Source organism: Engraulis encrasicolus, chromosome 6 (assembly GCF_034702125.1).
Source record: "Engraulis encrasicolus isolate BLACKSEA-1 chromosome 6, IST_EnEncr_1.0, whole genome shotgun sequence".
Classification (NCBI taxonomy): Eukaryota; Metazoa; Chordata; class Actinopteri; order Clupeiformes; family Engraulidae; genus Engraulis; species Engraulis encrasicolus.
The window spans coordinates 21,454,403-21,598,581 of record NC_085862.1 but is presented as its reverse complement, the minus strand read 5'-3'; the positions used below and the strand labels follow the sequence as shown (position 1 = coordinate 21,598,581).

The window sequence follows — 144,179 nt, the reverse complement described above, 5'->3', positions numbered from 1 at the left end:
CAGCACACAACAAAATTGCATTTTATGCCTCACCCGTGCAAAGGGGCGGCCCCTAATGGCGCCCCAAGGGAGCAGTGCAGAGGGATGGTACCATGCTCAGGGTACCCCAGTTATGGAGGAGGATGAGGGAGAGTACCGCCCTAACCGCTTACCCATGACTGCTCATTACCTTTTCATAAGTCTGTCAACACCTCCCACCCAACACCATGATGTTATCACAAATGTGTAATGGGAATGTTTCAGTTGTGATCATAAGAAGAAATCTTTCATGTGCAATGTCTAATGTTTTCTCTCTTCTCTCGTCTCTCCGCAGGCCCCTGACATGAGCAGCTCGGAGGACTTCCCCAGTTTCGGGGCGGCCCCGGCCGCTGGCCCCCCAAAGCCCTCCCCCTGGGGCCCCAAGCGCTTCTGAACACCTTAAACGACCACGGACCGGCTTTTCAAACTTCTCTCGATGACATCCCCATAACCCCCCTCCACCCCACCCTCTAAAACCCAAACTCCCCTACCTCTCCCCCTCGCTCTGATGAAGACTGATCGATCCCAGACACTGACTCTCTTCCTCCCCCAAATCCCAACAGCCCTACCCGACCCATCCCATTGGAAGATGCTGTAAACAAACAAACTCCGGTTTGACGGGCCGAGTGTCCGTCTGCGCCTTTACAACCCAACACTCAGTGTAGTGTGCGTGTGCGTGTGTGTGTGTGTGTGTGTGTGTGTGTGTGTGTGTGTGTGTGTGTGTGTGTGTGTGTGTGGTGATGCAGTAACACTCTCAGTGGTTATATATGTATGATGCAGTAATGTGAGGAAGGAGGGGGATGGGCGGCCCAAAACTAGGTGTGGACAGAATGCCTCCTGTGACTCCATGGTGATTGGTTCATGCTTCAGGTGTGCACCTCTCTACTCTTACTCTACCTGTTCCACATACTACCTGCTCTATCTACTTGTGGGCAGGTAACCTCCCCCACGACGCTTCTTTCTTTACCTCGGCTCTGCACATTTCAGGAAGGAATCACAAGCTAGCATGAAATGAAATTTAAAAAATAAACAAACTATAAGAAGATGGGCCACTGCAGCAGGCGTTGAATCCTGCATACGGTTTTGGGCCTCAGTCGTACGTGTGCGTGCGAGTGTGTTGGCCAGTTGGCTTGCGAGAGGGCTGAACATGTTGGCCTTTGCTAACTGTGTTAGTCAGCAAGCTAGCTGTGTGGGCGTGTTTGGAGAGTGTGAGAAGGGGCTGTTGGGCTGACTAAGTGAAGCTGCTGTGTTCTTAGTTGCCTTGTGTGGTGAGTGTGTGTCTGTTGGAGAAGACCACCTATATTACCTCTATTGGAAGACAGACAGACATGCACCTCCTGGTCAAACGCTAAGATGGCCCCCACTATGAGATGGCTGCCTTTACGTTGATCACACTTATTCCTGCTCATCCCCTCTTGTCCTCGCATTCCCTGTGTGTGTGTGTGTGTGTTTAGGTGTGTGTGTTTGAGTGTGTGTTTGATGTTACATTCATTTCTGTGGTCCTCCCCCTCTAGTACTCCTTTGTGTGCGTGTGTGTATGTATGTGCCGGTGCTGTTGTAGTCCTTTTTGCTCGTGAGCATTTTCATGCAGGTGAGGGGGGATCGAACTCAAACTTTCTACCAGAACGGTTGTTCACTACAGTGTGCTACGTGTTGAAACTGCCAGATGCTTTGGAGACCAACAGAGGGCCATCAGTAGACCCTGCCTGCCCCAGACACTAGGCCCCTTTACCCCTTCTCCGCAGGGCATCTTTACCCCCCCCCCCCCCCCCCTCTACCCACACTAGTCCCCCCTGGTACCCCACACTACTCTCTCCAGAGGTGTTCTCTCCTTCTATACTTTTATATTTACATTGCTGAATCATGTTGGCGGAGAGACAAAAGAAAAAAGAGAAACTTGTGGAGGAAAAAAAACACAAAGCAAAACCATTTAGTGCCAATGAACTCCCCTAATAAGTTACCGTGCTATTCCCGTGTCCTCTCGTGTCCCATCGTCCGTCGCTAGCGGGTCAGTGTCCCAGTGTCCCCCGTGCCCCGCCCCTTTTGTTGTCTTCCAGTTGCTATGCACAGGTTACCATAGCAGCGTCCCTCCTCAATAGCCTTACTTAATGATGAGAATTATGCAAAAACACCAGAGAAACAAGGAGACTATCATGGATAACACTGGAATGAAATTGTCCAAAAAAAAAGTCAATAAAAATTGAAAACTGAAAAGCCTTTTCTTTGTCAATGTGTTTTTCCTTTACATTACATAGGCCTACTCTACCTTTAAGCCGCCTTTGAAAATACTTTAAGTAGTTCATTTCTAGAATTCATGCTCCACATTCACAAATGTGAACTTTTTCCACAAATACTTACCACCACCATCAAATTGTGAGTATTCCTTATTACTGGGGAGTCTTCATCAAAAGGGGGACCTTCTCCATGTCTGCCATTTGGAATTTCCAGTAGGCCTAGACATTTTGGCTGCGAAACTTACTGTAGTAAATATTAGTTTACTACATGGGCCTACTCTACCTTTTGAACAAGACAAACAATTATAAGTTTCATTGAACCTGATCCATGACACCTTGCAGGAAATACACAGCACCATAATGGCAGGCACAGCATCATGTTAGTATCTTTCAGCAAGCATTCATCGATCATTTTCACATATCAAAGGCCTGGCTACTTTAGGCATGTCTTTGACTGCAGGAAAAAACCGTTGACATGGCCATTTAAACTAACAAATCTCCTCAAAATGTGCCAGTTCCAGGAAGTCATCAGCATCTTTTCTGACAGATCAACAAATATTTAAAGCTATCGAATGAACGATGAATCTAACGTAGATTGGGAATCCCCAAGAGGCGATTCCTCTTTGAGTACAAGGGAGGCGCCGCCTCCTGTCCAAAATCACGGAGAATAGTATGTAAACTAATGCTTTACACAACTTAATAACATTGCTATTTCAGACCCAGCTCCATAGAAAATGCATGTGCTCAACTTAGAGATGAAACCAATCTGTTATAAGATCCCGAGGCTCGCACGAGTTTTTTTTCCGCTCATGACAACGCAAGCGAGTCGAGTCTCAATGGACTTCAATGGCATGTGGGATTGTACGATTTTTCAATGGCAAAATGCTAAACGGTCATTGGCTATTGCCGTGAAATTTTTTTGATTTTGAGACTGAGCCTCACTGGGAGTGAATGGAGAAGAGAGAGGAGGGGGGAGGGACCGGAGACTGGAGCTCCGACTTGTGATTGGGTGAACCCCGTGTCAGTAGGCTACAGTAGTTGATTTCATTTCGAAATGCGGATATGTTATTAATTTGACTGAGAAGTTTCGTCGTGGTAACCAGTGGGGAAGCTATTCATTGCGGTGTACTCCAGTTTTGTGTACATATTCTTGTAAACCTAGTGACACTAGTGTTGCGAATAAAGTCTTAATAGTGGCATGTCCTTATCCTTTTTAATCTCCCAATTCAAAAGTTGAAGTTGCCTACTTTTCGTTAGGGCTAGCTTGCAAGAAAGCTAGAGCTATGCAAAATGCCAAGCATTGTGGATTAAATTCTGGCGAATTCCAGTCGTCCTTATGAGGAGAAAATGAATATTGTAGCGTTACCCTAAGAAATACCGAGTCAAAGGTACCGTTTCTTTGGGTTTAATCAACAAGACAGTAACACTTACACCGAGCACATACACTTGCGACTTGTCTACAGCCCGGCATTTTCCAACTGACTCATAAGAACTCATAAGAACACTTTAAAGCACCCAACAGTTCCACAACAGTCCCGCGCAACCATTCTGTCCTCCACATACTTGACAGCTGTGTCTCTTGGTCGCTACATTATCCCCACCTGTCAAAGTTCCTCGCCCCGAGGGAACAACAATTTAAACACATAACATCAGAACATTAAAAATGCCTGAGCTTAGTAGTCCACAACTTAATACCGCACAAAGTCCCTCAAGCGAGCAGGCGGTCTCCTCCGCCTCCGTGGCCTAGTCCGGGAGACCGGGGGTGCGTTTCCCCCTGCACCAGGGGAGGAAAGATTGAGGGGTGTCTGGGGGGTATGTGCGGGTGGGTACCCACATATGTCTCTGTCATTACCCCTGGGTGATGGCTGGGTTGCATTGAACTGTGTGGGTGTGTCCTGTGTGAGGGAGGGGAAGGGGGGACTGTGTGTGGGGGTGTCTGCCTGCATGTCTGCGTAATCAGGTGTGGCTAGTGGTCGTGGGGTCATGGTGCGTGTGGGGGAGTGTTGTGTGGGGGGGAAGGAGGGGGGATTTAGGGTGGGTGTGGCAGAAGGGGTCTGTCGGCGACCAGGTGGGAATGACGGTGTAGCCTCACCCCGATAAGGAGCAAGCCTATCCCGGTGGACCGCTACCCGTTTACCTCTAGGGGGTCGCTGAATACGGTACACCACCTCCCCAAGTCGCTCCAGCACTCGACAGGGGCCCACCCATTCGCTGTCCAGCTTAGGACAACGTCCCTTCTTTCGCTGCGGGCTGTAGAGCCAGACCAGCTCACCTACCTCCAGCTCTCGGCCCCTGTGATGCAGATCGTAGTTTCTCCTCTGCCGCACCCCTGCGCTCCGCAGGTGATCGCGTGCAAAGGCGTGCGCTGTCTCTATGCGGTCTTGTAACCTCCTGGCATATTCGGGTCCCGGGGGAAATGCTGGGGTGTCGGGTGGGAGCCCAAAGGCCATCGTTGCTGGGGTGCTGATTTCCCTTCCCAGCATCAGGAGGGCGGGGGTGCAGTTGGTGGACTCCTGCACCGCGGAGCGACAGGCCATCAGGACAAGGGGAAGGTGTTTATCCCAGTCTCTCTGGTGTTTGGAGGTGATGATGGCTAGCTGCTCGATGAGTGTGCGGTTAAACCGCTCTACTAGGCCATCACTCTGTGGGTGCAGGGGTGTGGTGCGTGTTTTGGTGATGCCTAGCTTGCTACACAAGGCAGCAAACACCTGCGACTCAAAGTTGCGTCCCTGGTCGCTGTGAAGACGCTCTGGTGTACCGAAGCGGCAGACCATCCCCTCGAGCAGGGCGTCAGCCACAGTCTCTGCTCCCTGGTCAGGGAGGGCGTACGCCTCCGGCCATTTTGTAAAGTAGTCCATGGCCGTGAGGACATATCTGTTGCCGCTATCGGTGAGTGGGAGGGGGCCAACAATGTCTACTGCCACTCTCTCCATGGGTGCGCCTACTGGGAACTGCTGGAGGGGTGCATGAGAACGGTCGGGAGGGCCTTTCTTGGCTGTGCAGCCGTCACACCGCCTGCAGAAGTCCGCCACGTCCCTCCTAGACTGGCCCCAGTGGAAGCTCTGCCTAAGCCTCTCGAATGTCTTCTTGACACCGAAGTGGCCCGACCCTGTCGCCCCATGCATCGCTTGCAGCACGCGCTTTGTCTCTGTTTTGGGGACCACCACCTGCCATTTCAGCTCACCTGTCGCTGGGTCTTTCCAGGCCCGGTACAGCACTCCACTCACCAGGCGCAGGGCGTCGAACTTCCCCCACAGGCCTTTTGCTGCTTTTGATAGTGGTGCTACTTCCTCCCACGGTGGGCGCCTCTGCTCCTCCACCCACCGCATTGCGGGCTGTATGTCTGGGTCTGCCTGTTGTTGTTGTCTCCAGTGTGAGGGTGAGCACTGGACCAGTTCGTGGCACACCACCACTTCCGCCTGGTTGACAAAGGCGTCCTCCTGTGCCTGCAGCTCTCGGTCCCGCTTCTCCTTCCGCTCGCAGTGGCGACATCCGTCCTTCGCACAGGGCCGTCGGGAGAGGCCGTCAGCGTTGCCGTGGCTGGCCCCTGCCCGATGCACCACCCGGAAGTCGTAAGCCTGCAGCTCCTCTATCCAGCGTGCCACCTGCCCCTCTGGCTCTTTAAAGGACATGAGCCACTGGAGGGCGGAGTGATCTGTCCGAACTGTGAATGGAAGCCCACAGAGGTAGTACTTGAAGTGGCGGAGGGAGAGCACTACAGCCAAGAGTTCTCTGCGTGTGACGCAGTACCTGCGTTCGTGCTTGTTAAATGTCCTGCTGTAGTACGCCACCACTTTCTCACCCTCTGGGCCCACCTGGGCGAGCACTCCACCCACGCCCTGGCCGCTTGCGTCACAGTCCAAAATGAAAGGGAGGGAGGGGTCAGCAGGGGCTAAGACAGGGGCTTCCACTAGTGCTTTCTGCAGAGATGTAAATGCTGCCTGACACTCCCCGCTCCACTCGAACTCTTGCCCTTGGCGCAGCAGTTTGAATAGAGGCGCAGCTACACAGGAGAAGCCTCTCACAAACTTCCTGTAGTAGGAGGCAAGGCCCAGGAAGCTTTTCAGCTGGTGTTGGTCTGTGGGTGTGGGCCAGTCTGTCACTGCCTGTACCTTCTCTTCCATGGTTCCAATTCCCTCCCCGCCCAGCTGATGTCCCAAGAATATCACCTCTCGCCGCATGAACCGACACTTGTCAGGGTGGAGCTTGAGGCCAGCGGCTGCCACCCGCTGCAGGACATGCCGTAGTGAGTGGAGGGAGCTCTGGAAGGTGGGGCCATGGGACAAGATGTCATCCAGGTACACCACGCACTCGCTCCGTGGGACCCCGGACAGCACCCTATCCATGAGCCTCTCGAATGTTGCTGGTGAGTTGCAGAGGCCAAAAGGGAGGACTTTAAACTGCCAGAGTCCATGGGCAGTAATGAATGCACTTTTTGGCCTAGCAGAGGGGGAGAGGGGGACTTGCCAGTAACCGGATCTCAGGTCTAGGGATGAGAACCAGCTTGAGCCAGCCACCTGGTCCAGGGTCTCGTCCACTCGGGGCAGGGGGTAGGCGTCCTTCCTGGTGACTGCGTTGACCCGCCTGTAGTCTACGCAGAACCTCCACCGTCCGTTCTTCTTCGGGACCATGACCACAGGGGAGGCCCACGGGCTGTCCGACGGCTCCACGATGTCTGCTCGCAGCATCTCAGACAGCTCTCGATCAGCCGCCTCCTGCCGCACTAGTGAGAGGCGTCGAGGACGTTGTCTGATGGGTGGGCTGTCCCCTGTGTTGATGTCATGCTGCACTAAGTGTGTGCGACCAACATCCTCCTCGCCAAGCGCAAAGATGTCCTTGAACTCCAGCAGTAGCTGCCACAGCTCTTCGCTCTGCTGGGGGTCCAGGTCGGCACAGTTCTCTCGCCAGATGTCCCGCACAGCAGAGACGACACTCCCCTCCTCCGACCGAGGGCGCTGGACCTGGAGTATGGTTGGGTCCTGGCTCTTACGGGGCATTGTCATTTGCTGTGCTGGGGCCAATGTGACTGAAGGGCTGGGCAGAGCGGGGTTGGGGGTTGGGCCGCAGAACTGGGACAGCGTCATTGAGGTCTGCAGGGGCTGGTGGGCAGCACTGACCCAACTCGTGGGAGTGGCAACCTCGCTGTTGGGTAGGGCCACGGTCACCGATGCTGAAGGCGCCACTGCTGCCAAGTGGATGGCCGGCCCACCTTGGAGACTCAGCGTGCCCCCACCCAGGTCTAGCTGGCAGCCGGTAGCCTTCAGGAAGTCCAGCCCCAGTATGCAAGGGTCCTGTACACTCGCCACCCACACGGGGTGACGAATGACCCTCCCCCCCACGGACAGAGTCAACATACCCCGGCCTTTCATTGGTGCTAGTCCACCCGTGACTGTGCGCAGCTGCACCGTGGTGGGCTCTAGCGGGGTGAAGTCGGGCACCACATCAGGCCTTACCAGGGTCACGGTAGATCCAGTGTCTACGAGAGCAGTGCAGGGGACCCCCTCCACAGTCACTGGGATGTGGCAAAAATCACCCACGCAGGTACGTCCCACCACCACCACTGCCTTTGGGGGGAGGTTGTCCTCTGCTGTCGGCGGTGAGGAAGAGGAGGTGAAGGCTGGCAGAGCGTTGTCATCTGCTTCAGGGGGAGGCGAGGCGCGGCCTCCCCTGCGGCGCTGTCGGGCCCCTCCTGTAGACGAGGAAGAGGAGGTGAAGGCTGGCAGAGCGTTGTCATCTGCTTCAGGGGGAGGCGAGGAGCGGCCTCCCCTGCGGCGCTGTCGGGCCCCTCCTGTAGACGAGGAAGAGGAGGTGAAGGCTGGCAGAGCGTTGTCATCTGCTTCAGGGGGAGGCGAGGCGCGGCCTCCCCTGCGGCGCTGTCGGGCCCCTCCTGTAGACGAGGAAGAGGAGGTGAAGGCTGGCAGAGCGTTGTCATCTGCTTCAGGGGGAGGCGAGGCGCGGCCTCCCCTGCGGCGCTGTCGGGCCCCTCCTGTAGACGAGGAAGAGGAGGTGAAGGCTGGCAGAGCGTTGTCATCTGCTTCAGGGGGAGGCGAGGCGCGGCCTCCCCTGCGGCGTTGTCGGGCCCCTCCTGTAGACGAGGGAGAAGAGGTGGAGGGTGGTGGAGCGTTGTCATCTGCTTCGGGGGGAGGTGAGGCAAAGCCTCCCCGGCGGCGTTGTCGGGCCCCTCCTGCAGGCAAGGGAGAAGAGGTGCAGGGTTGTGGCACGTTGTCATCTACTTCAGGGGGAGGTGAGGCAAAGCCTCCCCTGCGGCGTTGTCGGGCTCCTCCTGCTGGCACGGAAGGGGAGGGGGAGGGGGAGGGGGAGGAAAAGGGGAATGGGGCGGGGGCGGGGGCTGGGTTTGGGGTCCGCACAGCCTCCCCTATACGGACCCCACGCCGTTTCCCGGGAAATGCAGTGCTTTGGGGCACTGCCGGAGGAGGTGGCCCGGCTGGCCACACCCCCAGCACACCTTAGGCCCTGTGCGAGTATTCCGTGCCGTCTGCAACGACACGGCCCGTAGCAGCTCTGTGACCTCAGCTGCCCACGCTGGCCTGTCTGGTGCCATGTCGACCCCCGTCGCGGCCCTGGCTGTAGGGTTGGCTTCACAGCGCCTGCCCTCTCCGGACACGCCCCACACAATCTCCCTCTCCACTGCCAGCTCCAGGGCACCCTGCAGAGAACGTGGGTGTTCCAGTTGTACCTGTACACGTAGCTCAGTGGGGGATAGGGCCCTGATGAACTGGTCCCGCGCCAGCTCACTCTGCACCTCCGGGGGCATGTGACAGTATGCCCGCCGTGTGAGGCTCTCAATGTCATTAGCTAAGATCCGCAGGGGCTCCCCTGGTCGTCGGGACCGGTTGCTGAGTTCGTTTTTAATCAGGCCAGGCTGTATACACTGTCCAAAACGTCTGTTTAGCGCCCCAACCAGAGCGTCATAATCTTGCCTATCCTCTGGACTAAGCAGAAGCAGGCATTGTAAGGCATCACCTACGAGACACAGGGCTAAATGGAGGGCTTGTTCTTGTTTAGTCCATCCCCTAGCCCGCGCTAATAGTTCAAATTGTGCATGGAAAGCCTCCCACTCCGATGTACCTGCATATTTCGGTGTCTTCAGCTGAGCTGCAGTCGCCGCGATGTTAAGGGCGCCGCCATCTTTGTTTACATTCTGGTCAGCTGCAGGAAGGCAGGAAGGGGACTCGGTCTCCACGGCAACCGTTGTATTCGCTTTGGCTCGCGATGAAGACGAGTTGCCGAAGCCTGCCTCAGCCGCCATCCTCTCTACCGTTTCCCGGAGTCTGTTAACCTCATCCCCCAACCGCCACTGCTCCCTTAAATGTCCGAAGGTAAATTCCTCCCCACCTTCCGACGTGTCCTCCACTTTCGTAGACATATTCGGTTTCGAAAACATCTTCTGAACTCTGCGGTAGCCTAACCTAACTGTACAGCTAGCTAAACAAAACAACAAAACGCAGGGATCGAGGGATGATGCTCTTAGCGTTATATGTCAGGGAACTGTAGCCTACCTTCGTTGTTTTCCTGTTATTTTAACTTCTGACACCAGTGTAACGTTATCCAAAGAAATACCGAGTCAAAGGTACCGTTTCTTTGGGTTTAATCAACAAGACAGTAACACATACACCGAGCCATAAACCTGCAGCTTATCTACAGCCCGGCATTTTCCAACTGACTCATCAGAACTCATAAGAACACTTAAAAGCACCCAACAGTTCCACAACAGTCCCGCGCCACCATTCTGTCCTCCACATACTTGACAGCTGTGTCCCTTGGTCGCTAGAGCTATGCAAAATGCCAAGCATTGTGGATTAAATTCTGGCGAATTCCAGTCGTCCTTATGAGGAGAAAATGAATATCAAGGAGCAGAGCAGAGCACTGCCTAATATTGAATTGGTGAAAAAGGTAGGGAAGAACAACCGTTTCTTTTGAGCTTTCGTGGTGTCTTATCAACTGGTTAACTGCCAAGTCCCGTGAGTGGCGAGTCCTTGTTTCCTACTGTGTTGGCAATGTCTGGTAAATAATTAAAGATTTTGCGACCTCTAGTGGTAAATTAAGCCGTGCACCCAGTGATGAACAAAGACAACGAAGGCAAACTAAATCACATCATTATGTGGCGGAGGTAGGCCTAATGATAATAATAATAATAATAATAATAATAAAAACATTTCCCTATGAATAGGCTACAAGGGGGATAATGATTAATGATTAACAAATTTGTTTCAACAAGAGTCCTTTAGTGTGTGAGGCCATATGTGGCTCAGGACCAATGTAAGATGTGTGTCAAAATTCCCCCCCCACCTTTATTTTTGCGTTTTGGACATATTGTAATTGAACAGCCTCCCCTGTTTGACAGACTACCAGCCGCCACTGAATCCCCAAGAGGAGGGATGTTAGTGGAACGTAGGGTGTGGGTACGCTGATATTAAATGATTTATTTAGGGGGAGGGGAATGAAAAATGAAGCTTTCAATTTCACATGTAGGCAATACTGTGCAATGCTGAACAGATTGGTGTGAAAAAAAGTGCTTTTACTCCTAAAGACAAAACTGGAGCTTTGAAACTGCAGTACAATGCAGGTATTTTGTAGCCTGACAGGACAGACCATGTGGTCTGGTAAAACCAGGCTCGCTATTTTGTGCCTAGTTCTACTGTACTCCCATCCACTCGGCATCTTGACACCCTTACGTGAAGAACGTTGGTGTGACCAAAACACAAGAAAACAGTTGGCCAGTACGGGGATCGAACCCGCGACCTTGGCGTTATTAGCACCACGCTCTAACCAACTGAGCTAACCGGCCATATTGGAGAGGGCAATTGCGCGTTTTTTAAACATCGCGAGAGGACGCAATTGCTCAACATGATTAAATATGGTAAAAGTTTTCTAGATACTATCTAGAAAACTTAGATACCGGCCACGATGTCAACAAATGTGCGCTGCACGTCACATGAACGTTCCGAACACACTAAACTCCGTTACCCGTGAGGCGTTGGCGAGACGTTCCAAGGCAAACATTCCAGTACCTCTCCACCTCGAGCAGCCAAATCCTCCACTTCTACATCTAAAACAGGTGAGTTAGCCTACTGCAGCCTATCAAAATACCATTGTCAACGAGGCCAGACAAAGCGAAGGTCGGGAAATATCTAACATAACAGTAGCTTACACTTCGTCGTGAACGACTGTTTTCAGGTCGTCATTCAAAATACACTTGTCAACCGGCTGGCGATGCCTAGGCCCGCTCATAATAGATCAGGGGTCAGGAACCTTTTTGGTGGAGAGAGCCATGAAGGCCACATTTTTTAAAATAAACTTTTGTGAGAGTATACCATTTTAGAAACACTGAGTAGGCTACAGTTAAAAGCATATAATTCCATTAAACCCAACCATTTTAGAGTGTACTGTCACTTTTATTGATAAAATAACATTTGTATTTATAGATGATAACATGCACATGGAGGCCTGTGCACTGGAGGACAGTGAAACACACTGGAACGCACAAGCGCTATCAAATACACATACACCATCATGTAGGCCTAAATAGTGGAAAGGCTGTTTTTTGGCCGGATTATAGCGGCGCTATTAGGGGGGCCCTGGGCGCTGGCCCCACTGTCCTGTGATATGGCCCTGCCTGCAGCCAGTGGGAGGGAAGAGGAAGACCACTGAAGAAGAAGAGAGAAGCCAGGAGAAAGATGCGATATATACAGTGAGTCCAATAACTATTTGATCCCTTGCTGATTTGGTTGGTTTGCCTACCAACAAAGACATGATCAGTCAATAAATGTAATGATAATATTGTATTCTAATATCGAGAGACATAATATCAAAAAGAAAATCCAAAAAATAACTGTAGAGAATATATATTACTTTATTGCTATTTTCATTGAGCAAAATAAGTATTTGATCCCCTGCCAACTGATAACAGTTCTGGTCCCGCAGACCAGATATGCACTTCCTATCAACTTGTCATCTGAATTAAAGCAGAGTCAGTTTAGATCGAGACGGGACAGTCGCCGCCTTTGGGGTGCTATTTCGCGATTATGTAGACCAGATTTGAGAGTCAATGGGAAAAATGAATGGGGAAACTGAGTATAGGACGGGAGGGAACCCAGTGGTTGTGAAAACCATATGGTTGAAACCACCGTGAAAAACTGATCAATCTAGACTACTTGGTTGTGTCATACGAGTCAAAATAAAGCTTTTTAAGCCACTTTTCTCACGTTTTTTTTGACAGAGCGCAGGCGCAGTAGTTCCGTAACAGCACGAGAGCAACAGCTTTTCACAACTGAGCATGCGCATCATTTTGCGTGCGCCGATGCAGCCAGATGATTGGCTACGCAGATCACAGGCAACGCAGCTCAGCAGGCACATTGGCTCTTGTTACCAGAAAGGCGGGAGATGTGCGGGTAGACGCCATATTTGCGTTACGAATCTTCACCGTTGATTTCTATGGACACCTAACGATTCTGTCATATCTCCCCTTCCTAAAAAAACCTCTGATTAAAGACACCTGTAGCCTACATACTAAGATGCACAAAATTGAATTGACACATTGAATCAGCAGAATCAGTCCATAGTATGAGTGAATCAACAAGACTCCAACCTTACCAACAAGGTAAAGACCAAAGAGCGCTCGAAGGATATCAGGGACAAGAATTTAGACCTGAACAAAGAGGAAATGGGCTACAAAGCCACAAGAAAGAGACTGGGTATTAATGACCCAACCGATGATGCATTTCTTCCAAAATGTAAGGAATACAAAATGACCATCCATCAGCCTGTCTGGGGTTCTATACAAGATTTGACTTTTTGTAGGGATTCGATAATCATGAGAACAGAAAGAAAGCACCCTAGACCTGTACAGGATGAACCAGGCAATGATGTCAAATCTTCTGGGACCAAATTCACTGAGAAAACTATTGGTAGCACTTAATGCCACAGAGGATTAAAATCCTGTAGTGCACACATGGTAAACCTGCCTCAGAAGGAACCTGTGCAGTCCCACCTGAGGTTTGCCAACGAACATCAGACTGGTTTAAGATATGATAAGGAGGTACTGTGGTCAGATGAAACCAAAATCAAGCTGTTTGGCATTAACACAATTCAATGTGTTTTGAGAAAGAGAACTGCTGCCTATGATCCCAAGGACACCCTCCTCACCATCATCCATGGAAGTGGTATCATTATGGTCTGAGGGTGTTTGTCTGGCCAAGGCACAGGGCAACTTCACATCATCAATGAATGGATGGAGGGAGACATTTAACGTGCAATCCTGAGTGCCAATGTCCTTCCTTCCATCACTAGACTGAAGGTGGGCCATTTTTGGATCTCCCAACATGATAATAATATGCAACATAGTCAAAGCAACAAAGGAGTGGCTCAAGAAGAAGCATATTAAGATTATGAAGTGGCCTAGACCAGTCATCACCAACGTGGTGCCCGTGGGCACCATGTAGCCCTCCAGGAGTTTCTGAGGTGCCCACCAAGGATGTCAATAAACAGTCACGACTACAATATTTTAGTCACAGTTAATGCTTTTCTGAATGTAATTATGAGATCATTTCTGTATAGCCTATAAAGAATATTTCCTTATTAATTATTTTAATATTTCCTTATTAATTATTTTAACGAACATTTTGGAACGATGTCAAGACATCAGTAAAGGATTTTGAACAAAAGTAGCCCTCGGGTAGCCCTTGGTAGCCCTCAGACCCTGAAAGGTTGGGGACCCCTGGCCTAGACAGTGTCCAAACATTAACCATATAGTAATTCTATGGAGGGAACTGCACCTCCCATTTGTCAAGCTACAGCCACAAACCATAATTGTTTTAGAGATAATCTGCAGAGAAAAGTGGGCAGAAATTCTTTCTAATATATGCACAGGGCACACATACATTCTCATCAAATAAAACCTCTGACCTCTGTGCTAGACAACTAGGGCTTTGCCACAAAGTACTTAGTCTTCTTTGTAGAGGGGTCAAATACTTATTTGTCTCAAACACAAATCAATTAAAATATATTCTTTAAAGTCATTTTCTGGAATTTCTGTTTGATATTCTGTCTCTCCATGTTAGAATACATATTATCATTAAATGTATAGACTGATCATGTCTTTATTAGTGGGCAAACTGGCAAAATCAGCAAGGGCTCAAATACTTATTGGACTCACTGTGTATGAGTGCATGACAGCGACGGGCCCTTAGTCATAAACTGTAGCCTACCTATATGCTGCACATCTGATGTAAACTGTGTGTAGTCATGTAGGCCTAATGTGTGCCTGGGAACATGTGTGTCTGTCACACTGACCAAGTGCTGTGCCAGTGGTAGGCCTATGTGTTTTTTCAGTGACCAAAGTCTTTCCCTACAGCATTCCACTGTGGTGACAACACATGGGAAAACAACTGGCCAGTACGGGGATCGAACCCGCGACCTTGGCGTTATTAGCACCACGCTCTAACCAACTGAGCTAACCGGCCATATTGCGCAGCTGCTGATATTGTAGTTTGATTTCAGAAATTGGCAATATTTAATATATTTAAAATGTGTCTGCAAAATGTACGTCAGAATTTGTTTATCAAAACCATGCGTGTCACTCACACAACACTTTTGTTATAACCTTACACTTCTCCACCATTTTACATGGCTCGTTGGTCTAGGGGTATGATTCTCGCTTTGGGTGCGAGAGGTCCCGGGTTCAAATCCCGGACGAGCCCGGCTTTTTGCAGATTCTGAATAGTGGCGTCACATTTGCATCAAGCTGCTACTAACAGCCAGTCACACTTATATCACCGCGGAAGATACGATCAGCTTGTGCCAAACACTGACACCGACCACACTAAAAACAGAAAAGTGACAATCTTTTGTCAGCTGTTCTGGAACAAGAAAGGCACCGAGGACGCATTAAGCCTACTTGGAAACCATAAGAGCGAAACAAGGTCGACCCCACTCACCCTGGGCAGAAAGATGTTGCAGAGCAGTCAAATACCGGTAATTCATCTTCCATTGCTAAACCCCGATACTGGGTTTGCATACGGACGGTAGCGACATGCCACGACCAATGTCCTGGTATAGACCAATGGCAGCAAAACAAACTAGTTCCTCTCAATATTTACCATTCTGTCAAAATTCTATACAAATTAATTCATTCATTAGCGTGCTTTTTGCGAACTCTGTAGTACAATTTAAGTAGTCCTCTGTTGTTTTTCTAACTTCCAGTGAGTAGCCTTTTCAGAACTCTCTCATGCAGATGTCATGCCGCGGCTGCGCGAGGTAAACTCCCCTTCGAAACGGAGTGTTAAGTGCAGACAACTGCAGTGCTCTTTGAATATCGTCATTGCATAAGGCGTTGTTTTGCAAACCCAGTTTTCCCTGTTTTCTACTGTGTATAGTACCACAACCCTATCAGACAATGCCACAGAAAAGGAGAAACAAATATCTCTCTCAAGGCCTATACACCAGAAGTAGTACAATAAGTAAATACAACAGAATAATAACGGAGCAGAATGATACAATGTGAATTTTGACCTGGACATTTTCAGGAAATTTAGAATCATATGCATAGACCGCGGAACGTATTTGAACAAGGGGGGGGGGGGCATTTTAGGACGGGGGGTTTGGGGGTTCTCCCCCAAGAAAAATTGCGTTTCTTAGATGCAATTTCATGCATTTTAATGCATTTTTGCATGAAATCTTACGCCGGACAAGGCACTGAAAAGACGACAGACGGTCCATCCTACAGAAGGACATCTAGCCACGCCAGGCCACAATCGCAAGAGGGGGTCTGTGTCACCAAAATGTTAGGTCGGACAAGATGCATAGCCTCGGTATAGCCTACATGGACACGCATACATCACAGAACGGTGCAGAATAAAATGTTCTGCACCTCGTTGGTCGCTGGAAACGCAACTGAAAAACGGTGGGCTTGCTTGTACCAGTAGCCTACTTAAGCTATGAGAAACACTGAACACAAAGAAGTGAACCTTCTGTGGTGCTTGGTCAGATGAGTGCATTGGGGATAGGCTATGTTTGCTGTTTTATCGGAGCTGGGCGCGCGCACGAGAGAGAGAGAGAGAGAGCGGATACATCACGTTGCCAGGATGATTTTACTTATGTCCAAACAGCCAACAAAACTAAAACAACCGAATCCAAGTTTAATAATCACATCAGCATGACTCACCTACACTGCCCCTTACATTGGTGGAGGTTGCAAAGATAACTTTTTTAAAGTAACTTTCTTGGTAATCCACTATTAAAACCTTTCGATAGATAATGGTTGGCAGTAGGCCTATTCCTTGCTGTGTCTTCTTTTTTATGGGCGGTGACACTACTTGGCAGCGGTGATTGTCAAAAAAAAAATAAGCAGAGCTTTTGTTAAACTTTCGTGTGTGCTCTTCATTCCCGCGGCACGCTGCAGGGAGCACTGAAGCACCATTCTCTGCTAATCGAAGTCGGTGAAAGCGCATGCGACCCTACCCGCGCTTTCAGATGAATAAGTGGCAACGCTTGCTGTAGCCTACGTTCCCGCGGCAACCTGGCTTCTTTGCGTCGCTGTCTGCTCAGCGAAATGATTACAGTTTTTCTCAATTGGTTTTGTACATTTCTCACAACAGAATAATCATTCTCAAAACTTCTTGTTCAATTGTGACTTCCTGCTGTTACCTGTGCACATGGTAAAATACGTTTGTGGTAGTTTTCAGCATTTAGCAAATGCTTTCATCACCATGCAAATGGTTGTGTACAATTCTCAGTGTTTTTGTACACTATCAATTGATTTTGTCGTGTTCTGCAAAATGCTTTGTTATGATAATCCATGAAAGATCTCACTCCCCAAAACAATTACACAGTGACATAACATTTTGATGGCTCTGACACGTTCACAGACACGAAAACCTGGTTTTGAGAGATTGGCCAAGGGTTTTGAGCAAGAGATTGGGTTTTGCAGGTCATCCATGGTGTTTTGCCACTTGTTAAATCTTTTTTGGAAATGAACGTGATGTTTTGCAAAATGCGAGTAAGATTCGAGAAATGCACAAAACCAATTGAGAAAAACTGTAAATGATTAACCGTTTTGGACGGTTTGGTGAGACCAACCTCGGCTACTTCTTCCGCGCGATTTTCAGTGCTGCGCTGTTGCTTGGAACTCCACATTTTGCAACATTCACACGCATGTCAAATACTAATATTGGTCAAGGAAATATTGGTTTAGGGAAACGCTTTATTGCATTATTACAGTGAGGGTTGTGTTTAAGTTTGATATTGTCCACGGGTTTTGACTTGGATTTATTTTTGAAGTCCTTCATTCATTTATTTTTCAAAAAGTTACCCGGGCCACGGCCCCCCTGGCCCGGCCGTTTCCGCGGTCCATGATCATATGTATAGTATACTTACCTATAGGTATACTTTGTAGGCCTATTCACATTCTGTCTCCTAAGATGTTGGCAGTGTGATAATTTTACATAATTAATTAATTATATAACATGCACAATAACACAAGGTCAACATATTATCAACTGTTCAAGCCAGGCTAAAGTATTGCTTTGAGGGAAATATGTGTTCATGTGAAATTTGACCTGCAACAAATCTCAAAAAAGTTGGGACAGGCCCAAAACATGTCGCAATATTTGGGTAATTCTACAAAATCAACAGAAGGAAGAACATTTTAAAATAAACTATATTGATTGCAAACATGAATGCACTATTAAAAGACCGTGACAGAGAGGCTGTGACATTCAGAAGTGAATATGTGGAGGGACTAACTGATCTATTACACAGAAAGATTGAATTATCAAAATTGTAGGCATAGAAGGCCTATTTCTGTAATGTACAGTTCTGTGAAATCATTTTATTTGTTATGAGATCATGAAATATCCATTTTCAGTAAGCACACTATGACACACCAACAATTACAGCTGCTGAAAAATTGACCATAAACACAATGCTTGATAAAGCACACGATGCAGACATCATTCGTGATGCACCCAGAAGACATGTCCTCTGATTACAGAACAGAAAATATTTCATTCTTTTTTTTTTTAATCATGGAGTCATGCACCCTCCAGGTTACACTAAAGATGAATATTTCAGCTTGATTTAGTGGTCAGTCTAAAAGACTATATGATGGTAAGAAGGTACATTGCCTTGGTTATGGTCTTGTTACTGTGTTACAGTAGGCTCTTGTTGTTTGAACAGATGTGTTCTCACAATAATAATAATAATAATAGGCCCTAATAATACATCAATTTTGTATAGCGCTTTTCTAAATACCCAAAGACGTAAAACAAAAACATGAACAGACATTCAAAGACAGACAGAGACTAAAACACAACACAACGGCAATGGAAAGTTCTTCTTAGTCCATAATTCATGACGGTATGGAGCGTTCACGTTAGTGGAGAAATATAGATGCCCATGGCGGGGGCGGCGATGAAAAGACCATGGCGGGTGTAGGTGCCCAACGCGTACCGCCTGCCTGATCCGTTCCCTTATGACTTTCACGTTTGAAATGTTCATTTTGCAGCCGCCAGAACATTAACACAAAGAGAGATATTATATTTACATTATACCTTTACTTTATATCGTTGTTTTACACCAAAAGCCGTTTGTCGCTGTAAATAACGTGATATTGTGCTCTGAATAGTTAGTTGGTTAGCTGACCAGTTGGTGACCTTATTTAGCGTTTCTGTGACTATGTTTCTATGTTATATATATTATTATAAAACAGACAGTTTAAAGCGCAAACTTCCTCCTGCAAAATAAACATTTAAAACGACAAAGTAACAAATTAACAGAACAGATCAGGCCATTTCTTTTCCGTATACGTCATACTGCGCATGTGCAGTCTGCAAAGGGAACGGATCGGGCAGGCGGAACCCGTTGGGCACCGACAGTGGGATATGAAAATCAAGAGCCTCCCATCGTGGGGGGCAAGCTCGGCTGAAGGAGTCAGCCGAACGAGCCGGTGAAGTTTTATGGACGGAGGAGCCACGGAGACGCCGGCAGAGGGGGGCATCCGAGCTCGCCATGTCACCAACGACGACAAACAAGACGCGGGCATGGACGCCGCGAGGACGGACGAAGAAGGCAGTGCAGGTTGTGGTAGTTGGAGAAGTCTGCAGCCAGGAAACGGCACATGGTGTAGAGTGGTTGGAGAAACCAGCAGCCACACTGGATTGACAACAGTCCTGACTTCCTGTAGGCAGTGTTGGAGCAGGCGTCGGATGCAGCAATCGAGAACAGCAGGTGTTGTGCAGCCACAGCAGCAGGCCAACGCACGTGTAGCTGTAACGCCGTTGAGGTTTCCCAACAGCCAGGCATCCCAATGACTCTGGGATGATAATTTTGAATAACTTAGAGTAGACCTATCTTATGTTTATGAATAGTGTGTGGACAGCTTGAGTAAAAAGAAATCAGAACTAAGAATCACAACCATATTCAAGTTGACATCAAGTTGAGTATGATTTTCCCCAGTTTTGTGTCCCGACTTCAGTTCAAAGGGGATGCAGGGGTTAAATATGGGTTGATTAGGTTGATAAGTTTAAACAGAAAAACATTGTTTTTTTGTGTAGGCTACAAACAAGTCATCACAGCTTTACTTTAGGCTTAAAGGGACACTGTGCAGGAAATGGTCAAAAAAGGTACTGCAACTATGCTGCTCATTGAAACTGGGCTGCCTATTGCGAAATTTGATCTTTACATGAAAGTTTACTAAGTAATCAACACATATTTTCTAGTAAGATCCAAGTACAGTCATTTTTGCAGCAAAAAATGGCTATTTTTGGAAATTCAAAATGGCAGACCATGGAGAAGATCCCCCTTTTCATGTATGAAAAGTGCAATTTTTCCAGTCATAATGAATACTTAGATGTATGAATACTTAGATATTTGATGGAGGTGGTCAGTATTCATGAAACATGAAACGGACATGTAACATGAATGAATGGGTAGCATGAATTCTGGAAATAAATAACTACAAATCTCACACAGTGTCCCTTTAAAACAATTATTTTAATAGTATTGCTCTAGAGGTGATGATACACAGGGCAACTTTTTGAGCAATCAGTCAGGGCAACAATACTAGATGTTGTTTTGACTGTTGATCATGTGATATTTATTTTAGGTGAACTTGGATTAGCAGGAGACAACTTTTTCCAACCATTCCACCGGAAAATGAATAGCCAATCATGAGGTTGCCTGGCAACATTGCTCAAAAAGTTGCCCTGTGTATCATTGCCTTAAGAATGCCTGGGGTCATGCAATGCCATCTGATTTTGACACTTGGAAAACTTACTGACCTGCCCAAAATGTGCATAGTCTTGGCTATAATGGAAGAGTTAGATGTTATATTTAATAGTCAGAGCAAATAGATTATGAAACATTTGAAAACTGGTGCAAAGCTGAATTATTTTCGCCTATTAAAAAAGAAAACGGCATAGAACAGAGAATGCAGACAGCCAGAGTCATCTATTGAGCAGTGGGCCCAGTCTGCCTTCCTATGCTGTGCTTACAGTATTTCTCAATTGGTTTTGTACATTTCTCACAACAGAATAATCATTCTCAAAAGGTCTTGTTCAATTGTGACTTCCTGCTGTTATCTGTGCACATGGTAAAATACGTTTCTCATAGTTTTCAGCATTTAGCAAATGCTTTCATCATCATGCAGATGGCTGTGTACAATTCTCAGCTTTTTTGTACATTAGCAATTGCTTTTGTCATATCACTCAAAAAGCATTGTCACTGAATACACAAAACTATCTCAAACCCCAAAACATTTAGGCCCTATGTCATAGTATAGGTCTTGACATGCAAAATGATTTACCAAGCTGCCATAATGTGTTCAGCACTGTATAATTTCCATTGGATTTGTGTCTATAAATGTGATCTGAATTGGTGAATTGCTCGCAGGTAAATATTGACTCTCTCTAATCAAAAGCAGTAGAAGGGAAAGAGGAAACAAGCATGCAATACAACAATAAGCAGTGTACTGCATTACATTACTCTATGCCTCATGTGCCCTTTATCACTACGCTCCACGCAAAATTACAATATTTCCCTAGAATTTCACAAGACAGTCAGTGCACTTTATACAGTATCAGTGTATTGATTCAAATTTATTTTGCTTTACAGTTCTATATTTTTTCCACATGGCCCTGCAAGACAAGTAAAAAGGGGTGGTAGAGGGCGCACTTTGACACCTCAATCAGAGTTGACTATTTTTTGATTTTGCAATGAGAAAACCTTTCAATAAATATGTCATACTCTAAATGTATATCTAGTACAATTTTACCTGATCAATGTAATATAAAGTCGAATTTACAACATTTCCCATCCATTCTAAACAACATTTCGCTTCAGAAAACATCCTCAAGAGTGTACTAGTCAATTGACAACATGACGAATCGATTTGACTAGCTTGTCCATACACTATGACACAATGACTAACCATTCTGCTGGCACTGACGCGTTCATTGACACAAAAACTTGGTTTTGAAAGACAAACTAAGGATTTTGAGGAAGAGGCTTGCGAGATAGATTCGAGAAATGTACAAAACCAATTGAGAAATACTGTAATTTGGGACTGGGATGGAGGCGGAGCCCTGAGCACAGAAACATCTACTAATTGAGGAGCAGGGTTCTTTTTTCTAAATATGACAGTAGATGTGAAATCCAAAAGGTTTAGAAAAGTTGCCGGACTCGAAGCGGAGGGAGGAGCGCTGAGAGCATAGCAGAAGCTTATTTGAGGTGGGTGCTTTCTTGTGGCATAGAATAGTTTGCAAAGCCTGCTCAAACTCCCAATAACAACGTGCTGAATAGGCGCCAGCCAACATTGACAAATGTTTTGTGCTGTGCACCTTCAAACAGTCACAGATATGACGGCAAGCAGTTTTCAAACTATGCCAAGATTTTAAGGGGGAGGATTCACCTGGGGAGGGGATTGCTTGCGCTCAGGGCTCTAAATTAACACACCAAATGCAGGTGAAAATTCATTTTGGCTGGTAGAAAAAAAATCATCCACTAGCCAAATTGTCCGGTAACGCGCGCCTGACTGAATGCTAAACAGCTGCCCGCACAAATCTGTAGCTGCCGTCTGATGAGCGTTAAAACGTCGCCTACATTACCCATGAACATTAGTTCTACCGTCATGATGTAGCCCACACCCATTGGCTGACCGTTAATCACAATAACGCAGCCTCACATCCATTGGCTGTGTGTTTGATGCCCGCGCTGGAACTAGTGTTGATAAAATATTTTCAATGAGTGGACTAGCGTGGATTACTTCGGTTTTGGTCGGGTGAAAAAAGAATGTGGTAGTGGTTAAAGCAAGGTTATGTGTCGGTGAATGCAAGTAATAGTAGCGTAACTGTAGTGACGGTGAAATGGAGTAGGCCTATTGGTGGAGCGAAAACGGCGTGAGTGAGTGGAGGAACAGGACAGCTGTCTGTCAAAACGGTGTCGTCAAAAGCAGTCTGATATTTATAATTTGCGAGGTCCTCCATGATGTTATTGGATGTCTAGTTGACATAGCGTACCGGTAATTGTCATTCCAAGCGCATCGTAAGTAAAGCTAGTATTAATGAGGAACTTGAAGGTGTGACGCAGCAGCAGCATAAACACACAATGCAGGTCATCATACACGCACTGTGTAGGCTTGTGTGTGTATGTGTGTGTGCGCGCGTGTGTGGGTGTTCTCTCCTGTCCTTCTCCTCTCCAACTCCTCCCTTCATCTCTTCCCCCCTTCCCCTCTCTTCTGTGCATTGCCCATGGTATTTGGCCCACTGTGTGTGAAGTGATGCTGTGTAGGAGATATGAGGTTTTGCAGCGTTTGGTTGTGTGTGTGTTTGGCTAGTGTATGTTGAAAGTCTGGTATGTGTGTGACATTAGTGTTGAAGGCATGCTTGTGTGTTGTAGGCCTATACTGTATGTGAGGTTTGGTTGATGGTGTGTGAGGTAATAGGCTATTGTTTGGCTGTCTGTACACAGTATAAAATAATGAAATGCAGGTAATACAAATAAATACTAAATAATTATAGAATAGACAGTGAATTATATTGAGTATAGTATTTATATTGTTTATCTGTGTTGAGGACATAGCCTAGTTTAATTAAATAATTAAAAGCAACATAACTAACGCATGGTTTATTTTGGTAAGAAAAAAAATGGCTAGTTGAATGTCTACAAGCCAAATTGGCTGGTGGTGGAAAAAGTTAATTTAGAGCACTGCTTCCGCTAGTCTCAAAGCGAGGATATCAAAAAACATGAAAGCATGCACCTATCGTTCAAGTCAAGTCAAGTCAAGTTGGTTTTATTGTCAATTTCTTTACATGCACTGGTCATACAAAGAATTTGAAATTACGTTTCTTGCTTTCCCATGCAGACATAGACTAATCTAGGTAAGGACGTAGACAGTATAGACATAGACAGTACTCATACATGGACATAAGACAGTATGGACATAGACAGTGCTCATACAGACATTTAAAGTGCAAGACTGGACAACAGAAGACTTGTAGAGAACATACATTAAGAGGAGGTATTTGTTGTGCTTTTTCTAAGTCCTTTATAGCGTTTCGACATAGTAATAGTAGCATTTTGAAGAAAAATAAATATTAAAATAGGTATATCAAGTACACCAGCAGCAGTGTGTGTGTGTGTGTGTGTTTAGTGCAGGTAGAAAGTGCGGTGTGCGTCTGTGTGTGTGTCTGTGTGTGTGTGTGTGAGTTGTGTGTCAGTGTGTGTATGTTTGGGTTTAGTGCAGAAAGTGCAGTGTGCTTGTGTGTGTGTGTGTGTGTGTGTGTGTGTGTGTGTGTGTGTGTGTGTGTGTGTGTGCATGTGCATGTTTTGAGTTAGTGCAGGTTGAAAGTTCAGTCACAAATATAGTAGTGCAGGTGGAATGTTCAGTCGCAGATATGGGGATGGGGATGGGGGGGGGGGGGGGGGTGTCAGTGGCCTGGCTGGCTAGAGGCTGACAGTGGAGGGAGAGTGGGTTGAGTGTTCAGTATCTTGATTGCTTGGTGCATGGAGCTGCTTGCAAGCCTGGTGGTACGGGAACGGAGGTGCCTGTACCTCTTTCCAGAGGGCAGGAGGCTGAACAGTTTGTGTGCAGGGTGGCTTGTGTCTTTGATGATCATCAGTGCTTTCCGGATGAGGCGTGTGGTGTAAATGTCCTGCAGGGAGGAGAGTGGTACTCCAATGATCTTCTTCGCTGTGTTCACAACACAGTGTCTTCCTGTTTTTCTCCGTGCAGCTTCCTCCCCACACTGTGATGCAGCTGGACACGACGCTCTCTACGGTTCCTCTGTAGAATGTTGTCATGATGGAGGGTGTAGCACTTGCCTTCTTTAGTTTGCGCAAGACGTAGAGACGCTGATGGGCCTTCTTCGCCAGTGATGTAGTGTTGGTGGTCCAAGAGAGGTCGTCGCTGATATGCACTCCAAGGAACTTGGTGCTGCTCACTCTCTCCACAGCATCACCGTCGATGGTCAGTGGTGGCAGTTGTTTTTGGACCCTCTGAAAGTTGACAACAATCTCCTTGGTCTTGTTGACATTCAGCAGGAGGTTGTTGTCTTTGCACCATCTGGCCAGCAGGTCTACTTCTTCTCTGTAGTGAGTCTCATCGCCCTTAGTGATGAGGCCCACCAGTGTTGTATCATCCGCAAACTAGATGGTTAGTGCTGTGGGTCGTTGTGCAGTCATGTGTCAGCAGCGTGAACAGCAGGGGGCTGAGAACACAACCTTGCGGAGCCCCCGTGCTCAGGGTCAGGGTGCTTGAGGTGTTATTCCCTACCCGTACTGCTTGTGGTCTCTGCATCAGGAAGTCCAGCAGCCAGTTGCAGAGGGAGGTGCTGAAACCTAATTTGTCCAGTTTTCTGATGAGTTGATGTGGTATTATGGTATTGAATGCTGAACTGAAGTCAATGAACAGCATTCTCACATATGAGTCTTTATTGTCCAAGTGGGTGAGGGCTGGATGGAGGGCAGAGCAAATTGCATCCTCCGTGGATCGCTTGGCTCGGTATGCGAACTGGTAGGGGTCCAGGGTGGGGGGTAGGGTGGCTTTGATGTGTGACAGGACTAGCCGTTCGAAGCACTTCATGATTATGGGCGTCAGTGCTACAGGACGGTAGTCATTGAAGCATGATGGTGATGATTTCTTCGGCACGGGTATGATGGTAGTAGCTTTGAAAAGTGATGGGATGACTGCTTGCTCCAGAGAGATGTTAAAGATGTCTGTGAAGACATCCTTCAGCTCTTCTGCACAATCCTTCAACACTCGGCCAGGTATGTTGTCTGGGCCAGCTGCTTTGCTTGGGTTGATGGTGGCCAGTGTCCTCTTCACACTGGCAGAGGACAGGTACAGGGGTTGATCATGGGGGGAGGGGGAGTTTTCTGTGGATGAGTGTCATTTTGTGCTTCAAAACGGACAAAGAAACTGTTCAGGTCGTTTAGCAGGTCGTTCACACACTGACATCAAAACACAGCTCAGGGTTCCCACTCTTTTCCAAAAATCATTTTCCCAGGACATTTCCAGGACAATTTTTGGATAATTCAGAATGGATGTTTTGTCCGAAAATCAACTGTATGCTTCGTGGTGCCGCTACGAGATTTTATTTTTATTTTTAGTAGTTGGTCAACGCGTGCTGTCGTCGAGAGTGGGTGAGAGAGAGGGCGATAGAGAGCGAGTGAGAGAGAGACCACCAGAGCAGCATGCATTCCGGGAGGGGAGCGCTGTCGTTGTGTCAGCTTCATGCCATGTCTCCCTTCCTCCAACATTGTCCCTAACCTTAACCCTAACCCTAACACAAACCTTAACCCTAAACTTAACCGTCAAATCACTTGTTTGAAATGTTTGATTACCGTCGTTTCCAGTTAGCCTTCACTCACGCTCGATTGTTGACGTCCGTCCGCATTATTCTCCCCCCCAGAACCAAACTACCCGAATTGTCAGTTCCCTCTTTCGTCACCTTACCACGAGAAACGAGGCTATTCGTAATGGCACCACGAGGCTTGAAGTTGATTTTTTTTCTGTTTTTCTCGTAAAGACTTCACGAATGGCCCGAGTTACGGTTGTGACCCACAATTTGGACATACACAGCGACACACAATTCATTTCAGAGATAATGTGACATTGTGACTTTAAGGTTGAAATGAGTTGTAATAAATTAGTAATACAGTAGTGTTAGGGAAGAGGGTACGTCCACTGACAACTGGATATCCTCTCTTGACCGATTTTGCAGAGTTACAGAGTACAAATTTAGGCTACGCCCCCGTACTACACAATGGACAGGGTTAGGGAGTAACGGATTACATGTAACAAAGAAGACATGTAAAAGAATACAAAATAAAAGTTACAGTACAAGCAAAAACGATGTACTCAGATTACAGTTACATTCAGCGAGAATGGGGTTACTTAAAATGATTACAATTTAATAATGGATTTTTCTTATTCCATGTGGTTTTACCTGTCATCATTATTAAGTCCAAGTTGTTGCTTGTGATCATGCGCGTCATGACAGAGCCTCATCATCACGGTGTCTGCAGCAGGCGCCATTGAATACTACTGTATTTGAATACTACAGGCACCATTGAATACTACTGTCTCGCCATTCAAAGTTTTCTCTGCATTATTATTGTTGCTCATGGACTTCGAAAACATCATCAGAGTTCCGACCTTTTTACAGCGGCACTGAGTGCATCATGGTCGTGGGGTCGACACATTTTTTCATTCATGTGGGCTGGCTACGTTATACCGATACATTCGACACACATAGACTATTCAAACACAAACCACATGGAAACAAAGTTATGTCATCATCTTTTGTTTGTTTACTTGAGTAAAGTGGCTCCAGCCACTCAGCTTGGCCAATCAAGGTGTGGATGGAGGACCACCAGATCAATACCCTGACATGGTCAGCTCAAATTCCAGGCCTGAACCCCCTTGAAAACCTCTGGAATGTGATCAAGAGGAAGCTGGATGGTCACAAGCCATCAACCCAAGCTCAGCAACTTGAATTCTTGCACCAGGTCTGGAATAAAGTCATCCAAGAACAATGTGAAGGAGTAATGGAACACCTACCAAAAGGCATGAAGCAGCTCTGCTCTCACAAGCAAATGTCGGAAGAAGTGATACCAAACATGTACCAGTCAGTGAAGGAAAAAGTCAAGACACATTCAGTCAGCAGAGGGTGGTCGTTATGACCAACATGTGGACATCTGCTACTGAGCTACTGAGTCATACCTTCGTTTCGATGCCGGTTCCTGAGGGTGCCATTTTCAGTTCCTATTTTATAAACACTCGGGATGACGTTTTTTTTTTTTTTTTTAAATCATAACCGACCACCGAGCTCTAAATCTAACTGCAATCTACAATCTAAATCCAACCCTATCCATTTCGTGCTGCATGTCTTTGTCTCCAGTGAAAAATGTTCTTCCAGCGATGAGAAGCTACATGAGAAATCAGAATAATGTGCTAGGCATTCTGACTCTTTGCCTCACCGACCTGGCAACTAGAACAAGAGTCAGTAATAGAGGTGACGCAAAATATTTTGAATGATTCTGCTCTATCTATTAAAATGATTCTGCTCTATCCCACTCGCTCCCCTTCACAGCCCGGTAGGGACATGGTGAGAAAACAAGTCAGGTGCATTGCAATAACAATTCAGCTGTAACTTTTCACATTTCACATGGCTTTGTCCTTTTACACTTATGGCAGTAGTCGTATGTATAACTATGGCTAATACCCAAGCTAAGAAAATGTGTAGTTCGCTAGGTCAATAAACTGTCGGTCCATAAATTATCAATATTGCCAAAAGAAAATAAGGCAAAGTCGCTATCGGCTCGCTGAAAAGTCGCTAGATGGCGTCATGACGTTGTGTTTAACGTCACAGCGTCACGCACCGTGCGCTGATCTACAGAAAACACACGCCACATGCCTTTGTCCACAGTAGAAATGGGCGGTGCTTAGGGTTGCCACATCTGAGTTGTAGAAAACCGGGACATATTAGTTGACGGCTGCGCGCTATCACACAAGCACATGCGGAGGTTGAGCGCTGCGGACACGCTCATCTACGTTGCCTTATGCGTTTTGTGTGTGTTAACAACGTGCAAAACAGGATGCACCCCTGCAGGTTGACAAGTCCTGAAATATGTTGGGCTGGATGGATATGTGACACCACTGCAGTAGGCTAACCCATAAGCAAACCAGAAAAAAAACAAGAACTATACCAATATAGACAACTGTTTTGGAACAAGCACCCGTGACCCAATCTATGGAAACACGCTCTTTTCCGGACATTAGCTACTCTTAAATTATCTGAAGGGACAGGCTGACGTACGGTAAGCCGGTACACATTTCCACCAGGCTTGTTATTTGTGAGCAATGTTATTAAAATAAAGATAAGCCACAATGCTACGTTGCCACAGCTGTGCACTAGCACTACAACGTTATCAAACCCAAGTATTTGATTATCAGACCAGCATGACAGACCTACATTGATGGAGATGACAAATAAAGGCAAGCTGGACTTACACTGTGCGACGACTTTTTCCCCGATTTGGCACTCACGCGACTTTTTGGGGATCGGGCCGATTTCTTGCTCAGTCGCGAGTCTCAAATCGTGCAGTGAACATGGGGTAACGACAAACGATTTTGCCTCAAGATTGTGCAATCGCAGGGTCGCAAGAAAATCAAAACTGTTTGAAATCCTGGTCGTGGCTCGTGCGTAAATCGCACAGTTAAAGCAGTGCTACGACCCGATTTGACACTTCACATGAGTGATTCTACGATTTTGTGCTTCTAGGCGGGTTTTGAATTTTTTTTGGGCTGGAAATCATCACCCTCATCTGGCAACCCTGACTGTCATAGCTAATTGTAACAGCATTGACGGTAACACGGTTGACATTTCAGCAATTTTTATGGTGTTGTGCTAACTGAGGACCTCGGGAGTTCCACCACAACACCTTAATCAATTCATGTATCTGTATGCTTTATCTGTGTTTTTCTACATGTGATTTCTAATTCAGATTCTTATGAATATGTTGATAACACAGTTGACAGGCAATTTTCCCGCTATGAGAACATGAAAAAGAATGGATTAAATTATGGAAGAATGGTTCTCAAAACTTACCAAAAAGTCTTCCCATATCCTGCCAAAGAGGTTATGACATCACGTGATGTTATTCGTATGGCCTAAGACCAAACCATTACTGATTTATGGAGGGGGTTTCAGACCGTGACACGGTTAACACAGTTTTCGTGGACACACACAAAATGGCAAATTTCATGTATAATGGAAAGGGCAGTGGTCTTTCTGACAGTTTTGTCATATTGTGATGATTACCGTGAATCAACATTTGCAATCGTCTTGGGCAAAACAAGTTTCTTTACATGCTAATATGAAGACTGAATCTGACATTTGGAAAACAGGACGACATGAAAACGCCCAAAACCAGTATTAAATATTCATTATTGCTGAGGGAAATAATGCCATGTCTACACTTTCTGTATTATATGAAAGATAAATGTTTTCTAATTTCCAAAACATCATTGGATGCAGTTAATAGTTAGTGGAATTGGTAAATAAAATCCACGGACTTAAAGGCGTAGTCGAATCGGAGAATCACTCACATGCACAAATTAATAGGGCCATGCGATTTGCTGTTGAGCGAGACCTCATCTCCACCTCAGGTGCACATGTTCCCTCCTCTGCAGACCGGGGAAAACATGTCTGTCACGTCGCGCAGTGGAAGCATTTCGCTCGCATCCGATTGTCGGCTCGTATAGTGTGAGGACGTGAGTCGTGAGATGTGGACTTTTAAATATTGAAATTCCATCGTGCAGTGTGAGCAGGAGCTTTAATACCCACAAGCGAAAATATTGCACAGTGTATGCCCGGCTTAACTTTCCTCTTTGCAATCCACTTCATCTAATCCTTTCGATGGATAATGGTTGGCATTGCCATATGTTCTTTCGCACTAATGTTTGAACTTTGAAGTCCAGTCCCTCCGTTTTGCTCCCCCATAAACATTCATGTGTGCCCTGCCTTCCCGCGGCACGCTGCATGGAACACTGAGCAACGTTCTCTGGTCAAAGTCAGCGAAAGCAAGGGCCACCAGAGCCTACCCTACCAGGGTTGCCAGATGAGGCTGATGATTTCCAGCCCAAAAAAATGCTCAAAACCCGCCTAGAAGCACAAAATCCCGCCCAATTCTATTGATTTCTATGGTAACAATTGGGCGGGTTTTTCTGCTAAATGCCATTTTTACCCGCACACAGTCATCCTAAGCAGCCCAATTGGGCGGGAAACAGCCCAATCTGGCAACACTGTACCCTACCCTGGCTTTCAGAATGGCAGGCAAAGGTTGCATACTGCAACCTGGCTTGCTTTGCGTCTCTGTCTGCTTAGCAAATAATTAATACCTGGCTTTTGTGGAGGGTTTGGAGAGACCAATTGACTTACATAGCTCGAGATAATGTGAGGAAGTAAAAAATACGTGACAAAACGTGTCCAGATGCAAAGAAAAGTCGCCAGATGCACCAAAAAGTCGCTTAAAGCCGGGCATACACTATGCGATATTTTCACTCGTGGGTCTTAAGCTTCTGCTCACACTGCACGATGGAATTTCACTGTTTAAAAGTTCACAGCTCACGACTCACGTCCTCACACTACACGAGCCGACAGTCGGGTGCGACCGAAATGCTTCCACCGTACGAGGAGACAGGCATGTTTCCCCGGTCTGCAGAGGAGGGAACATGTGCACCTGAGGTGGAGATGAGGTCGCGCTCAACAGCGAATCGCACGGCCCTATTAATTTGTGCATGTGAAGTGTCAAATCGGGTCGTAGCACTGCTTTAACTCTGCGATTTACGCACGAGCCACGACCAGAATTTCAAACCGTTTTGATTTTCTTGCCACCCTGCGATTGCACGATCATGAGGCGAAATCGCTTGTCGTTACCCCATGTACACTGCACGATGCAAGACTCACTATTGACCTGCGATTGAGCAAGAAATCGGCCCGACTCTCAAAAAGTCGTGCGAGTGCCAAATCGGGGCAAAAGTCGCACAGTGTAAGCCCAGCTTAAGGCGCTACATCAGGTTTTTAATCGCCAGGGACGTCAAAAAGTCGCTAAATCTAGCGACAGCCGCTAATTTGGCAACACTGCCCGCAGCTGTCAGTTACCCTGACGAGCCTGCCACACTCCCTCTAGTTATTCCACGAGCTCAGAGCCGCATCTGGCCTCGGACTCAGTGTTGCCAAAAGAAAATCAGCCAAAGTCACTATGGGCTTGCTGAAAAGTCGCTAGATAACGTCATGACGTTACGTATGACGTCACAATGTCACGCACGGCGCGCTGATCTACAGAAAACGTGCCCACATGCCTTCGTCCACAGTACAAATGGGCGGTGCCAGCTACTTTTTGGAGATCAGAGCTTATCTGCAGCCCCGCTTACCGTGGGAAATGCTTCTGACGGCGGCGCAGAGTCAGAATTATGTGGAAAAACGATTCATTTGTCACTGAAAATGCACGTTTTAAAAAGTCGCCACATGCACCAAAAAGTCGCTAGATGAGTTTTTTGTCGCCATGTGCTCGAGATTCACTGCGGTCGGTGCGGCCAGCCTGCTAGTGCTCATTTAAATTTGTCATATACTTGTAGGGTAGGCCGAGTAAAGTTAAGTACAGGGTAACTTACAGTTTAGGTAAATCAAATATACCTGTGTGACAACAAGACTCTGATCTAATTCCAAAGTGTAGGCATTGATCTAATTCCAAAGTGTAGGCATAACATAAATGACAGTCCCAAAACATTTGGTGAACATATAGAAGAGTATGTAATCTCGGTTTATGTTGATATTCGGTTCCTGCCATATCTTTGTCCCATATCGCTTGCCGTAGTCTCATACAAGCAGATGTACGTGCATGAGAATTCCTGTGCGTATCACAAAAGCTGCCACACCGTGGTGCATCATGTGTCACGTCTGTCTCTACCCGCCACTGGAAATGCATTGTGTGGTGTCGTGAGGAGGGACACTGATTTGCCTCTCACAAGACAAGCGAAATAGTCGCTAGATTCGGCCAGATTGAGCCTGAAAAGTCGCTAAATGATTTTTTTTGTCGCCAGAGGTGGCCAAAAGTCGCTAAATCTAGCGACAAAGTCGCTAAATTGGCAACACTGCTCGGACTATCAGTGTTAAATGGAAAAACGTGCTGTACTGTCTGAACTGTCACGATTTGACCAGTTGAAAACTTTCCGATTTTGGCTTGAAATCAGGGGACCTCATTTATCATCAGTTCAAACGTGCGTTGGCTGCTCCTACGCGCACATCTCCATGATAAATCCCACACCTTCCAAATCACTGTGCACACGCGCATAGGGGGTAATTTGCATCCAGAAACACCTCCAGGTAACCGTATATGGTATTAAAATACATTCAAATGCCATGTTAATTTCGAAGGCTTTCACCCTGTTTGGACACACGCGGACGCACACGAAGTGCGAAGATAGAAACATTTCAGCAGCAGAAGTGGACGTGCTTTCGACAGGAGGAGGACCGTGTTTCAAAATAAGTAAAAGGAGGAGACATACATGGACGAAAGCACTGAAAAATAGTACACCGTCATACTCAATTGCCATTCAAAGCAAACTACCTTGCATGGTCAATATTATTTGCAATTTCATGTTTCTTCCACTTGCACGCATGGTCTGAGGTGTGCGTAGATTCAGTTCATAATCATTACATGTTCATAAATCCCACACTTTGCCCAGGAATGATCGCACGCACGCTTTGCGCACAGAGCTGTGCCTAACGGCTGTGATACATGTATGTAAATTTCACACGCTCTCAACCTGCTCGCTCGCCCGCGTGGTGACGTAGCGTCGTTTCCCGGTCAAATTAGCTTAGCTTAGCAAATGTTGTGGTCAAAGAACCGTCTCTCTTCAATCACAAACACTGTATGTACAAATAAAAATGATGAAACAGGAGCAGTGTTGCCAGATTTTCTACGACAAATAAGCGACTGACGTCCCAAAAACAAGCCCAAAAGAAGCGACTGACGGGCCTCGTGAAAACAAGAGACCGGAGCGGAGGGGTGGGTTGTCAGTCGCGTGACTAGTGAGGGAAGACCTTGCTCTTTGCAGCTAAAATCCCCACAAGTGACCACAGAAAGTGAGAGTTACCAATGCTGTAGTAGGGTCACTTGTAAGGATGAGTGAGAAAAAACGAATTGCCATTGAGAAACATGTCCAAACACATTCAAATCACCGGCAGAGCAGGAGAAAACAGCAAGCCCAACCCTGAAAAGAACAAGCCCAAAAAAAACGCAACCCGTGACTTAACAAATTTAAAAGCGACTGCTCAAAAAAAGAAGCCCAAGGTCGCTTATAATAAGCGGACTTGGCAACACTGAACGGGAGCGAATATATTGGTCACCTTAACCCACAAGTGTCATTTACTTTAAAACCATCTGTGAAAAACCATCGGCAGATTTGACACCACCGAAATCAAAACAGCCTCCATTTTTAAATATCCCAGTACTGCTGGTGACGCACGTGACGTCATGGCGTTGAAAGCTCTCCCATTGGTTAACGCTTCGCGGTGCCGCTATATTTTTCAGCCAAGTTCAACTTTATTGCCTCGCTCGCCCACCGTCCGCCACCCTCGCGCCTCGCTGCCCGCCCAAACGGAAAATAATGTAACGCCCATCTAAATCAGGCGTAAGAACGCTTGATAAATGAGGCCCAGTGTATTTTGCCGTTTTTTGTAGCTCGAAGTTGATGTATGCTGTTCTAGCAAAAGCTTTTTTTAAACAATGGAAGATTGTTACGCACGCAGTGAAGCACTGGGCGCACACTATTTCGATTAGGCTATATTCCTTCCAAAAAATGTCCGAATGTCACTAAAATCAGTCCTTTGCACTCTCCGTAATTAACAGAAAAAGTATCCACATAGAAGAAATCAAGTCTTCAGTTTCGGCAATCCACGTGACATATCTGCGAGCCGTGGCGCAAATGTAGGCCTTCCAAAACCGCTCCAAATAAACTATCTCATGGCCCAAAGTGACTGAGCTCACCTGATGCTGCTGGTGTGAGTTTCTCTATGGGGCACCTAAGTCACGCCCTTCTACTTCCGATCCGTGGGGCTGGAGCTCTCAAAATTTTGAATGACAGTTAATGGAGCGAGTCAAGCTAAATCGTCATCCATTTTGGCATGTGCTCCGGATTTCACATATGATGACAGTGAATTTGAAAGGTTTGTATTTGCGTTGTAAGACCACTCATTTTGGACACGCAAGAAAAGTTATTTTAGCTTTTGTGCAAAACTTTGTTAGAGACTACACGTGCGCCTCGCATATCTGACGTGAACCGAGGCACAGCCAACCCTACCGCTGCACCGTGGCGCAAGTGGCTGCACGTTGGACATGCGACGTCTGTTGTGTAGTTCAAATAATTACATGTTTTTGCACACACGCAACTCAAAAATCGCTTGCCAAGTGAAGTCAACAAGCATACCATTGGTCGTTATTAATTATGAGGCACAACATATGTGTGATCAACAGGGAAATGCGAGGTGGGTCGGAAAATAGCTTTGATCAGTCCATTACAGCCAAGTCAAAAGTTTTTGCTTTCCCAGCCCCACGTGCCGCCCGGAAGGGGTGGCGACTTAGGTGCCCCATTCAGATGAAGTCGAAACTTTGTTATGATTCACGGTGTAATCCAAAAAGTCAGAATGCGCGCACATCAGTAGCACAGGTGCTGGACCAAACACAAGAGGCTAACTAAAGCTGGGCATACACTGTGCGATATTTTCAGTCGTGGGTATTAAGCTCCTGCTCACACTGCACGAGGAAATTCCGTGATTTAAAAGTTCATATCTCACGACTCACGTCCTCGCACTATACGAGCCGACGGTCGGATGCGAGCAGAATGGTCAGACCATGCGACACGACACGCGTGTTTGCCAGAGCTGCAGAGGAGGGAACATGTGGTGGAGCTGAGGACGCGATCAAGAGCGAATTGCATGGCCCTATTAACTTGTGCATGTGTAGTGTCAAATCGGGTCGTAGCACTGCTTTAACTGTGCGATTTAGTCACGAGGCACGACCAAGATTTCAAACAGTTTTGATTTTCTTGCGACCTTGCGATTGCACGATCATGAGGCGGAATCGCTTGTCGTTACCCCATGTGCACTGCACGATGCGAGACTCTCGATTGACCTGCGATTGAGCAAGAAATCGGCTCGACTCCCAAAAAGAGTGCCAAATCGGGGCAAAAATCGCACAGACAGTGTAATCCCAGCTTTAAAGAAAATTAAGGTCCGCAACACTGTTTGATGCTTCATGATTCAGTGATTCAATTTTTGGGAGCATAAAACAGTCAGCGGACCTTTACTTTGCTCACACGCCGATGTAACCATCTGCGTGAGAACCATGCATTGCTTAGTTTGCACACCTTGCCTTGCTGTGCAGGGATTAAAGTTTTCCGTCGCTATGACGGATTTCCGTCAACTGGACTTTCGTTTGGACGGATTTCCGTCCTTATAATTCATGTCAATTAATTTACAATTTTTACTTTCCAACTGAACTCAAATCGAGAGCACTCCTGGTCATGAGAAGGGGAGGAAAGGTGTGTTTGGTGTACGGATTTAGTTATACACGCCACCACCGGTGGTGTCATACAACAGATTCACTCAGTAGTTTTTTGGTTTTGAGCCATCGTCTTCCGTGTTCCAAAAAAAAAAAAGTACACGAGCGGTCAACAATTCAGTTGCGGCGCAGCGCGAGATTTAAAAAAAAACAAATAGCCAACATTGTTGCTGATGGCAGAAAAGAAAATAAGTGTAATACTATGTATTTAAAGTGCAATGACAATCATTAAACGAGTTGGACTGATATTCCAATATGGGCTAATAATGCATATGCATGGATGAATGCATGGAAGAAGGTAGGACACGTTTCCATTATCATTGCACCTGCCGTGGCGGATAGTTAGAAAAAAAGAATAGTTTACTTCGACTGCGCATGATGTCCTTTTCATGAAGGGTTTTCCTTTTAAGCATTGTGACTTTTACTAACATTATTCATAGCCCCAATGGAACGGCTATCATTGGCAGCTAGCTAGGATAGGTATACCATGCGTAATACCATGCGTTTCATCCTCAAAGTTTAGCGCGTTTGACTAGCTACGTGTAGAACTAGCTCTAGTTGTCTTTCTGACAATTTACAGTCTCATCTGTAATCATAGCATATTCACTTTGTTGTTGCCGATATATATTTAAGAAATAAGTTAAAAATGGGTTATTTTACAGGGGTCACGGAGGCTATCCCTGGCAGAGCCAATATGTTATGTCTTGTTCTGGGAAGCAGTGTTCTGATGGGTGGACTCATGGTCAATAAATGCCGTTTCGGTGTTTGTTTCACTTTCAAGGCTTGTTGTAGGCTACTGTGTGGTGCTATTTCTGCTAACTGGAATAGTGTGCGGCAACAGTTGTGTGTGTGCTTGTTTTTGAGTGGCTCAACGTCTGTGCCCATCTTCTCGGACTATACGCTTCGTTTGAGTTCAGTTATTTGCGCACTGCGCACTCAGGACTGATAGGTGGGTGATTTGTCTTGATTCGAGTGGAAAGTTACGCGACAAGCTTGGGAAAGTGTGTTACTTTCGTTAAACGATAGACCCATGTCTGTGACTGTGTCGTGTCTGCTTGGGTCGTGTCAGCTTGTAGGAGAGAACACGGGTGCGTGTAGGAATGGGGGACGTTTTTTAAATCAATGGTAAGCGTGTGCCTGTCACCGCACATCGAGAAGCAAAAAAGTACCGGTCGCCATAGGTTTTCAAAACGGTAGAACACAAGAGGTAGACTACCGCACCCTGTTTGTAAACGTCAACGTCAAGTTATTTGTAACAGGATGAATAGTGAAAATCTAGTTTTCTCTAGTTTTCTCCCTCTGATTGCTATGACCAGTGCATTATTTTTTAAATGTCAGAAATACTGCAAGCAATGCGCACCAGTGCTTTCACCAGAACAGTTGCCCATTCTGATGGGAAAGACAAAATATAGCCTACTACTACTACAAAAAAAACATAATGGGATCACTGTATCAACGCATTGCAATTCCAAGTCAATAATTCTGTGATATCAGCTAGACCATTTTGAAGCAACACTCATTGTGAATCCATTCTGCATAATGTTGTGAACAATTCATAAACAATGGGTAGAAATAAGAGGAAATAACCAAAACATGCCCCAAATTGCAGTTCAATGTTTGCAGTCTGATATATCCTTTATTCCTCCATTCTCGGCCAGTTCTAGTCAATCTGGTGGCCTAGGCCTGCCCCCTTTCCCTCTTTCCTTTTTCTTGTATTTAGAAATTGGCATATGTAAACATAGCATTGTAGGCCTACATCTGATCTAGTACCTACAGGTACATTCATACTGAGAGTGTATATAGGCCTACTGAGTGTATAATGAATATTCATTGTTAATGTGAAGTGTAAAGTTTTATGTTGGTTGAAGTTCTGATTTTGTGGCCCTTTCTGGTATTACTGGCGCCCTCAAGACATAGGTCTATTTTGCTCTAGGCGACTGCCCTGTCTGCCTATGCCTAGTGCTGGCTCTGTCACCATTCCTTGCATAAAACCAGTGTGTGTTTCGTTATGAGGGCAAAGCCTGGCTACATTGGTTTTCGTAGGGTTACGGAGTGATACTCGATCGGGTGCCTAACCGGTAAAAAAGTTCAGTCAGATGACTTTTTTTTGCTTTAATCCCTGTGCTGTGTCTTGGCTCGTAATGGCTGTGTCAAAGACGAAGTTTTAATTCTTTGCCGTCTACAAATGCGACAACTAGGCTACTCTTCTCGGTAGGCCTACACAAATTAAAGATGGGCTGATGGTAGTTTCTCTCTTAATAGTGTTATTATCCACAGATGTTTTTACCACCTGTTTAAAAGGGTTACATACCGACATTCAGACATTGACTTTTTATTGCAAAAAACATTTTTCCAGCTTGCAGGAACTGTTTTCAGACCCTACCTGTAAGGGCATGTGGACCGTGACAAAATTAGACACTAAATTATACACTAATCCTGTAATTAATTGCGCTCATGTAGCAACATTGTTGAAAATGTCAACTGAGTTAGAACGTTGTTCCCGCACCTATAAGTACTTATATATAAGTACTTGTAACAATGTTCAAATGACTCCAAATGGCTCGGAATGACAATCAAATACTGTTGGAATGGCGGTAACCCCCCGTTTAAAAGGGGGTTGTAGCCTGCCAGCAGTCTCTGCAAGCCCGAATTTGATCACAATTAATGTTGCCAGATTTTTTTTACGATAAATAAGCGACTGCCTTTCTGATATGTCACCCATAATGTTGTGAGCATTGCAATATTTCGAGCATAACTGTGCTCTTACCTTGTTAATTGAACCTTCACACTTAGCTCTTACTGGTGCAATGAGCAATTCATGAAGGCAGTCCATGGTCCAGGGTGGTCCATGAAACTAAAATGATGTTTCAGTTTTATTGTCCATATCCTGTATAACTATTATGGCTTTAATGTGATTGAAATGCATTGTAGTAAAATGTTTATGCTGTGACATCAAACAGCTGAACTTGATCTGCCGACGACCTTTAGTGCGACCAGAGCAGACATTATAGTCTGGTCTGTCATCAGCCTCATTGACCCAGTGACGCTCAATGAGCCTCTGTGGCATCTCACCCCCTGCCACTGAAGGTTTTCCTGCTTTTTTTGCCCTCCCTCTTTGCATGACCCTCAAGCAGATCAGTGATGATGCTCTGGATGAAGTCCTTCAGTGCCTTGGTGTACATGATGTGGGCATTGACCACGCTGATGCTAAGGATGTTGTTGAAAATCTGGCTATTTCCTTGAGCGGTGAGGAAAGATATACGTTTTCATTCATTGGTCAGCGGTATACACTCCACCCATGTACAAATTGTACCTGTCCACTCAGACAGATCTGTTTATGTCACGGAAACCAGTGTCGCTCTGCTTAGATCTTATGCGCTTGCGCACACATGTATTTCCGTGAATAGATGACAGCATAGTTAGGCGTTAGTCTGAGGCGCCTTGCACAGTTCACCGTGCCACACAGACCAGTGCCTGCCCCTGCCAGCTCATTAGCAACAGCAGGGGAGGTATAGGAAGTGTCCATGTATACCTCATGACCCTTGCTTTGCTTTCATATAGTGCCATGAGCTGGCGAACAATCAAGTGTGTGGCACCTAAGTCTGAGTCAGTGTCATTCTGGGCCGCTCCCGGCATGTACATACTCCACTGCAGCGCATACCCACTCTTAGCCTCACTCAAGACAAAGACTTTGAAGCCATACTTGTCTGGCTTGTTGGGATTATACTTCCTCAAGCAATTGCCTTTGAAAGCAATGGTCATTTCGTCTAAAGACAACTCCCTGAAGGGGCCATAGAGGGCTGAGAAACGAGGAATAATCAGATCTGGCACAGGACAGACTTTGAACAGCCTGTCATGGCCTGGCTGACCCCTACCCACTTCCACAGAATTGTTGGCAAAGTGGAGGACAGAGAGAATAAGCTCATATTTGTTCGTCACCATCAAAACTCCGCCCAGTAGTCCTCGATTTCAGGCTTCTCCATCTGCCCCATACAACAAATGTAGGGCTAGAAAAGCCTTCATCTCGGACTGTGACGTCATAGCACTTGTGGAAACGAGATTTGGGCTTTAGTCCATGGGTGGACAGAAATTGCTGTGCATATCGATTTGTCTCCGTTGTAAAGGAGGTTCCAAAAATCCTCTGTGAGGAACTGGGAGAGAAATTCTTGAGGGGATGCATTGCTCAAGTCATCCTCACCTAAGTAGCCCACAGGCTCATTGAATGACTTGATCCACTCATCCTACACCTCCTGTCTCGGCAAATGCACCCAGCCACTATCATCACTGCTACTAACATGTCTGCCCTTCCCACGGCCACTTACACATTGATTGCAGCGGCTACTCGCAGCAGTGCCAACTCCAGGGTGGCTAGTAATGCTACGGCTTCTCACACCCCTGCCACGAACACTTCTCCTACAGACACTACGGCCACGTTCAGCACTGACACCCACCCTGTAGAAGCCAGATAGAGGGACAGGAGTGTATGTGTGTGTATGACTGTATGACTGTATGTGTGTGCTTGTCTAATCCCACGGCATGAGCATTGCGTTCGCGGATAGAACTAGGCAAAGCGCAGATACTAGTCGTACTACCGGGTACTGGTTGGAGAGAGCGCATGCTAACATTCGCAGACCCTCTTCTCCCACCCCTGATTCCTTGACCAACACCTCTACGGACACTACGACCGCGTTCGCCCCTACCACCTACTCCGTTTATGTCGGATAAAGGCACCGAATGAATTTGAGTGTGTGTGGGTACTTGAAGAACATCCTCGATTTGCATGCCGGCACCGTTTCCTTCGGAGGTTTCACCGTCGGAAGCATGAGCGTTCGTCTGATCATCATCATCTTCCTCATGAGGTAAAAACTCAGAGTTAGAGTCAGCAAATAACATGCCCAGTACTTCATCACGGTTCCACTTCTTCAGTTCAGTTCAGTTCTGGATTATTTGAGTAGGGACAAATACACATCATGTAGGCTGTACAACAACCTAACAGATAAGTATCATAGCATTTGTAGCCATAGGCTAATTTCCAATGCCCGTCCCTAGAAGGGCTTTTAAAGTAAAATATAAAAAATGTTGTTTTAAAGTGTTTATGAAACGAAAATAAACGGTCATTCCCATTAAAGCCTTGTTTTTTCTGATAGCATCGATGAGACTTTGAACCCAATCATCCTGGAGGAATTTGTGAAAATGGCAACTCAAAGTGTGAATTCTGTGAAATTTGGTGTGACTAATGAGCTGGGCTGTGACATCATAGAGGGGAGTCCCTGGTTTGCTAGTATGGCGATCTGAGAAAACAACACACATTTGATGGACCCACATCTTATAAAGGAACCAAAATTCTGATACAAACATCAGCGTGTCGAAAAACCACACATCCAACCTCATGAGAAAAAAAACAGCAGCACAAATCTATTTCAGAGGCACTGATACATCTGCAGAAAGTGACATGTCTGACAGGCGAAGTGACGATTGTTGACATAGCCTGACAGTTTGTTTTGTTTATGGTTACGGTTGCTAAGGTCGCTTTGCCATGACCCACAGATGACATGGCGTGTGTATTTGTTGACAAATGGGGGGCATTTTGATTCAATTGCGCGATATAGTGTGATTGAAATGCATGTAGGCTACATGCAAAAATATCATCAACTAGAGAAAAAACTGAGGTATTAGGCTGTTGGAAAAACGCCCTATATAGCATATTTTTAGCGTTTATCATTATTATTTTTTGTGCTCAAAGTCACAGGTGTCGCGTGTCCCTCAGCCGGACTCTGAGGACGAGGTGTGTCCAAACGTCAGCCACACGTGCACCACAATACTAAAAACAAACAATCAACGCTTCAAAGTAGGCCTACGCTATGTGCATGTCTGTTTATTCGCTAAGCAGTAGCAGGACATTTTCTAGGATTTTTTGGCATGAGGGAGCATCATGGCAGGTTACAGGGGGTGAAGGGGAGTGTTCCCCCCCCATGAATGAGAAATGTATTAGGGGCGCTCAAATATATATATATATATATAAATATAAAAGTATGAGGGTGCACCCACGGAGGTATGAGGGTGGAGCGCCCCTATTTCCCCGTTCAGAAAAAGCCCTGAGTAGCCCAATCTGTGAGTTGGCTGTCCTCGACTGAGAGCACCACGCTGATGTGCGGATATCCTCCCAAAACCAATTTATTGACCAGTTGAATGGCAATTAATAAAAAGTGCATATTCCGAGAGCATTCGCATCGGTTTGGCATGTAATGTGCATTACCCTTTCCTGAAAACAACATACAAAGCAGATGGACAAGGTAAAACGAGTAGCCTAAAGCAAAGCAGTGCACTCACCTGTCTTCGTGCCCGAGCAGTTACAGGGGCAGTTTCAGTCTGCACGCCGGCGATGTCAATTGTTGGAACTGCTTGAGGCAATAGCATTCTCTTCAGTCCAACCATGCCCGCGACCTCCACATTTGTGGTGAAGCACAAGGGGTGGAAATGTGCCGAGCACAACAGTGACCAAGAGCTTGCTTCAAAACCACGCATTGGATCCACAGAGCCCTAGCTTGATTTAGCCTTCTCCTTGTCGGCCACAGTTCCATCATTCTTCACAGAAGGGACCTTGTGCAAAGATATTCCTTCTGTCAAGTAGCCATTTTTGCAGCTGGCACCGTTCGTCCCTCCAGCAACACACTGCTTGACACTGCGCTTTGTTTTGGTACTAGCCGCCATTGATCTGAACAAGGTGGAATGAGGTGAACTCACCCCTTCTATGTCACGCATATCATTTGCATAAAATTTGCATGTCACCAAAAAAACACTTTTTGGGAACGTTTTAACATGACTTTTAGGACAAAATATCACCCAGACTATCCCATTTTATTCACAAGGCTTAGAACTTTCAGAATCTGTCCTGGAAATGGTCAAATTCCTTTACTTTGTTTTCGTTTCATAAACACTTTAAATGCTAACATTAAAGACTACAATCTACTACATGCTTCCGCGTTACTGAAGAACTCTATAACAAGGGTGAAAATTAATATCACGCTGCGAGGGTGCTACTGAACCAACCCACTTTTCGGCTGTGCAACTGGTAAGTGTCAATAAAGAAACCTTGATTTTCACTGAAACATAACCCATCAAAAAACTGCTGATCAATAAGTGTGGCGAATATCAATACATAACGGTAATGAAATCTTGAAGGGTAGTTTACAATAGCACTTGAGTAATATTAGCTTAGCTAGCGAGTCCCATCCTCATGTCACCCACTTCATCACGTTGTAATTGATACGTTATGACAGGAAAAAATGACTATTGCATACAAGTTGGACAGTCTTACAACATGCAATCTGTGACTAGTTGTGAGCCTTCTCTCAAAACAAGTAGGCTGGTGATCACTCAAAGCAGGACATAACGTCTACTTTGTGTTTTGATTGAAAGCAATAGCCTACGTTCTTGTGCTGCCATGTCTGTGGGCATGTTCTTCAAAATATGTTCAAGATCAGATTAATTGACCCCCACGTACTTAATGCATTTACCAGCTATCCACAGCATAGACTCCAGTAATTCATCATCAGATGTGTAGGCTTTGTATGAGTAGGCCAATTTGAAGTGCCACCAGAAATCTTGATGTGCCCTGTATTTAATTTCTAGCCCACCACACACAGTATCCTGACGGTGGTGTATAGTAGCTAAACAGATATGAAAGGTCAACACACACTACTGCTAAATCGGTGTCAGAAAATGCCAATGTACAGCTATTACAAAGATATTTGTCACTAGAATTACTGAAGTAGAACATGAAGTGACATTGGAGTGAATTACCTTTATGTGCAACGGTTGTTAAAGCATGTATGACATTTTTTAAATGATGTGGTGTGTTTGTATATGCTTGAACATCCCACAGACAAAACAGCTATCCAGCTATTTTCATACACCATGGTACCAAAGCTTCCTGATTAAAACTTCCTGGTTTATTTTCTTCATATTTGTTCATTCAGATGGGTGTGTGGCGATCATGAAGATGGAACCTGCCAGCGAGCTCCAGCTCCAGCTCCAGCCCTTTATCCTCCATTTAATAAGTCATTTACATTTCATTAAACGTACCTCATGTCTCAACCAATATGACTTAACCCCTTAAGGCGCGGCTTTATAAATTCATTGTTACCAGTATGGTAATGACCAAGTCGTGGTGTATTACTAAAGGGCCTGTGTTGTGTCATAGTATTGTAGTGTTATGGTAGTTACATTTCAATGTCTATTACAGCGTGCCACTGGAGGTACGCCGCGCATTAAGGGGCTACGTAATACATAGTACTGCTTTCAATCCCTAAAGCAATGTGGTGATCAACAGCACAAGAAGAACCCCCATATACATGTACGTCATGAGTCGTGTTGACGTTTAACTTGTTTCTTTTTTAAATAAACACTTACTATTATCATCCCAATGTTTCTTGTGCTTGAGACCTGTATATTAACATGCTTTTACCATTTGACTTCTCATAATGCTGAACAGAAAAGGCCAGAACAGGTTTTAAGTATATGTAATGTATTTTTATATAGTGCTTAATACAAACGCACACGGGCATTACTTAATAACTACTTACAATTTCAGGATTTAGCAGTACAAATTGTGTAGTTTATTTACATATTGTTTTGGTTTGTATAAACCAAACAAAACAGTTTTTGTTTGTCCTTGCAATAACCACAGCAACACCATGGAAGGCCCGTCACAGCAGCTGATGATGGGCACCCTGTCAGATTTGGTTTGTCCATGTTCTGAAAAGAGCAAGAGAAAGGGTTGACAAATTATTTTAGACAGTTCAGATAGTCAGGTGTCAGAACAAAGGCCCAGTGGCCTCTGAATTAGAGGCTTAGTTCTGCCTGTTGTAGCTAATTGTAATATGATGTTATGGACCAAAAGTCGTGAAAGACAGATGAAACTTACGGGCGACGCGGATGGTGTCCTTGCCAGCTCTTGGAGGTCCTCGGGTGACTCTAGGCCACACAGTAATCAGTAGTCCGCGGGGCCGTGGAAGTCCTCCACCTGCTGACGGGTCACGTTGATCACCACCTCCCACAACTGCTGGCCTGAAACACACAGCCGTGGATATAGTACCAGTTATATTTTATTACTATACACAAACATATGAGGGTGATCGCTTTACTCGGGAAATAGGTCTTAGGTATAGAATCAGGAAGCATAATGTAAAAAACTTTTAAAAAACTAACATCTAAGTGTAGGCCTAATTTCAGTCTCACTTGCTGATGTGTTAGGTTTGTTATGCTTGGGACATCATACAAATCACTTGGTTACATTTTGTTTATCTTCGCCTCATAAGAGCCACTGAGCGCAAGGCTATGGATTGCTAGAACCAGGCTTGTGATAATGACTCACGTGTGTAATATAGTGTAGAGATGGCAGTCGTGGCAGTGGCTCAAATCCTTATCCAGGAGTGGTCCTTCTCTGGTGTGCCTGCTGAGGTGTACTGTTCAGACAGGTACAAAAAAAGGCACATGGAGGGTAATGAGAACAACATCCATTTTGTATACAAACAACTTTAATAACTTGTATATTAGTGGCAGGTTTTGGGGTTAAAAAACATGTCAGCATGGTATGAATATCCAGTAAATAGATACTGCATGAGGTATATTTCATTGAATGGCACTCGACCTGTCTGCTACAGCCATGGATATGGACAATAGTCTTGTATTTTATTAATTATAACAATAATAGCTGCACAGAAGAATTGGATCTCAGGTCTAGGGTCAGGAAGCATATTGTAAAGGTAGTATTTGAAAAAATACTAAAGACCACATTCACAAGGCAATTTACAGTACCTCCTAGGCTCTTGAGTTCCCAAGGAGAAATGTGCTTATCCGCAACAGAGTGGTACATGTCATAGCATTAGCACAATCTGGGTAGGCCTACTTGATTGGCAATAGTCACATAAACAGACTAAAGCTGCACAATGTATTGATTGACGTTAATTTGCTTTCTTATACTGGGAGTGTGTGTACTTACATGTGGTAGCCTACTGACAGATTCTTGTTGGGACATCGCATCTGCAATGACAGAAAACAACACAAGGGAGAACATTACTCCTAATAGAGGAACGATGGCATGTAATTGGCCTCCATAGTTTTACAGACAAAACGGTACCGTCCACATGCAGCACAATGACAAACATCTAACTTCAGCATATGGGTATCAAACATTCAACTTTCACATGTCAACAGCCTAAGCATGAATATGCACAATATTAAGACGACAGATAAAACAACATTTAACTATAATCTCCCGGTTGCTCGCGCAAAATTTCGCGGTATGAAAATGAATCCTCCGTGAATTATATTAAGCAATGTCTTAACATAAATTCTGCTAACTGAGTCACCCAACAATATGAACAATAACTGAGGAATGATGCATTTTGCAGGTGTACGCCACAAACCTAGAACTATTCTAGTTTATGTGCTCAGACTATCCGCTGAAATGAAATTATAGTGAAATGATGACAAGCAAAACTATCTAACCTGTCACCTGTGCAATGTTACGGTTTTGCTATTTAACTTCTAGCTAGGCTTGGGATGTGAAATAAACAAACCCAGTCAGTCAGGCAAGTCACCTGACGCCGAAGTCCTGATTGGAAATGATGTTATGCCACCACAACTTCTACAAACAAATAGTATGTCAGCAAACAAACCACCACCACCAATGCCCTGGATTACTAAATGAGTTTGAAATTTACCTTCACCAACTTTAGTGTAAAGTCTGAGGTGCATGTAGCATGCTGAGGTGAATTAGTTAGCATAGACACGAACCAAGGATGTCTAAATAAAACAGATTTGCACCTGCTACTCTGCAGTAGAACTGATTAAGTCTACACTAAACCCAATGTACGTCAAAGAAACACAGTTTGCTTATATACTTACATACATTCATGTTAGAAGTTACTTAGGCCTACAGACCGACAGATGCCAGTCACTTTAATGGCATGTTTGATGGAGACACGATGCAATAATAGAGCTAGTCTTAGCATCATTACACTCAACATGTCTCGCTGACAGCGCTTAAAAAACAAAAAACAAAACTTGAGGCACATGCCACAATGTATTTGCCCGCCATATTATGGCTATTACTATGACCACAGTGTTATTTAAAAGTCAATGTAATTTGCTATGCAAACAAGTTTGTCAGTCATGTTGGTCAAACAACTGTAATAAAATGTTTCATTTTACTTACCTAAACATCAGCGCTCCAGCTCAGAGTACCGATAAGTACACCTAGGCCTGGGTATTGATTGACAATTTTCGGTTCCGGTTCCATTTCCGGTTCCTAGAAACCCTGAATTAAACCTGCAGTTACCCAAAGTGGCCAGTAGATGGCGTAACGGGTCTGTAAATCATGAGTTTCCCTGCCTGCCACAAGACGGCGCTCATCGTGACTTAAGCAATGGCGGGTTAAAGGCATTTAATTCTAGGCCTACAGCATTCATAATTAATTGCATGCTAGAAGTTGTCCTCTCGGCATGGCTTGGCAAGTATAATAAACGGTTTTGATACTGATAAATGTACTCATGTCTGATTAAAATTGTTCTGCTGTACGGTGCAACTTCACTTCTGGTACCAATCCTATGTCAACCGTGCCTGACATGATTTTTTAATGTTGCCTACGCTACCAAGTCTGTCGACAGCTGGGGCTTTTCTACTAGGTTCTGCAGAACTGTTCTAACACAACTAGGCTTCATAAATATTCCTGAAACTTGACGGGGGCGCGATGGTGCCGTCTCGCACGCATTTCCATACAGGGACTAGAACTGGGCCGTATGATCAGCTGCTGCATAGCCGCGACAACAATGTGCTTTCACGCCATGGTGAATCTAAGCTAAAGAGCCCTAATCTAAACTATATATAGGCCTAAATATATATATATAACCAGCGATATCCTTCTCCTACAGACATGTGTTGGGGCTTGTTCGAAAGCTGCGAATCTTAGCTTTGTACCGTTTTTTACGGCACGTTTTTATGTTCTTTCATTCAAAAGTTATTGAACTGTAAGCGGCCGCTGTTGCAAGTGAAAAAATAGCGCTTTCCAACCATTTTTTTTATCTCGTCATTTTTTCCCTAACAGCCAGCGATCTCCTTAACCTAGACCTACAGACATGTGTTAGGGCTTGTTCGAAAGCTGCGAATCTTAGCTTTGTACAGTTTTTCACGGCACGTTTTTATGTTCTTTCATTCAAAAGTTATTGAACTGTAAGCGGCCGCTGTTGCAAGTGAAAAAATAGCCTAGCCCTTTCCAACCATTTTTTTATCTCGTAATTTTTTTCCTAACAGCCAGCGATCTCCTTAACCTAGACCTGCAGACATGTGTTAGGGCTTGTTCGAAAGCTGAGATTCTTAGCTTTTTACAGTTTTTTACGGAACGTTTTTATGTTCTTTCATTCAAAAGTTATTGAACTGTAAGCGGCCGCTACTTCAAGTAAACAATGGCGTTATTCTCCAGCCGGATAGAGAGGAAATCTTTTTTGTCGCTGTGTTCTTTGTTCCCTCGAATTAAACCGACGGTCTAAATAGGCTACCTACATTTGTACGTCCCCAACACAAGACCAGTTCTTTCTAAGTTAGCTCTTTTCATGGAAAAACATGTTTCCAAGGAGTCAGAGACATCTTCCTGAAGAGTCGAGGTCATGGTTGAGGTTGACGGTATTGCAGCAGGCATAGTTGAGGTTGACGGTGTATTGCCGTTGTAAAGATGCTGCAACTCTCTGCACAAGTTAATCGAATGCAAGAGCAGGTTTTTGAACAGGTTGGATGTATTGCCATTCTTGAATGACAGCCTATTAGTTTATCGCAGATATTGCAGCGCGCTCCTTCCTTATCTAGGCTACTTTCCTGAAATATAGCCACGCTTTCGACGGCATGTTTTTGTTTCTCAATAGAAGCCTACAATCAGCTGGTTGAAAATCAGCAGTCTTATCAATCGTTTAAATGAGGTGCGAAACGGGAAGAGGAGGAGGGTGGTCAGTTTGTGACACTTGTGATTGGCTGAAATGGCCGCGTGCTTAAACACACATTTGATGGCTCTGACAGTCAGACTTCAGGAACCGAAACGTGGAACCGACAGACAAGGCACGTTTCAATACCAAGTAGAACCTCAGCTTTTAATTCGGTTCCATCAAAGAATTGAATTTCGGTACCCAGTCCTAAGTACACCCGACTTCACAAGGAGATGGCCAAACAATGGCAACAGTAGATCAATCGATCGAGTTGATGTTCAAAGTTTATGAAAGTAATATCAGGAGCAACACACAGATAGACAAGATTTCCCAGTCCCAGGCTCGCACAGTCAAGTAGTAGTCATGACGATGGCCCTCTTGCTCAGCGTGCGCCTGACTGAAAAGAATCCCAACTGTCAATCAAACCATCTTCTGATGCTCATTGGTCAATTTAACTTTTAATATCTCTCTAAAATAAAACTTCACCACAAAAAAAGACCACCCTGGTAAGTTGGAGAGCAAGGGGACCTACTAGTTGAGCGAAAAATGATCCCCCTGGAGTGGCATTTAACCCTTTAACACCTAAGGCTTAGAATGGCCGCCTGGACATTTTTGCTTGTTTTGACCATAAAAGTGTCAAATAATGTCCTATGAAGAAGTGCTTTGGCCCCTTTTCCCCAAACACTTGACATTTTAAGGATCTAACAGTATTTTAACCATTTACTGCAAGTTTAAGGGGTGTAATAACAGTTTAAAATGAAGAAAAACACAAAATCGGAATTTGATTTTCATAGGTTTAGTGATAAAAAACAATGAAAATACACCTGTACATCAGTTTATAAATTTTAAAACATAAAATGAACAAGTATGCAACATTTTAAAAATATAATTCAATGTGTGGGTGAAAAAAATTGTAAAAAAAAGAACATAAAATGAAAAATGTGCCTAGGCGTTTTTTGGCCAACAGCCAAGGCAAAGGCAGCCAAGGCACACAGACACACAATGAAAGTACATCTGTACATCAGTTTATGAATTTTAAAATATAAAATTAACAATACAATATAACATTAAAAAATATGTCATTGTGTGGGTGAAAATATTTGTTAAAAATAAATAAATAAATAAAATGTTCCTAGGCGTTTTTTTTGTTTGCCACACGGCCAGGCAAAAAGGAATAACACACACACAGATAGAGACAGAGAAAGAGAGAGAGAGACTGATGCCCAGATGTCAGTCTATTTGTGCAGAGAGAGAGAGAAAGACTGATGGAGAGAGAGAGAGAGAGAGAGAGAGGTAAAGAGAAACAGAGAGAGAGAAAGAGAGAGAAAACTCACAGCAACAACTCCTCACGTGAAATACACACACACGCACACATACAAAACTCTTCACTGGAAAAAAAAAACACACACACACACACACACACACACACACACACACACACACACACACACACACACACTACTGGCTCTGGTGGTATTGCCAGAAGCAGTTCCTGTCAAGGACGAGACACAGGCCCACATCACATACGTCGCACTTCCAGGGTGTATTCCTAGAACACAGCTTGCAGCGGCGCCTCCCCATGCTGGCTCTCTGGTCCTTGGTGTGTCCACTGCTGCAGGGAACAGGCAGGTGCTGGCGGGTAGGTGGAGGTGGGGGATTGGGCTGGCCTGTTTTCAAGGTCACCCCAAGGAGGTGTGCCGCCAGTTCCTCCTGAAACTGCTGCCTAGTCAGCAGCCTCGCCTGCATGTTGGTGGACTGGCTCTTGTGCAGGATGTAGGAGTTTGTGACGGCAACGTCGAGCAGATGCTGGAAGACCGTCATGGGCCATCTTCGGGTCTTGCGATGGACGGAGTTGGTCCCGATCATCTGGTCCGACGTGTCGACTCCTCCCATGTATTTGTTGTACTCCCCAACTGCGGTCGGGCGGGGAATGGTGATGCGATGATGCTCATCACCTATAGTTGGTTTGTAAGTTAGTGTGTTACTAAGCTAGTTAGTTAGTTGGTAAATAGGTAGACATGCAGGCTTCAAGTGCAGTAACTATTGCACTTCATAATGGATATTTTGTTTAGCTATGTGTTCAGGCAAATGCAGTCTTAGGTAAATGTTCAGGTTAGTATTGTATTTGAGCAAATATTCAAGTGTTGTACTTATGTTAGTGTAAAGGTTAGTGTGGTATTTAGGTTAGTATGCATTAGTAAACAGCCATAGCAAGACAAATACCTGTCTTCTGCCAGCGCTGCACAGTTTCCCCATTGTAGACTGGGTGGATGGTGGAGCAAAGGGAGACCTCTCTTGTATCCATCCACTTCACAAAGAGGAGACCCCCGTCCCTGAGCCACCTGATGCTGCCTCTTGGGGACCGCTTCGTCAGTGCGTTCTCCTGCGTGGTGGGGACACCTACTCTTCCCTGCCTGTATTATAAAAAGAAGAAGAAGAAGGACATAGTCATTGTATAGCCAGCATACACTGAAGCAAAATATATGATAGACTTCACTAGAATCATTGATCAGCTGTACATTACCTGTAAGTTCCACAAGCCCCGAATCCCTGCTGGCTCAGGTGGCGGTACAGCAGGGGGCTTGTGTAAAAATTGTCTGTATAGACAATATATCCACTTCCCAGGTAGTTTTTGTCCACCAACATGTTGACAGCGTCAAAAGACAGCCCCTTTCCCGTCGCCATCCTACTCTTGCCCGAATACAGCATGAAGTCCACAGTGTAACCATTGGTGTCGGCTAGGACGAAGAACTTTAGACCCCATTTGGTTGGCTTGTTCTTCATATATTGCTTCAAATTTATTCTTGCCTTGGTCGCCACCATCCTTTCGTCCACCGCAATGTGCTGCCTCGGGTGATAGATGGCTTTACATTGGGTCTTGACCAAGTCCATCAGGGGTCTAACCTTATGTAGATGGTCGTACTGCTCCGTCCCCCTCTTCCTCTCCTCTTCAGCTGTTTTTTCAGGGTCACTCATGTGGATGTTGGACAGTATGGCTAAAAAACGGTCGCGGGCCATGACGGTGGCCGGGAAGGGGACACGAAAAATGGTTGCCTGGCGCCAGTAGTCGCTAATTTTGGGGAGCTCCAACACTGACATGTAAACCAGCAGACCAAGGAAGTGCTTCATTTCCGCCGGATGGATCTTATTCCAGACGAACTTCTTTCCGGCCTGCTGGTTTTGCTCTGCGTTTTTGTTGGTGTATTCACAGAGGAGCCTCAGGACTGGCAAATCATAAAAAAAAGAAAAAATTTCACCCGGAGAGGGGATCCCCAGGTGTATTGGAGGCTGGACACCTGGAGTGCGCCTTGGGTTGAATCGGAGTGGGGGAGGGACACCGTCATCAGGCTCGTCCACATTCTTCCATCTTTGGAGTGGCGAGCGCATACCTGCCAACCTTTTAAAAAAAAATTGAGTAGCAATTGCGCGGCAATTCATGGCGCAACAACTTGGCATGGCAAAGCAACGGGGTCGTCGGCGGGCCCATCTGAGAGGCTACTTTGTTTTGCATAGTCTGCCCTACACCTAGGGTTGCCAAATGTCAACAGGGAAGATATGAGACACTTCATTCAGGCAGGGGGGTCCTCCCCCAGAAAAAAATGCTTTTCTTAGATGCAATTTCCTGCATTTTAATGCATTTTAGCCTAACATCCCGTGTATCTGGCAAATAGTTTATCTTGCTCTTCACAGCACTTTGAACTACCATCATTTATTAAACTTTCATGAAAGATTTTTTTTGTTTGTTTCACACCATAACACCAATAAAATGCTATGATATAGTGTGCTGGAATTCAGGCCTCTAAATTAACTTTACTGATCACCAGCCAATATTGCTGTTAATCTTACTAGTCAAACCACCAGTCTGGCTAGTAGGCCTAAGTGGCTATTAAGTTATCCTATGTACCAGCCAAACAGAGCATTTGGTCACTTGGGGGGTGTTAAGGAGCTGGAATTGAGTATGAAATTGAAGCATTTGCAGATTATTTTTTTGGCTGTAGAAGGTACATGTAGGAAAATGTATAATTTGATTATAAAATACAGAGGCATTTCAGTGATTTTTATGAACAAAAAGTTGAATTGTAATGATTCTTACATCATCTCCCCCAATACTAATAAATGGTGATGTTGTCACCTACTGTGAAGAAGCATCAGCAGTAGAGAAAAAGATAAAGACAAGTGTTATCTAAGATATTATCCTATCAGGTTAATATTATTACCTTGGGGGCTAACATCAAAATCACACTTTCAGCATTCATTCAGTACAAAATGCGTCATGTAGTGGCTCTACTGAGGGACGGGGGCTAATGGCCAATGCTCTTGGAACTTCCACAGCAGAGGGGCATCGCTTCTTTTTTTCACTTCTCTGCATAATAGTAGGCCTATCTACCCTCATCTGCCGTCATGAGTTGGCTATTGTTCACTGTTCGGCACATATATGATGATAGGATAATTGATTTTATTAATAGATTGCCATACGTGATTACGGATAGTAGTCGTGGAGTGATGCATATTTGGTATGACGCACGACCTGTTAGAACTACACCTGTTCACAGAATGGGCCATGACTCAGGGGGGAACAGTATTCCTATACGCTGTCATGGTAGGTTACGGATGTAGACCTACTCCGAGCACAACCGTTAGAACTATCGCTTTATTTTCCCGAGTTAAAATGATCCGGCGCAAAGGAAAACCGAATTTAGTTTGCTGCTAATCAGCTAATTTATAGCGCGGTCATCGACACATTTTCTCATTCGGAAGTAATCTCATTTCGGTCCAATATCAAAACAAGCAACAACATATTGCCGTCAAATACGGCGAAACATTGGGTGAATCATTACGACAGACCTCGGCCTTTATTTATTTTCATAAGTTTAGGGATTTAGCAACTGGACGCAATTCACTATTCCCATACAGGCTACCTTTCTCAAAGTCCATTTACCTTTGAAACGGTGATTTTGACGGTGCTCACTTGTAAAACTACAGCGACAGTACCAAGATGGATAATACATGATGACAGGAGGAGGACACTTGTTTCAGAGATTATAGGAGTAGGCTACATTAACCAGTCTCTCTGCTTGTGTGATTTCGAAGCAAACTTTCTGTCGGCACGCAGCTGATGCCTCGGCTCGAGAGGAGCGCAGCATAACAAATGAAGACATCCAAACTAGCGCTCTGATTGGTCAATATTCCCCCCCACACGTTGCTGGCCAATAGAAAGGCCAGCGCGAGACAATTGCAAGCAGAGCCATGTCTACGGCTCTGTCTGGTTGCAAGTCTACAGAGCAATTTATAAGGGCCCATGAACACACTTTGCTATTGGTTTTTCCCGTATTTTGAAGTGACAGCGCCGTAGTTTGATGTCAAAATCCGTATCTGCTACACAAAATGCGTAATGGTCGGCAGGTATGCGAGCGGCTCCGATCTCTCCCTCTACGTCCTCCATCTTCACCCTCTTCTTCACCTCTCCCTCTGCGTCCTCCATCTTCACCTCCATCTTCACCTCTCCCTCTTCCTCTCCCTCTGCGTCCTCCATCTTCACCTCCATCTTCACCTCTCCCTCTGCGTCCTCCATCTTCACCTCCATCTTCACCTCTCCCTCTGCGTCCTCCATCTTCACCTCTCCCTCTGCGTCCTCCATCTTCACCTCTCCCTCTTCCTCTTGGTCCTCCATCCTCACCTCCATCTTCACCTCTCCCTCGGCGCCCTCCATCTTCACCTCTCCCTCTCGCTCTCCCTCTCTCCTGACCTCTTCCTCTTCGTCCTCCATCTTCACCTCCTCCACCACCATACCCACGACACAGGACACTTGAAGAAAAAGAACATTTATGTTTGTCAGTTCATGGCACTGTCAAAAAAATATACATACTCAAACAATAATGTGCTAATACTTTATACAGGCTAAATGTATGTAGTTTATATTATATTTATTTTATATAATATTGAAAACATACAGTCTCTAGTACACACACATAGCCTACAGTTACAAGCTTACTGGTTCTATTCATTTCAGTCTTATAGTGAAAGTTGATACAGTAACTTGTCAGTAAGCTACTGTTGTACTGACAGAAGATGGTGTGGTAAAATATACTGTGGTAAAATGGGCAATTTTACTTTTGGATGATGTACTATTCACAGCTGTGGAGTACCAGTACGATGTACAGTACAGTATTATGCTATGTGAAAGGTCCAAAATAAATCGACCTGAACATACAAACAAATCTGTGTGGTGACGCTACACAAGTTGCCAAACGCAGCACAAACTCTTGCCATGTTTACCTACGTGACACACATTGTAGGATACGATGTAGGCTATATTTGGCAGACCTGTGTTTTTGACCGCTGCCCAGTACTGTTATAAGATGTGCCATAATGTTGTCTGGCTACCCAAAACACACATACATTACAGAATAAGATTGATGGGCTACACGAAAGTTACTGAGGGAAGCCGCGGGAAACAGAACTTTTGTCGAACGCAGTGATAGCTAACGTCTTGTCTTGTTTGCCTAGGTCTCCGTTTGTGCTTCTGTACATTTTACGGCTGGATATAGAGTTCAAATATGTTCACAAAGTACAACACAGTATACCGAGTACTAAACGCACTGCTCTAAAACACTTGGTGACTATTACAAGCGCTGATTGACACATTCAACATCGTTTACAACAGTGTTGTCTAAAAGCTAGCAAGCGAGATCTTCACAGGTCTGTGCTTCATTCATTCAGAAATATTTTGACATTTGACTCGGTAGGCGTTACCTCTCTTCGTCAGATGACAAATGCTCCTCCTCTAGGTCTTCAAAAGCATCTCGAAACCTCAGGGGGGTCCTCCTTTCCCTTGTCGGGCGAAATGAAGCCATTTTTCGTCAAGCTAGAATAAACTAGAATGTTCCTAATCCACACAATTTTCGCTAGTCTCCTCAGAATTTTCAAACAAACAAACTCCTATTTACGCACTTTACTGAGATGCCTCAGAGGGGATTTACCGTAATTACACCATATTGGCTGTAAAGCGCAATGTCTCTGCTTTCAGAAACAGTTTAAATTTTTCTGATTGACCGAATATTTTTGTAATTACGGTAATCTGAACAGCGCTTGCGCAGATGCATCGGCCCCGATGCATTCGGTGTAAAAGGGTTAAGGGAGATACAGGGTTTTATGTCTCTCATAGGAATGAATGGGATTTGACCATTTTTTGGTCTTTTTGGGTCCAACCTTGGCTCCAACTTGACTTCAACAATGAAATAGAATTTTGGCCTCCATTCTATTAACTCTCAATGGGTGTACACCATCTCGCCTGCCAGATCCAGCGCACAGCTCCTTGACTGCTCTAGGTCCTCCATCGCCTCAGCATGTGACCTCACACACGACTGCAGCTGCCCTCTCTACTGGCCATCCTGTTGTTGGACCCCTGAAGCAGGACCCTGATGATTGGCAAATGCCAAGCCCTGGGACATCAATCGGTATGATTATACATTAATTAAATTATTGTTGTATATCAATAATTGTTCACCGCATCATACATTGATGACATTACGTAACACCATGTTTTTGTTTTCTCTTTTTCTGTTTTCCAGATGTCTCGTATGGTCTTCCATTCACTCCGAGGAGCGCCCGCACTGGACCTGTCAAAACAGGTGGATGGGTGTTTGTGCTGGACTTCACCTGCTGGACACCCCCCATCAGAGATGCCATTGACCACCTGCTGCTGAAGCACTGGGGCCAGAAGGACTCGCTGCGGCTAGTGGACCAGGAGTACGGCGACATGGTTCACCGCTCTGCTGACGACCCCAACAGCTTGCTGCAACCCACCACCAGGCTGCACCAGTGACGTGCGGTCAAGTTTACGGCTGGTGAGGCACTGACTTTTCCAATATCATATTTTCAAATATATAACACTACAGCTACAGTATTAGTTAATTTTTTGCCAAATAGGCCTACCGATAAGTTTCATATGTCATAGCTTTCTTAACATAAGGTAGGCCTACATATTAAAACATGCTGCATTTCCATAGAGAAAAGCTATTAGATCTCTCTCTCACACACACACACACAGGATTCAAACACTGGTCTCACATAAACCACACAGCACCAAGGCGGACAAACAGGAGCATCACGGCGGATGCTCAAACACACACACACATGATTCAAAACACTACCACTGAGCACCATGGCGAACAAACCGGAGAGAATCAAGGTGGATTCTGTCTCTCCCCACGGGTCTCACAAACACAGGCCTCACATACATAGGAAACACTGGTCTTACCTATATTCGTAGGCTACATCAGGTCCATGCCATGCGCCGCTCTTTCTGGATGAATACATCCGAGACTATCGAAGCCTGTCCTTCTCAATGCCAACGCCTCTTGCAACCTGCAGAATTGCGGAGATCTCATTCATCAGCTCGACATAATTCCCACGATTCGAAGAGTGTGTACTCTCATCACCTCATCACCACCGCGAAACGCCAACACCTCCTGAAGCAGGTTGCCTGAATGAGACTTTAAGATCTCACGGTTCTCCTTCACTTTGGCGTTGTGCATGCTAACGTTACCTTAGCTGTTTATCCAAATTCCAAAGCCACATCTATTCGAGACGCCCCAAACGTCTTCAAAGCAACGAGTAGCTGAGGATTTGTGTTTCGTGAGGCTCCTTGGTAAATTTTTAAGTCACAAAATCCCATGCTAATGGTCTTCCACACATTCTCGCCGGTTGCAAACAAGAGACATGGATAACAAAAAATCTTTTCTGTTGTACCACTCACTTTGAAATGATCGGGTCGTTCTAATCTTTTGACTGGTCACCTGCAGCAGCAAACCCTTCAGCTCTGTCGGTCCTCCAGTCATTATTACATCTTTTTTTCCCTTGGAAATCCAACTTTGAGAATGCTCTTAGTTTCGTTATGAAATCCACTTCCATGGTAGCAGTCAAAGTGAACAAGCTAGCCAACACTAATGACACGACTGACTGTATTGTGAACTTCAGATTTGCTATGACTTAACGGCCAGCAAGACTCTCATCGCCAGAACGAGGTTGTGGCCAGACTGCTGCTTGCCGCTCCACAGTATCTTTCAGTGGGCGTTATGCAAAATCGTTCAGAGTAAAGAAATGATAATCACACGTAGAAAATAGTAAAAAAAAAATAGCAGGAAAATGAGGGCACACCATACATATTTCTATTAAGTGTATAAAAACGTTTAATACAATATTACCAGGTTGCATACACAGAACGAGCAAAATGGCGCATGCGCACAAGCTTGTTAACGAGGGATTGCGCAATCCGGGGTGAGGCAAGCTCGGCCCTGATGTTTTCCACATGTAGCAGTAGAGCTTTCTATTGCTGTCCGTCACTTCTGTTTCCTCCCTGTGCACGTTTGACACTTTGGTGACAGTCCCCCCAGCGGGACTTCACCTGGGCTCATGATTAGGTGACCACAAGCCACACCTGCATAAAGAATAAAGCAAATAAAGCAAACATTCTGTGCTTTTGCTGAGAGGAACAGACTTGGCTAGCAGCTTTGACTGTATGCTCCTCATCGCGTTTGCCCCGGAGGGAACTCGTCGTGCCCCTGGTTGCTGTTCCTCCGCACTCGCGTTTCTTGTACTTAATTGCATCCAGATCCTTACGGGCTCTCTTTGTTTCATTCTGCCCGACAAGAATCTGCGACGGTGCGTCGATGAAGCCGCGGTGATGGAACTCACAAAGATAAATTGTCTCTCTCGTTGCCTGGGTCCAAGACCTTCAACTGTCGGAGGACTTTTAATAAATAAGACTCTGTGAAACTTAATTCTGGTGTCCTGACTTGTCTGTGGGTGTGCAGTATGTTCCTCGGGTAGCTGTTGGTATTGGGGGGCAATCGCTATTCCGACATAGCGCTATTCCGACACTTTTTAGGTGTTAGGGTTAGGGTTAGGGTTAAGGTTAGGGATGTCGGAATAGCGGCGGACGGTGGAAAACGTGTCGGTATTCCGACAAATTGACATTAACGTCAGAATAGCGCCACGTAACCGTTGGTATTAAGTGGGAGTGCCGCTTTCAAACGCGCACCCCCCACCTGTGACACATACATAGCCTACATGAATTCACAACCACCTATTTTATCAACACAGACGTGAAAAGTGGCTTCGCCACACATGGAGGGAAGACCTGCCACCAAGCATGACTGCAGAGGAAGCAAGACGAGGCGGCTACATGGTCTGTGAAGATCATTTCAGGCCGAAAGATCTGCATTTCAAAGTATGTATACATGTTCATGCTATACCCAATGACACACCTTAAAATACACATGCACACAACTCTTACCCATTACAAGTATGTGAACATTATTGTATGAACACAGATGTGGAACAGGTTAAAGCACAACAGACAGTTATTGTATATGGAACAGGTTAAAGCACTACAGACAGTTATTGTCTAGAAGACCAGGTTTTTATTGTCCTCTGTGATTAATGTACTTTTATTGTAACAGTATAAAAGTACAGCCCACATTTGAGATGTTTTCTCTTAAAGGGCCAAAGAACACGTCTGGCTCCAGGTGCTGTTCCTGTACTTTTCAGGCTGCAGGTCACCCCTGTCAAGAGCAAAAGAGGTAATACACTTCACGTCAGAAACAAATCCAATACTCCATTAACTATTGCTGCTACCCTAAATTACCAAATTGTAGTGCATTAAGGGCCCTCTCCCGACGCAGACACGTAGACACACACTATAGACTGATAATGAATGTGTCGTCTGTTCTAAACGTAGCTGCAGGTGGAAATCCTGGTTTGTGTTCATGTTACGGCCCTGAATGAAAACGGTTCCCACTCCTGTCCTAAAGGGTGTGCCAATTTGTTCTTCCCACTGTATACATGGGTTCTAAAATTTGTTTACAACTTAACTGAGCGAAACTAACTGCGCACAACTCAACCTCTGATTGTTGGAAACCGCTTTCGGTCCAAAAAATGGTTGCCTGTCTTGCCCCTCCTCATAACATCGTGTTGATAAACATTCAGAACCCATGTATATTTATGCAGCTGTCAACATACCTACGGACACCGTGGAGGGTCCAGAGGAGCAGCCTGGCACTTCAATCAACCTCGGGCCACTGCTGCAAAGAAAAGAGAAGGTAAAAGAACATAGTTAAACGTTAATGGATGAACAACTGATTATATGACTGCTGTCAGTACTAAACACCTGTCCAGATGCTTTTTGTCAAAGGAAATTGCACGGCTGAAAAAACTGCTAAGGAGGGAGAGGCAGAAATTCAGGCAGTACCACTACAGAGTCACCCTAAAAATAAAAAACTGCAGCAAAGGTATGTGTCCCCAAACTGCACCCAACAGTTATACAGCATCTCTCACATGTAGGCTTCATGTAGACAGACTCGGCATCCGTACCTTGTTCACTTCAGTACTCCTTACTCAAACCCCCAAGTGATGTCTATCTGTCTGTACAGTTACGCACAGCGAAGGAGGGAGAGCTGTGCTCCCGACACAAATGCCCTGCCACGACCAGCAGGACATTTTGTCCAACACCAGATTGCTCTTGCCGGAGTGGGTAACCATGACCAGAGGTATCCAAAGCAAATTCAATCCATGGTACTCAGACTATACCACTACAGCCCTCGGTGCTATGGGGAGCTGAGGGGCATTTTTCAACTGCCATCACCCATCACGCTCCAAAGACACATTAAGGCCAGCCTTGGCAACTTTGAGATACAAGTTAGAAAATTACTATATTATCACGTTGTAATTACTAATCGTGCAACAAGCACCAAGCATCACCAATCCAGTATGCTCTTTTTTTCCACAGCCTGGTTTCATCTATGGCGTTTTGAGCCAGATAAAAGCCAAAACCGCCAGCTTACCAAGCGCAGAGAGGATGTGTGCTTTGGTGCTGGACGAAATGACGGTTAAGGCACATCTGGACTACAACATCCGCCTGGATTCCATTGATGGCCTCACTAGCAGTGGTATGCCAGCCACACAGGCCATGTTTTTTATGTCTCGAGGCATATGTGCTAAAATGCAAGCAGGTATGCAGTACAGCAGTAACTCACAACATACGAAACAGACAACAGACTGCCCATACAATCTCTCCCCCCCCCCCTTGTTGGTTAGGCAATTGTCTTCTTTTTGTGCGACGGCACCATGGCTAGCAATAACATCGCTAAAAGAATTGAAAAGGCCATCCAGTTACTGGAAAGCATTGGACTCGAGGTTTGTTAGGCTTGACAAGTGTCCATTAATCTATGATTTAACTAAGCTATGAACCTGACCATCACTATCTTGATGGTAAATACGTAATAAAATTAATAATTTCTGACAAGTAGTGTATTACTTTAACAATGACAATAACAATTGTGTATTACTGTCAGGGGAAATGTGTCGTTTGCTGCTTGCAGCACAGGAAACCAATCCCGCTGATTTTTTATGTTCCCCACCTCTTCAAATCAGTGCGTAATTATTTGAAAACACCCAATACATGTAAGACCATAATGAAACTAGATCTGTGCGCAAATACAGCACAGTACGTATTTCAATGCTACATTCACATGTTACATGTCTATTATCTAATACCACCCCTGCCGCAGAAGAAGAATACAATTTCCGCACTCCTCTCGCCATCATTTCGTACTACGCTGTTATGACGTCAGTAAGCCCTCCTGTCTCTACTCTCCTTGGTCACCAGTGTTAGAAAACAAGGAAACTCCCACTCCCTGAGTGAACACTACAATCTGCAAATGATGACAGTGTATACTTTCTTGTTTTTCCAACAGCAACGAATTCAGAAGCATTAGTTGAGTAGAAATTAATAGGATTGAGCCAAACAGGAGTCTTCGTACAAGGAAAATAAATGTTCCTGGAGAATGCGGGCATCGATCCCGCTACTTCTCGCATGCTAAGCGAGCGCTCTACCATTTGAGCTAATTCCCCATACTGCCTCCTACTGGCGTAAAGAAAAATTCCTCCCAGACTCCTTGGTAGGTTCCACTTCAATGAAGGAAAAAAAAACCAGACGCTTCCCCCAGCCCATGTCTCTGTACATTCTCTTTGGCCCCGGGGTCATTCCCTTGAGCCCTTCCCCCACTTTTACTCAATCCACCCTGCTGAGTATGTCAGCTTTAGGGGGGAAAGCAGCATTGCAACCCTCCCACGTGGCAAGCGAACCACTGATCCACCAATGTCTGAACTTTGCATCTGGGTACGTTATACATGGTATGTGAAGCTCCACAATATTATTCCCTGTCTCATTTATAAATTGGAGGCTCTTCAACAATTATATGGTTTAGCTACATTACTGCCATTGTTTAGACATCTGTAATGCAGCTGCACTGAATCATTAAATGTACAACACAAAGTTAATCAAAGTGGAATTAATAGGGATAAGTGCCTCCCCACCCAACAGCATATTCTACCTCTGCATACTGACGCATTCACTTTGCCCCTGAAGACGTGTCCTGTGAAATTTGACACTCCACAATGGGCCCCTTCTCACAGGGGCACCACCTACTGGCCCGATTGCCCATGGAGCTGAGGTCGAATCTGTTGACGATTCCAAGGGGAAAGAAACAACATAAATCCATCTCATTATCAAATCTCCGATCCTCGCCTTGTGCTTGTGGCTTTGCACCGCGAACCAAGACATCGCTTGATTGATCTCACAAAAGTCCAATGGAAAGGTCATTAAAAGTCCCCCAAAGGTTATTGTGGCCAGGCTGACAGCGGGGAAGCTTTCTTGTTTTCTCCACAGAGATGGGGTGTTAGTGAGGCACGAGGCCACAGGCACAATGGACGCCACGGTTATTCACCACCACCGCACCTTTCGCACTGTGGTCAGCACTTCTCCTGAACAAGGGCCGTTTCCTATGAGCCCTTCCACCCATCTGACACATTCCATTCTGTTGTTCTGCTGTTCAGCCCATAGATTCTAAAGCAAAAGCTGCATTGGCCGGGAATCGAACCCGGGCCTCCCGCGTGGCAGGCGAGAATTCTACCACTGAACCACCAATGCATGTAAAGAATCCTCTGAAATGTGTCGGGCAGAATCCCAATTTTGCAATGTAGTTCTCCTACAACTGACATGCAAAAAACCCTCTATACGCCCTGCCATGCTTACTTTGTTTTGCGTGAGGAAGGACATCTGACACAAAGTACAGAGATGCGTGTGCATGGCCCCTTATTGGCACAACTGCGAGAGGTGATCCTCCATGTTCAGGTTACGGTATAGGCAATTAACGCTGGGGGAAAAAAAGAGAAACTTGTTGGCTAACTGTCCCCCATACAAGTATCATGCATAATGCTTGATGGCTCTTAAAAGACAGTGGATATGGTATTTGGCTGTTGAGTGCCCAACATCATGCATTGGGTATAGATGACACGCTGATTTTAACCGACTATCACGTGTGTCCAATACGCCTTTGCAAGTTAAGGCGTGCTCGACAACACCCTGTGACAGCTTAGGTTTAGGGATGGTTTTGGTTTAGGCACAATTCAGCTAGAAATTCGCCAAATGTCGCTGTTCTTAGCAAAAGTAAAACAGCAGAAACATGGCTCTACTGACAGGTTAGGTTTAGGGATGGTTTTGGTTAGGGCACAGCAATATTTGCTTTTAGCAACAGACAATCGCAGATACGACGGGAAACCTGCGCAAACCTCGTCATGTGTGAAAAGTGCATGAAAGCGCTCTACCGTTGCGTCTGAAGAGCACGCGTTAATTTCAAAAGGCTTCGCACCAACACGCCAAATGAACTAGCGTACAACACATACGCTAAAACATGATGACAGCCTTGAGTGCCGGGAATTCTGAACTGTCACAGAATATTTTGTGTTGACTTACGGACACATAACTAGGGTTGCCAGATGAGGCTGATGATTTCCAGCCGAAAAAATGCTCAAAACCCGCCTAGAAGCACCAAATCCTGCCCAATTCTATTGATTTCTATGGCAAAAATTGTGCTGGTTTTTCTTTAGGCGTAGAAATCAATAGAATTAGGCGGGGTTTAGTGCTTCCAGGTAGATTTTTAACATTTTTGGGCACTCCATCTGGCAACCCTGTTCACAATCACTAAAGCTCCTGCAAGTTTACTATTTTTTGGACACTGCTACTGTCACTGTTATTTCATGTAATAAACTTTTAGAGAAGAGGTATGAAGTACCTACAAATAAGAGGGAAAACAAAATGGCCAATATGAACATACTATGCATATTATGTTAAAAAAAAAAAAAAAAAGTTCTGCAGACTACAGACATGCACAGTTTGTCAGCTTGTTCCATATTTGACTGAATTGTGCTGGTTAATGGAACCAGGGTTGCCAAAAGAAAATCAGTGAAAGTCGCTATTGGCTGGCTGAAAAGTCTCTAGATAACGTCATTAAGTTACGTATGACGTCACAGCGTCACGCACGACGCACTGATCTACAGAAAACGTGCCCACGTCCACAGTAGAAATGGGCGGTGCTAGCTACTTTTTGGAGATTGGAACTAATCTGCAGCTCTGCTTAACCGCGGGAAACGCTTCTGATGGCGGCGCAGAGTCACAATTATGTGGAAAAACAATTAATTTGTGGCTATGGCCGTGTCTCAAATGCCGCATTTGTGCACTTCGTGCACTGTTTTTCAGTGCCTAGGGCGCTCCCACTGAAAATTTCAGTTGAGCCAGTGCACTGAAAGTGCTAGGATGATCCCCTAACAATGGCAGAAAAATGCTGTGCTTGAATGATGGACACTGCACGCACTTAACGGCGGCCATGTTGACTATGACATGGAGGAGTCAGTTCAGTAGAAGAGTTTGGTCAACAGTCTCCTAATTCTGTAAGTAATGTTGATGGGGCACCAACCTTTCATGCAAACCCAAGTATTATATGTGTGATTGTTGTCCTTTGGGGTGAAGGACATGGAAATACAAGCACCAGACGCTGTGCATTGTAACCAGTAGCCAACTCATATTTTGGCGAGCTAATGCCATGCTCAGCCGTCACTTCCAGCGAGGGTGCAGTGCATAGTGCTCAGATTTTTCCACGACACTATGCACTAAAGACCTCAGTGCACTGTGTGCACTGTGTGCACTGACTGTCAGTGCACTGACAAAAGTGCGTCATTTGAGACATATTTGTGTCTCATCAACATTAGGGGTCTTACACACCAAGGCGGTAAAGCGTCGCGGAACGGCCGCGTTTTTTTACCGGCGTCGGTGAAAATACATTGAAACCTATCTGTCCTTACACACCAACCGGCGGTAGTCGGGCGTCAGCGGCGCGGGAGCCGGCTCCGCGCCGCGCTGCATTTGGAAAATAGAACTCCAGCGTATTTTTCACGCCGGCAACCGGCGGTGTCTCATTCAAATGAATGGCAAAGTAGCACGCTAGCTTTAGCTGTGGGGAGGGTTTTGAACAGGACTGGCCGCGCACGCCGACGCTGTCAGTGTGCAAGGCAGAGAAAAGCACGCCGGCCAAAACTAAGCAGAAAGACCGCGTCCGTCCTGCGACCGTTCCGTTCCGCCTTGGTATGTTTTGGCCCTTACTTACAGAATTATGAGACTGTTGACCAAGCTCTTCTACTGAACTGAAAGCCACGTTTCCTCCGTCTCATTGTCAACATGGCGGCCGTTTAGTGCCTGCAGGGTCCATCGTTCAAGCATTGCATTTCCCCGACATTGTTAGGGGATAATCCTGGGACTTTCAGTGCACTGGCTCGACCGAAATTGCCCGAAGTGCACAAGTGCGTGGATTGAGACACAGTCTGTCACTGAAAATGCGCATTTTAAAAAGTCGCCAGATGCACCAAAAAGTCACTAAAAGCGCTAGTTAATAATTAATAAGACAAAACGTCAAAAAGTCGCTAATTTTGCAACACTGAATGGAACATTTTAAGACATTAGTAATCAGTGTGATCCAAAATTATACTTTAGTGTCCACTGAGGGGGGGGGCAACATGGCATTCAGACATACTGCCATTCAGTGTTGCCAGATTGGGCGGGTGCCCGCCCAATTGAGCTACTTGGGATGAGCGTCGGCGGGCAAAAACGGGAAAAATTGGCCATTTGGCGGTTTTTTGGGCCCATAGAAGTCAATGTAATTTGTTGAATTTGGGCGGAATTTAGCGCATTTTGGCGGTTTTTGAGAAGCTTTTGGGCGGGATTTGGTCAGACACATCTGGCAACACTGCTGCCATTCCAACAGTATTTGATTGTCATTCCGAGCCATTTAAACATTGTTGCAAGTACTTAGAGGCTGTGAACAACGTTCTAACTCAATGACATTTGCAACAATGTAGCTACACGAGTGGAAGTGGAGAGAGTGACAGTTCAGGGTTCCCACACGTCCTGGAAAACCTGGAAATTTAGAGATGTGTTTCCAAGTCCTTGAAAGTCCTGGAAATTCACCAAATGTCCTGGAAAAAAATATTTGTCCTGGATTTTTTTCCCTTCAACTTTTTCCCGATTTTGTTTGTGGTATAATTTTTATTCTTCTCCGAGTCTAGACATGATGATTCAGTTTATATCCACCTATTGAATACATTATTGTCCACACACACACAGTTTGGTCAGGTTGCCATCTTTGATTGCACTTACACAGTCATATTCTTTGACTCAGTGTTGCCAAAAGTCGCTAGAAGTCGCTAGTTGGCTTGCTGAAAAGTCGCTGGGTGATATAATGGCGTTATATATCTCTCGAAAACCTGCTTACGATCATAATAGGCCTACAAATAGGCAGTGCTAGCACTTCCTTACAAAAAATTGTACTGCTATCTTTTTTGGAGATCAGAGCTTTCAGTCTCACTAGCCACTTTGAAAGCTAGTTTGATCTTTGGTGTGACAAATCACAGTAGTCGCATCAATTGTTTGTATGCAAGAATATTCCAGAGAAAAAGAAACTGGCAACACAACTGGCTTGCAGAAAGACAGAAACCACTGGCCACAATGGTTGGTGAGCAAAAAAGTCAAAGTCAAGTCTTGTGGAGAAAGCATTTAAATCCAAGTACACTAATTTTTGCGATAAGAGAGAGACTATTAATGTATTAATTTCTGAGATAATGTGACATTAATGTGAGTTTACATTGCACTTTCATTTAATTCCGAATAAACGTTTTGTGGATCAGAAAGCATTTCAATTGAACAGAGGCTGCACGTGATGTGGCGCACGTAGCTGCAGCGACTCCTTACTCTCCCAACTCGCAGTGTTTATTTGTGTTATAATGTGTCATTCGAAATGTCTATCGTCGGAAACTATGTCGGAACGCATGTACAGTCGGCAACAGCTGTTGCAGATAAGAATGGACAACTCAAGCGATGTATTGGATATACCAATAGAGACACTGGAAGAACTTGGGATACTACGGCGGCATACATCGGACCCGTCTGCTTCGCCTACATGGCGACGGCGAAAGAGGTGCTCCAGAATTAGGAAGAGAGGCAAACGAGGTGGCGTCGAAACACGGCTTGCAGCCAACCCAACTCGTCCAGCAATACCATCAATTCTCTTGGCAAACGTAAGATCTATGGACAATAAGATGGATGACATACGGCTACTAAGATCAGCGAACAAAACTGTGAGGAACTGCTGTGTAACCGTGTTTACAGAATCATGGCTGAACGACGGCATACCGGACTCGGCTTTACAACTGGAGCAACTTACGTGCCACCGAGCGGACAGAGCCCTTGCAGAGAAAAAACGAGGGGGAGGAATATGTGTTTACACACATGATGCTTGGTGCAAAAATGCTACGGTGGTACAGAGACACTGCTCTCCACTAGTGGAGTTCATGATCATCAAGTGCCGACCCTTCTATCTACCAAGAGAAATATCCGCCATTCTACTGGTCGCAGTTTACCTCGCTCCTAGCAATACCACCAGCGCCAGAAGCGAGGCACTGAACGAGCTGCATCGGGGAATCAGTGAACAACAAGATGCACACCCAGATGCCTTCACAGTGGTCATGGGAGATTTCAACCACGGAAATCTCAAAACAGTTCTTCCAAAATTTCACCAACATGTTAACTTTCCAACAAGAGGACAAAACACCCTGGACTTTGTTTATACCCCAAAACAAGGAGCATACAAGGCAAAGCCCATCCCCCACATCGGCCTATCAGACCACCTAACGATTCTGCTACTGCCAGCCTACAGACAAAAGGTAAAACTCACCAAACCAGCTCTGAAGGAGGTGAGAAAATGGCCAGAGGGATCCGTGTCACGACTACAAGACTGCTTTGAAACCACAGATTGGGACATGTTCAAAACAGCTGCCACCCACAGCAACCACATTGACATTGAGGAGTACACAGACACTGTGACCTCCTACATCACAAAATGCATTGATGATGTTACAGAAATAAAACGCATCACCACCAGAGCCAACCAGAAGCCATGGTTCACAGGAGACGTTCACAGACTGCTGAGGGCCAGAGACAAAGCCTTCAGAGCAGGAGACGTAGCTGGCCTAAAAGCAGCAAGAGCAAACCTGTCCCAGGGCATCAGGAAAGCAAAAAAGGAATACTCGGACAAAATAACAACACACTTCAAAGACAGCAGAGATGCACAGAGCCTGTGGCAGGGCATACAGGCCATCACGGACTATAAGCCCGCACCACGAAGCTGTGACAACAACACCTCTCTGCTAAACGACCTGAACAGTTTCTTTGCCCGTTTTGAAGCACAAAATGACACTCATCCACAGAAAACTCCCCCTCCCCCCCATGATCAACCCCTGTACCTGTCCTCTGCCAGTGTGAAGAGGACACTGGCCACCATCAACCCACGCAAAGCAGCTGGCCCAGACAACATACCTGGCCGAGTGTTGAAGGATTGTGCAGAAGAGCTGAAGGATGTCTTCACAGACATCTTTAACATCTCTCTGGAGCAAGCAGTCATCCCATCACTTTTCAAAGCTGCTACCATCATACCCGTGCCGAAGAAATCATCACCATCATGCTTCAATGACTACCGTCCTGTAGCACTGACGCCCATAATCATGAAGTGCTTCGAACGGCTAGTCCTGTCACACATCAAAGCCACCCTACCCCCCACCCTGGACCCCTACCAGTTCGCATACCGAGCCAAGCGATCCACGGAGGATGCAATCTGCTCTGCCCTCCATCCAGCCCTCACCCACTTGGACAATAAAGACTCATATGTGAGAATGCTGTTCATTGACTTCAGCTCAGCATTCAATACCATAATACCACAACAACTCATCAGAAAACTGGACAAACTAGGTTTCAGCACCTCCCTCTGCAACTGGCTGCTGGACTTCCTGATGCAGAGACCACAAGCAGTACGGGTAGGGAATAACACCTCAAGCACCCTGACCCTGAGCACGGGGGCTCCGCAAGGTTGTGTTCTCAGCCCCCTGCTGTTCACGCTGCTGACACATGACTGCACAACGACCCACAGCACTAACCATCTAGTGAAGTTTGCGGATGATACAACACTGGTGGGCCTCATCACTAAGGGCGATGAGACCCACTACAGAGAAGAAGTAGACCTGCTGGCCAGATGGTGCAAAGACAACAACCTCCTGCTGAATGTCAACAAGACCAAGGAGATTGTTGTCAACTTTCAGAGGGTCCAAAAACAACTGCCACCACTGACCATCGACGGTGATGCTGTGGAGAGAGTGAGCAGCACCAAGTTCCTTGGAGTGCACATCAGCGACGACCTCTCTTGGACCACCAACACTACATCACTGGCGAAGAAGGCCCATCAGCGTCTCTACTTCTTGCGCAAACTAAAGAAGGCAAGTGCTACACCCTCCATCATGACAACATTCTACAGAGGAACCATAGAGAGCGTCCTGTCCAGCTGCATCACAGTGTGGGGAGGAAGCTGCACGGAGAAAAACAGGAAGACACTCCAGCGTGTTGTGAACACAGCGAAGAAGATCATTGGAGTACCACTCCCCTCCCTGCAGGACATTTACACCGCACGCCTCACCCGAAAAGCACTGATGATCATCAAAGACACAAGCCACCCTGCACACAAACTGTTCAGCCTCCTGCCCTCTGGAAAGAGGTACAGGCGCCTCCGTTCCCGTACCACCAGGCTTGCAAGCAGCACGATGCATCAAGCAATCAAGATACTGAACACTCAACCCACTCTCCCTTCACTGTCAGCCTCTAGCCAGCCAGGCCACTGACAACGCTCCCCCCCCTCATCCCCACCACCATATCTGCGACTGAACATTCCACCTGCACTACTACATCTGTGACTGAACTTTCAACCTGCACTAACTCAAAACATACACATGCACACACACACACACACACCNACACACACACACACACACACACACACACACACACACACACACACACACACACACACAAGCACACTGCACTTTCTGCACTAAACCCAAACATACACACACTGACACACAACTCATACTCACACACATACACACACACACACACACACACACACACACACACACACAGGTACACACACACAGACGCACACCGCACTTTCTACCTGCACTAAACACACACACACACACACACACACACACACACACACACACACACACACACACACACGCACACACGCACACAAAACACATACAAACACACACACACACATACTGCTGCTGGTGTATTTAATAAAAACCTTTTTTTAATTATTTATTTCTTCAAATGCTACTATTACTATGTCAGAACGCTATAAAGGACTTTTAGAAAAAAGAACAACAAAATACCTCCTCTTAATGTATGTTCTCTACAAGTCTTCTGTTGTCCAGTCTTGCACTTTAAATGTCTGTATGAGCAATGTCTACGTCCATACTGTCTATGTCCATGTATGAGTACTGTCTATGTCTATACTGTCTATGTCCTTACCTAGATTAGTCTATGTCTGCATGGGAGAGCAAGAAACGCAATTTCAAATTCTTTGTATGACCAGTGCATGTAAAGAAATTGACAATAAACTTGACTTGTCTTGACTTGTGCTGGGCTTGCGAAATTTGACATAGGGGTGTGGTCGCCAAGCTCCAGCAGATTCCTACTAGCGGGACAGCTGGTGATCTGCAACCGCAACCCAGGTCAACACCTTTGGAGAAAGAACATAGAATGGATAAGAACGCTTATTCGCAGGAAATTGCATTGGCCACGGTGTAGTACGGGGGCGTAGCCCGGGGACACCATGCGCAGTGGATGCAAGGCCATGATCGATAAAAATTGTGACACTGGAATTTGAATTGCATTGTGGGTGCGAGGAGCTGCTGCTAGTTCCGGCCCGGTCAAAATAAGATGTCCTGTCGTCAATGTTCAGTTTGTGTTTAAATTACAGCTGTCATTCAGCCTTAATTACAGCTGACACAAATTCACTATGTCCTATGACCTGTTCCACACTCCAGCCCTGGCGGTAGTGGCTTTGCATTTTACCTTGCCGCCAGTACTAAGCAAATAACGTACATTGGATAAGAAGTATCACTCAATGGAAAATGCATTGGGTTAGGTGTAGTCTGAGGACATTGCTTAGAGACACTGTGCTCATGGTCAGTGGGTGCAGCGCCATAATGGATAAAATCTGAACTCTGTAACTTCGCAAAAATGGTCAAGAGAGGAGATCCAGTTGTCAGTGTTCAATGTAATCCCTCCTATCACTAGTCTCCTTAGTACTAACTGTACTGTAGAAGAAGAAAGTGACTCCCCTTGCGGCCATGCCATACTATGCTCTTATGACGTCTTTGGACGTACCCTCTTCCCTAACACACTGTACTCATTCATTACAACTCATTTCAACCTTAAAGTCACATTGTCTCTAAAATGCATTGTGTGTCGCTGTGTATGTCCAAATTGTGGGTCCGACGGATGAAATATCCGTCCTGAATTATCCAAAAATAGTCCTGGAAATGTCCTGGAAATATCCTGGAAAATGATTTTTGAAAAAGAGTGGGAACCCTGACAGTGCGATTGCAGGATTAGTGTATAATTTTGTGTTTAATTTTGTCACGGTCCAAATGCTCTCACAGGTAGGGTCTGAAAACAGTTCCTGCAAAATGGTTCCTGCAATAAAAAGTCAATGTCGGAATGGCGGTATGTCTGAATGGCGGTATGTAACCCCACTGAGGCACATTTGGAGCATGTTTTGTCAGTGACATTACAAAAAACAACAGTTGCAGTTTTTTTTTTCCTGGAAGGAATTTTATGTTCTTGTTGTTGTTTTTTAACTAGTTTTTAGAATATGCTCTCTATATGTGTCTAAAATTCTGTTGAATTGTTGAAATAATTCTTGTGAAAAATATGATGTACAAACTACCACTACGAGTTAGTTCAATAATCAGAAAGGCAGTCTGCGGGTAAAAACAGGAAAAATTGGCCATTTGGCGTTTAATCTTGCAGTTTTGTGCCCATAGAAATCAATGCAGTGAATTGGGTGGAATTTAGGGCATTTTGGCAGTTTTTGATCAGACACATCTGGCAACCTTGAATAATAGACAGGCATGAAAATAGGCTAGGGTAGGAAAGGGTGAGAAGGGTGCAGTGGGACGGTGAGGCGTGTGAATGTGTGGTGTACAGTGCCGTTTTTGGGAGATGGCGTTGTATAACAAGGGGGGTCTGGGGGCCTGATCCCCCATGGGAGAAAAAAACAGGACTGGCCACGCACGCCGATGCTGTCAGTGTGAAAGGCAGAGTAGAACACACCGTTTGGTTGGTTGGGCCACTCTTCCGCGGCCAATGCATTTGAAAGGGCTGTCCGACTCGTGGTTGATTTACGATTTACGAATAGATCGGTGATTCGTGGCCACGTGACGATATAACGTGCGATACGCTTGGTGTGTGTGTGTGTGTGTGTGTGTGTGTGTGTGTGTGTGTGTGTGTGTGTGTGTGTGGGAGGGGGATAGAGATCTAACCTGTTAATATATGTATGGTGGATATATGTGCAATGTTTTGTGTGATGTCTGTGTTTTCTTCTGTATTTATGTATGAATGCTACTTGACATCTTAATTTCCCTCGGGATCAGTAAATTATACTCTACTCTAACTGGGTCACTATAAAAACATGTTGTATGGAAAATGTGCTGGAGCTCTGGTGATGCAAAGGGACAGAATGCTTGGTGGTTAAGGCTAGATGATTTAACTCAGAGCTCGGTAGAATGCTTTTTCGACTTTATGGCACTTGTGTATTTGGAGAATAATTCATTGAATATTTGTTTCTAATTGTGTCTGACAGTGTTGTCAAAACCAACTAATTGCCTATTTTATGAAAGAAGTAAACATGGGGAGTGTGGCCGATACATTGCTGCACAGCCAAGACCTTCATCTATGATAATCAGGGTTGCCAGATGAGTCAGGTGATTTCCAGCCCAAAAAAGGCTCAAAACCCGCCTAGGGGCACAAAATCCTGCCCAAATCTATTGATTTCAATGGCAAAAATTGGGCGGGTTTTTCTGCTAAATGCCATTTTTACCCGCACACAGCCATCCTAAGCAGCCCAATTGGGCGGGAAACAGCTGATGATAATGTACCTCTATATTTTGGATTTGAACGAGTTTCTTTCTTTCAAAACAGAAACCTGTTTTGCCACATTTTCAAGAATCAGTGTTATACCAACTCTGTCATTTTCTGTGACATAGTTTTTGGGTCTTCCATCGCCTGTGGTATTCACTCCACACCAATCGCAACCCTTCACAGTTCTTCCCATAACCTGGAGCACTACCCTGAACCCTTCCCAAAAGCATCAGATTGAGGTGTACATTAGTTCAGTAGAAATGAGTTTAACGGTTGTCTTCATACAAGGAAAAAAAAGTAGTACTGGAGAATGCGGGCATCGATCCCGCTACCTCTCGCATGCTAAGCGAGCGCTCTACCATTTGAGCTAATTCCCCATGCTGCCTCCTGCTGGTGTAAAGTTCCTTTGTCCTCCGTCAGCCCCCTCAGCCTATTCCACTTCAGCAGTTTCTGAAAGAAAAAGAAAAGCGACATCTGCGTCAGCAACTCCCCCATCATTCTCTTTGGCCCCTGGGTCATTCCCTTGAGCCCTTCCCCCACTTTTACTCAATCCACCCTGCTGAGTATGTCAGCTTTAGGGGGGAAAAGCTGCATTGGCTGTGAAGCAAACCCTCGGGTCAAAGACGTCTTTGTCAGTCAGTGTTATGGACACCTTCTGCTGACTGTAACTGCAAAAAAACATTATTTTAAATTGTTTCAAGTGAATGGATGACAATCGAGGCTTTCATGAATTCCCTGTAACAAGAAATAAATAAAAAGAGTCAGGTTTTTTACAGTTACAGTCAGCAGAAGGCATCTGTTACACTGAATGACAATGCCATTTTGCACATCTTAGACCCCCTCCCACATGGCTGGCAAGAATTTAACAACTCTGAAACACCAAGGCATGAACTTTGCACCTGAACACATTTTCCATGGAATGTGAAGCTCAACAATACAATTCTTGCCTGGACCATTTTCAAAGTTGATGTTCTCTAACAGTTACAGCTGCAGTTAATTAATCCCTCAGTGTAAAAATCACCATGAATCAATGTACTCAAAGTGAATCAACTCAATAGAGTGAAGGGTGTCCCCCCACACACATGCATAGCCTTCTGTGAATTCCCCCACCCTCTGGCACATTCTACCACCGCATTCACTTTGCGCCTTAAGAAGTGTCCTGTGAAACGTGACTCTCTTCAGCAGTCCCTTTTTCATTGGGTCACAAGCAGTGTTGCAAGAGCGGGCGGTTTCCCACCCAATTGGGCTATTTAAGATAAGTCTGTGGGTTAAAAAAACAAAAAAAAAACAAAAAAAAAGGTATCGGGTTAGTTTTTCCTGTAGATTTATAGCCATAGAAATCAAGAGAATTTGGTTCAAAGTGGGTGGAATTTAGTGCTTCCAGGCAGTTTTTCAGATATTATAGGCTGGAAAACATCAGTAACATCTGGCACCCCTGGGCCCCTCCTACTGGCCTGATTGCACAACAGACTTCAAGGGGTTGAAGCTAGATCTGTTGACGATTCCACAGAGAGAAACAACAGGATTATTCACCACCACCGCACCTTTTGCGCTGTGGTCAGCACTTCTCCTAAACAAGGCCCGTTTCCTATGAGCCCTTCCACACATCTGACACATTCCATTCTGTTGTTCTGCTGTTCAGCCAATAGATTCTAAAGCAAAAGCTGCATTGGCCGGGAATCGAACCCGGGCCTCCCGCGTGGCAGGCGAGAATTCTACCACTGAACCACCAATGCATGTGAAAACTTCTGTAAAATGTGTCAGCCACAATCCCATATTTGCAATGCAATTCTTGCAGAATTGAGTATAAAGTCCAGTGTAATCGGGGTCATTCCTATGTTCTCCGGGTTTTATGTTCCCCTCAACCAGGGAACTTATGACCCTTTTTTCAAAAAAATGTTCCCCGCTGCTTCACAGTAGACTGCTGCCGCATGGCAAAGCACAGGTTGTTGTTGCACCTCTGACAGGTTAGGTTTAGGGATAGTTTTGGTAAGGGCACAAATTTAAAATTCAGAAACATTGCATTACTGACAGGTTTAGGGATGGTTTTGGGAACCATCCTAGCCTAGAAACTTTCCTGCTGCTGGCTTTTAAACACATTGGCCTAACCAGATAATAAAAAGAGAAAGGTGTCTGAAACATGGGGACTCCTTCTAATGACAACTAGACATTTGGAAGACAATTTAACCCATTGATGCCTGATGTTGCGTTGTGCAACATTGGCCCTGGCGCCTGGAGCTGCATTACGCAACATTCAGGCACATGAGATTTGAGACAACTTTATTAAAAATCTTTGTTTGTTTGAGATGAATGAACACATTCTAATGAAAGATGAGGGTCTTAGCGTTTAAATGCAACTCAGTGCATATTTTGATGTGCTTCAGAAGCTAAGATATTTAGGTTTTTACAGGCTGAGGGCAGCTTTTCTTAAAAAGGGCTCAGGCATTCAGCACCATTTTTTGCAGGTGCCTTAGGCGTCAATGGGTTAAGAGAAAAGGCCAAGCGAAAATTAGCTTTGGAGGCGTGGTTGCCAATTAGTTCTTCCACTTTACCCAGCGGGACAACTATTGGAACGCCAAAGTTGATGGTCTCATCGTGGCCTAGCCCACTGTGGCAGACCGGGCTACCTTCACGCTAAGATCCAAAAAGCTAACATAAAGCTAACGGCTGATTTGCACATTACTGCTTCAAAATATTTCCACTCCTCATACAAAAGCTTTTGAATCCAGTCCCTCTTGACAAAAAGATAGTTGTAGATTTTAGGCCTGGGTAAAAAAAAAACATATATATGTTGGATATATTTCGTTTATATTTCACGCTATCGATTCACGGGCACAAGATCGATTTCCCCCTCTTTCTGCCTCAACCCTGTGTTGTGTGCTTCTCTCACGTTTCTCAGCCTTCTCTTGTGTGATGACACAGCTGCACACTCGACTCAACGTTGTGACGTTCTTGCACGTGCATGGCCAATGCATTGCTGGCGGGAGTTAGTTTAGGAGACAAACTATCAGTAGGGCCCTATGATTTCCACGATACGGAAAACACGTACGGAATCACGGAATGTGGACATTAAAACGGAATTTGGTTATAAACGCGGAATTTCACGGAATTCGCTCATTTCTTATGATAAAATTAAAAATCTGTTATTTTCGTCATCATTTATCAGTCTAAAAGACATCTCAAACACAAAATATCCACAATATCATATCTCGCCCACGCAAGGTGATGCGCAAAAGTTCTATGCAGATCCATGATCTATGTCAGCACATGTTGACAGTGAACGCATCTCTCTCCCAAGCGGCGTTTCCGATTGTCTCCCGCGTCTAACACTGGCCGTCAGAGCATTGAAGAAATCTTAAAACTCAAATGTTGCCTAGTAGAACAGGTCAGGCATAAACGCGTTGTCCTGACCGTCTGTTACCAAGACTATGCGATGCGACACAGAAAGGACGGGCGGCTCTCCACTGCACTATAATGAACAATGGAATTATCCGATGCGAGGCACGAGTTTTTAGTTTGTTACAACAGACGTGACCGCTGTAAAATAAAATTGAACAGGCAATGCTTTGATCATGTCTTGTTAACTGAGTTTGGCCACGAAGCATCGTGACCAAAAGTTAGCAGCAACTTTGAAAAAGGGCCAAGTCATCATCAGAAGAAAACGGCCGTCTTGTCAAACATGGTTGAAAGGGGAAAATAAGGGATAAATCCGATTTGGTAAAAAATAAATCAGAAAAAACGGAATTTCAGAAAAAATAATTTGAGAAAAATTAAAACGGATTTCATAGGGCCCTATATCAGGCACGAAAAACGCCGCCCGGCAAGCCAGCAGCTCAGATAATGTCAGACATCTGGAAACACTTATATTTTTTAACAAATGACGGAGTGGAAGACAAACCTAAGGTTGTTTGCCTAATATGCCTGGCCAAGCTCAGCTATTGTTGTTACTACGAACTTGAGGAATCACCTTACACGGTACCATGCTGCAATGCGACAAGCCGCCCGGAGCAGCACAGAGACAATTTAAGGACCTGCTGGCTATACCGTCACAGTCTCCGCGGGCTATACAGATCACAGAGGTCATTGCAAAACTCATGCATGGATTTACGTCCGTACAGATAATGTCTGTTGTGGAGAACGACGGATTCAGGCACCTCATCAAGGTACTGGAACCCCACAACGTAATGCCCTAGCTTGCTAAAAAATTGATGCCTACTATGTACAAGTCTCTGAAGGAGGCCATTCGAATGAAAAACCAATCAGCTAACATGGTTGCCATTACATGTGACACATGGACATCACTGTCAACGCAGTCGTACCTGACAGTGACGTGCCACTACATTGACACCGAGTGGTTTCTCGTATCCCGTGTGTTGCAGACAACTGAGGTCCTTACCAGCCACACCGCTGCAAACCTCACAGGTATGCTGTCAAAGGCCATAGAGGAGTGGGGGTTAAGCAGCAAGACCCCAGCAGTTGTCACCGACAACTCTGCCAACATGGTACGAGCAGTGGAACTACAGCAGCTGATGCACGTTGGGTGCTTTGCACTCACCCCGAACTTGGCATCATAAGCGGGCCTGAAAATCCCTGCAGTGTCGCGTCTGCTCGCTCGAGTGAGGTGTATAGCCACGTTCTTTCACCGGAGCACGACGGCAACCCACATCTTAAAAGACAAGCAGAAGATGCTTCAACAAGCTAAAGCCGGGCATACACTGTGCGATATTTTCACTCGTGGGTCTTAAGCTGCTGCTCACACTGCACGATGGAATTTCACTGTTTAAAAGTTCACCGCTCACGACTCACGTCCTCACACTACACGAGCCGACAGTCGGATGCGAGCGAAATGCTTCCACCGTACGACGCGACAGGCATGTTTCCCCGGTCTGCAGAGGAGGGAACATGCGCACCTGAGGTGGAGATGAGGTCGCGCTCAACAGCGAATCGCACGGCCCTATTCATTTGTGCATGTGAAGTGTCAAATCAGGTCGTAGCACTGCTTTAACTGTGCGATTTACGCACGAGCCACGACCAGAATTTCAAACTGTTTTGATTTTCTTGCGACCCTGCGATTGCACGATCGTGAGGTGAAATCGCTTGTCGTTACCCCATGTAAACTGCACGATGCGAGACTCACGATTGACCTGCGATTGAGCAAGAAGTCGGCCAGACTCTCAAAAAGTCGTGCGAGTGCCAAATCAGGTCAAAATCGGGGCAAAAGTCGCACAGTGTAAGCCCAGCTTAACTCAAGACGTGACCTGGTGGAACAGTGCACTGGCCATGGTCAAACGTTTTTTTGGAACAGCAGCCAGCCATCTCTGCCACTCTCCTTTCACCAGACGTCCGCAGAAATGGGAAGGATTTGTTCAGCTTAACCGAGGAAGACGTGACTACTGAGGAAGATTGCTAATGCAAGTCTCTCGATTAAAAAAAAAAATGTAATGAACAGTCTTAGCAACATGTTGTAGTATCTTTGCCCAGGTACGTTTCTCAAAGAGTTACTCTGTGTATCATCACATTTATAGTCATTGAAAACATTTTACTACCATAGTAGCCTACTTCTATGACATTACACACAGCCATTAGTAATATATTAGGTCACTGTCATTCTGCTGACAATACATTTATAATGGGTCATGTTTAACTGGTCAAAAATTCTCTATGGCAGGGGTACTCAATTAAAAGTCCTCGAGGGCCAGTTTTCCCAAATTCCTCCCAATAAAGGGCAGACATGTCACGACAACCCCCCCCGCCCCCCCCCAAAAAAAAAAACAGAAAATTAGAAGGCCTTTGTAAACACAAAACACACGCACTCACACCCAAAGCAGATAGCCTATTTAGTTTCCAGTGACAAGATGGGAGAACATTTCTCTCATACAGAGCCTGCATTTTCCTGGAGCACCGTGGGGTGAGGTGCCTGCCTTCCTCTCATTGACACTAGGGCTGGGAATCGATCCAAATTTCCTGGATCGATTCGATTCCGATCCAGAAGGCTACGATCCGATTCGATCCACGATTCGATTCAATATCGATCTTTTGTATTGCTGACCTGTCACTTTACCCATTTATGCCTAGAAGACCGGTTGTAAAATCCTAAATATCTCAGCCTTTGATGCCCACACAAACATGAAATACCTTGGTATGTGAGAAATAAGTGGGTAACTGTGGAAGAGAGCTACAGGATGTGGTTGAGAAAAAAGCGCCTATAATGATCTGCAAAAGATCGATCCGAAAAGTTGTGAATCGATATTCCCCTTTTCGAACGTGAATCGATATTGGATCACGATTCGATCTTTTAAACCCAGCCCTAATTGACACCCTTCAGTAGGCTATTTTCTAAATGACATAAGATTATCTGTTAGCCTATGAGTGATTCTACGATTCGCCTACGCTTTTGGCAAAAGCAAAATGTCAATTATCAGTATTTTTTTTTCCAACTAAATGACCTAGATGTTTACATAGTGTATATATTTAAGTTTCCAAACAAACAAATTGCCAAGCTTAATCTTAAATCATTTGATAAATACTCTAATGAAAGCGAACATTTGCTTGATTATTTTGTCAACAGTGTTATGGACAAATACTATGTCATTTCAAACATATATAAAATTACTAGAGTTGAAACAACATACGTTTGAAAGTGCTCATGTCCCTAAGCAATAATGTTATCATTAATCTGTGCAACTGATATAGAAAATGTGATTGTTGAGCTTCAGAAGTAGGATTTTATGATTCACTGTGATACAGACTGACACATTTTTGATTATAAATCCCTGTAACGTCTGATTTGAATTTTGTCACCCTCCTTACACAAGACTTCTTTCTCCAGAGATAATCCCTAATGTCTGTTCATAGGATTTTTCCCACACATAAGGGATCAATAGCTCAAAAACACTTTCAAAACAGTCAACTGTGTTACTCAACTGTGTTACGGTCAACAGTGCGGGGGAACAAGTCGGCACTTTTTTTAGGAGAAAAAAACAGAGCAGACAAACCCATCTCATTTTGTTTGTTTGTCTGTCAATATGGAGATAAATTGGCAAAAACATACTCCTCCTCAACTGTCATCAGTGTTGACAGATTGGGCTGGTTCCCGCCCAATTGGGCTGCTTAGGATGGCCGTGTGCGGGTATGAATGGCATTTATCAGAAAAACCCACCCACTTTTTGCCATAGAAATCAATAGAATTGGGCGGGATTTTGTGCTTCTATGCGGGTTTTGAACAGTTTTTGGGCTGGAAATCATCAGCCTCATCTGGCAACCCTGACTGTCATAGCTAATTTTAATACCATTGACGGTAACACGGCTTGACATTTCAGCCATTTTTATGGTGTTGTGCTAACAGAGGACCTCGGGAGTTCCACCACAACACCTTAATAAATTCATGTATTTGTATGCTTTATCTGTGTTTTTCTACATGTGATTTCTAATTCAGATTCTTATGAATATGTTGATAACACAGTTGACAGGCAATTTTCCCGCTATGAGAACATGAAAAAGAATGGATTAAATTATGGAAGGATGGAGCTCAAAACTTACCAAAAAGTCTTCCCATATCCTGCCAAAGAGGTTATGACATCACGTGACGTTATTCGTATGGCCTAGGACCAAACCATTACTGATTTATGGAGGGGGTTTCAGACCGTGACACGGTTAACACAGTTTTCGTTGACACACACAAAATGGCAAATTTCATGTATAATGGAAAGGACAGTGGTCTTTCTGACAGTTTTGTCATATTGTGATGATTACTGTGAATCAACATTTGCAATCGTCTTGGGTAAAACAAGTTTTTTTACGTGCTAATATGAAGACTGAATCTGACATTTGGAAAACAGGACGGCATGAAAACGCCCAAAACCAGTATCAAATATTAATTCTTGCTGAGGGAAATAATGCCATGTCTACACTTTCTGTATTATATGAAAGATAAATGTGTGCTAATGTTCAAAACATCAGTGGATGCAGTTAATAGTTAGTGGAATTGGCAAATAAAATCCATTGACTTAAAAGCGCAGCCGAATCGTAGAATCAAGTACAGATAGAGCGAGTCTCGAGACAATAAACCCAGATGAGCAGACAGTTGAAATGGCATGGATGGAATCATTCACTGATTTTACGGAGATATTGAGTTTTAGACCAGGAAACGCTGGTGGTAGTGTTTTATTATTAATGAGATTACAAAAAATTGGCAAATTCCGTGCAATTCCGTGATTATAACCAAATTCTGTGTTCATGTCTAATTTCCGCGATTCTGTCCGTGAATTCCGTATCGTGGAGATCATAGGGCCTTAGACTGGTCTGCTAACTCACAGATTATGTAGAGAAAGGACAGAGTAGACTCTTCTTTCTGAAGGAGCTGAGATCCTTCAATGTCTGCAGCAGACTTCTGCAGATGTTTTACCAGTCTGTCATGGCCAGTGTGCTCTCCTATGCTGTGGCATGCTGGAGTGGTAGAATTAGGAAGAGAGAATAGACCAGGAGCCCAGGGGGGTCAGCCTAGTTGGGAAGGTTACCAATTTTTATGGGTACTATGATGTCTGGTATGGTCCCCAGATAGAGGAACAGCACGTCTGCCGGGTTCCCTCTGGTGGGTGTGGCCAGGGGGGCTGTAAAACTGGCACCCCAAAAATGGGCTAGATCAGTTGGTGAGGTTACCACTTGGAACCTGTTGTAAATTGTTCATCATAGTCCCCTGATAGAGAAATGACCACTGCCAGACATTTTTAGTGGTGGGTTACCCCCGGCAGACGCCCCCGTATGATGACACTCCCAAAAATGGGCTAGATCAGTTGGTGAGGTTACCACTTGGAACCTGTTGTAAATTGTTTGAGATGGTCCCCTGATTGAGGAATGGCCACTGCCAGACGTTTTTGATGGTGGGCGGGGCTTGCCAGACATCATTAATTGGGGGGTAAAAAAATGGGCTAGATCAGCTGGTGAGGTTACCTCTTGAAACCTATCATGAATTATTCATCATATTCCCCTGATAGAGAAATGACCACTGGCAGACATTTTCAGTGGTGGGGGACCCCCGCCAGACGCCCCAATATGATGACCCCCCAATATATATCACATAAGGTTTGAACCAGGCATGGTACAAAAGACAAACGACACACCACTTTTTTTTTGATAATTCCAACGTGGGGAATTGATTGGAAGGGTCAACATGTTCATAGAAACTTGTGGGTACTTTTCAGGACAAATATGACTTTAATTTAACAAATATTACAAATCCGGACAGGAACCAGTTTGTAGGCTTTCAAAATCAATGCAAAGATGTTTCTGACTTAAAAGTGCATTGTGTAGAATGGTGGCCAGAATATTTCATTAATATTTACAAAATAATAAACCAATATGTATCATTATGAACAAAGTACAGTACGTTTTGCTGCTTAAATGTCTCTTTCAAAATGGCAGACAATGGAGAACAATGGAAAGTGCAATTTTCCTAGTCATAATGAATACTTAGAATTTAATGTTGGTAAGTATTCATAAAAAAGGTATTATTTTGAATGGGCGGTATGAATTCTGGGAAATAAACAACTAAAAATATTACCCTGGTGCACCTTTAAGTAATGCATGGAGAAATTACGCTGACATTGAAGGCCTGTGAATTCTACTAAGAAACAGCAATGTGAAATTCCCACTTTCCAGCAGTTCTGAAGATTTAGAATCAAAATACTCGACATAGGCATACACAGGACTGACATTAACAGACAGACATTGAAGTGGAAGACAGGGCTTGTAACAGTATATACGTATTGAGAAATAATTAAGTGAACAAATAAAAAACAACTGAACATTTGACACTGACCAAGAAATCCTCCCTATCCTGTTAAATTACTACCAACCATAATGCATCATGAAGTGTCAGACATCCAATAATACATTCATTCACCCTCCCAGGACCTCTTCTTGTTCATATAGCAAACAGTGCAAAGACATCAAGAAAGTTGTTTTAGTGGGGGTCATCTGTGTCCTAGGGCCAATCCCATTTCTACACTGCTGTTGTATTCCGCTGCTGGATGGCAAACTCTCCTATGGCCTCATCCATGTCCCTTGGTGTACTGGCATGTCTCCTAGCATCCCCTCCATGCTGTGGACTGTGGTAGGGGGCACAGCAAACCTACTTGCACAGAGCACATTATGAGACAACTCGAATGAGTGGCACTAGCTGAGCACAATGTTCATGATGGATGGGAGGAGAAATACTTGCAAGGATTGGGATTGGCCCTAGAACACAGATGACCCCCACTAAAACAACTTTCTTGATGCCTTTTTTACATGTTTGCACAGATAGACACACACCTATAGCCTACCTATGGAATTGGTGTGCACAGTGACTGCATCTTTACCTGCAGTATTCACAAGGACTGCCTGGGCCCTGTAACATACAACACACCATTATTATGCCCCCACGTGAACATGCTCTATGGGGTTAAGAACAGAACCAAATCTTAACCTTGAAGGACAACACACATCTTTTAAAAGTTACCCAACCTGTGGGGTTTTGTTAAAGTACACCAGGATAAGACGTTAACAAACGTAATATTAAACAAAGTCCAAATCATAATGCCTAGTAAATACAAAAACCCTGGCTGGTGCAGCAGCAGCCACAGGTTCAAATAGAACATCTATGAAGAACCGTCAGTTCCTTCAGCTTTTAAAGGCAGCTTGACTGCAGAGTCAGGTGCCATCCATTAAGCCACTCCTTAACACCTTTATTTGATAAGCTAGAGAACAAGGCAAAACAGGACATGCATGCAGTCTTCTTAACACCATGTCTTCCTGTTGCCGCTGCCCCCAAGGAAAAGACTGTGTGCACGCACTCAAACACACACAAACATACGCATAAATGGCGTGACTTTTGTCATGTGCATTACACCCCTTTTTGGTTGAAAACATTGGGGGGAAAGCCAATGCAAGTCAATTGACCTGTAGACTAGCGTTGTTCATGCTCAACATGCCGAAAATGTGTTGTGTTGCCGGCTATTCAAATAATATAGCCAAATAGCCGTGGCTGAAGCATGGACTGTGTTCATTTAGGCTAGGCGATGTAGCATGTAAGTTAATGAGACATTAAAAAAAGGGCCCCAAAAGGGGCTTAACACACATTCACGAGCATAGTACCCAGATGGCCGTTCATACGCATGTGACTGCAATACTCACAACAACTACCTGGGCACCTGCAATATGCAACACACCCTGCTGCTTCCAAATGTTGTGACTTGATAACTGGAACAACAAGTATTTCTTAGTACTTGTATACTGTTACTGGTCCTGTCCTGTCTGTTAATGTTGGTCCTCATGTGCCTATGTTAAAGGGGTATGCCACTAATTTGGGGCCAGTTACAATCGTTTGCCAGGGTTTATAAAGGTGGTAAAGTGTCTTATTTTTCATGTTAGGCGTTGTCTTGCTTTAAGACAAGTTAAAAGAGGGAGTATATCGCTAAGCTAGTGAAAGTCAATGGATCACAGTAGCATGTGTGATCCATTGAGTCTCACCAGCTTAAGATACTTACTCGCTCCTTAAAACAAGACAACGCCTAACATGAAAAATAAGGCACTTTACCACCTTTATAAACCCAGGGCAACGATTTTAACTGTATTCAGCCCAAAAATAGTGGCATACCCCTTTAAGTATTTTGCTTCTAAATCTTCAGAACTGCTGGAAAGTGAGAATTTCAAATTGCTGTTAACATACAGCGTAATTGGTCCCTGAATTGCTTATAGGTGCATTGTGTAATATATTTGTTTATTTCCCAGAATTCATACTGCCCATTCACAAATATTAGCCTACCTTTTCTGAATATTTACCACCACCATCAAATTCTAAGTATTCATTATGATTGGGGAAATTACACTTTTCATACATGTAAAGGGGGATCTCCTCAACATCTTTAGCTGCAAAACCCTATTGTACTTTGGTCATAATAGTAAATATTACTTTGTTATTTTGTAAACATTAATTAAATATTCTGGCCACCATCCTACAAAATGCACTTTTAAGTCAGAAACACGTCATCTTTGCATTGATTTTGAAAGCCTACACACTGGTTCCTGCCCGGATTTGTAATATTTGTTAAAGAAAAGTCATTTTTGTACAAAAAAAAGTACCCACAACAAGTTTCTATGAACATGTTGACCATTCCAATCAATTCCCCACGTTGGAATTATAAAAAAAAATGGTGTGCCGTTTGTCTTTTGTACCATGTCTGGTTCAAACCTTGTGTGAATGTGAATGACCTTGCCTATATTGGGGGGTGTCATCATATTGGGGCGTCTGGCGGGGGTCCCCCACCACTGAAAATGTCTGCCAATGGTCATTTCTCTATCAGGGGAATATGATGAACAATTCATGATAGGTTTCAAGAGGTAACCTCACCAGCTGATCTAGCCCATTTTTTACCCCCCAATTAATGATGTCTGGCAAGCCCCGCCCACCATCAAAAACGTCTGGCAGTGGCCATTCCTCAATCAGGGGACCATCTCAAACAATTTACAACAGGTTCCAAGTGGTAACCTCACCAACTGATCTAGCCCATTTTTGGGGGTGTCATCATACGGGGGCGTCTGCCGGGGGTAACCCACCACTAAAAATGTCTGGCAGTGGTCATTTCTCTATCAGGGGACTATGATGAACAATTTACAACAGGTTTCAAGTGGTAACCTCACCAACTGATCTAGCCCATTTTTGGGGTGCCAGTTTTACAGCCCCCCTGGCCACACCCACCAGAGGGAACCCGGCAGACGTGCTGTTTCTCTATCTGGGGACCATACCAGACATCATAGTACCCATAAAAATTGGTAACCTTCCCAACTAGGCTGACCCCCCTGGGCTCCTGGTCTAGATGCTGGACGCCTTGACAGGCTAGTGAGGAAAGCTGAGTCTGTTGTAGGCACAAAACTGGAGGCTCTCACTACCACAACTGAGAAGAGGATTCTGAGCAGATTGGACTCTATATTGGACAACTACAAGCACCTCCTGTACCCAGTCTTTGACAACCAGAGAAGCCTGTTCAGTTACTGACTGTGCACCTGCAAGACAGACAGGCTACGGAGGTCCTTTGTACCCAGGGCCATCCAGCTATTCAACATCACACAGAAGGAGACACAGAGAGCGATAGTGACTGGACTGCATAAACAAACCCCCACATCTGCACACTTTATCTGCCTGCCTTCCGTGCTTCTTCCAGAACTCTCATCCTTCTCCTTTTCTACACTTGGGATCTACACACTGCACTAGGATTCTTTACTGAACTGCACTATTTTTTTAAAAATCTTTTCTCCAATACAGCAATACAAGACAATCACATTTTTCTGTGTGTGTGTGTGTGTGTGTGTGTGTGTGTGTGTGTGTGTGTGTGTGTGTGTGTGTGTGTGTGTGTGTGTGTGTGTGTGGCAACACAGCGGGCAACTTGTGATACCCTATCTTTTTCCAAGGAATACAATGGATATTGTACTGTGCGCAGCGCCAGTGTTAGCTAGAAGTGTCTTATCCACTTCTCATCGTCTCTCTGCACGAGAGACATCAGCATTAGCCATTGCACTTAGCTTCCACCCCCCACCCCCCCCCCGCCCAAGCTCACCAATGGTCACATGAGGCATTCACTCCTCGTTAGTATAGTGGTGAGTATCCCCGCCTGTCACGCGGGAGACCGGGGTTCGATTCCCTGACGGGGAGAGGAAATTCTTTTGTTGTGTTTCAATCTAGACTATCATTCATAAAGCTGATCTTTGTCAGTATTTAGTAAAGTAGCTGTTAACAGCTGAACTTGTTTGAAGCTGAAAAGCTCTAAGTTTATCTTTGAATGATCATTGAAAGTGGTTGGTGAGGCCCCACCCAGCCTCACATGACAAAGGACTCACATGCCAGAGTTTCAACTGGAGCGAGAGTTGTAGTGATCACATGTTTATTGAGACCAAAGTTGCTCTTCTGGCTTAAAGCAGTTAAGCTTTCCAGGTTAAAATCGTGAGGCAAAATTCCACAGAGCAGACTGTTAACACATTTAATGCCACCTTGTGTTAGAAATCTTGGCCTTTCATTTTTTGGTTTTAGATTTTAGTTTGTTTATTGAGACCAATCGCTACTTGTGGCTAAGAGTAGTCTAAATGTCCAGGGTGTGTGTGGAGCAAACAGTTGATGACATTTTCAATGTAAAGTAACTTAATCTTTACCATCTACTGCATGAATTTTCAATTATGGGAAGATTTTTTCACCTTATTTTTGGGGTGCAAGAACATTATGAAAGAAAACTGCAAGAATGCATTATGCACTAATTTTGGAACATTAGTACTGCAAAGGGTGTTCTGGTGCACAGTGTTAGTGCCCGTAGGTAGGGTTGATTGCCCAAGGAAACCCAGGCTCCAATCCAGCCTGGGTCATTTTGCAACCTTACCCCATGTATTCTAATTTGTTGAATGCATTCATGTGTATTAATATGGCACTGTATAAATATCTTAAGATGGTTAAGTAAAAACATTGATCATTTATGCATACAAACACCATACATACAGATGCAAAGGCATTACAATGGGTGAAAAAAAACTGGCCTGACGGCATAGTGTTGCCTTGAGGCAACAAATGAGAATAGTTTTAATATATAAATAAAATCATGGTACGCATTTAAACAATCCAAGAAGATTCCCTGAATATTCATGCACATGTGGGTAGATGACGTGACGTGTAAATTTTGCTGTCGCAGGCTCTTAAAATTAAGTAAATTCATGCTTTCAAAATTGTCAATGCTTTAAATGATTAAACTAATGTCGTTGTTGTAAAAAAGTAATGTGTAATAAATCCAGAACTTAAATAAGTATACTTAATTTTGAGTCAAATGTCACATTTGTCCTATGGTGTGACTGAGGCAAGCCTGGTTCTGCATATTAAAACATTTTTAAATAAATAATCAAAGCTCAGTCATTTGTCTAAACAACCCTGGCATGTTTTTCAAGGTGTCTATTTTAGCAAGTGGCAATGCTTAATTTTTTTCCTGTTTTTCTGAGACCGTATGGACTTATGAAACTTTGTCGCAGAAAATAATGTCCTGTGGTGTGACATCATTTTTTTGGTTAATTCTGTGGATAATTATTATGTTGAAGCTCCAGCGGTACATACATTGTGACTTTAGACCCTTAAGAAGCCAATGGCAAGGGTGGATTTTAGATTTTTCTCTCAGAGTTCTTCAGTCAATCAATTATGTTCTGCTACCACAAGATGTATTAGTTTTGTAGTCCTTTGGTGTGACAGCCATAAAATACATTTTGACAATAGTGTATATTTTTCATATTTTTTTCTTATGTAGATGTATGAAAATGCATCTTACTAGGTGAAATTGTATTTCAGTTGGCAACGACATGGCTTTAAATGAACTCAAAAGCTCAAAAGTCCTATGGTGTGATGGTAAAAGTCCTATGGTGTGACACTTTGGAGTATCACACCAAAGGACAAACAGGTCACACCAATGGACTAGATATTTGAGAAATAGCTTTTAAAACAACTGGTAGTACATATTTTTTGTTTTGTTGTTTGACTAGATAAATATTGTGTATTCAAATTACTTATTCCTTTATTGGCCTTTGGAATTTATACGTTGATGCATTGTTGATGAATATTTGCTGTTGATTTTAGATACTGTCAAATGATATAAAATGTCATTGGTGCTTTGAAACCATAAAATATAACGGTAACAGTGAAGGAAAGATCAGTGAGAGAGTATATAGAGGAGTATAGATGAATAAAGTATGCTTTGGAGAGCTCAATATACAGCATAAATGTGCTGTCCAGCTTGAGATACCAAACAGGCACTGGCCACTACACATTACAGGTTCAATGGTGTGACAGTCATAGCATACCTACAAAAGTGTGATGGTCATGCCAAGGTCACCCTTCAGTATGAGTCTTATGAGCTCTGCAGGTTACATTCAATGACCGCATGGCTGTCATTAAGAGTTACGATAGGCTGATAATCGACGATTCAAAGACTTATAAGTGTAAAGTGTAGGTCCATATTGACTACAACATTATATTATGATCAAAAGACAAAATAATCATGTTGATATATTTGTTTCTGGCTCAGTTTTGCATTTCTGTCCTTTAGCGTGACATGAATGTCCTACGGTGTGACATGTTTTAAACGCTCAAATATTTGTTTGAGCTAAACAATATGTTTGATAAACACTGAATATTGCATTAGGGAAGAACAAATTATCGTCTCTGAAAAGTTAGTATAAATTCGTACAATTTTGAACATTTAAAAGAAAGATATCCCTGTTTTTCCTCGAAGGTTTCTAATAATCTCACATCTAATTGGAAAAAAAATACTTAAATGATAATTTCTCATTAAATTAAGACTTTAAAAAATTGCAATAAATATGAAGAGTGTAACAATGTTCATAAAACTCCATCAAGCCATTTCTACATTACTTAATATATTTATTTCTTAACGTCACACCAAAGGACATATTTTCAGCAAATTGCTTTATCAACGTAAATAAATAATCAATGAATAGACCAACATTGTGACCACTTGGATTTTTTGAAAGATTAATTGCTGCACTACGTAGACATATACTTTTTTCCCTCATAAACAATGTTTTGTGAAAAAAATGTTTTTTGCTGCCTATCCGTCATCTACCCATGTACATATTTTTTTGGTATTAAGGTACTGAATTTAAACATCTCCTGCCTCCTCTGAAGTCCCCCACACTTCACCCATCTCCCCTCTCCCCCCAGCATTCACACTGGACCTCCCTCCTTCTCCCACCTCCTCTGAAGTCCCCTGCACCTCACCCATCCCCCCACACCCTCCAGCATTCACACTGGACTTCCCCCGCAGACTTGCAACCCACCCCTCCCCCACTGCAAACGGAGCAGCCACCCCCCACCATTACGACAGGACAAGTCAGGAGCACACTGAAGCCTCGGCCAGATGACACCGCAACGCGGGTTTTTTTTTTATCCGAGTTGCAATTAAGGGGCCAGCTATACGGGAACGATTTTCTATGCCAGTGACAACGTTCCCCTGGGTTAACCATATGAAACCCACCAGAAACGTGGCACTAAAAGAGTTTTTTGAATAATGGGTTCCAGAGTGCGAAAATCGAGTAACGCAGGCCTTTGCGTTGCCATTGTTACAGGCGAAACGGATTTGTTTACATCTGCGTCACAGCCACATGGCCAAAAACAGTGAGGTAGCCTATCTTCACAATGACCACTAGCTTTGCGCACAACATTAATTCCATGCACAATGGCATCATCAGACAACTGTTTGTGTGGACTGTGGAGACTTTCATTTCTACCACGGTCAATATTTTACGTTTCAAACTGCCCAGTGTGGGTCACTCGTGTTCAAAATCTTAAAAAAAAAAAAAACCTGACAAACACGAAGCAAAGCTTCATATTATCTTTTAACTGCGCACCCAAACAGTTATCAGCAATGCATATTATGTATATGTCACTAGTTGAAACAGGCGTAATGGGCAGAAAGAGAAGCGGTGAGCGCGCAGCAGCCTCCAGAGGAAGGGAGTTTACAGTCTACATAACTGGTTGGCCCTCACGAAGTTGTAAGTCTGATGTCTTTACTCCTTTCATTAGTTAAGTATGATGTTTTGTATGCAGGAGGATCATGTCAAGTTACTAAAGGAACTTCTTATCCCAACATGTGTACTAGCATTTGCTGCTAGCCGACTTATTTTCAAAACCAGCATCGCATAGTTATTTTTCATTATGCTGAAGTGAGTGCTACGTGGGAAAATAGGCTACCAGCTTTGCGCATGTGGCACCTTGTGTAGCTTGTGGAGTGACTAGAGTAGCGAATCATTGCCATTTAGGCATCTGTTGATTGTGTACGCTTTATGCTGCTTTTTTTTTTATTTGAGAAGTTTAAACTAAGGTGTTGAATACCAATACCGGGCAGGTATTTCTCCCTCCTCTGGAGGCTGCTGCGCGCTCACCGCTTCTCTTTCTGCCCATTACGCCTGTTTCAACTAGTGACATATACATAATATGCATTGCTAATAACTGTTTGGGTGCGCAGTTAAAAGGTAATATGAAGCTTTGCTTCGTGTTTTTTTTTTTTTTTTAAGATTTTGAACACGAGTGACCCACACTGGGCAGTTTGAAACGTAAAATATTGACCGTGGTAGAAATGGAAGTCTCCACAGTCCACACAAACAGTTGTCTGATGATGCCATTGTGCATGGAATTAATGTTGTGCGCAAAGCTAGTGGTCATTGTGAAGATACCTCACTGTTTTTGGCCATGTGGCTGTGACGCAGATGTAAACAAATCCGTTTCGCCTGTAACAATGGCAACGCAAACGCCTGCGTTACTCGATTTTCACACTCTGGAACCCATTATTCAAAAAACTCGTTTTGTGCCACGTTTCTGGTGGGTTTCATATGGTTAACCCAGGGGAACGTTGTCACTGGCATAGAAAATCGTTCCCGTATAGCTGGCCCCTGAGACGGTGTTCTGTCGAGATGTGTTGCCTCGTCAAGATGAGCGACCGGTCGCCCTATTCGATAGTGGTGTTCTATCGATTTGCGATGCCTCATCTAAATGAGCGACCTTGATTTTCCGCGGAAGGCGTTTCAATCGGTCCGCGTAGGACTGTTTTAATAACCATAACTTTGTTTATTTTACGGACAGTGGTGTGCAATCGTTCGTGTGGAGTTTAATAAGAACGTGCGGCTGCTGACCACTAAAAAAACGTGAGCCTCTCGTTTGAGTACCATAGGCCTATGAAAGAGAGTTGAGTTTGCGCAAATACTGGAGAAAGTGTTTGGGATCAGGGCCTGGGTTTTTTAATGCAGTAATTTGCTGTTGGTTTGGTTTCAATGCGACGTGGGCTCGCAAGGCAAATTGCCACATGAAATCATGTGCTATGGGGATAAACAAGCGTCGTTTATATATTCCCAGATAGCAGATAGCGTATTGTGGCTTTGTTTTGGCAGATGTCTGTCTTTTAATGACCGGAATCATATTTTCATAACATCCCCACCAGTGCATTTCTTATTACCATGTTCAGGCATTTTACAATGCGGTCGATTCAAATTCTTGAGTGAAAAGGGTGGAGGGAGCATTTTGACAGCTCAATCAGAGGTGGCGATTTTTTCCATTTAAACAATGAGAACGCCTCCTCTACATAAATAGTCTTTTCTGATCGATGTTACAATGTTCGAGGCTGAGTGTGTGAGCGATTACGGTTAGGCAACAAAGTAGCAAATGTTCGAGGCCACGCTATTTCGCAGATTTTCCAATGATCTGCTGGATGACCCACGCTATTTCCCGTTTTCCCAGGGGATATATCATAACTTTCAGTCCATGACAGTCGGTGGACAAGCTATAGGCTAACTAGACTATGATGACTGGTGGTAACCTCAGGAGGACATAGAACTAGGCTACAGTTTGAGTCACTAAAGACAAGTTGACAGTCTCAGGGGATCCTATCGTAACTTGCGGTCTCACAATTCGATGGGCAATCACCCGCGAAAACCACCGCGAGGGTGTGCGCATGCGTGCGCATGCTCAGTAGCGAAGAGAATCACATCTCGATGGGTCGCTCATATAGACAGGACACCGGCTCAAGCCAAAGGCCAACGGACCGGATGGGGTCAGCGCCAGACTACGTAAGACGTGTGCAGAAAAGCTAGCTGAGCCACTGCAACATATCTTCAATAAGAGTCTGCATGTGGGTAAGGTGCCCACACAGTGGAAAACCTCAAGCCTGGTCTGCTAACTCACAAGCACTGTACAAGAAAGGACAGAGCAGACTCTACTTTCTGAGGAAGTTGAGCTCCTTCAATGTCTGCAACAGACTCCTGCAGATGTTTTACCAGTCTGTCATGGCCAGTGTGCTCTCCTATGCAGTGCCATGCTCGGGTGGTAGAGAGATGCTGGACGCCTTGACAGGCTGATAAGGAAAGCAGAGTCTGTTGTAGGCACAGAACTGGAGGCCCTCACAACCACAGCTGACAAGAAGACACTTAGCAGAGTGGACTCTATTTTGGACAACTACAATCCCCAACTCCGGTGAAGTTGGGACGTTTGGTAAACAGTGAATAAAATCAAAATGCTATCATTTTCAAAACATTCAATCTATTCATTAGATAGAGAATAGTGAAAAGACAACATATTAAGTGTTAAAACCGAGAAAAAAAAATGTTTTGGGGGACATATGTACTCATCTCTAATTTGATAAATGCAACACGTCTCAAAAGAGTTGGGACGGGGACAATAAAAGGCAGCAAATGTCGAGGAAGACTAAAAACAAAACAAAAGACAACACTTAACAGTTAAATACATTAACCGATTAGATGATTTTATATAAAAAACAGTGTTAATTCCTATCTTGGACATGATTTCACCAGCTTAAATGGTGGGTGTATTCCTTGTCATGTTTTGCAATGTTTTCCTTTCTGTAGTGCTTACAGTGTGACAGGTCTTGACCAAAAGCCCACCATTTTATCACCTGCTGGTCCTTATGATGGAGCCAAACTGTTAAAACATAGTATAGAAAGCAATTTGACCTTACTATGTGGCAGTAATCGAAGATCTCCCTTCAAAGTATAATGTTTGAGTGGCTTTTCATGCTGTTTAAAACCCATTTATACCATTCAGCACTGTATTTAACTGTACAGATGAGTGAGAACATCTTAACCAATGCACTACTGCACCCGCATGCCATCATGGAGGCTGACTTTTGAAGTTAGCACTAACGCAAGTTGGATGGTCCATTTTCACTGTAGCACAGGATGTGCAATGTTCTATTATTGTCAAAAAGAATGGACTTCTACAACTTCTGCTGACTTCTGTAAGCAAAGGACAGTTTCCCATGTCTTCTGGGTCTATTTCAAGTGAGCTCAGGTGGTTAGGAGAATGTTACACCCCTGTATCATTTACACGCATTAAGCATTCTTAATATGGTCAATTTTCAATAGCTCTAATTCCTGGAGTGCTAGAGTGAGACTACAGTCAATATATATTTCATGATGTCATGAACCTATACAATGATTTTAATAATATGTCTTATATACACTCAATCGTGGTAAATCAAAGGGAATTCAAAAATGTATGTAATAACTAGGGGTGGGCATAGATTAATTTTTTAATCTAGATTAATCTCACTGTAATTATGAAATTAATATAGATTAATCTAGATGAATCTATATCAAAATGGCTCATTCAGAATAGGCACGCTAGCGAAATAATGCCGAAAAAAACCTTGGGGTTTCTTAACACATTGAGTACCGACGACGTAATAATGCGTTTTTCACGCCCATGCGTTGTATACCAAAACGTAAAAATACGTTTTTGCATTTAAATATCATATTTTGAATCTACACCCTTCAATGGACAATATATGTGATTTTGGTAGCTCTGTGATGGACATAAATGACAACATTTGCAGTCCAAAGTTGTTTGATTGTTATGATGTTTGAGTGTTATGATTTGGATATTTTAATTTAACTTACCAAGATGTCTGGATGCCAACCCATGTCGCCTATCGCGCTGCCTGCATTGATTTCCCTAGTACGGTCACTGTAGCATGTGTTGTCTCTGACTTCACGCAATAGGTAAACACCATTGTATATCGTGCCTGGAGTATCTTGAACTTTCTGGACTTGCTAGACCTTTACCAGATCCTTGGATCCAAATGGCACCCGATATGTGATTGGAGTAATGCGCTCCGATTTGGACGTTTGATCGCCAAAAAGATAAGTTTCTGTGTCTTCCTGTATGTGAGAAGCCAGAAGCTAGCATGGCTACATATCATGATTCCCTGATTGTCGCTCCCAACGCAGGACGCTCCCATGTCGGCTCGCCCACACTAGCCAGACTATCGATCCCACCGCTATATAACGGAGCTAGTTATCTTTTTGATGTTAGTTTTTTGTTTCTAACCCTAACCTTAAATTGCTTGTATGTGGCAGTGTATGATAATACGTGAAATATAATCGGGTGGGACTACACGTCCGGGAGTGATAGAAACACCTGGGACTACACGTCCGGGAGCGATCTCAGTTGGGAGTGTCCATCTGCCACCGCATATGATTCGGATCGGATGGGCTAGGCTACATCTAAGCATCATATCATTTGGATTTGTTGTCAATGTTGGGCTATTATTTCGGGAGTCATCGGGAGCTATTTTAGCAAATGTCTCACCCTCTGCATGTGTGCAAAGAGTTTGTGTTCAGTCCACGTGAAAAACGGGGATTTCAAAGGGCATCGATTGCTGGTGTCGTAGTGTGACAGAGCAGGAGGTGTGCTGCCGTATTCGTGAATCGTGCTATGTTGTTGTTTCCCTAGTAGCCTACGATCGGTAGCGTGTATTGTGTCTGACTTCACGCAATAGGTAAACACAGAGACCATTGTATATCGTGCCAGGAGTATCTTGAACTTTCTGGGCTTGCTACCTAGACCTTTACCAGATCCTTGGATCAAAATGGCACCCGAATTGTAATTGGAGTAATGCGCTCCGATTTGGAAGTTTGATCGCCAACCAGATAAGTTTATTTGATTATTCACCCCCATGTTGAACTGTCTTCCTGTATGTGAAAAGCCAGAAGCTAGCATAGATGGCTACATATGGATCGGATGGGCTACATCTAAGTATCATATCATTGGCATTTGTTGTCAATGTTGGGCTATTATTTCGGGAGTCATCGGGAACTATTTTAGCAAATGTCCGACCTTCTGCATGTGTGCAAAGAGCTTGTGTTCAGTCTGTGTGAAAAACATGGATTTCGAAGGGCATTGATTGCCGGTGTCGTAGTGGTTTAGAGCAGGAGGTGTGTCTTGACGAGCAGGAAGATGTGTGTCAGAGCTAACCTTGCACCAAATTGTGATTAAAACCAACTCATCCCCTTTCAAACTCGTCACATTCTGAAGAAGCGCACCCTTCACAAAAACCTCAATATCTCCGATTGTAGCTGAATTCCATGGATACCCGCTTCGGTTTAGCGTGGGTTTACTCGGCAATAAAAGCTCGTAGAGACACACAGTTTTCACCTACTAAGAGGGCAGCGTCTCCACTTTCGAACGAGTCATAACATATTTCAGTGGCCCTATCACATAATAAGCTGTGAGTCTACAAAAAAACGTCAAAAAAGGGCTTAGAACGCTGGTATTCTACGACATAATTCCGTGAGCACTGCCGGTATTCAATGTGTTAAGACAGATCGCGCATTAGACCAAAGCTCATCTTTTTTTTCCAAAATGCATCTCATCTTCAAAAAATGGTCATGTTGATACTTGGTTATAAAGCATATGCACAAGCACAAGCACAAGCATGAAGCACAAGATAGGCCTACTGAAATTTGAAAATGAACAGCGCTGTAAGTTGTAGAGGCAAATACAGATAAATCTATCAAACATTACATTTATACAAAATTATTTATTATTTAAAATACTTATATTTATCATTACTATTTAAACAAAATTACCTCAACGATTCAGCATTTCTAATGGAGAGAGAGAGAGAGAGAATCTGCCACTGACTGTAAAAAAAAGAGCAGCGGCTCCTTTAAGAGAAGGAGGAGCTCTGCGCGCAGTAGGCGCAGCAGCCCTCAGCAGAGCCAGCCAACTGGCTATCTAGAACCTACAGCACTGGCACACGGCGATTTAGGCAAAACCGGCCAGGTGTTCTCAGAGTTAGAATGCCAGAGGAGTTACAGCTCGAAAAGAATTCAGTTTGCAAAAAAAAAAAAAATCAAGCGCGACAACCGCAGGGATTGTTACCTACCGTTTGACATGAGAATATCTCACTGAGTCGCAAATGTGCGCGATTACAGCACAAACATTCAGCGAGAGTAGATATTGACAGTTTCAGTTTGACAATCTTCAAAATGCATATCACACGGAATGTTTTACAATTATGGCACAGACAAGATTTCTGGAAGTTGTTTAGGCAATGTGTTCCATGCAATGTTTGAGGAAATGAAGGCTATGTCGGGCTGGTAGCCTACTCACACACAATAGCCTAATGTCTCTTTGTGCTTCACCTCAAACAATGTCTCTTTAGTCTACCACTTATGAAAAAGCACTCAAACAACACCTACCACGGCAGAGTGATTAATGTTTCCAGCATGCAAACATTTCATATTTAGTAGGTCTGCTGAAGCAACAGGTGGAGAGGAGAAACGACTGGAGCGCAGTCTGAACGCGTCTGTCAATTAAACGCTATGGTGATGTGCATATCCAAACTCCAAACCTATATTTTGAGAATAGATTAACATGCGACATTTTCTTTATCGCGCGACAAGACTCTCACATTATCACAGCACGTTAACGCCGATAATGGCCCACCACTAGTAATAACTATGGTAATTATTCCCTTTGCATCTTTAATTCTGAGTGACTTAGCCTCTCTGTGATGATCTTATACCTGGACACCTATATTGTCCGTCAGTACAATTAATTTTGAAATGTTCTTCTGTGTTGTTTTATCTTATTTGGATGTTTACTAAATTTCACTGATCCCCGTCCCAACTTATTTGAGACGTGTTGCATTTATCAAATTAGAAATGAGTACATATGTCCCGCAAAACAATATTTTTTCTCGGTTTTAACACTAAATATGCTGTCTTTGCACTATTCTCCATCTAATGAATAGATTGAATGTTTTGAAAATGATAGCATTTTGATTTTATTCACTGTTTACCAAACGTCCCAACTTCACCGGAGTTGGGGTTTGTACAAGCACCCACTGTACCCAGTCTTTGACAACCAGAGAATGTCTACCGTAATATGGGAATTTGGCATGGTTTGTATGCTACTTGACACCTTAATTTCCCCCTAGTATCAATAAATGATACCCTACTCTACTCTGAACATGTTAATAAGTGAATATAATTAAACCAATTGGTGGCATGTGTTGCATGCGGCCTGACATCTAGAAAGGACTGTCTCCCCTCACACAAAAGTTAACGCCCACTTCATCATTTGATTGGACAGAGATGCGTCAGGTGGTAGTTTTTGAAAAAGAAAAAGATATATTCGTTTACAGAGGCAGTTACTTAAAATGTGGTATGTTGCCTCAAGGCAACGCTATGCAGTATAGTGTTGTCATTACATTACCAGGGTAGCTGCGCGGTCTAAAAAGTCTAAAAATAGTCTTAATTTTTTAATCCCCCTTTTTAGGCCTAAAAAAGGTCTAAAATATCCGTCCCAGGTCGAAATTTTTTAACAAAGGTCTAAAATTTATTTTGTCTCTTTTCCCCCAACCGGTCTGCTGCGAAATGCAATGTGAATGTGAACGAGCATCAAAAGTGCAAGCGACGCTCGTGCATTTCGGTTCTGTTAGCGCGTGAGGCAGCTGGTGAGGGGAGGATTGTTTGTATGCTATCTAAGGGTTGTTGAGGATATTTGGGTCATCGTGGAAAATTGGGCATTTAAAGCACGTTGTGCCAAATGTATTGCGTCATCCTGGAAGACCGAATTGTGTGGATTAATGTACCTCCACTTCCACTGACAGGCAGCAACACAAACCGTGCCCAGCGGGAAATCCAAGGGTTGAGTCGATAAAGGTTGGTGGAGCTCCGTCACTTCTGGCAGAGGTGTTCTCTGCGTCTTACAAACCATCACGGACCACCACTATAACTGTCATTATGTTATTTTAACAATGCGCAAATGTCTCGCCAAAACAATGAAACACGTGGCGAAACTAATCATATTACAGCGCATCTATCTGTTGTCAACTTGGAAGATTTTTTATGAATCATAGAAACATGCTTACAGTTTGAATAAGGGCTCAACGGTGGGCTGAGAGAGGTGCCTGCACTGTGCGCGCATGCAGGGCTGTGACTTTCTCCATCGACGGGGAGAGTGATTGTCAAACTTTTTTTTTTTTTTTTTAAACGGCGCTGGAAATGCTAATCTCCGCTTAGCGTAACTGCTAACAAGTTATGAACCTGTTAACTTTATGAGGGAGAGCAACATATCTGTGTATAAAGTCATCATTGGACTTAAGTCATAACTTGCCCTGTTCATGTTAGGGGAGAGATGGGAGACTTGGCGACTGTGAGTGCCTGTTAACTGCTCATTTGTTGCACAACAACCTCACCTGAAGTTTGAAGGGCTTTATAGCATACAGTAACTCTCAGCAACAGTAACAATGTTTTAATGTGCAAGGCTTTTGTAGGCCTATTGTCAAAGTAATTTACAATTTGCCTACACATCTTATTTGCAGATGTTTTGGCAAGGGTTGACTTGCATGGATGGAAGAAATATCTTGTTTTCAAAGGGCACATTTCTTTAAATAGGCTACTATGAAAATATGTCTCATTGTGAGGCTAGGTACTGGTACCAATGAAATAATGTTCTCTATATCATACCTTCATGGCATATTAGGGCCTACTATGGGTTGACAGTATTTTCAGGTTGGGTGTGTTGCCTAATATGCCCCCTAGCTCTGTCTTGGAAAAAATATGCCGCCCCCCCCTGACCAATTTCACTCCAGAATTGCTGGAATATGGCTGGAATATAAAACAATTATTACTTTTTCTTAAATACTTGCCACTATTATTATTTTTGCCATTATGATTATTGTTATTTTTTCGTGATACCGGTGCGGCAACTGGGAATGGGAGCGATGCTGGTCTACATTTTCAATTTTTTTTTGGTCTAAAATAGGTCTAAAAAAGTCTAAAATTTGATGGTCAAACCTGGGGACACCCTGATTACGTATATTTTCTTAAATCTACCCACCAATATTTCTCAGTCCAGTTTTCGGGGATTTTGAGAGGTGCTTGTGATAACACAAGCACAAAACACGCGCACTCGCACACAGCAGATATTTATTTTCCAGTGACAGGAGAGGAGAACATTTCTCTCATACAGTGCCTACATTTTCCTGGAGCAGTGTGAAGTGACTGCCTTGATCTCATTGCCATTGTCATATTTTTTTAAATGACATAAGATCATCTGATAGCCTATATTTGCAGACTGCATTCATAAAGATTTATTTCTTAGTGAGAAAACCAATTAACCTGAAGATAACACTTTTCAAATGTTGCCTATGACTTTGTTCATGCAGCACTGACATGCATAATGATAATTTACAATTGTAGCTGCAATAATATGAACACCTCAGGTACTAGCCACACGGCAATGTTTTTCTAAGCAAATGAGAACGTTCCCCTGGCCTAGCGATATGAAATCACCCAGAACGGTAGCCCAAAACAAGTTTGGGGGCCATACTCACTCCTCAATAGTATAAGTGGTGAGCATCCCCCCCTGTCACGCAGGAGACTGGGACTTTTTACAAGACTGACTAACTTTACATCTCATCTCAAAAATATTTACGTTTCTTGAACTTAGATTTACTAATAGTACTATTACCGATGCATCATACTATTTACGATGTAAAAGGATGTTTCCGCCCGGTTTCGAACCGGGGACCTTTCGCGTGTGAGGCGAACGTGATAACCACTACACTACGGAAACTGGCTGCTGGAATCAAATGTTTTTCAACAACCATACTACGACAATGTGACATGCATTGTTTTCTCTGACTTCATATCGCTTCATATTTTTTTTGTGTGAATTTGTTGTGACCTGTCTGTTTATGTTATTGCTGGTTACTTGGCAAAGTCAAGCAGTAGCACATCACATAGTATTCTAGTCTGGCATATGCAAAATCCAACACTTATCTATTCACTCATTTCACATAAAACCTTCCATTTTTCTACTTTGACAGCTCCATTTGGCAAGTATTATTTGAGCAATATTCGAGGTTGCAGCCATTAAAATAGATTTAAAAGGTACACTGTGCAAGATTTTTAGTTGTTTATTTCCAGAATTCATGCTACCCAGTCACTACTGTTACCTTTTTCATGAATACTTACCGCCATCGTCAAATTTCAAGTATTCATCATTATGAATTGCACTTTTCATACATTAAAAGGTGGATCTTCTCCATGGTCCGCCATTTTTTAATTTCCAGAAAGAGGCATTTTTAGCTGCAAAAATGTCTGTACTTGGGCCATACTAGAAAATATTAGTTTATTACTTCGTAAACTCAAATTTGGCAATAGGCAACTCAGTTTCGATAAGCAGCATAGTTGAAATACCTTTTTGACCATTTCCTGCAGTGTACCTTTAATTCTAGCTTGGTATATGCTTACACACTCACAGGAGAGATTTAGGTGTTTATTTGTTCAAGCTCAGCCATGAACAACTATACACAGGCTTATGAAAGCTTAGACGACGTGGCTCCGAAAAGTATTACGTCCCTGGGTGGGCTCGAACCACCAACCTTTCGGTTAACAGCCGAACGCGCTAACCGATTGCGCCACAGAGACTATGCAGCCTCTGCCCACTAAATGGATACAGACAAGGTTTGAGTATGAGTGTGAGAATTTAGCACATGTATGAGTCAGTTTATCTCAGTGTTTAGACCAGTTTTTCGGTGTTTAATTAATTTTGTTAAAAGGTGCATTGTGTAGGGTGCTGGCCAGACTAGGTAGGCCTATTGCAACTATGCAGCTCATTAAAACGGTGCTGTCTATTGCCGAATTTGATCTTTTCATGAATATTTAATTAATAATTAATACGACTAAAGTACAGAAAGATAGCTAAACATGTCTATTTCTGGAAATTCAAAATAGCAGAAATTGAGTAGATCCACCTTTTGATGTGTGAAAATTTAACATTTCCCATTCATAATGAATACTTAGAATTTGATCGTGGTGGTAATTATTCAGGAAAAAATTTACATTTGTGAATGGGCAGCATGAATTCTGGAAATAAACTAAAAATACTACACAGTGCACCTGTAATGTTTTGAAGCTTTTTTTTTCATGGAATGGCTTCATTTTACTTTTACTTTTCCCTTGCATTTCCATGCTTCAACTTGTATTTAATATGTTGTTTTGTTATACTTTTATTTTCATGACGCACATGGAACTGTGTCTGAAATGCGCTGCATAAACAAACTCGCCTCTCCTTAAAGGAGCAGTTAACCTTATTTCAGGAAATTACTCCAATTTAGTTAGGCCCTTGTAAAATATAAGAATACCGTACATAGGATTTGTTCTGTGTTTTCTCTGTGAATTGCCAAGTTTAACAGTATAGCCATATTAAATGTAGCCATGGCAGTCTATGGTACCAAAGAAAAATTCCTTCCAATCATTTGTGGGTTGATGTTAATAGTACCAATTATTTTCAGTGATTATGCTAAGCTATGCTAATAATTGCAATACTAATACATTTTATGTACTGAAAATGCTGAGAAGAAAATTATACAAACATTCATGTGTAATAAAGAGAGAGAAGTCAACCCGGCGCTCAGGTGTGTGGAAAAAAATGTCCAAAATGGTGCTCTTGGGGTTGGGAAATCCAGAATTAGGAAAGCGGAAGGTCCCAGGCACTCAGAGGTGACCTTTGAGTGCCTGGGACCTTCTGCTTTCCTAATTCATGTGCAATACTTGGAAATAGTGCAAATATGTGAAAATCAAAAAAGGGTGGACTGTTCCTTTAAACAGCCGGATGCCATGCAGACTGCCATGACTGCCTGTAGGATTACTGACAAAAACTGGAGATCAATAGATATGAATATTTTAACCACCCCTCAGGCCAATTAGTGACATTTATCATGTAAAAAAGAACACATGAAAAAAGGGGGCAGTGGAGTAGAGGGCAGTGCAAAGATATAATTGTAATGCAAAAGTCTCAAATCTGTTTCTATGGCTTTCTCAGTACAAAGGGCCAAATTGGTCTAACTTGCATGGGGTCAGTAAAGGTGTAAATTGGTAGGAGATAAAGAACACATCTTAACATATTTGGGTGCTTCGGACGAAGACTGGTCACGCTTTTAGGACCTACTTAAGGAGATGAAATGACCCACCACAAGCCACATTGCAAGAACACTTCATTGTGCAAGTATATTAAGCAGATTTGGCCACATATAGGCTGTGAGTTGGAAATTTCATGTCCACAGAAAGACAAACTACAGCTATCAATGCCATACAAACACTACACATAGGCTACAAAACAGACATACAGTACAAAAATACAAATTACACACACCACTTCACATCTGCATTTTTTTCTCTATGAGTTGCTTGAGATCTGCTGGAACCTACAGTATCTGTGACTGGAAGTTCACTAGAGTGGGAAGGTAAGTAAACCTGCCCATTTCAGCACAAAACATATGGCAGCAGCAGCTGAAGTGCTTGAGGTAGACGATCACATGACAGTTGTGCAACCAAATGCTGTGCTCTTGTTACATCTAGGTCATAACCCTTGCAGAGCTCCCTGGTGGTCTAGTGGTTAGGATTCGGCGCTCTCACCGCCGCGGCCCGGGTTCGATTCCCGGTCAGGGAAGAGGAGCTTTTAAGAGTTTGTCAAACTGCGACAAACTTGTGCATCAAAACATGCCTCCTTCGAGCCGGATTTGAACCAGCGACCTAAGGATGACAGCCATTTCCACCTACAGTCCTCCGCTCTACCAACTGAGCTATCGAAGGGCACAAGCTTATGCTTCCAAACTTGGCCAGATCAGAATTCATAAAGGTGGAAACGGGCCCTGATTTATTTATTTTTTTGTCAAATAGTGTTGTTTTACAGCTCACAAAAATGAGAATATTGGCACAACTACTTACAGGAAATTGTAGACAGAACATCTTATTTTTGTAGGCTAGTTAATGTCCAGAATTTTTAAAGCCCTTTCGAAAATGTCATGTTTCACACACGTTTACTACCGTCATCAATTTGTAAGAACTTGGAAATGTATGACTAGACTAAGTGGATCTTTGGAAGTTTGTTAACGGAAGAGTACACTGTCATTATAGGGCAACGCTGCCTTGCAGCAAAAACAGGAGGTGGAATAAAAATCATTAACTCCCCCTATTCTGCAAAATGATGAGCTGTTTGAAAACAAACCACTTTGATGAGATAAAATTGGTCACATCACATACACAAATCCAACTGAAATATCTCAAACTTCACAGTTCCAAGGGTCATCCTTTACAGAACAGTCTGTCACATCCACAGATCCAACTGGAATCTTTCAACCTTCGGAAAATCTCTAGTCATCTTCTCCCAACATCTCCCTGGAGGTCTAGTGCAGCCATTCTCAAACTTATCACCAAGGCCCACTTTGAAATGTGAAAAAATTATGGGGCCCACCAAACCCTATAGCAAAATATAATAATAATTAATTGTTATGGTGAATAATAAGTTCTTCGCAGAAAGTTTTGGATACTGAATGGAATTGGTAAGAATGCACACTTGCTCAAAGGGTTTTTTGGAGTCTTATTATAAATAAGGAAACAAGTATAGAAGTGTGGGAAACAAATGACTAAGGAGTAAATACTGAATATGAAATCAGCATGGAACAAGCCTGCATTCACAGCTCAAAGAAATATGCATTATCCTGACATAGAGTGAGCTAAAATACTAAATGCTCCGTTAATAGGCCTATATAGGAGGAAATAGCCTACTGTTGCAAGTCAAAACAGCAGTGTTTCCTATCACAATCGTCTAAAAATGATTTCTAACACATATTTTACAGATAAATCAACACCATAAGCATGAAAATACACCATGTTACGACAGCAGATGGAAAATGTAACACTGTACCTCACGTGTAAACTGTAAACCAAATGTGCGGTTGAAAATGACACAATGTTTGAACATAAATCCTGCCTAATAGTAGACTACACCATAACACAAAAGAACACCAAATCAGAAAGTATACTGACGTTTCTGGACACACCCAAAACATGAGATAACTAAGCAACATGAGTAAATATTTGAGTACATGAGTACTTTGAGAATCACTGGTCTGGTGGTTAGAATTCGGCCGGGGTTCGATTCATGGCCAGGGAAGACATGCTTTTCAATTAGCCTATAGGCAAACAGGTGTTTATTTCAAAACATATCTCCTTCGAGCCGGATTTGAACCAGCGACCTAAGGATGGCAGTTCAGTTCACCTACAGTCCTCCGCTCTACCAACTGAGCTATCGAAGGGCCCTCCTGGTACTCTAATTGGAGTGGGTCTGGACCATTTAATTTTTACTCTTTCAGTTTTTCAATTCAGATTAACAGCAAAAATGAAATGAACTGTCAACCAGCATAACTGGCAAAGAAATGTAGAAGAGAAAACAATTGTTCAGGGCTTGGAATCGTGCTATTCTAATTTGTTAAAGGCCAACTTCCGATAAAAAACAGTTTTACTCGCTCCTTTTGAAAAAACTGATGGTCACCCCAAGTTAAACTCACATGCAAGGCTTCGTAGTGGTGTGTCCCCTCGCCTGGCTGTGTTTCCCAATTGACATAAACAATGCAGAGCCAGGAGCGAATCACGAAAGCCTGTCTGTGTTGCATCACATAGAAAGAAGGCGTGCCCAGATGGGTTTATATCGACCCATTTTTCTAAAAACATGTCGAGTAATTTTTTTCTGCTTCTTTTCAAAACAAGCAACGCCTGGTGGCCCGAAACCTAGCTTAGCCAAACTATCAGCTGGTTGCTACTCTCAGATACACACAGAGCACACAGCCCGTTTACATACGGCCTGCCCACTCTAGTCACCCATGCCTGCAGTTCGCCTAGGGGTCGCTGTCGAGAGAGCACAGCCCTGGATGGAGCCTGCCCGCCTCTGTTGGCGCCCCTATAGTGCAGTACCACCAGGGGAAGTGGCGAGTCGATAACCTTTAGAATCTCTCCGCAGAGCAGGACGGAGCCAATCAGAGACGGATATCCACGAGAAACCTGGAAAACCCTCTTGTTTGTCCACAAGCCACATCACTAGCTTGCAAAAACGGCTTGAAAAAAAGCAACCAGAACATTTTTTTAAACAGAACCAACGCGTAACGCATTCAATAACAATGGGGAACACAGCAGTATTAATGAAATAACGATGAGAGGACATCTTTAAGCCCTTCGGCATGGAAACGTTGCATAAACGGTGTCATCAGGAGCCTCATGTAGTAAGCTTAAGCTCACTTAGGGGCAAAAAAAACTACAAGTCATTTTCCACGGACATCTCCAAATGTACTAACACTGACTAGACGTTCATATGTCGACATATATTCGTATGTTCATATATATATATATATATATATATATATATATATATATATATATATATATATATATATATATATGTATATATACATATATTCGTATGTTCAAAAATGATCTCCCTGACTCCTGTCCAGACGCAGGTTTTCAAATGTATTCAGACGATGCTGTTTTATATGCGTATGGTAAAACAGCGGCTGCAGTCTCACAAAAATTAAATGAACAACTGGACACTGTAGCTCACTGGCTGAACAGGTCATGTCTAGCACTCAATGTAAGTAAAACAGTGTAAATGTGTTTCTTCTCTGGGAGGTGCACCACATCCACAATCTTAAACATTAGTATCCTTGACAAACCAATAAACCAGGTTACAGAAGTTTAAAGGGACACTGTGCAGGAAATGGCCAAAAAGGGTACTGCAACTATGCTGCTTATTGAAATTGGGCTGCCTACTGCCAAATTTGATCTTTACATGAAAGTTTACTAAGTATTAAACAAATATTTTCTAGTATGGTCCAAGTAAAGTCATTTTTGCAGCTAAAAATGGCTATTTTTGGAAATTCAAAATGGCGGACCATGGAGAAAATCCCCCTTTTCATGTATGAAAAGTGCAATTTTTCCAGTCATAATGAATACTTAGAATTTGATGCTGGTGGTAAGTATTCATGAAAAAGGTAACATTAGTGAATGGGCAACATGAATTCTGGAAATAAGCAACTAAAAATCTCACACAGTGTCCCTTTAATACCTTGGCCTGATATTGGATGAACATCTTAGATTTGATAAACATATAAAGAAGATCAGCAAAACAGTTAGATTGAACTTATGCACTTTTAGACTATTTAGAGATTGTTTATCATTTGAAGCAGCAAACATATATATGCATTCAATGATTCTCTCTCACCTTGGCTACTGTATAACTGCATGGTCACAGGCAGGTCTCACAGTAACAAGACCACTGGAGAAACTGTACAATCGTGCTTTAAAATTCTAGCTAAAAGGCCAATTAGAGCTCATCACTGCGATGTTCAGCGGGACCTGAACATGATGAGCTTTGACAATTATATTGCTTTGTCAAATATCAACCTGATATATAAATACCTGCATGGTCAAGCCCCTCAAGTGCTCTGTGACCTAACCCAACCTATACAGGCAGTTGGGAGGTCTAGCAGGGGGGCTGTAGCAGGGAACTGTAGGATACCCCACCGTAAGACATCCTTTAGTCAGTCCTCGTTTTTAATTCAAGGTCTTAATTTATGGAATAGTGCCCCCAGAATTCAAGGTCAATCACAGTCATGGGTGGTTCAGGTGTCAGATGAAGGAATTCCTAAAAAAACAACCAGGTATGTAATCATGTGTGATTCTATGTGTGTGGTGATTTTGTAAAGTGTGTGTGGGTGTGTGCGTGTGCGGGAGGGGGGGGGGGGGGGGGGGGCGCGCGGGGGGGGGGGGGGGGGGGGGGGGGGGCGGGGGTGGGGGGGAGGGGGGGGGGGGGGGGGGGGGGGGGGGGGGGGGGGGGGGGGGGGGGGGGGGGGGGGGGGGGGGGGCAGTTCAGAGTGTTGTGTGTGTGTGTGTGTGGTGATGTTATATGTAATGGAGGGGGTGCAGTTGAGTGTGTGTGTGTGTGTGTGTGTGTGTGTGTGTGTGTGTGTGTGTGTGTGTGTGTGTGTGTGTGTGTGTGTGTGTGTGTGTGTGTGTGTGTGTGTGTGTGTGTGTGTGGGAGGGAGGTGGGTGGCAGTTGACTGTGTGTATGGGGGGGATGCTATTGTACATGTTATATCAAATTGATTAATTAGTGGATGAATGAACGAGTGACTGTACATTAATATAGGATTAGGTATGTATATGTATATTGCCTGTCTTCTTAGATTAAATGAATAGCTTGGATGAATGGATAGGTTGTATTTTAAAACAACAATAAAAACAGTTTTTATATTTAACTTTAAAAGCCCTTCTAGGGACGGGCATTGGAAATTAGCCTATGGCTACAAATGCTATGATACTTATCTGTTAGGCTGTTGTACAGCCTACATGATGTGTATTTGTCCCTACTCAAATAAACCATAACTGAACTGAACGTGGAAAACTGCAGATCTCCACACTAATTTCAGAGCTACCGTAAGTACATTTCAATTAAGCATCCTCAGTGTGCAGCAAGTGTGCTTTAAGTGACACTGTCCCATTTTTGGAAATAAGCTTATTTTACACCTTCCCTTGAGTTAAATAATAGGGTTTTACCGTTCTCCTGTACTTTCAACCGTTTTCTAGTTATGACAGTGCAAATTTTACCTCCAAGCTAACAGTTAACATTGAGTCCTATGAGACCAGTTAGCCGTGAGCTGGTCTCATTGGACTCCATGTTAACGGCTAGCATGGAGGTAAAATTTGCACTGCCATACCCAGAGAACGGTAAAACCCTATTATTTAACTCAAGGGGAGGTGTAGAATAAGCTTATTTCCAAAAATGGGACAGTATCATTGTTTTAGTAGTGCTCCAGCCATTAATAGTGCAATGAAGCACACTTTAAATCGCCGAAAATAGTACACTTTGTACTTTAAGAATAGTCATCAAAAGTACACTTTAAGTATATTAGGTGGTGGGCCCAGTCTCATATCTTGTCAGTTCGTTGGCGTTAACGAGTGGCAACTTTATTTTTGCTTATAAACCCCCTGACAACCCATTGATCAATATTTTGGCTGTTGCCATCCTCAAAACTTGCACATTGATTTATAAAAATGACAACAAAAACTAGCCGACCGAGTGACGTCACGTCAATGCAAAGTCAACGAGGCAGAATACAGCTATCGCGTGCATTCTACCCGGAACCGTCAGATTTCGTGGCAAAAAGTTACAAGTTGGGGGGTGAGTGGGCTCACTTGTTGTGTACATGCAAAAAATAATTCTCTCAAACTTTCAGAAGTGCTCTTTTTCGCTGTTAGTGTTTGGTTGTCTAACCATCATTAGGCAACAAGAGATAAATGTCAAAAAGAGGACAGGTCTGTTCCCTCAAAGCAATAGAGCAATGAGGTGACGGGGTAGATTAATTCTCCAAGAAACTACAGTCAGTAAAGAAATGCAAGCTGTGTTATTTTTTCCAGTAACAGCAAAATGCTCAGGAATGAAATGCCTACGTTGTTTCAATGATTAGGTGAATTATCTGCCTATGAAAAAAGCCCGAAATGCGGATAAATATTGCCTTTTCAACTTTGAGGGGCGGAGACTTTCCATTGACTGTGCATTATGTAACGTCATCCCCAGTCTTTTTTATTTTCGTTATTTTTAGGTTATATTACAAAAATCAAGTTGCCACTCGAGAGTGAGAACGAAACTCGTTTTCTAAAGGAGCTACGAAATCTAGCCCACAGTCTATATGTGTTTTTCACCTGGGTAAGGCTGCTGTATAACCAGTACACCAATTAACAGGTGGATTTCTAATAATAGGCTACAGATTATTCATATCTTGGGCGTATGTACATGCAGAGAGCGGGGTAATGTGAGACACTCCCTTTATCTCAGCATTGGAACAAATTTGTGATTATTTTACTACATTGTTTTAATCCCCCTCACATTCCCTAATTACCAGGAAGAAAACATCGTTGTCCATGTGTTTTTGGCACATAAAAGTAAAATTCCGCCTGGTACAGATAATCAACTGTTTCATCAAAGAAAATAGATCTAGGTAGATACAGATTTACTAAGCATGTTACTACACTTCCCACACATGAAACCATATGGTTGATGTTGGTTTAAGACGGGCCTGAAAAGACAGACATGTTGTTTTTTCTAAAAAGGTGGGCATGGGGTAAACTGAGACACTTGGTATGGTGTAAAGTGAGACACTTAAAAACATATTCAGAAAACATGTAAATAAGGTCTAAAAACAATTTTGTGAAATACTACATTAATTGGTTTTATTGTTAGTCATTTACATTGTAGGCAGGGTCGAATTAACGCATATGGCTTGATATGGCTGCGGCCTATGGGCCCCCACCTGCCAGGGGGGCCCTGATTGACCAAAAGTCAAAAACTGCAGAATTGTGATGAGATGCAATATTGAAAAATGAATCTGTAATGTTAAGTACAGTTTTGAATATTGTTAATACTCTTCTCCACAGCTGGCAGACATGTTATCCTTAATTCCTATTATATGTCAATTATGACACTGTCTATGTAATTATGTAATGAAATTGACCTTCCAGTGAGGCCCACAGCAACCTGCAGCCTTTGCTGGGCCATATTAATCCAGCCCTCACAGAGATGGGGCGTTTAGCCACTGAGGTCACCAACAATATCAGTCCCTACAATATTGGATTTGGAATGTGTGGTTATTATTCTAGCTGTTGGGATGTTAACATGTTGTTTTTAAGAAGAAAAGTAAGTTTATCAGCTTAAACTGTGGTGGTTCACTTTAACCCAGGAATTTCTCTGGTTTGTCTCAGTTTACCCTGTCCTCAGGGTAAAGTGAGACAAGTGACCACTTTAAAAAAAAAAAAAAACAATTATGTTTTTATGGTGAGGTCCTTTGTCATGAAGATATTTTTATAATTTTCATAGTTGGGGAACAGGCTAAATTAGTGGAAAATGTGGAAATTTTACAGATAAATTATTTGATCTTGGCTAGAGGGGAGTTCATGTAAAAAAAAGTCTCACATTACCCCGCTCTCCCCTATGAGTCATCTTTCATGTTTTATACCCGACATAAACGTTTGTTTCTCAGCCCAGGCTTGGCGACTGGCCTCGCAATATGTGTGGTTTTGATGTACAATCCATTGTAAATATGCTCATGTGAGGGACTGCATTGACAGTTTTTCTGCAGTTCTCACACCATTACCAAATGCCAGACTTCAGACACGTCAAAGTAATGTTGTTATTGTGTGCAGCATTTTCTTTTGAAATTATGACCATCTACGAAACAGCGACTTCGACCTCGTATTCATTAAAAGTATTTCCTGCTTTCCCTCCTTTACCATCCAGGGAACACAAATGGGTCCGTTTATACTAGGCTGGCATGTGCTTGTGCATGTGCACAAGATTTCACGGCAAAACCTGGTTACGCACTTGTTTGTACACCCTGATTGTTTTGTCTGTAAGCAACTTTCAGGATTTTCACATCCACACTTTTTTAGTAGGAAATCAACACAGTTCTTCCAAGGTCCACCGTTTGCAATGAATATCTGCGTGTGTGTATGTGTGCCTTACGCAACTAGGCCTGTGCAGTTGCCTTCGAATAGCCTACAGCATTCTGAACTTCAATTCAGTGCGTCATTGTAGCCAAGGAGCATGTGAGCCATCAGTTCAAGCAAGGAGCAAGGGCACATTCATACAAGAAGTCGGGCTCTTGTAAGCTAACTCAATAAACATAAACCAAGCACAGCCGACCAATACATTCAAACTATTTTTTCGATTGACTTAGATCAGGTATTTTAAATTCAACAAGACTCACAGACTACTTCCATTTGTTGCTGCAGCTAGAAGTTTCCTGCTTTCTTGCTGCCATATTTCAAGCTATTTCAGAAACTCTGAGGAAGACATAGGTGCGTCAAAACGTCAGTCACCCTGTGCAACAAAATAGTTTTAAACGTGTGCTGAGTGCTCCGATCTTCTTTGGGTCTAGTTGTTGAGAAATAGCCCTGTTTGTCCTAATTCTACTGTCACCGACCATGAGCACCAGTGAGGCGCAGGCATCATTCGTTTCAAATATTCCTGCAACTCATGCATATGTCCAACAGATTCACTGTCGTCCTGAACAACCATTTCAAAATGTCTTTACCCCTGTAAATACCAATGTCCGTCATTTCTCCCAAAGTTAATTCCTTATGCCGTGTCCAGACCAAGAGCAAACAGTGCGAACGAAGCAACGAAAGTCATTATTTATCTATGGAGGGCACACGACCAGCGCTACCAAAGCGAATTCGTCAGGAGCGAAGCGAACTGAGCGACCAAAGTGTATTTTAACGATTAAAAGTCATCTTATCTTATGGTAATGAGCTATGACGAGATTCGGCGAAAACCAATTGGAACATCCATATCTCCAAATGTCCCAGGCTGTCAAGCCAGAGCCGTAATGTGATCAGCTAAATCAAACATGTCAATGCTGCGTCTGGAGCGAATACAGCGAATTCAAGGCGAGACTTCACCTTGCTACCCAGGCTACCAGGCAGCGTAGTTCGCTCTTGGTCCGTACAAGGTATTATCCTACGCCCTTCATGCGATTGTGCTTCCATCTGCTGATCCCACATTTCATCAGTGCCCTGTGAGACCATTGAGTCCGGCCTGGCCCGTCTGGTTCCGACCAGGCCCACCAGACTTCGACCTACTTACAATACTCTACAAACTGAAGTAGCTCAAGCTTCAGACATGCACATTTCCCACAATGTTCACATCTCCCTGGTGGTCTAGTGGTTAGGATTCGGCGCTCTCACCGCCGCGGCCCGGGTTCGATTCCCGGTCAGGGAAGAGATGTTTTCAATTAGCCTACGATACAATGCTGATACTTGCATCAAAATGTACCTCCTTCGAGCCGGATTTGAACCAGCGACCTAAGGATGACAGTTAAGTTGACCTACAGTCCTCCGCTCTACCAACTGAGCTATCGAAGGGTACACTGCCCCCAATGGTCACATTTAAATTTACAACGGTGAAAACAGGCTGTGATATTTGTACCTTTTTCCAAAACATGTTTTAGTATTCATTTAACCAGAAAGAGAATATTTGCCAACTAGCACATGTACCACAACCATCAAATTTTAAGTAGTCCTCAATTTACTGTCTCCTCATCAACATGCCGTCAGGATGGCCGAGCGGTCTAAGGCGCTGCGTTCAGGTCGCAGTCTCCCCTGGAGGCGTGGGTTCGAATCCCACTTCTGACAAGTCCTTTTAGAGATATATGAACAAAGACGCACTGGCATGCTGCCCTGAGAAGCCCATTGAAATAAACACAGGTTTTGTATTACTGCGATACTTCAAGTACTTAGTATTATACAGCTTGTCAGAAAGGGAATATTTGCAAACTTCTGACCATTTTGTAATACATGAAATGAAAACGTACTGACACACTACCCGGCAAAGCACTGGGAAAAAGGTTACACAAGACTATTTTTTTTACTGCAACACCAGAGGTACTGATTACCAGTACACATTCTTCTAACTTAATGATGCCTTACTTAACTTCAAATTCTGGTTTCATTGTCAACTGTTCACCTGCGTGACTGCAAGACACAGCACCATAAAATGGTGAACGTCCATTTTCAACCATTCCTCCGAGCAGACTAATGGATATCAAGATACAAGCTTAAGGCAGGGTTGGGGAACCTTTTTCATTCGAAAGGCCACTTCAAATTGCTCCAAGGGCTGTGGAAGTCCTCCAAGGGCCATACTATGAACACAAACCAGGATTTCCCCCTGCACTCCTTGAGACATAGGTTCCCCACCCCTGGCTTAAGGAATACAGCTTAACCAGAACTTTGGCAGTGACACATGTGGCAGACAGTTGTTCAAAACACTTATTGGGGTCTTGACACCAACCTAATGGTTGGTTATTGTCGTGTGTTGGGGACAGTTGGGACAGAATTGGCTCTGTGTCTCGGTGCGACTGGGGGAGTTGGAGGACGTTGGTGCTCATGGGTCTCTGTCAGGAGACTTTCAGCATGTTTCAACTGCAAGCAGGAGGTGGGAGGGCAGCATTTTATGCCAGCGGCGAACTCACAAAGTCTAAGTTGCGTTTCATTACGACATTACACTGTGTTCATTTAGATAGCGCTGAGAAGCCGACTGCCGCCGCGCACCCGTGCTGAGAAGCCGACACCCAGACTACAACTGTTCAGCTCCACTGTCCACACTTTATTCCTTTATTTCACTTTGATGGTATGGGGCCTAGTGTGTGCAAAGCTAGACTTGGTTTTGACATTGTTGTCCGTCTGTGTTTGTTGCTGGAAATTCAAATCCTGTGTTTCAAGCGTTACCACTAGGGGGCAACATACGCGTGGGTCAAACTTTGAGTGGAGATCCGCATATTTACCGCCAAAGTTCTTTTTCTATCAATACCAAACCTTGCGGTGAACTTGGCGTACGCAGTCTTTTTTGCGTACGCACCCGTTGACCTGTGGGCGACAGGCTGCCAAGAGAGTACACAAAGCCCTTTACAGTGAAGTAATGAAACTGCGAAAGCCATAGCGTTTTGTGAGCGAGAGACAGATAGAATGTCGTCTTGGATCAATTATGAATGGGAGGGGGACTTTGCCTATAGGCATAGTAGGCTATAGCCTACTTAGAGTCATTAGCAATGCACATACTATCAAGGTTACTCGTGAAAAGCAGAGAGTTGACTTTTGTGAAAACAGGAAAACATGCTACTGTAACAGTTGCAGTGGAACCGCAAGCTCTCAAACAAGGAAGTTAGTATGTAACAAAATTTCTCCGGTGCGACCCGGGGGAGTGTCCACGGCGGGTGAAGTTGGACCGGCCTGTTCGGGAAGTAAACTGTGTCCGATCAAGAAAGAAAGCAGCAGACAGACAACTGACTAGTCCTAGTTGGAAAGTCTGGTTGTATTGCCTACGTTTGCACGCGGCTTAAAGGTGCACTGTGTAGGATGGTGGCCAGAGAAGGTATTGCAACTATGCTGCTCATTGAAACTGTGCTGCCTATTGCCAAATTTGAGCTCTTCATGAAACAAATATTTACTAGTATGACCAAAGTACTGTAAGTTTGGCAGCTCAAAATGTGCATTTCTGGAAATTGAAATTGGCAGACCATGGAGAAGATCCCACTTTCCATGTATAAGAAGTGCAATTTTCCCAGTTATAATAAGCTACTTAAAATTTGATGTTTGTGGTAAGCTTATTTGTTCATGGACATTTGGTCTATATACAAGAGATCTGCCCTTTAAGTTGTGCGACAATAACAACACGGGCTACATGTTACTGGATCCACTACCTCATATATTCTCAGTAGTCAGGATGGCCGAGCGGTCTAAGGCGCTGCGTTCAGGTCGCAGTCTCCCCTGGAGGCGTGGGTTCGAATCCCACTTCTGACAAGACCTTTTAGTGATGTATGAATTCAACGTGTAGTGGCAAACTACCCTTAGAACCCCAGGAAAAAAAGGGTTGCGCACGTGTATTTTGTATATTGCTGCACTAACAGAAAGTAAACTGTCCATGTCTTCACCATCCACTGCCATTAACAATCAACTGCACTACAGAGAAACAGCTTCATAAATGGTACTACACCAGAGAAACTGATGAGCTGAAAAAAATATGTACGTTTGTGCCTCAAGGACTGTGGAAATATGGGTGAATCAGGCAGAGGCAGAGATCTTCGGTGGGCTATAATAGATATAATAGGTGAAGGGCGCCGCCCAGCAAATTTGACAGTGTGCTACAACAGGCAACAACAAAAGATGCCAACAGCTAGCGTATGTGAACATTCTACTTTGTCAAAGCACTACTCTTGAAAACAGCAAGTAAAATCAACAGCAGTGCTTCGCTCATTCACAACAGCTTTTTTAATACAGAAGAGGGTTCCGAACTGTGCCATGGCAAAAATAAGTAAGAGTTAACCTTGCTGTTTAGCATTACTTTATCGGGTACATTACTAGATTGATTTTGAGCTGAGAAATTCTTCATGGCCCAATCAGAATTTGTGATTTTAAAAAAAAAAAAACAATTGCTCAACCTTTTTTGCAGATCATCTTTAAAGGATAACTTCAGCCACTTTCAACATGCGGTTGTAATGCTCACACTTCCCTGGACTTGTTGGTACCTTTTTACCATTTTTTTAAAAGACATTCTGGTCATTGTAGGTTGATCTTAGTATTACTTGGTATATATTTTTTTTTACCAAGACAAAGAGCAGCAAACTCAAAAGTGCAGCATGAGGAAAAACATGTTTCTCCCCGTCGGGGAATCGAACCCCGGTCTCCCGCGTGACAGGCGGGGATACTCACCACTATACTAACGAGGAGTGGGGAAATATGGAATTTGTGGGTTTTTCAATAGTCCATCAAACCCCTCCAACAATAGAAAAAAACGCAGTCGTGCAGACAAGGTTCAAAAAAACTTCTTGACCATGTTCCATTAGGGGGAATGGGGTGGGGGGTTGGGAGTAACATAAACATAGTCTCTCGTGTGACAGCCAGAAAAGGGTATTCTAAAAGAGGCTATGAGTCATTTTTTTAAAAGGTGAAAGAAATGCTTCAAAAACTTGTTTTTGTCCTAGGTTTTTTTTTTTATGGGGTAGCTTTGAAAAGGGAAAAGGGAATAGTATAACAAAAAAATATATATATATTTTTTTAAACTGTTAGATATAAGTCTAAGATCAAGGTAAATATAATTATTTTATTCAATGATAAATATTTAATTCAAAAATATTTAATTCAAAGTTAAATATTTTATTCAATGATTATAGCCAAAATATTTTTAGGTGAAAAATGTAATATTTGTTATTCACTAAGCTAGGTTGATAAATGAAAAGAATGGCCTGCATTGGCCGGGAATCGAACCCGGGCCTCCCGCGTGGCAGGCGAGAATTCTACCACTGAACCACCAATGCATGGAGGAAATGGAATTATTCAGTGGCAAAACATCTGTAACGTTCACATGACCATTTAGTGACTTCTGGACCGAAAATTTGGAGATAATCTACTAAATCAGTGGCCTTATAGGCCAGTCAATCTAGCCCTAAAATTCACAACAGTGGTACTTGCTCTGTGGGTGTACTGCTTGACTCAACTCCCGCAAGAGGTAGCATGTGGGGAAAGCAAGAATCAGAAGACATGTTCCTTCCCAGAGCAAAGCACAGATCATGTGCAGCCCACATCGCACACCAGCCAGAGATAACTGTGCCGACATTACATAACAAACTATTTATCTTTTTAAGGGACCAGTCGAAGAAGGCTGGGGTGCAAAAGCAGAAAATTCATTATCCTCCTTTGCCTTCTATATTTTTAAATGACACGTCATGTCGTAGCAATGTTACGTTCAGTCAATTGGATGATTGTAAAATGTTTCACTGATTGATCGGTGAGCAGCACTATGATGGTACAGACACAGAAAGTAACGTTGACTTTGCAATAAAGCAGTGTTCAGGGAAGGGATCAAGGGGCAGGGGGAATGTGTGTGTGTGTTCTCTGTATGTGCATCAGTCTGCATGCGTACACCCGTCTCCAAAAGAGTTGTCGCCTATCCATCTGTTTGGAATAACAGCTAATAACCTGACTTTCAATTAATCACTTGGCTTCAGAAGCAGGGGCGGATCTACGGGCGGGCCTGGGTGTGACAGGACCGCCCAGTCAGAAGGTCATAATAGGCTACAATATTTCGTATGAATCATAAAATCAAGTATTGACTATAGTAATCTATACGCCTATTTGCAACAGCGTTACTTCTTTCCACAGTTGATAAACGTACATATTAAAAAACAAAAATACCAGCTTTCCTGCTGAAATGGATACCGGTATCCACATTGCGACGTCTTATCATTCTACAGTCAACGAATCAGGTGTCCGTTCTATGCTGGCCGTGATCAGACTCTGGCCGTGATAAATCGTTTGCACGAGAATCCAATCACAGTTACCAAAAAAGTTTGATCAAACAACTGCTTCGAAGTAGTAGCAGAGTCACATTTTTCTGTAACAGATTTGGGGTTTTTTTTAGTAGCCATCTCCCATGAAGTTGATAGTTTCCTGTCATCTTAGCATCCATTCGAGCATATCTACAAAGCACTCATTAGAAAGGACTACTCATGGATATTAACTTGACCATTCTTGAAAACATTCTTCAAGCTACTGGACGGTGTAAGGTAGGAAATCTGACTTTCCCCTTATCTGTGGTTTGTTTTGTGGTACTATTAAAGGAGTAGTCCGGTGTGAAATGGTTTACGTTGTGTCAATATGTGATGCTGAGCGCTGACGTTTGCCTCATACCTCGCATCCAAAGGTCCCCTGCATTCCGAAATCCGAGTGCTAGTCGGGACCCCGCGAGCTAGGTGAAATGCAGCTTCTGTTGGGAGGTCCTGGCACCTGTGTTAGCCATGGGGCTAAATCTTTACTTTACACCCATTTAGGAGGCTGAAAGTTGCAAAAATGTTGATCCCGTAGTGTCGGGTGGTTGTTGACATGTAAATCCAGGCAGTGAGAAGTTTGATAGTGCACCGTTGGTTTAACTACAATTACGTTTTTGAAGGCTGTGCCTCGGAGGACTCTGCCGTGCGCCGCCATCTTTTTTTCTAGTCGCGATACATCACGTGGTTATTGGACTGCAGTCGGAGACCGTCTAAAACTGACTTCAGCTTCAGCGACAAAATATTACAGTACATATTGAAAGACAAAAATACCAGCTTTCCTGCTGAAATGGATACCGGTATCCACATTGCGACGTCTTATCATTCTACAGTCAACCAATCAGGTGTCCGTTCTATGCTGGCCGTGATCAGACTCTGGCCGTGATAAATCGTTTGCACGAGAATCCAATCACAGTTACCAAAAAAGTTTGATCAAACAACTGCTTCGAAGTAGTAGCAGACTCACATTTTTCCCTAATAGATTTGGGGTTTTTTTGTAGCCGTCTCCCATGAAGTTGATAGTTTCCTGTCATCTTAGCATCCATTCGGGCATATCTACAAAGCATTCATTAGAAAGGACTACTCATGGATATTAACTTGACCATTCTTGAAAACATTCTTCAAGCAACTGGAAGGTGTAAGGTAGGAAATCTGACTTTCCCCTTATCTGTGATTTGTTTTGTGGTACTATTAAAGGAGTAGTCCGGTGTGAAATGGTTTACGTTGTGTCAATATGTGATGCTGAGCGCTGACGTTTGCCTCATACCTCGCATCCAAAGGTCCCCTGCATTCCGAAATCCGAGTGCTAGTCGGGACCCCGCGAGCTAGGTGAAATGCAGCTTCTGTTGGGAGGTCCTGGCACCTGTGTTAGCCATGGGGCTAAATCTTTACTTTACACCCATTTAGGAGGCTGAAAGTTGCAAAAATGTTGATCCCGTAGTGTCGGGTGGTTGTTGACATGTAAATCCAGGCAGTGAGAAGTTTGATAGTGCACCGTTGGTTTAACTACAATTACGTTTTTGAAGGCTGCGCCTCGGAGGACTCTGCCGGGCGCCGCCATCTTTTTTTCTAGTCGCGATAACAATATTTAGCTTGTAGCTTTGTGTATTTACACAGAAGGCATTAATATAGTTTCTAACAGAATACAGCTCTGCTCTCGCAAACTACTGGCATTGCGCTGCCACAAGAACAGAACAAGGAAGTAGCGAGACGACCAATCATAGTGCCTTTTTTTCTGCGTACTCCGCGTCCGTCCGACGGATAGTTTGAATTTTTTCGAGGCGCTCGACGACGGGCGCAGAGGCTCTGCCAGGGGTGCGTGGACTCGCACAGACAGAAAACGGACGGACGCAAAGACTATGCGTCTGAAGCATGAATCTAGCTTAAGTAACTGTTTGTTCTTGTTAGCTGTGGCTGTTGTTAGCTCAGCTGTGCAAGCTATTCAGAACGAAAACAACAGATTTACTGTAACATGCTCATGTGACGCTGCTGGTCAGGTACAGGATAAGATCGTTTGGAAGATTAAAAAAAAGAACATTTTCATATCGGTTGGAACATTATCATTAAGCTGTCACCTTGGTCCTGGTTCTGTGATAATTTAAGGCCGAATGCTGAATGTCAGGAACGGTGGCAGTTTGTCAAGCGGGGATCTAGCATGGCTAATTATTACAGTCAAAACAAATTCACAACATAAACTAACACCTAGGCTAATATTTGTTCATTGCCAGATGGAGCGCTGGAAGTGATCTGGTGAATTATCTGAGTTTGCCATGTTGAGACAGTGGTGTAGTTCTTTGCTGCTGGTTGTGCTAACCTGTCAAATATATGGAATGAAATGATGCACTCGGAAACCATTGATCTGTTCGCCATTTTCTCAAAGATGATGTGCGTGCACTCTCGGCAAAATAGCGTTGAGTAGCCACATGAGTAGCCATGTGCTCATATTGTTTACAACATTTGCAGATGTAGCAGTGAAGATAATGCCTACACATTTATTTTTATTTTGTTATTTCCATGTCATAAGATGTGTGAACTTTCGTTTCATGATGGTGTTTATTTCCCCAAAATCCTTTCCCTGTATTTAGTTTTGAACTTGCTGGTATTGGGAGATTTGCTCATTTTTTTGTGTTATAGCACCCTCTAGTGGCGTGCGCGACCTGTCTTTTGTTTTGCACGTTCTTCTCTGTTCAGTCTGCGCTGAGCTGAGCAGGGAAAGGTACGTATTTTCACAGAGCTCCGATGTTGCAAAGTAATCCGTGTGTTGCAAAGTCGTAATGTTGCATCTTTTATTTCCAAATGAAGAGTTCAGATGCAAAACCCCCTAAGTGCCTTTTCAGAAAATAATCTTAATTCATTTTTATTTAATACAAAGCTATCAAAATTGCATTTTTTAAATTTTATTCATGTAAATAACTATTTATATGCATTATCAAGTACATGAATATAAACCAAACCAACAACGGGGTTCTCTAAAAATATAGAAGTGCAGGTCTTCAGAAATGGAGTTAGGGGCTTTTGCATCTGAACTCTTCAAATGTTGTATTATCATATGTACATGTTAAAACTTTTGTGATGAGCATTTTGTTTCGTTTGAAATATGTATTTTGAGAGCACTAAATAGCTATCAAGCTAACCACTTGTTTTAGGCACTGACTAGCCTTTTGTCTCTGACTTGGCGCCTGAATATGTACGGTGTGTTTTTCATGTTAGGCTGGTCCGATGACGACGTGAATGCGGTGCCTAACCCTTTTGTGCTCTTTTTGTTGTTAAAATAGGTATGTACTCCCAATACCAGTGAATTGCTATGAGTGTGTTAATGATGTTTGCATTGTATTTCTCTGAATGCATTTGATTATTATTATGAAGTAGTTTCTTATTACTACTATTGGAGTATTGTAATGAAGCATTCAGCCTGTGATGTTACACTATGTATTATTATGGGCCCTACAGAGCATATTAATGCAGTTTTATTGTAATACAGTAGTTTTACACTGTACTGTATTTTGTTTTACAACTTGTTCAGTCTGCGCTGAGCGGAGCAGGGAAATGCTGGTCCGAGGAAGACGTGAATGCGGTGCCTAACCCTTTTGTGCTCTTTTTGTTGTTAAAAAGAAAATAAAAGAATACAGTGGAGGAACAGATCAGCCTCGGTGGTCCCTTCTTCCCCCTTTGGCACCGGAACACAACGCAGGGTAGTCGGGACAGCAGAGTGTTCCGGCTACACAGAGTAGGGGATAGAAGAACAAATTGCAGCTGGTTACCTGATACAAACCTATCAAACAGGTGGAAAGAAATAATGATGAGCACCCGCTCAGAAACCAATGAAATGCACTGCTATTTTCCCGAAATTGCCTTGCTACCCAAATCGTGTAAATAAGAATAGCCACGTGTGCTCATTTTGTTTACCAATTATTGCGCACGCTACAGATACGCCTAGAATAGGAATGAATTGGTGCTGTAGCTTACTATGTGATGCTGTAGGCAAATTCGGCTGACGATGTGTGTGGGCTAGGCTACTATGATGAGGAGAAATCTCTTCTCCCTCTGGGTGACTTTGCGACATGTGAGGGCGCAGCAATCTTACCGTTTAAGAAAAAATGCATTCTAGGCCTGGGGGTAAAGCTATCAGTATTGGTATTCGGTGTCTGCAAGTAGCTTACAGATATTAATATTTGTAGCCTACTTGTTTGTTGGTAATTAAGTGGTAGTCTGGTGCATCCTTAGATAGCCTAGCATATAGGACTGTATGGTTGCCAACCTGTCTGTCCCTTGAAATACGGAATTGTTCAGTATTTACAAACAAAAGTATAGTTCCGTGGGTTTTTTTAGGGTGGCAAGACATTCGTCCTTAGGACAGACCCCATCCGTCTTTTCAGTGCCTCGTCCGGCGTCGGGCACAGCATTGAGGCGGACACCTGGTTGGTTAAAATGCACGAAATTGCATCTAAGAAACCCACATTTTCTTTGGGGAGGACCCCAAAACCCCCCGTCTAAAAAATATTACTGTCACCTGGAGGTTGCCCAACCCAACTTCACTCCGGCCCATCCAAAAAATGCCTTCTGGATCTGCCACTCACTCATATGAAAGCTACAACCCTCCCGAATGAAAATGTATGTACAAAAATAAATTTCATGCACCAAAGAAAGATTGACCCTTTATTGAACACAGACAGGGCAGATTTTCACAAGACAAAAGTTTTGTCGCCTATCGAACATAATGTGAAAATGAGCAGATAAGTCACTTCAAAACACTTCAAATACGCAGATCGGGTGTCATACTTAATCACTGAATCACTCTCCTCTCCAGAAAATCAACTTTGGCCTTAGGTGTATGTTTAGGGTCATTGAATCATGGAAAGCAACACAATGAAAAACAATGAAGATCAATGAGAGATGGTGACATATTCGCTATTCGTAGAGCAATACATGTTTAACTTCATGATTTAATCAATGAAAAAACCCCTCAAACACCTGCAGCATGCATGCAGCTCCTCATAAGAACTGTATCCGTACCATGTTTGGGAGCCAACGCATGGGAGGCAAAACTTATTTTTACGTGACTTGGTAGTGAATGTGTTAAACGCTGACCGGTTTCCGGTACATGGCTTTCATCAGGGCTTTTTAACACTTTTGCTCCAATGTAAAATAAAGGGTTTTAAAAATACTACAACTACCTTGACTCAAAGGAGAGTGCTTCGGATATAATTCACAAATTTTAATTAACTGCTTTTTTATGCATGTGAGTGTTGGCATGCTTTAGTTAAGTAAATGTAATGCAATACATTTAACCAGTTAGAAGAGAGTATATGGGGGGTAGCTACGGACTATTGAATTTTTTTTTTTTTTTTTAAATCAATTTTAATACGATTTTATTACTTGTTATGCCACTTAAGATGACACGTTCAATGCTTTGCACAGATTGCACTTATTGACCATTTGCGTTATTTTTTGTACTGTTTCTCGGGTGGATAATTTCAAAACAATAGATATAAACATACATTCATTTTCAGTACTTCATAATTGTATTACACAATGTACACTGTGAACTCACGATATTGTATGTTTTCTTGTTTTTAAAAAAAGGTTTTATAACATTTTTCAGCAAAGAAATCATGGTCGATATACTGTATAGTGGAGAGTGGATATATAGCATTTTGAAAATAAGTATAATGATCATTCTAGTTTGATTTGTCAATTATTGCTGAAAGTGTTCAGTCCCAAAAACCCAAAAATGACCCAAAAACAATGTTTAACTATATAAACGATATACTTGCAAAACATGTAGATGTGGGTAATTAATTGTAGCCTGATTATCATCGACTTTCAAATCTCTTCGAGACTTTGTCTGTCCAAAAGCATAACTTATTATTTCCCAAACCGCATGATTGACCAGCCTCCCTTGGTTTGTTAATGGTTGTTTGCTTCCCGACAAAGTGGGAGGAGTTCCCATTTTTTCGGGAGCTCAGAAAGCTACTTGCATTGCTCTTGACCTGACTAGTGGCAATGCTGAAGGTGTTGCATCACTAGGAGGGCACAGCCTGGCTAAAATAATTGTCCTTTTTCTCAAAACAATCACAATGAATATATTAGTGTTTTGGATAAGAGCTCTTGAAATAATCAGCTCCACAAAACATTTTATGATGCTTTTCATTAAATATCAACGCCAAACAAACTGGAATATACTTAGTATTAATACCTAACCACCTTAATTCTTACACCAGTGTAAGATAAACATGGCAACCTTTTCCCCATCATATTAAAGAACATGTCTCGCAGTCGACTGGCACTTCAGTCGAGAGGTATACTGGAGCGATCGACTGGTTGACCACCCCTGCTCTACATCAACTTTTCATCTGTTAAATTGCGACATTTTGGTAATTGCTGTGTCACTCCAGACAATTTCGATAACAACTTCAACAGCAGCGAGGCTGGTGGGATAAAACAGCGTGTTTGCCAAGCCTGGGAGGCAGGCTCAAATGGTGCGAGTGATGCACTCAAATGGCGCACTTGTGCACTGCGGGTACTGTGTTTCAGTGTGTAATGAATACGTCACACACTGAAACATGAACAAGAAAGTGCACAAGTACACAATTTGAGACACCTTGTCATGCCAGTTCTCCTTTGCTGCCCCCAGTGGCGAAATTGTGCATGTCGGTCATTTAACATATAAAGTCATAGCTCATCACAGGAATGGGCTAGAGACTTGATTTTTTTTTTACACGCTCAATTTTTTTTTCTCTACACGTCCGGGTCAGATGAAACCCTCTGCCGGGCCTGATCCGGCCCGCGGGCTGTATGCTTGACAGCCCTGATTTAGTAATTCAGTGATGAGTCAAGTAACTTCCGCAAATAATCTATTCATAAAATGGCTTGTTTCGAACAAAGTATGGTCCCATATATCCATATTTCAGATCAATATAAGTATTTGGCATTTCAATAATAAACTGAAGGGGGGAAAAGTCATGTTGCATTGGCCGGGAATCGAACCCGGGCCTCCCGCGTGGCAGGCGAGAATTCTACCACTGAACCACCAATGCACATCTAAATTGTGTATCAACCAAAAATAAAAACGTAAACTCGTGAATCCTGACATACTGCTCTTTACATTACATTTTTCACGCTTTTATTTTCTCAGTCTATTCAAGGAAGTTTTGATTTTTTTTTTCACACATTCTGGACTTCTGTATTTTCCTCCACACATTTAATCAGGTATAACACAATACTGATATCATGTAAACATCACCTTAGATAACTGAACAGCATCACGTTCTTTAGAAAGTAACCAAAATATAATTTTTAACAATGACCATTTTAGTTCATTGACATCTCTGCATTTAAACATGGGAACCAAAAAAAATGTTGAGGCCCCATAAAACAATGTTTCCGCCCGGTTTCGAACCGGGGACCTTTCGCGTGTGAGGCGAACGTGATAACCACTACACTACGGAAACTGGCTACACTGTGAAAATGTTGAATACAAAACCATGGAGTTCAACTACAAGTAGTCATTTTATTCACAATGTCAGTGTCCTTAAATACACTTCAAATAAATATGATTATTATAATTGTTATTGCCGTTGCTGAATAGGAAACTATTGAGCCATTTTCTCATTTAGCTTTACAATCCTCAGCAACCAAGGGAAGACAGTTTTCACATTGAGTTTCGACTTGGCCATACCATTTTAAAAAATCTTTAATTGTCCCTGTCGTGCCGAAAAGCGAGTGCCTGCCAGAACACGAGTGCCCTCATTGAAACCAATGGAAACCAATGACCAATTTTTCAGATATTTTTTACCCATTTTTGCCGATAAATCCAACACAATTTAAGATGGAAAGCCTATCAATAAAGCATCTACATTCCTTCTGGAAGTATTACAAAGAATTGGTTACAATTTCGGTATTATTTCCATAAAAGAATCTAAGAATTGTCATAACAAATGATACAGTTTCATTCAAATAGCTCATATTAAGTGGAGGACGAGTACTGTTCATAAGCATATTTTTAGTTCATAAATTATGTAATTAATTCTGCAAAAAATAGTATAATTTTCCCTCAAAAAATTTCATTGGTTTCAATGAGGGCACTCGTGTTCTGGCAGGCACTCGCTTTTCGGCACGACATCCCCACCACTTTTTCACTAATGTAAGAATCGCATCCCTGCACAATTAACCAAATGTATATCACACCACTTTCCGAACCAAACCTACGCCCCTCTCTGTGTCCATAGCCTGCTCTCATGTCCATAACTTCAACAACATTTTCTATAGTTGTGAAAATACCTTAAAAATGTTCTCCATAGCTGATAACACAAATATCCTGAAAACGATGTGGTAAATAAAGAAATAACTGAGGAAAAAAAACTCAGTATTTTTGCAAGGAAACCACTCCTCGTTAGTATAGTGGTGAGTATCCCCGCCTGTCACGCGGGAGACCGGGGTTCGATTCCCCGACGGGGAGAAACAAGCTTTTTATTTCAAGCTTATTTAACAAGTATAATAACCTAACCAAAACAATCATATAAACCAAGGTTACAGTTGCATTTGAATGCATTTAAGTGCTTTGCAGCTTTAGAAGAGTAGAGTAAATCATAAAAAAATTTGCTCTCCCCGTCGGGGAATCGAACCCCGGTCTCCCGCGTGACAGGCGGGGATACTCACCACTATACTAACGAGGAGTGATTACTTTGAAAAAACGACGCTTTTTTCAAAATGATTAGTAGGTCATTCTTTATGAGGAGGTTGGATGTGAGGAAACTGAAGGCTACAAATGTCTTGCAAACAAAGTCAAAACAGTAAAAAAATATATATTCAAATGACCAAGGCAGTTGAAATGGCGATGTCTTTTTTTTCCCAAAAGAAGGCGGTAGGTGGTGACAAACAAAATCTAGGCTAGCAGGGCGGGCCAAAGTTGCACTGAATAAAATGATAAGAAGCAGTGGTAGGGAAGAGGTCACCAAAAACATTGATTTAAATGAGATGATGTTGGAAGATGGCAAGTATTAACAACAATTAAAAAATAAATGGAGAACTGAAACAATCGCAGTGCCTCTGGTTAACTTTATACTTTAATGCTGTTTGCAAAATACGCATTAGCATGAAAATGTTGTTGGCCATGTAAATTTAGCAGGTAGCACTTACAATAACACTATAAGCTGTTAAGTAACTTAAAATAAAGGTTTATTTTACAACTACATTACATTAACTGTTATAGATGTATGTTAATCAACACACACTGAATCCTTTACAATATACATTTAATGATTATAATGTAGGCTAGTTAATCACTAGACTCATTAATTATTTGTATATGAATGAATGATGACTAATTAACCATTTGTAGATGAATGAATGATGACTTATTATAAGAAAGATCCACTTATGGTTAATTCATGGTTTATTGTCTAATTCTAATTAAATATTTTATCATATATTAAAAGTTATTCTTCACTTTTAGAAAAATAAATAATTAAGAAATGTATCAAATAATAAAGGAGTCTACATGAATGTTAAGTTAAATAACTTCACTATAATTAATATAGGCCTAATTGTTTACTGTGCAACTACAATAACGTAATGAAATATTAAATCACTTGTACACAAGCTATTATTTAATTTTATTATTTAAGTCCCTACTTTATCATTTATAAACCAGTTTAATACATGTACTTTTAATTACAATACAATTAATGGCTTATAATTCATTAGTTAATCATTTCATATGACAATCAATGATGAGTAAATGTATTAACCATCCACTATAAATGGTTAACTAATACTTAACATTAACTGTACCAACACGTTTACATCATTATTCAACTATCAAGACATGAATCAATAATTGCTTACTACTTACAAAGGCTTAAATATTTAGTTTCTAGGCATGTTAAGAATTAACTCAAAATTATATTATACTTGAACAATAAACCACTTAGGCATCTATAGTTGATATTTATTATACTTAGTCATCATCAATGTTATCTATGATGATTTACAAATACTTACATGTAAGAAATAAATGGCTGAAGAGAAATTCATAATAATGATAATTATAAATGCCTAATAAGTGATTTAATAATTTTACTATAGTTGCATATTGACCATTAATATTAATTAACCTTTTTATAGTGGAAGGTTATTGTAAAGTGCTACTTTAACATTATTGTAACAGTTGCAATGCTTGGAATTGTCAGTTACGATGCTAGGAATTTGCCTAAAACTGTAGTATAGCACCTATTTATCTGTTCTTCTCTAAGTTTATCTACAAAGTGTAGGAGCTATTAACAAAGTTACTAAGAAATGCTTTGATCAGCAACTGAATGCCATGTTAATGAAAATTCACATGAACTGTACTAAAAGAAGGAAAGAATTCCCGAAAACGGAGCGACTGCATTTTTTTCTCCAGATATACTCCTCATTAGTATAGTGGTTAGTATAGAGGTGTCACGCGGGAGACTGGGGTTCGATTCCTCGATGGGGAGATGTTTTTCATCATCCTTGGAACAGTAGTGGGTAAAAGCTCTCCATGAAATCTGGCAGATCTTAAAACTTCTGCTATGAATATGTAGTGCAAGATTAGTAACCGTAGGACAACACAGTGCTCAGAAATAGTCCTTTAAAGGGGTATGCCACTATTTTGGGGCTTATTACAGTTAAAATCGTTGGCTGGGGTTTATAAAGGTGGTAAAGTGTCTTATTTTTCATGTTAAGCGTTGTCTTGCTTTAAGACAAGTTAAAAGAGGGAATATGTCGCTAAGCTAGTGAAAGTCAATGTATCCGTGTAGCATTGTAGCATGCTACATGGATACATTGACTTTCACTAGCTTAGCGACATATTCCCTATTTTAACTTGTCTTAAAGCAAGACAACGCTTGACATGAAAAATAAGACACTTTACCACCTTTATAAACCCTGCCCAACGATTTTAACTGTAATAAGCCCCAAAATAGTGGCATACCCCTTTAAGGCCAGTCTGAATAATTCTGAAATGGTACTCCAAGAATGGATTGCTCTCCCCCTAGTGGCTGTTTGAAAATTAACATGGCCATTGACATAGAAATTAGAATAGAGGAGAAGCTTCAGTCTGATTGGTTCCCATTGTAGCCAGTTAGCTTTGCAGTTCCTCTTGGGTGTCCACTAGCTGGCGAACGTGGGCATGTGGAAACAGAGTGGAAAATGTATGGAATGGAAAAGGGAGCCCATAGGGCTGAACGCTTTAAAAAAAAAAAAATGCTACTGCAATTTCCAGTCACAAATCTCATCAACATCTTGGTAAGAATTATGGCTGCAGGTATATAACAGGCTGTATTGTCAAATTTTCCAGGTGTTTTTCCAGCAGGGAAAAGATTTATATCGATACTCGCTAGCATTCTGCTAAAGTTTATGGGTTTGGCCTCATAAAATGAGCTGCGGGACCCAGTATATAATAATCTAGTGGCGCAAAAAAATCGAAACGATACTCAAATGAGGTCCATCCAACGAGAGAGGGGAGGAAGGAAATCCTCCAGCTGGTACAAAGGTGTCGCCAACTCAGATGAACTGGAGAAAGGCCACTCTTGCAGAAGAATAAGGTCTGACAGCCCTGTGGGAGGAGGTCAGAAAAAGTCTAGCGATGCTTCGCAGAGCTGATCGCATCCGAAAACGCAGTAAGTGGAAGCAGAAGGAGCAAGCCAGCTTCTTCTGGGATCCCTTCAAGCATGCTACACAGCTGCTGGAGGAAAAGAAGACTGGCAAGCTCGAAACTACCAGGTAGCAATGGGAACAACATGTTAGAAAGCAGTACAGCGATCCACAAAGGAACATCTCCTTAGGAACACCAGTATACGTACCGCGGCCTGCACAATCAACTGCTGAGTTTAACACCATGCCTCCCAAGCTCAGTGAGGTCAAGCAATTACTGGAAAAGGCAAGGTCTTCTTCTGCTCCAGGCCCCAATGGAGTCCCCTAAAAGCTCTATAAGAACTGCCCCAAGGTATTAGAGCTGCTATGGTACCTAATGAGAACTGTCTGGAAAAAACAACTCATTCCATCCGAGTGGCAAACAGGGTTGCGGTTTTCATGCCCAAGGAAACATACTCCCAAGACATTGGGCAGTTCTGTAACATCGCCCTTCTAAATGTAGAAGTTAAGATATTTTTCTCAGGGGGCAGGAGCTCAGAACATTGGCCAAAGACCTGCATTGCTAACACCGGGATGCGACTGGAATCTGAAGGTGGACCTTGACCAGCAGCTCAAGTTTCCACCGGAGATAACTACCACCTCGCTCAGACCAGACGTTATCCTTTAGTCCCCTGCAGCCAAAACAGTGCTCATGGCAGAGCTCACGGTCCCTTGGGAGGGTGGTATGGAAGCGGCATTCGAAAGGAAGAAGGAGAAGTACACAGAGCTGGTAGCCGAGTGCCGAGAGGCTGGTTGGACGGCCAATATCTTTCCTGTGGAGGTGGGCTGCAGGGGGTTTATTGGAAGTTCCATCCAGCGCTTTATCAGGAGGATGGGGGATACCGGCCCAAAGCTGAAGAGGGCAACCAAGGAATTGGCAGAAGAAGCTGAAAGAGCCAGCTTCTGGCTATGGCTGAGAAGGAGGGACAGGTCATGGGGGAAAGAGGGGTCCTAAGGGTAGCTGCAGGGGGCGGCAGGGAGACGTCCCTGCCGTTGCTCCACCACCCTGAGATGTTCCGGGATCAATGGAGCGAAACATCAAATGAGAGGTGGCTCCCGGCTGACGACCCTGCAGCTACCTTACTGGCACCGGCAGAGGTGCGTCAGGCGGAAACGCCATGCAGGTACCCGTACCTGTGCTATCATCTATGCTAGCCAGAAGGATGACGAACTACCAGCTCCAGAACAACTACATTGACACCAACTACCAGAAGGCAGGAGTGTTGGGGTTCCCAGGATAAGTAGAGTACTCCACAATGATCTGGGGCTAGATCAAGAGGGCTAAGAGGGACAAGACAGACCTGCACGTCTTCTGGCTTGACCTTGCCAACGCATATGGATCAGTCCCACACCAGCTGATCAACTACGCCATGGAGTTCTTCCACATGACCCCTTGCATCAGAAGCGTGGTCGAAGGTTATTTTAGCAACCTGCAGATGTGCTTCTCCGCCCAGGACTTCACTACTGAATGGCAACAGCTCTAAGTCGGAATAGCGATCGTGTGTGCCATTTCGCCTACACTGTTTGTAGCAGTATTTGAGATAATTCTCTTCAATGCAAGGCAAATGGGAGGAGGAATCAAACTACCAACTGGCCAGAGGCTTCCCTCGCTAACGAGCTATGTGGGCGACGTCACCACCCTCTATTTTAAGTGTATCGTATCGGCCGATGCGCGTTTGCAGTGCACCGTCTGCAAATCAGGCAGACTTCCCGTTACCCTTGATGGTCATGGAAGAAATACTCATTTACTTTCTGAGATGACCCTGATGAAGGCATAAGCCAATACCGGTCTAATTCTAAAAGTTTTGTATGACGTTCAGTGTGTGTGACAATGGTTGACAATGGGACCGCCGTGCAAACCTCACCCGGTGTGCATTAACTAACACTGAAGGCTGATGATAGAGCACCTCACCTCACATGAACCAGTGGACTCACACCAATGGCCCGCTCAAGCCATGATTCAGAACGTCCAGGAAGACCCGCATTCTCAACCTGACAGGTCAACCACAACGCACTAAGCGATCCAAGTCAAGACTGCTCTCTGTCACTGTCCCTCAGTGGTGGAACAAACTCCCAGAGGCAGCAAGACAAGCACGTTCATACTCCTCTCTTTTGTGACTATTTACTGGACTAATGGTTGAGCTGGCCCAGTCCCGGGGTAGACTCTCTGGCATGTTGTGCATGTCTGTAAATGTACTTAAAAAAATACCAACCCTACTTGGTGTCTGCACTTACTGTTCTGTGTGTATCCTTTGTACTTTGTATCTGCAAGTGTTGTAGGCTATGATTATGACCTCAGTTGTAAGTTGCTTTGGTTGAAAAGCGTCTGCCAAATGCAATGTAATGCAATAATCTCTAAGAACTGCTTGCCATTTTCTTTTTCTTAACTCATTTTACCTCCAAATGTACCATATACCCATTAAAATAATTTCAAACACATTCCTTCAGTACTTCATTCATGATGCCTTTATGGTAGTGTATTGTATTCAATATACAGGGTTTAATGTAGTGCTTTATGATTTTGTGGTTTATGATGTTAACGTTTACTGGTATGTTGTGTTGAACATTTCAGCAATGGTTTTAGAAATTTTAAATAGCAGAAATTTGTTAGCAACTTACTAGCATTACTTTCTAAAGTAGTAAGCAAGCGTGTGTAGGAAATATTATTTGAAATAACATTGCACAGAAAATGTTGTAAATGTCAAGGTCCTTTAATGTTAAATTGATTGCACTAATGGTTATATGTACATTATAAACTATATAGGTGTATGGACTTACTTTCCAAATTCATGAATTGTGTAACATGTTCAACTTCAAGTCATTTCAAAATCTGCTCTTCTGATTATTTCCGTGAACCCTGACCACCATCATATCCTGCCGTATATAACAACAAATACAGCTAGCTAGTACCTCACAACTCATACAAACCTACTCTAACATAAAACCATTACACCATCCTGATCGACATTTAACAATAGAGTGAGACCACCACATTCAGCCAATAATCTTAACCAGAGCGTCTTAAAAAAGCAAGGTAGAGGGAATACCTTGATGCAGGGCATTTAAGCCATGGATGCGGGTGCGAGAGAGCGCTGGTCATTCACTCCCCACACCCACACGCTTTTCCTACTGGTATAAACCAGTAGGCCACAGCTGCCCAACCAAGGCATTTCGAACCTTTAGATCACTCTGCAAGTTTACTGGTTCTACAAAACTTAATAATTTCACCAAACTAGGATCACTTGCAGCAATGCAATTGTTGTGTAATACACCACATACAGTAACTTACCTACTGCTACAACACACCAGAGCTGGGCAAATGAATAGCAATGTTCCAAACCACTTAAAATAAAACAACTTGATCCTGTAATCAACAACAGAGCAGATCACCACATTCAGCCAATAATCTTAACCAGAGCGTTTTAAAAAAGCAAGGTAGAGGGAATACCTTGATGCAGGGCATTTAAGCCATGGATGCGATGTAAGAGAGCGCTGGTCATTCACTCCCCACACCCACACGCTTTTCCTACTGGTATAAACCAATAGGCCACAGCTGCCCAATCAAGGCATTTCGTGCCTTTAGATCACTCTGCAAGTTTACTGGTTCTACGAAACTTAATAATTTAACCAAACTAGGATCAATTGCAGCAATGCAATTGTTGTGTAATACACCACATACAGTACCTGCTGCTACAACACACCGGAGCTGGGCAACTGAATAGCAATGCTCCAAACCACTTAAAATAAAACAACTTGATCCTGTAATCAACAACAGAGCAGATCACCACATTCAGCCAATAATCTTAACCAGAGCGTTTTAAAAAAGCAAGGTAGAGGGAATGCCTTGATGCAGGGCATTTAAGCCATGGATGCGGGTGCGAGAGAGCGCTGGTCATTCACTCCCCACACCCACACGCTTTTCCTACTGGTATAAACCAGTAGGCCACAGCTGCCCAACCAAGGCATTTTGAACCTCAGATCGCTCTGCAAGTTTATTGGTCCTTCCAATCACAGGCAATCATGAATCAGCAGTGTGTGCTAAGTGGGTACTTTGGTTTAGAGTGTGTGAATCTAGTATGGTAAAAACAAGTGTGTGTGTTTGCATGTGTTATTGAGTGCTTGTCAGATATAGATTCATAGTCAGAATATTGAAATGTATATTCATTAACTTACCTGCTGGGCGAGATCATTAGTGACTATCCATTGAAGTCATAACAATTAAGTCAGGGAATTAGGAGCCATAAGGATGCAAATACCTCCTAAAGAGGATTTGTTATGTTATTTTTCAGTTAGTCAGCAGATTATATAAATGTTACTCGCTAATTTTGTTGCTGAAATGTTCAAGATGGGTTATTAAGGGTGATATTGGGGCAAGAGTAGTGTTCTGTGTGTATTAGACAGAATTGTGTGGCGCATGCAAAATTATATTATTTATTAAATGTATTAAATATTTCACGTCTATTTTGATCAGTGATTTCAGATTAAGAATTTTATGTTTTTGTTATATGTTAATGTCTTTGAGTGAGACAAGATATTGACAAGATTATCAGACTCACACAATGAAAGCAGACAGGCTTTAGGGACTTACCTGCTCAACCACAACAATCAATATCACAAATGCAATAAAAGTGAAGGTGGTGTGAAGACATTCAGGGCTGTAGGTGGGTAGGGTGCAGTATGATGCAGATGGGTAGGGTGCCATATTAAGTATGCACGTGATGTGAATAATTGCTTGTGCGTGTGTGTGTGTGTGAGTGAGTGAGTGAGTGCAGTATGATGCAGATGGGTAGGGTGCCATATTAAGTATGCATGTGATGTGAATAATTGTGTGTGTGTGTGTGTGTGTGTGTGTGTGTGTGTGTGTGTGTGTGTGTGTGTGTGTGTGTGTGTGTGTGTGTGTGTGTGTGTGAGAGAGAAAGAGAGAGAGAGAGACAGAGAGACAGAGAGACAGAGAGCTGTAGGTGGGTGAGGTGTAATAGGTGCTGTGGGTCGGGAGGGTATGGTATGATATATGTGTCGTGTGAAGAGGGATTTTAAATATTGAGAGTTGTAGGTGTGTAGAGTGTAGTAAGAGCTGTGGGTGGTTAGGGTGCAGTAAGACCTGTGGGATTTAATGCATTCAGGGTTGTGGATGGAAGGGTTTAGTAAGATCTACATGAGTGGCGTGGAGACAGTAAGGGTTTGAAGGGCTTGCGCACATAGGCTCCGACAAAGTGCTGCGCACTGCTCGGCAAAAATTCAATTCAATTGTTTTCAATAGAACCCCGCACACTGGCGCCGATGTCCGCGGACATTCGCCGATGTCGGATAGCAATTAGAGCAGTGTTTCTCAAACTTTTTCAGACCGAGGACCACTTTGTCCCCTCAGAATATGTTTAGGGTTAGGGTGAACTGAATTAGCTAATTTGACACTGCTAATTTCGATGCAGATCACTTATTTTCTTATCCACATTCACAAGCCTGTCTTATTGTAATTAAATGCTATGTCTAGCTTTGTAATAATGTTGCAAATAAAGCTTACTCCTAGCTTGTCTTGGTAAAATAGAAATCCCCTCGAGGACCACCTGAGCTCTGTCACGGACCACTAGTGGTCCCCGGACCACACTTTGAGAATCACTGAATTAGAGACAAGTTCTATTTTGTCGGCGCCGCCCATTGACTTTCAATGCTATGTTCGTGTGAAACTGGGTTTGGGGGTACGAATTATGTCGGAAAGCGAAAGTGCACCGCAGTGTTGTCGGAGCCAATATTTAAGTCTTCAGAGAGTGGGTAGAGTGTACTGTAGTATGATGTACAGTATGTGGTGGTGCATGGGAGGAACAGGACTGGGATAGGGGATGAGGCACATGTGAGAAGGGTGTTGGGCCAGTGTGTGTGTGTCTGTGTGTGTGTCAGAGAGAGAGAGAGAGAGAGAGAGAGAGAGAGAGAGAGAGAGAGAGAGAGAGAGAGAGAGAGCAAAAGAGTGGCAGAGAGCTGTATAGACAGAGAGAGATAGAAAGTCAAGTGTGTGTGTGTATGTGTGTTAGAGAGAGAGAGAGAGAGAGAGAGAAAGAGAGACATGTCGAGAGAGAGAGAGCGAGAGAGAGAGTGAGAGAAAGAGAGAGAGAGAGAAAGAGAGCGAAAGAGTCAGGTGTGTGTGTGTGTGTGTGTGTGTGTGTGTGTGTGTGTGTGTGTGTGTGTGTGTGTGTGTGTGTGTGTGTGTGTGTGAGAGAGAGAGAGCGAGAGAGCAAGAGAGGGGCAGACAGCGGTATAGACACAGAGAGAGACAAAGAGTCAGGTGAGTGTGTGTGTGTGTGTGTGTGTGTGTGTGTGTGTGTGTGTGTGTGTGTGTGTGTGTGTGTGTGTGTGTGCGCGTGAGTGAGTGAGGAAAGAGAGAGGCGGACAGTCAGAAGAGAGCAAGAATGTCAGTCGTGTGTGTGTCTGTGAGAGTGAGAGAGTGGGAGAGAGAGAGAAAGAGAGAAAGAGAGAGAGAGAGAGAGAGAGAGAGAGAGAGAAAGAGAGAGCGGGAGAGGCAGAGAGCGGTATAGACAGAGAGAGAGCGACAGAGAGTCAGGTGTGTGTGTGAGGAGAGATAGGAGGCGGACAGTCTGGATTGTGAAAGTTCTACCAGGTATTCCTTCTGCCTGTGCAGCTGACTTACTATAGGTTATTTCCAGGGCTCTAAATGAACTTCTTTCGTCACAAGTCAAAATGGCAAGTATATGAGTGATTCTCTAATTCGCCTACACTTTTAAGTCCGTGGATTTTATTTGGCAATTCCACTAACTATTAACTGCATCCAATGATGTTTTGGACATTAGAAAACATTTATCTTTCATATAATACAGAAAGTGTAGACATAGCATTATTTCCCTCAGCAAGAATGAATATTTAATACTGGTTTTGGGTGTTTTCATGCCGTCCTGTTTTCCAAATGTCAGATTCAGTCTTCATATTAGCATGTAAAGAAACTTGTTTTGCCCAAGACGATTGCAAATGTTGATTCACAGTAATCATCACAATATGACAAAACTGTCAGAAAGACCACTGTCCTTTCCATTATACATGAAATTTGCCATTTTGTGTGTGTCCACGAAAACTGTGTTAACCGTGTCACGGTCTGAAACCTCCTCCATAAATCAGTAATGGTTTGGTCTTAGGCCATACGAATAACATCACGTGATGTCATAACCTCTTTGGCAGGATACGGGAAGACTTTTTGGTAAATTTTGAGCTCCATCCTTCCATAATTTAATCCATTCTTTTTCATGTTCTCATAGCGGGAAAATTGCCTGTCAACTGTGTTATCAACATATTCATAAGAATCTGAATTAGAAATCACATGTAGAAAAACACAGATAAAGCATACAGACACATGAATTGATTAAGGTGTTGTGGTGGAACTTCTGAGGTCCTCAGTTAGCACAACACCATAAACATGGCTGAAATGTCAACGGTGTTACCGTCAATGGTGTTACAATTAAGTATGACAGTCAGGGTTGCCAGATGAGGCTGATGATTTCCAGCCCAAAAAATGATCAAAATCCGCCCTAAGAACCCACCCAATTCTATTGATTTATATGGCAGTGGGAAGGTTTTTCTGATAGATGCCATTTTTACCCGCACACGGCCATCCTAAGCAGCCCAATTGGGCGGGAACCAGCCCAATCTGGCAACACTGATGACAGTTGAGGAGGAGTATGTTTTTGCCAATTTATATCCATATTGACAGACAAACAAACAAAATAATTTGTGTTCTAGGGAGATGGGTTTGTCAGCTCAGTTTTTTTCTCCTAAAAAAGTGCCGACTTGTTCCCCTGCACTGTTGACCGTAACACAGTTGAGTAACACCGTTGACTGTTTTGAAAGTGTTTTTGCGCTATTGATCCCTTATGTGTTGGAAAAATCCTATGAACATACACTAGGGATTATCTCTGGAGAAGGAAGTCTTGTGTAAGGAGGGTGACTATATTCAAATCAGACGTTACAGGGATTTATGATGAAAAATGTGTCAGTCTGTATCACAGTGACTCATAAAATCCTACTAATGAAGCTCAACAATCACATTTTCTATATCAGTTGCACAGATTAATGACAACATTACTGCTAAGGGACATAAGCACTTTCAAACATATATTGTTTCAACTCTGTAGTATTTTTATATATGTTTGAAATGACATAGTATTTGTCCATAACACTGTTGACAAAATAATTAAGCAAATGTTCGCTTTCATTCAAGTATGTATCAAATGATTTAAGATTAAGCTTGGCAATTTGTTTGTTTGGAAACTTAAATATATACACTATGTAAACATCTAGGTCATTTAGTTGAAAAAAAATACTGATAATTGACATTTTGCTTTTGCCAAAAGCGTAGGGGAATCGTAGAATCACTCATATGTTAATCTTACTATCCAAACACACACTCACTAATGAGTCAAAGTGGCTTGTAAGTTGTTTTTTTCTACCAGCCAAACTGTAATTTCACCAGCATTTGGCCAGATGGCTGGTGTTAATTTAGAACCCTGGTTATTTCACAAATTAAGTCTTAGCTCATCAGCCTGCTTGAGGGGGTGTGGCAATTAGGACCAAGGGGTCAATGAATTGTCCGAGCAAATCCTTTATGTGGCAGCAGTTTCACTTTCTAAACCCAGGATGTCCGCCCTTTAGATGAGTGTGGGCATTTCAAATGTTTTGCTGTCCGACTCAGTGGTTGTCATATCATCATTTTTTAAACCACCAAGCCACATAGCAATCTTAATCTACATTTGGTACACAGTTTGAGGAAATATTTATATTCACAATCAACAGTATCTTAATTGTGGGATAACTTTGGAAAACGCACAATTTCACTTTGAAAACCACAACACAGACGTTTCCTTGCTATTACATGTGGCTTGAGGACAAATGTGATTTTAAGACAGCCAGAGGACAAACAAGCATTGGTTTAAAAAAAAAAAAAAGCTTAATGCAGCACTTACAGTAGGTTGCACTGTCCACATATCAGGGAAGACCTGGGGCTCTGATGAACTTCTGTCTGCTTTGCCCCCTGCAATACAACTCAGCATTAAATAGATCCTGGAAGCAACTCAAACAGCAGCATGTAATACTGACTCATGACAGCTAAATCTCTGAAGTATGATGAATTTCTGAAATGTCACACACACACACACACACACACACACACACACACACACACACACACACACACACACACACACACACACACACACACACACACACACACACACACACACACTGACCTTCAAACAAACTGGCCTACACATACTCCATGGTGCATATTATAATAGTACTAACATGAGAGACAAATTAGTTGGCTATAATAGAAGTCTTTTTTCTGCCCGCTCTGTCAAATTAAAAAGGAAAACTCCATTAAGACACATGTACATCAAACAACAACATGCTGCAAGAAAGCCACCTGCTGCAGGAGAAAGTTCTTCTCTTTTTCGAATTACAGATTCAGTGGCCTCTGGCGCCACCCTGAGGTTACACATGAACACAGCACCAAACCAGTCTGGCAGTCTCAATCCCATTTCAAACACGTGATCTGAAAATAACACCTGTTTTTTCTCTTACTTTCTTTTCATTATTTTGGATGTCTAGTTAGCTGTAGCAAAGTGGTGTTCTGACGGCTATATGCAACTAAAACATTTTGACCATTTAAAAAAAATACACTGGATTGACAGTTTAAAATTTCTGTTTCATATTGATGGGTCTACTATACTCTTTACTTTTACTTTACATTGCAGCCATGGAGTGTACCTTACTCTAAATTAATCAACTATAAATAAAGGCACTCATCAAGGTATTACTGGTCTCCCATAACAGTGCAGTCCAGTGTCATTAACAGGTCATAGTAAGGTGTCGTTCCCACATGGCTGGATATTTTTAAATGCAGATTTTTTTTTCCTCCTGTCAACATGTGGATAAATATGAAAACTTCATTGTAACAGGTGCATTTTAGCCCTCTAAATGGGATAGTTTTAAAGCAGGATTTTTGGCCATTTTGTTTTTTAAAACTCTGCTTACATGGAAACAGAAGGCCAAAACCAATGTAAACAGGAAAAAAAGTATCCACAATTAAAAATATCCGGCTATGTGGAAACAGCACCTACTGTAAGAGTCAGCCAGCAGACTGACAGTCAGAAATTACAATCTCCAGATCTGCCACTACACAGCTATTACACAGTAGGCACTGAGCACAGTAATAAATAACATGGTAGAAAAATTAGTGGCCTATAATAGGAGTCCCGCTTTCTATAAATAAAAGGCATACTCCATTAAGAGACATGTCCATTAAACAACAACATGCTGCAAGAAAGCCACCTGCTGCAGGAGAAAGTTCTTCTCTTTTTCCTGTTAGATTCAGTGGCCTCTGGCGCCACCCTGAGGTTACACATGAACACAGCACCAAACCAATCTGGCAGTCTCAATCCCATTTCAAACATGTGAACTGAAAATAACACCTGGTATTTCTCTCTTACCTTCTTTTCTTTATTTTGAATGTTTAGTTAGCAGTAGCTTAGTGGAGTTCTGACTGCTATATGCAACCAAAACATTTTAACCATTAAAAAAATACACCAGGTACTGGATACTGAACTGGTGTATGAGTTTCAGGTTAATGGGTCTCCTGTATTCTATGGGCTGCTGTCATTAGAAAAAGATTACCTGTACATCATGCATTACTTACATATATTGCCTTAAGTCTGGTTTCCTTGAGTACCATTGGCAGTCACATACATATGTTTACTGAGACTGTTTCCTGAATGTTTACTAACACCACTCCTGACTGTGGTGTGGAACATACAGGTTACAGTTGTTTAATTGAAATACAAATTCAAGATTATTTCTGATGACTCCATAATTTGCATTAATCCAACTACTGAGATTAATGTTCCTCTCCCGCTTTTCAGCAACCCCCATATCATGAATTTTAAATGATGCATACAATTAATTACACGCATTTATACTCGTGCTGTATGTCACAACCACTTGCTCCTGAGTGGCCGCAGCATGTTGCTGCCACTCGCGAACCGGTGGTTGTGACATGTAATAAATGGATTCATATCACAAAACTCAACTCATTCTCTTCAGATGAAGAGAACAGTAAGCTACAATAGAAATCCAAAATAATACAACCTGGAATATAGCCCACGGCTTCAGCACTAATGTTACAATTTCCCAAGCCATGTATCACTCTGTGTTTCTAAGAGGTCAATGGCTGGTTTAAATTGAGGTGGTGGTGGGGTTACGGAAATGCAAAATATTTAATACAATTGATCAGATTTGTATTCTTGAAATAAATGATATAAGTCCGCAACACTGTTAATGTTTCCAATGATTAAATCATTGGGAGCATTAACAGTGTTGCGGACTTCTATCATTTATTTCAGTTATTCTATTTTGTCCAGCACCTGTACCACTGATGTGCGCGCATTCGCTACCTTCTTGAACAGATTTGTATTCTTATCAGTTTCCACAAGACAGGAAAATGCAAAATGCAGTCATGAGTACATACCGTCGTTAATTACAGCTGTCTTCACTCGTCAATTTAACTTCGTGCTCTGCCTCTTGCTTACTCCGACCTGCGACAGAAATTTTCATCGAAAGATTAATGACGTTGTACAAGAACCTTACAGCATAAACACTCTTTCAAATTGGACCTCTTACCAATAACAACTACTGTTAAAACGTCTTACCGCCCATATCGAACATGAAAACGCACATGTTTGTCAAGGGCAATCTCGCTAAAGCAGCGGGCCATGAGGCCGCGCGTGTCCACTGCCTGACGCAAACCTGGGGAAACGGCCTTTAGCCAAAGTATTTGCGAAAGTGGTTGTTACCCTATTATTAAGTATCGTCATAAATAGATGAAGACTACGAACTATTGTTAAAATTGCCTCGCTATGGCAGGGCAACTCTGGGTTTCAAATACCTAGGCACGTGTAGTCCTTCCATTGACACGTGCAATTTATACAGCCATCAAATTATACAAACACTTGGAATATACACGCTACAATAACTAGTAAATTGAGTGTAAAAAAAACTTAAGTTTGGTTAATCTCCAACTAAATTGTCAATTAGGCACCAATTTACCAACCTTTCTTCATCTTCTACCGTCGAAAGCACCGAGCAGACCAACAGGCCGCATGGTCGTTCGTATGGAAATGCGTCATCATTACGCATGGTTAAATAACGAAGCGCGAGGACCTCTACACGGCCCAATGTTGCACACATGTCATTAATTTGTAAATTGTTATGCGTTAGATGTGTCATAACGAATATATTACAACAGATAGACGGCTAATAACTACACCTTCAGTCGGTTCGACAAGCACTCGATTTTGGCGTAAATTGAAATTAACATGATAGATTCCAGTTACATAGACAATTTTATCCAGTTGTAGAATTGCCATTTTTACGTTACCCACTGTATTCCTGAACTATCAAATAGGCATGTAGTAATTAAGTACCTTATGTAAGTAAGTTATAACTACGAAATATGACGAAAATGTGTCAGGCATGTAAAGCGCTAACCTCACATGTCGCCACCGAACGGTGTCAACACCAAGCAAGACTTGACCAAATAAAACCTAACAAACAAACGTAAGCTACAGTCTTAACTTGTTTTAACCTGCTTGTAGTCTTGCAAACATGCAGTCTCCGTCAGATGAACAAATTGAAGGAAATCTTCCGAGTGGATTAAGGCAACTCTCCTGCACCATGGCTCGCGAAGACGCCACAGAGGAGAGTGTGGACGCACGCAGAGGCCACGTGGTCTTTGAAAGGTCAACCAATTGTCTGACAGAGGGGGAACTGTTATCCGTAGCTGCATTTTTTGAATAATATGTTATTCATTTGTTGTGTTTTTTGTGACAGTTAAGTTTTTCTTTTTCTTACTTTAATGAAACGGCATGATGGACAATAGTGAGACCACCTATCCAATATGCAAACGTAGGCCTATGCTGGGTCATGATGTCAGAATCAACTTCATGACTAAATGGGACTTGGCCAGGCTTTATTGTCCTGGCTATGTTAGGCCCGTTCATTCAACAAGTCCCTCGCTGTAAGGCAAATGTTACGAAGTAAAACGGCATTTATTCACTCTGAGCTAGCCACGATAACAGACAACTTTCCACAATTCACCGTTATCCCAGCTGTCACTTGAATTTAAATCTATACTAAAGCTGATTACACTAGAGTTGGCGATGAATCCATCTAAAGTAGCAGCCATGGTGATTATTGATAGGCAGTTGTTGTTTGGAGCAGGAGGTTGTAGGATTGAATCCCTGTTACCAGTAGAATGGAGGTGTGTGGCTCTGTCTCTCTACACGTTCATGCCATGGTTAAGTGCCTAATCCCACACTGCTCCAGGGGCTGCAACCAACACCCTGCTCCTAAGTAACTGTAAGTCACTTTGGACATAGCCTAAGCATCAGCTGCTGTAAATGTTCTGTAACATAATGGTATTGGTGCTGGTGAAGTGTTAAAAAGTGAGGACATTTAGATATTCCACATACAGCAGAAGAGAAAAAAAATGTAATAAACTGTCAATAACAGTTAAACATTGCATGTTCTAAATGATGAGGGCTACTTCAAAATGAAATGTGTTACTGGAAATAAATGTGTTATTGTTATGATGGTTATGTCTGTAGAGTTCAGACAAAGCTTTTTGATTTCAAAATTAAAAATATCTATCTGCTCAATGGTACCAGTGCTGCCTGATAGTTATTACAGTAAGCCTGATAGTTACCTACTGTATGTACCATACAGTTTACTGGCTCTATTGTTTTAAATTGTTTGTGTATTAAAAAAAGTATCAAGGCACATACCCACACCTAACTGTACAGAGTTAAGCAATACTCCCAGGAAATGGGAAGGTCCAGGCAGGTTTGATTGGGTAGCAAAGCTCAGGGGCATAATACTACAAAGCTGGTTCAAATAAATTAAGGTTAAGTTAAGAGGCAAATAATCTAATACAAGAGCTTTTCTTAAGAAAATGAGGACTCCAGGCTCTTCTATTAGATGATTTAACTCTTAACTTATGTTAATGATAGAAGTCTGCAACACTGTTAATGCTCCCTGTTGAAACAACAGTGTAGTGCAAATAAAACAACTGGGAGCATTAACAGTGTTGCGGACTTCTATCATTTACTTCAGTCACTTTATTTTGTCCAGCACTTGTGCCACTGATGTGCGCGCATTCTCTACCTTCTTTAAAAGGAGGCCCGGTTATGAAGACTGCAATCCTTAAAAGATACATTAGTATCAATTATAGTAAATTGATGTGAAAAACTTGTTTGTTTCTTCGTTTTCGAAAATTAGATTAAAATTGTTTCATACGTTAAGTTAACCTTAACTTATCCTGAACCAGCTTTGTATTATAGGCCCCAGATCTTGTACATTTTGTGTGTGTGTGTGTGTGTGTGTGTGTGTGTGTGTGTGTGTGTAACCACCTGTGGTGTCTTGCCAGGGTGTGACATGCTTTTCAATGACGTTCAAACAACGCCACCACAGCCCAGGTCAATGACCCCTGAGTGTGCTTAAGAGCCTATACAGCGCTGGGTACCATGCATATCTATCAAAGAGGGTGGAGTAATAAACAGGGGGCGTTGTCCCCTTCTTCTTCTATTTTTGAGGTGTT

The 144,179-nt window shown here is 43.3% G+C and overlaps 2 protein-coding genes, 1 long non-coding RNA gene and 21 other non-coding genes across 24 annotated transcripts in view; 7 read left to right on the top strand and 17 right to left on the bottom strand.

Moving 5' to 3' along the window:
- hdlbpa (high density lipoprotein binding protein a) overlaps positions 1 to 2,235 on the top strand; it is a 34,312-nt gene extending 32,077 nt beyond the window's left edge. Inside the window, exon 30 of the mRNA XM_063200912.1 lies at positions 314 to 2,235. Within this exon, the coding sequence (XP_063056982.1) occupies positions 314 to 412 (99 nt within the window). The 3' untranslated portion in view covers positions 413 to 2,235. The remainder of the gene's footprint in view (positions 1 to 313) is intronic.
- Positions 2,236 to 10,987: 8,752 nt separating this feature from the next.
- On the bottom strand, positions 10,988 to 11,061 carry trnai-aau (transfer RNA isoleucine (anticodon AAU)). Its single transcript has one exon. It is a non-coding gene; the product is annotated as a tRNA-Ile (tRNA).
- Positions 11,062 to 14,660: 3,599 nt separating this feature from the next.
- trnai-aau (transfer RNA isoleucine (anticodon AAU)) lies at positions 14,661 to 14,734 on the bottom strand. The gene has a single exon. It is a non-coding gene; the product is annotated as a tRNA-Ile (tRNA).
- A 165-nt stretch (positions 14,735 to 14,899) lies between these two features.
- On the top strand, positions 14,900 to 14,971 carry trnap-ugg (transfer RNA proline (anticodon UGG)). Its single transcript has one exon. It is a non-coding gene; the product is annotated as a tRNA-Pro (tRNA).
- Positions 14,972 to 50,329: 35,358 nt separating this feature from the next.
- Positions 50,330 to 52,258, bottom strand: LOC134450559 (piggyBac transposable element-derived protein 4-like). Its single transcript, XM_063200397.1, has 3 exons — positions 51,396 to 52,258; positions 51,095 to 51,285; positions 50,330 to 50,826 (listed from the first exon to the last, which is right to left on the bottom strand). Exons 1-3 carry the CDS (start codon positions 52,256 to 52,258, stop codon positions 50,330 to 50,332), a joined length of 1,551 nt encoding a protein of 516 aa, XP_063056467.1.
- Positions 52,259 to 59,347: 7,089 nt separating this feature from the next.
- On the bottom strand, positions 59,348 to 141,124 carry LOC134450259 (uncharacterized). The gene is made up of 4 exons (XR_010035051.1): positions 141,054 to 141,124; positions 138,496 to 138,563; positions 59,894 to 59,955; positions 59,348 to 59,436 (listed from the first exon to the last, which is right to left on the bottom strand). It is a non-coding gene; the product is annotated as an uncharacterized LOC134450259 (long non-coding RNA).
- Positions 62,791 to 62,861, bottom strand: trnag-gcc (transfer RNA glycine (anticodon GCC)). The gene has a single exon. It is a non-coding gene; the product is annotated as a tRNA-Gly (tRNA).
- On the bottom strand, positions 73,597 to 73,669 carry trnaa-agc (transfer RNA alanine (anticodon AGC)). Its single transcript has one exon. It is a non-coding gene; the product is annotated as a tRNA-Ala (tRNA).
- trnag-gcc (transfer RNA glycine (anticodon GCC)) lies at positions 74,958 to 75,028 on the bottom strand. Its single transcript has one exon. It is a non-coding gene; the product is annotated as a tRNA-Gly (tRNA).
- On the bottom strand, positions 100,671 to 100,743 carry trnav-cac (transfer RNA valine (anticodon CAC)). Its single transcript has one exon. It is a non-coding gene; the product is annotated as a tRNA-Val (tRNA).
- Positions 101,527 to 101,600, bottom strand: trnan-guu (transfer RNA asparagine (anticodon GUU)). Its single transcript has one exon. It is a non-coding gene; the product is annotated as a tRNA-Asn (tRNA).
- trnae-cuc (transfer RNA glutamic acid (anticodon CUC)) lies at positions 103,552 to 103,623 on the top strand. The gene has a single exon. It is a non-coding gene; the product is annotated as a tRNA-Glu (tRNA).
- Positions 103,679 to 103,766, bottom strand: trnay-gua (transfer RNA tyrosine (anticodon GUA)). Its single transcript is given in 2 exon segments — positions 103,679 to 103,714; positions 103,730 to 103,766. It is a non-coding gene; the product is annotated as a tRNA-Tyr (tRNA).
- trnay-gua (transfer RNA tyrosine (anticodon GUA)) lies at positions 105,184 to 105,271 on the bottom strand. Its single transcript is given in 2 exon segments — positions 105,184 to 105,219; positions 105,235 to 105,271. It is a non-coding gene; the product is annotated as a tRNA-Tyr (tRNA).
- On the top strand, positions 112,711 to 112,782 carry trnae-cuc (transfer RNA glutamic acid (anticodon CUC)). The gene has a single exon. It is a non-coding gene; the product is annotated as a tRNA-Glu (tRNA).
- trnay-gua (transfer RNA tyrosine (anticodon GUA)) lies at positions 112,838 to 112,925 on the bottom strand. Its single transcript is given in 2 exon segments — positions 112,838 to 112,873; positions 112,889 to 112,925. It is a non-coding gene; the product is annotated as a tRNA-Tyr (tRNA).
- Positions 113,113 to 113,195, top strand: trnal-cag (transfer RNA leucine (anticodon CAG)). Its single transcript has one exon. It is a non-coding gene; the product is annotated as a tRNA-Leu (tRNA).
- On the top strand, positions 115,276 to 115,358 carry trnal-cag (transfer RNA leucine (anticodon CAG)). The gene has a single exon. It is a non-coding gene; the product is annotated as a tRNA-Leu (tRNA).
- trnad-guc (transfer RNA aspartic acid (anticodon GUC)) lies at positions 116,213 to 116,284 on the bottom strand. Its single transcript has one exon. It is a non-coding gene; the product is annotated as a tRNA-Asp (tRNA).
- trnag-gcc (transfer RNA glycine (anticodon GCC)) lies at positions 116,802 to 116,872 on the bottom strand. The gene has a single exon. It is a non-coding gene; the product is annotated as a tRNA-Gly (tRNA).
- trnag-gcc (transfer RNA glycine (anticodon GCC)) lies at positions 124,847 to 124,917 on the bottom strand. Its single transcript has one exon. It is a non-coding gene; the product is annotated as a tRNA-Gly (tRNA).
- trnav-cac (transfer RNA valine (anticodon CAC)) lies at positions 125,259 to 125,331 on the bottom strand. Its single transcript has one exon. It is a non-coding gene; the product is annotated as a tRNA-Val (tRNA).
- Positions 126,267 to 126,338, top strand: trnad-guc (transfer RNA aspartic acid (anticodon GUC)). The gene has a single exon. It is a non-coding gene; the product is annotated as a tRNA-Asp (tRNA).
- Positions 126,484 to 126,555, bottom strand: trnad-guc (transfer RNA aspartic acid (anticodon GUC)). Its single transcript has one exon. It is a non-coding gene; the product is annotated as a tRNA-Asp (tRNA).
- Positions 141,125 to 144,179: the final 3,055 nt, after the last annotated feature.

What these genes read in the sequence shown, in the direction of transcription:
- LOC134450559 (XM_063200397.1), bottom strand. Translation starts at nt 52,258, where the DNA reads ATGCGCTCGCCACTCCAAAGATGGAAGAATGTGGACGAGCCTGATGAC. An exon ending in GGGGCTTGTGGAACTTACAG is followed by an intron (nt 51,286 to 51,395) that starts GTAATGTACAGC and finishes TTTATAATACAG; the next exon opens with GCAGGGAAGAGTAGGTGTCC. An exon ending in GCAGCGCTGGCAGAAGACAG is followed by an intron (nt 50,827 to 51,094) that starts GTATTTGTCTTG and finishes AACCAACTATAG; the next exon opens with GTGATGAGCATCATCGCATC.